Source organism: Lissotriton helveticus, chromosome 4_1, assembly GCF_964261635.1.
Source record: "Lissotriton helveticus chromosome 4_1, aLisHel1.1, whole genome shotgun sequence".
NCBI classification, from domain to species: Eukaryota; Metazoa; Chordata; class Amphibia; order Caudata; family Salamandridae; genus Lissotriton; species Lissotriton helveticus.
In genome coordinates this window covers 1,009,665,602-1,009,809,780 of record NC_136063.1, presented here as the reverse complement: position 1 = coordinate 1,009,809,780, position 144,179 = coordinate 1,009,665,602, and positions in this window count along the sequence as shown.

Sequence of the window (144,179 nt, the reverse complement as noted above, 5' to 3'; positions counted from 1 at the left end):
CGGGACAGTACTCACTTCAGTGAACAGGCCTATGCCTTACATACCTCCAAAATTAGCGTGAAACTGAAGAGAAAAAAAAAATCAAGGACAGTAGATACTCACAGTTTGGGCACTGAGGGCAGGGAACATGTCTGTACACTATTCCTAAGACTGTCCAATCCCACCGCAGCAGAAATATTGCGGTCACTGCCTGCCCTAGTTCACATACCTGGGTCCTGGAACCCCATTGAATTACAGGAAAAATGTTGTCTTGTCCAGTGTGATTCATTAATTTTCTAAAGAGTCTTGTGTGATTAGCCCGATCATGCCAAACATGCTGGGAGGGAGTGGTGCAAAAGAGAAAATTTGTTTATTTATTTAGCACTACGGTAAAATTAAAGCCTAAAGTCAAAGCCCAAGATTTTCAGAAAATAAGAGATTCTTTAGATTGCTTTGTACATTCGAAGAATTGGGATTTCAAGTCCTTTCAAAATTCCTAGAGATTATGGTACATTTCATGTAATGGAGATATCCGATGGTACTGTCATTCCTCACCATTGTAAATGTGTTCTAAAGTTAATAAAAGTGTTACCTTGTGATAGTAATACTCACACCTTCAGGTAAATTCTAAACAGTGCTCTCGTTTCTCCTACACCTTTCGCTGCTGAAGAGATTTGCTAAAATGCTGAAAAAATACAGTTTCTGTCTGTTATACCTCAAAACAACGAGAAGAGTTTAAAATATGTCAGAAAATGGCTGCTGGTTATGGTAGGTTTATGAAGTGGTATAACGAAACTTGAGGCCCCCGCTGCAATGTACATGGAGGGGGCCCCCACATTACGACTCAGCCAACAGCTCTCAGGCCAGGGGCCAGGGGGCCCTCTGGGGCACCGGGCACCGGGCCTACAGGGGCTACTGTTATGCCACTGTGTTTATGTGAACACACTTTTTCAGCATTAAGGACACATTGCATGTGGAAGCAATAAATTGGTCACAGCACTATTATGGATTCTTTATTTAATGATAAAACATGGTATGGTGTGTGCCACCCCACTTAAGACCCTATTACGTGTCTAGCAGTCCGAAGACTGCCAGACACATTGTGGCGCAGTGGTGGCGGTTCCATGCAGCGCCGCACTGGATATCCAACCGCCCGATAATGACTCGGGTAGTCGGACTGCACTAGGACCGCTGGCTGTGCCAAGGAACCGCCATTACCTGGCTTCGAATCGGCAATCAGAGTTTGCACTATGCTTGGTGGGAACACCACAGTCCTGCTAAGCATATTAAGAGTTTCCTCTCCGCCAGGATTTTCGTGGCGGTTCCACCGCCATGAAAAGCCTGGCGGAGTGGTAACAAATGGGTTCTACAGGGCCCCCCTGTGCCTCAAACATATATGGAAGCACAAAGCGGGGCATAACATGTGCCCCTGTGTGTGCATGCACACCGGTTCCTGCACGGAATGGACTTTCGAATTCATGTCGTGCAGCAACCTTGTGAGGCATTTCTATTGGGTGCCATTTTGAAAGGCACCTCCGCCATTGAAAGAGCACTGCAGGGAGAACCGTCATGCTGACTGCCTGCCAGACCACTGAAAAGTAGTAATCTGGCGGACGGGTGATTTGCACCACCGCAGGACTGCTCTGCTGGAAAGTTGTAATTAAGCCCTTAATAGAAAAATGAGTACCTTTGCTTGTCTCATCACTGACGAACGCCACTCCTACTTAAAATCTTTATTATAACTAAACTAAAGATAACCACACCAATATTATTTTACATGCACCCTAGAACTAGTATGAGCATGCAACTAAGTAGAGTCAGTATTAGGCAAAGAATTAGATTTGCCCAAATGGTTCAGATATTGGCATGGTGATCTCACTGATTTAACCGATGGTGTACTGTAACGCTGAAAATGTTACATCAACCGGGGGCTTGCTTTTGATTAACGTGCAACTTCATTAGTCTGAAGAATTTCTTGCAATTGTGGAAAAGTAAATTTTGCTATGTTCTGTGTCCCTACGTGTCATCCATCATATGTTATGTGTGCATGATTAAATATGCATATGCATTCCCCATGTCTGATTAATGACGCAATTACAGTTGTGTCCCCCTCTAGTATGCCAGTTTCCAGTCCTCGTGAATACTACGAATATCAGGCCTATGTAAAGCTACGTTGCCACGTTTCTCAGTGTGCACGTTATTCTATTATAAAGTCCCCGTTTCTAGGCCTCAAAAGGGCCTGGACACCAGATTCAGCTCCTGTCTCCTGAAGCCTCGCTGAGGAGGGATACAGCCCCCACCTGTATCCTCGACCCTTCACTTACTTCCTGCCTCGCAGTGCCCGGCCCAGCCTGGCTCAGTCTCTGAGTCTGCCAAGAATATGTTATGATTCCAGTTATCAGTTCAGTCCTCCTTCTCTGCATTCCTAAGCTACTGAACTGCATCAATAGTTTCCGTCATTGTCTAGCCTTCACGTCTCCACGTTAGAGAGATACTGCATTTAATGGTCATTTAATATTCTTCATCACGCACTACATGTAGAATAATGCATGGTCCAGTCTTAGAATCAAGTTAGCCTTTCCCCTCCTAACTTCTAGTTCATATCAACATGTTCCCTAAACATCAGATACTAGATACTGTTTAGGTACATGTCGCTCCGACTCTCCAGACTTCAGTCTCTGCTCCTAGCACAGAGTTCATAGCCCCCAGCTTCTCCTAGTGATACGTCATTGCTAGTTTGCGCGCACCATCAGGTTAGAGGTCCCGGCTCCTTAGGTAGCCCCCTCCATGGTTTCCGCCCCATTCATGACATATCCTGTTACGTCTGTACCACATGTCTATGTATACGCCCAGTTACACCTACTTTTGTCTTTATCTTTCGCGACTGCTACGCGTCACGCCTTCTGCTCCACCCACTGCTACGCCTACTGCAATGTAATGCTATGTGTTTGCGTTATGTATATATGCTCATGTATTGTTATTAAAAGTCAGCGCGCTCATCCCAGATCCAGCCCCAGCAGCTGCTGGGCCCTGTCACCCTGTCATCCTATTCCTATGCAGGTTGTCCTGTTCCTGTCCTTATGCTGTATTAAACCTGCAAAACTCCTACTACCTCGAATCTTGACTCTTATTTATTGAGCTATCTGTTATGATATATGTCTAGTCAAAAAATAGGGTATTATTTATTTATTTACCACATAATGGCGCCCGAACAGGGACTTGCCCTTTCCCCACGCGTCGGTGAAGCCACGCCGACCCCCTGACCCTCTGCAGTCGTGACGGAACTCTTCTGCGCAGTGGCAGATATTTCTGCTCAAGTATCCCTCAGGCCCACGGAGGAGACGGAGGAGGCGGTCCAGCGTCCAGACGAGACGGTGGAGGAACGCGGCGAGTCCCGACCAGAGCCCAAGCCAAGAGTCCAAGGTCCGAGGTATCCGGAGGTCCACCTGTCACTGAAGTCCGAAGTCCGAAGTTCGTCATCCGTCGTCGTAGCAGTCCAGTCCAGTCTGAGGCTTTCCGTTCTTGCTGCCCGTGAGTACCGTTACTGGGGTGGTATCTAGACAGGGTCAATTTAATTGACTCTGGTCTGTGGGTTGGTGGTACACAGTCCCACAAACGAAGTGTCCACTTCGGTGGATGCGGGTCCTGACGTGTCTCTTTATGAGACCGGTAAGTTTCGTACTGTTTCAGCAGTGCATCTAGTTTCTGTTCTAGTCAGTTCTGTTCTCGAGAAAATTTATGTGTCTGTTCTCAGTATTTCCAGGGAGTATTCTGTTCGAACTGTTATTTTAAATGTTTTTTCATGTATTTCAATGTCGTGGTATGAATGGGGAATAAGTATCGTGTTCATTGTGTATTGTATTGTGTCCAGATTATAGTTCAGTCATGCCGCTCTTTTCGAAATTACGTCAGTTAAAAACAAGAAAAGGTCTGCTGGAAGCAGCAGTTCCCGTCCCGCCCAGGGACAGTCCAGGTCACTTTATGTATCAGAAACATGGCATAAGTGCCATATTGTATCTAGATTTATGGGTAGAGTATACCAAACAGTTAGAAGAAAAGTATAGATGGCCCGTATCGGGTACATGGGATGCCGAATGCATCATGCGAGTAGAAGAAGCATTATGGAAAAAGAAAGCCAGACAGTCACAGAAAGATGCCATCGAGTTATGGCGTAAAGAAGCTCATAAAAGAACTGAAAAAGAAATCAGAAAGTCAGAATTAAGTAGAGAATCCTTAGAGCGAGCCCAAGAAAAAGAATTAATCGAGATAGGTGAACAAGTCAAAGCCGAACAGTCAGACAGACAGAGGCATGCCCTTATTAAGGGTATGTATCCTCTTCTTGCCGAGGGCTTGCCAAAAGCGACCCCGGAGGCATCCAGTGATTTCCCGCCACCACTAGTTCCGACCAAACTACGTCACAAACCGACCGCAGCTGATATTTTTATTTCGTCCTATCTGGACGACACAGTCCCTGAATATGCAGATCCTGTTCGCGCTCCGCCAGTCCCTGTAAATCAGGCACATCCTGCTCCTCCAGACACCGGGGCACCCCATGCAGTACCTGCTATGGTACCCCCGGTCCAGCCAGCATTTCAATTTCCCGCTCCACCACGAAGAATATCAGTCGACGATTCTAGTCTAGGGGCCGCAGGAGGAGGTCCTCCTCAAACCCTGCCGCCCCGCAAGCGTTTATCAGCACTCGAATTACATGCTCAAGCATCACAGCGTACTCCCAAGAGTAATAAGTCTGTTGCAGAAATCAGGCAAGCCCTTGGCGAATGTGCCTATGACCCAGTCCCAGGCGAGAATAATATGGTTTTATATTCAGTACGCGTAAGGAGGGTGACCGAGTATCTAGTCACCCTACCCAATATGAAAGAAGATCTAGACAGAATATATCGTTTCATCCGTACAGGGGATGATCCAGAAAGTATTAGTGATGCCATGTCTCAAAGGAAAGCTGAGATCCAGCGTATGATATTAAAGTTTTTAATTAACTGTCTAATAAGAGAACAAGATTACCCGTCTAAAGATCCGGCCGAAATGAAAACCCTGACAAAGTGGAGTGATAATATAGCCGAGGGTAAGCACAATACCATTAGTGCCATGGAGAGTATGTACAAGAAAATCCGTAGAGAAATAATAAAGATACACGAACAACGTAAAGCAGCACAAGTAAGCGAGAAAGAAAGTAACTCTGATACTGAAGAGGTAGAGGACGAGAATCCCGCCAGAATAGCGTATGTAGGAAAATCTAGATTTCCAGATCGCCATTTACGCCTAGAACACAAGTCAATTTTCCATCATTCAGCACCAGAACAAGGTTCTCTAGAACAAGTGTTTCAAGCTACCGATCACATTCTGAAATCACGAATCGGTTACAGTGAGTTAAGTACCATGCATGAACAAGAACTAGCCCGATCAGCAGTCCGATGGATTACTGATTCTACCACTTTTCCAGACGAAATAGTGGCACAAATGTTTCTGAAAATGCCCCCAGCCGAGCAACGACTGGTGGGTATGTATATGATCCAGCACCTCATTACTCTGTATGAGGGTCAGCACTCTGATCCAGGTCCGTTACATGATGTCCTGAACGAGTTACTCCAGTATAGATGGAAAGGTTTAGGTACCGATTTAATTAGTGTCATTCTAGAGCAGCGTCACAAATATAGAACGTTTCTGAACCCGCATTTTGTTCATGCCTCACCTCCAGAAAGTAAACCATTTTACATGGAAAGACAGAACCCGTTACGAGAAGTGCATCCAGTTAAGACAGAGGACGGTGAAATGCAACGAGTGTTTGTTTACACTCCAATAACAAAGATGGAACTCCTCGAGATGAAGAAATTAATTCCCTGTCATGACAAAGATCCAGCAGGGTTCCATAGAGAATTAAAAGACATGCTCCGTATGGGAGAATACACTTACCCAGATATAATTAAAATGTTAAAGGTTCTGCTGCCCGCAGGGGTGTATGAGAAGCTCAAGGAAAAAGAATGGGAGGTGGGAGAGAAAAAGATCGATTGGGCAGTTCTAGAAGCTGAAGACAAGGCACGAGTACCAGGTACTGGTCTAGGAGAGAAATGTAAAGAATTACCAGAATTATTGATTCAAGTTTTACCCAGATTATTGACAACTAGAAAAGAAGACTGGGATGCAATCTCAGCCTGTAAACAGAAACAAGACGAAGATATTAGTGATTTTTATTCTAGGTTTGAAAAATGTTTTAGCATCAATAGTGGCCTCAAGACAAGTAGTGAGTCATACCCTCACCTTTTTGTTACTAAATTAGTCGAGAATTCAAGCCCACAAGTTAAAAATCGAGTTTTGAAAGTCGAAAGCACCTGGCAAGCTAATACTCCGTCCCAGATGCTCCAGATGCTCCAGTACCACCAGAATAGAATCAGGGAAGAGCAAGAACACGAGAGAAAACGTATGAAAGACACGAAAATGAAAGTACTAGTTGCACAATCTGTTCCTCAAGACAGTCAGAAGAGGGGTCCGAATCAAGCCAGTCATCCTGCAGCTCCCGTTAAAGGGAACTGCAATTATTGTAAACAGCCAGGTCATTTTATAAATGAGTGTGCAGTTCTGAAACACAACATAGCTACTGGTAAGACTAAGGAAAGACCACGTCCGCCTAGACAAGAGCAAGTTTCACAGATTCCTCAGCCACAGAATGCACAACAGACAGTTACAGCACCGCAGCCTATTGCTGCAACACAGCATGTTACATCGCAGATGTACCAGTATGCACAGTCTGAGTATCCAGAGTACCAGCAGTATTCATGAAACAGCCTAGAGAGGGAGGTAGGCTTGCCTCTCATCGAGATACCTGTAGATCAAGAAGGTCCCTATGTTCACAGTCAAGTATTAGGGAAAGACAGAAAGTTTTTGATTGATACAGGGGCAAGTAGGACCACAATTAGTCATGCCGAAGTTCCAGGGGCTCCGCTCTCAGGCTCAAGAAATGTTTCCCTTGGATTTTCAGGAAAACCTATCGTAAATGAGATTTCAAAGCCAGTTACTCTAGAAGTAGGTCCATTGTCCCGTACTACTGATCTGTTACTTACTAAGTCATGTCCAGAAAACCTATTGGGCATTAAAACACTGAAAGAGTTAGGTGCAGTTATATGCTGTTCCCCAGAGGGAATACGATTGTTCCTACGTGACTTTAAGGGTCACTATGTATTACGAGATTTTGATTCAAGACTGTCTAATGTTCCACAGCATTTATGGGCGCAAGGTCCAACTGATGTAGGTTATATGCAAATCACACCTTATCGTGTGACTCTCAAGCCAGGTGTAGTGTTACCACGAATCAGACAGTACAGATTGCCACCCGAGGCTGTAGCAGCCTTATCCAAAATTATTGACGAGCTCATCGCTCAAGGAGTGGTTGTAGAAACTGACTCCAACGTATGCAATTCTCCGATCATTCCAGTCATGAAACGTACTGATCCAAATGCACCCCCAGTATATCGATTAGTGATTGACCTACGAGAGCTTAATAAATGTATTATTCCGCAGTACCCAGTTGTCCCAGACATCTCTTCCCTATTGACAGCCATTGATTCCGAAGCCACGTTCTTCACTGTCATAGACCTCAAGAACGCATTTTTCAGTGTTCCTATTCATCCAGACAGCCAGTTTCTTTTCGGATTCTGTTTAAATGGAAGGAGCTATATGTTCACACGCGCTCCTCAAGGTTTCACAGAAAGTCCTAGTATTTACAGTCAAGCACTTAAGAGACAACTAGACAACATTCACATGCCAACTGACACTGCCCTGCTCCAGTATGTCGATGATCTACTGATCACAGCCCGTTCTGAACGTGCTTGCGAGCGAGCATCACTTACAGTCTTGTATTTCCTGGCCGAGATGGGGCACAAGGTGTCCCCTTCTAAACTTCAATTCTGTGTCCAGCAAGTGGTCTACTTAGGACACTTACTGTCCAAGAGGGGTAGGCAGTTGACACCAGACCGTATCCAGTTAATAGCGAGTCTTCCTCAGCCCAAGACCCGGAAGGAGGTACGTGCTTTTATCGGCCTTACTTCTTATTGCAGACAATGGATTCCTCAGTATGCATTTCTAGCCAAGCCACTGATACAGTTAACGACACAGGAGGCAGCCGTATCGACTGTTCTCCCTTGGACATCTGAACATACACTTAGTTTCAACGAGTTAAAGAAAGCTTTATGCCAAGCTCCAGTTCTAGCGACACCGAACTACAGTAAGCCTTTTACACTTTTCGTTACTGAACGCGAAGGTACAGCATTATCTGTTCTCACACAAGATCAAGCAGGACAATACAAGCCCTGTGCTTATTTTTCTAGCACACTAGATCCAGTCGCCCAGGCTTTGCCTGCGTGCCTCAAGTCAGTTGCAGCCACAGCACTAGCTATCAGACAAAGTGATTCCATAGTTTTAGGACACTCTCTGACAGTACAAGTTCCACATTCTGTGGAAGTTCTTCTGAACCGAACACAAACTCAGCACTTGACAATTGCACGTTTAACAGGTTATGAATTGACACTGTTCCAGCCACACATAGAAATCAGACGCTGCAACATTTTAAATCCTGCTACACTGTTACCATCAGTTACTTCAAATCCTGACCCACATGACTGTGTGGAAGTAGTTAACATTACGACAAAGCCAAGACAAGATCTGACAGATACTCCGTTACCAGACCCCGACCTGACACTTTATGTGGATGGTTCATGCCTAAGAACTAGTACAGGAGAACTAGTAGCCGCGTATGCAGTGACTACTGACACCGAAGTTATTGAGACACACCGTATTGATACTCTGTCCGCTCAAGCAGCAGAGCTAGTTGCTCTGACACAAGCCTGTATACACGCCAAGAACCTGAAAGTTAATGTTTATACAGATTCACGCTACGCATTCGGAGTTGTACACGACTTCGGAGTGCTCTGGCAGGAGAGAGGTTTCATGACTTCTCATGGAACCAAGATTCAGCATGGTCTCCTTATTCAAGCTCTGTTAGATGCCATACACTTGCCGACATCTATTGCTATTATGAAGTGCAAAGCACATACGAAAGTTACTGACATTATTTCCCAAGGTAATGATCTAGCAGATCGCACCGCCAAGCTTACAGCACAGACTCCAGACATTCCAGGTAACATGACACATACTCCAGATCCGACTACATGTATGACAGTTAAGGACCCTACTCAAGATGTCATAGATATCCAGTTACATGCTACTCCCGAAGAAATCAAGAAATGGTCCGAACAAGGAGGGGTCCAGACAGATCAGGGATGGGTAACGAAGGGTAAAGCCACATGGTTTCTCCCCGACTCTATGGTTCAAGTCATTATTAATACCGCACATAGTCCAGCACATTTAGGAGAAAAAGCTATGTTAGACAGTATCCAGAACATTTGGTTCAACAAGCATTTACGAGCTGCAGCTAAGCAGAAAGTCCGTACCTGTATGATATGTTGTCAGTTTAATCCAGGTAAAAGTGTCCCGGTGGAACAAGGTGGATTCCAGCCCCCTGACCACCCTTTTGAAGTCCTCCAGATGGATTATATTCAGATGGAGCGATGTCGAGGTTTCAAGTATGTCCTTGTAGTTGTATGCGCTTTGTCCAGGTGGACAGAAGCATATCCAGTCCCAGATTACACAGCCGCGACCACTGCCAAGCAGTTGGTTCGTGAGTTCTTCCCCCGTTATGGACTCCCTAGAGTCGTATATTCTGATAACGGCCAGCCATTCTCATCTGAACTCATGAAGCATGTTTCCCTTTTGTTAGGGTACCAGTGGAAGTCCCATTGTGTACGCCATCCTGAAGCAGCCGGTCTCGTTGAGAGACATAACCAGACTCTGAAAGTCCGAGTCGCCAAAATATGTAAAGAAAAAGGTGTGGACTGGCTAGTAGCCCTGCCAGTCGCTTTATTTTATATGCGCATGGTCGCACATTCCAGATCAGGTCTGTCCCCGTATGAGGTCGTTTTCGGCCGCCCCCCTAATATGTGGGGTACTCCTAGACCCCGAAGTATTACCGATGTTTCAAGTAATATGCTGACAGATTACCTAGCTTCCTTGATGTCTGCCCTCAACTCATGTCGTTCACAGGTTGCCGCCGCATTTCCAGACAATACCGAGGTGGCGCCGCATGAAATCGTTCCAGGATCCATGGTGATGGTCCGCAACTTTGACAGATCAAGTCCGCTGGAGCCTCGATGGAAAGAGCCCCGACAGGTCCTCCTCACTACCCGTACAGCCGTGAAGTTGGAAGGACGCAAAGGCTGGGTACACCTTTCTCATGTCAAACTTTTTAATGGACTGAAACCCGTCTTGAAAAACATTTCCCAGGATTTGAAGGATTGCCAAAGCATTGTTCTCAAGGACTGTCCCGCAAAAGACATTGCTACAACCCCTCCCCTGTTAGAGAAAACTCCGCAGCAGGAGTATAAACAGAAACTACGGTCTAGTAAAATAAGTCAGTCAGTTTGATTGTCTAAGTCCTCCCCTAGGTGAAACGGTTAGACTGTTTCTGACATGTATAAAATAGACCCCCATAGTGAGAGAGTTAGTCAAAACTCAATCCGATGTATCGTTTTTCTATGTTTCATATTGTTTTCCAGCCTTATGATTTCCTGCACCAGTTATGCATTTTACCTATGTTTCCCAGTTTCACATGTAAATAAGTCTGCTAATGCTACAGTAGAGCACACGTTTAGTGATCTGCCCCCTCATGAACTGTCCTACCGCCTCGCTATGCGTAATAACTCATTTATCCGCATGTTACATTACTCACACCAGACCAGCAATGCCACTAATTGTTGGGTATGTGGTCGACTCCCCCCTTTCCAGATGCCGAAGGGAGTTCTGCCCCTTTTTCCTTATCCATTTTCACATAATGGTTCGTGTGGAGCATGGTCCACGTTAACGTCATCCTCAACAGATATGTTTTTTCTTAACAGTACATGTTTCCCAGACAAGCAAGGTTTCCCTCACCGAACAGGTTTAGATCTAGAAAATGAAGTGTATAATTTAGGTAATTATTCGTCGAATTTCATGGTCTTGAATGTTCAGTCTGATACTACTCCAGACTTACCTGCTATTTCAGTACTACCAGTCAAAGGCGAATTATGTGTCCGAAATAATGGTTCCGTACATGTAGGACATAGTGATTGTACTACTATTGTCAAGTATAGTGACAGTGGGAAATCTATTTTCAAAGCTTCACGTCATTCATATTTTATTTGTGGTCAAACCGCATATATTCGTCTGCCCCTCGATTGGGAGGGAACCTGTTACATTGCCTTCCTACTGCCACCCGTTTTCCTAGCCCCACCTGATTATCATAGAAATACACATCTAGTACACATTAGACATAGAAGGGAGTCCCCAATTGTCGATTATACTGAAACTGCTCTAGAACAGTATACAGATTTCAATAGAGGTTTCTTTTTCTTTATAGGACCTATCCAGAATAGTAAACTAATCCGTAGGTTAACCAGAACCCTTGAAGCTGTAATAAATGAGACTGCCTCTGCTCTAGGTAACTTAACTGAGGAGCAATCTGCTATGAGATTTGTCGTTTTACAGAATCGTCTCGTCCTTGACGTCATACTGGCCGATAGGGGCGGGGCCTGTAGAGTCATCGGATCTAGTTGCTGCATTTTCATTCCAAATAACGCGCCGTCTGTTTATTCAGCTATAACCAGACTCCATAAAATTGCCCATCTGATACACCAAGATCCAGGCACCTGGACATGGTCCGGTTGGTTCTGGAATATAATTTCCGCATGGGGATGGAAAATATTGTCCTTTCTAGGTATTGCAGTAGCGATCATATTCAGCTGCTGCCTCTGTATACAATGTGGCCCTGCGATTTGCGGCATTTGTGCTACCTCTTGTATTCCTAGTCCCAAGCCCAGTTCTAAATCCCGTTCCAGGATAATTCGAGACGAGCAAATGATACTGTATGAAATGATAGATGGTATCATGAATATTGATGTTTCCTGATGGAAACGTAGTGACAAGGAGGGAATGTGGAAAAGTAAATTTTGCTATGTTCTGTGTCCCTACGTGTCATCCATCATATGTTATGTGTGCATGATTAAATATGCATATGCATTCCCCATGTCTGATTAATGACGCAATTACAGTTGTGTCCCCCTCTAGTATGCCAGTTTCCAGTCCTCGTGAATACTACGAATATCAGGCCTATGTAAAGCTACGTTGCCACGTTTCTCAGTGTGCACGTTATTCTATTATAAAGTCCCCGTTTCTAGGCCTCAAAAGGGCCTGGACACCAGATTCAGCTCCTGTCTCCTTAAGCCTCGCTGAGGAGGGATACAGCCCCCACCTGTATCCTCGACCCTTCACTTACTTCCTGCCTCGCAGTGCCCGGCCCAGCCTGGCTCAGTCTCTGAGTCTGCCAAGAATATGTTATGATTCCAGTTATCAGTTCAGTCCTCCTTCTCTGCATTCCTAAGCTACTGAACTGCATCAATAGTTTCCGTCATTGTCTAGCCTTCACGTCTCCACGTTAGAGAGATACTGCATTTAATGGTCATTTAATATTCTTCATCACGCACTACATGTAGAATAATGCATGGTCCAGTCTTAGAATCAAGTTAGCCTTTCCCCTCCTAACTTCTAGTTCATATCAACATGTTCCCTAAACATCAGATACTAGATACTGTTTAGGTACATGTCGCTCCGACTCTCCAGACTTCAGTCTCTGCTCCTAGCACAGAGTTCATAGCCCCCAGCTTCTCCTAGTGATACGTCATTGCTAGTTTGCGCGCACCATCAGGTTAGAGGTCCCGGCTCCTTAGGTAGCCCCCTCCATGGTTTCCGCCCCATTCATGACATATCCTGTTACGTCTGTACCACATGTCTATGTATACGCCCAGTTACACCTACTTTTGTCTTTATCTTTCGCGACTGCTACGCGTCACGCCTTCTGCTCCACCCACTGCTACGCCTACTGCAATGTAATGCTATGTGTTTGCGTTATGTATATATGCTCATGTATTGTTATTAAAAGTCAGCGCGCTCATCCCAGATCCAGCCCCAGCAGCTGCTGGGCCCTGTCACCCTGTCATCCTATTCCTATGCAGGTTGTCCTGTTCCTGTCCTTATGCTGTATTAAACCTGCAAAACTCCTACTACCTCGAATCTTGACTCTTATTTATTGAGCTATCTGTTATGATATATGTCTAGTCAAAAAATAGGGTATTATTTATTTATTTACCACACAATGTCAGTGAGCACTGGCAAAGCCGAAATGCCTGGTCTTGGCAAATCGATGTGATGTTCATTGTTTTTACTTTTCTTCTTGAAAGCATGTGCCACAGAAATATAACGGATACAAAAAGAAAAGGTGTTGCTGCCTCAAGGTGATTTCCGTATGATTGCAATACATTGTTTAAAATAAAGAAGTAACCATCACATATAACCTAAACAGAACAGTTAAAGAAACTATTTTCTTGTTTTCATGCATATCACAGTAATTTATTATTCTTGTTTGCACATCTTAAAGATACTATTAGCTTTGAATGTATGTAGCCAGCAGACGGTTTAAATAACCAAGCCTAAGAGGGAATAAAAAAAAGGATAAATAAATAAAAGAACAGAGCAATGGCAAAGTAAAATCTTGACTCACCAGCCACAGCACTCAAGTGAACTCATTTTCAAATTGACATTCAGATATTGTCACAACTTCCTGTGTGAGAGAGCCAATACCTGTTGTCGGCTGCCCCATTTCCCAATACTGTATGTTGTGGTGGATTGAAGCAAAATGCAACAGCCCAGCAGACAATGGATGAAGAGGACTGACCCAACCCCCCCCCCCCATGAATGTATTTAGAACGATGTATTTTAAATAATGAAATAAAACATTATTTTCATAAGGTTGGTGAGACATCTAAAAATGTATCCAGGCCATACCTAAAAATGCACACTTTTTTCCGTAAATGTGCGAGTTGCATGGTCATCTCAGACTTTCAGAACTTATGCAATTACGATTTCCTTGAGCCCGTGTCTTGCAAGACAGAAACCTTTCAATTCAATGGTTATTATGTGGTCTGCTTACACTTACTAAAACACGATGGTAGCTCTATTTGTGCAACAGGTGTTTCTGAAGAAAACTCCAGACCCACAGCTTCACATTTGCATCAGTTTCTTTTTAGGTCGAGCCTAGCATGCGCTGCTCACTTTGCGAGGCCTTCAGTATTCAGTATAGCGTGGAAGCTTCTTGGAAGCTCTGCCCACTCTCTGCCCATGTTTTTAATTGGCTTAGGTCCTAAATGCTGCCTTCTGATTGGCTTTAGGCTTGTTAGTCCCTCCTCATGACACCCATGTTGTTATTTGTATCCTTCCAAGGCTACTGGCCCCTTTGCTTCAAACACTATTTTCTTCTCGTGCCCCCCTCCCAAAGTCCATGACTTCTTAGCCCTTCCTGCCCTCCTTGCACTCCCGTTTGTGCCTTCTCATCCGCCCGCACTCCCGTTTCCAATGCAATAGGTCTCGCGTAAATGAGAGTCCGATTGCATTGCAAATGCTTATTTCTTAAGGGGTAACTGTAACAGAAGTAGGCAAGAAAACGTCAGCTGCATATGATGCGCTCTAGAGCATGAAGACCCAAGTGAATATAAATAAACCTCCACAGTTTGCCACGAATGTAAAAGGAAATTACAGCAGCGATTGACGTCACCATGTGATATTTTTTCCCCACCACAGAAGTAACTCAACCATTTGCCTCTGTAAGAGATGCCTTCTTCGACATTAAACAGTAAAAAATTAATTGATGTTTCTTTTTCCCATCTAATGATTATGTGCATATATTTGAATTGCAGTCTTCTGATAGGTTTCTTCACTCACTATCTAGAAATTTACTATACTATGTCATTTCAGTAACCCCAAGGAGCAGACAGCTGAGAGCATAATCCTTGATCCACAACTCATTTTAGGGGATCACACTTTACTTCCAGTATTCCGTGCTGACCCTTTTTTATTGGCGTATACTCAATCTAACATGTGTCTGGGACGGCCATCATTATTTGTAAAAGAGAAATCTGATGGTAAACGCTTAAGATTTTAAAACCACAAGCTCATTCATACAATTTTTTTAATACACATAAAATCAATTGAATGTATTTCTTTTTTAAAGGTATTTTATTGACGGTAATAAAGGACGTTGGGTTCACAACACACAAGTTGAGGAAATTGAATTTGTGCGCTATACTTATTCTCATGCAAATTCAAGGATAATATACGCTGCCAAACATTTCTGTATTTCGGATCCTGGTCTAGCTGCCATGTCGCTATACACCATCTCTATCATGTTGACATAATCCAATGTATTAAGCAATTTCTCATTTAAGGCTGAGTGATTACTCTGCCAGTACCGTACAGGCAAGAACCCAGCACCAAAAATGGCTGAAATAAAATTTGCCCAGATAGATAGTCCGAGGAATTTGGCGACATCGATATGAACGCAGTGAAACATGCAGTTTGATAACTATTTATTTAGAATCTATTTTAAATTGTCTTAAAATGGGAGCTAAACCAGCTTTTTGTAGAATTTAAAGAAAGGCCATTTCCCTCCATTATTCAATTTGGGCAAAAAACTGGTGATTTAATTTAATAATACCAAGTCTTCTTTGAAGGTTCAAACCATATTGTTTGCCATATCAAACCCTATGTATAGGATAGGCTAAATACACATTTTCACCAGTGCTCGTCTACAAGGTAGGGGGTGCTTTTCTTCTTTTTAGACTTCAACAATTTGGCTTCATCGAATTAACTTCCAGTTTTTTTAATGCTACCAACTTCAAAACTAATAGTATAATATAATTGGAATTCAAACCTTTGTTCCACAGTGAGCCAAACACATCTGGAGCCTACATTTGTTGCACAATCTATGCACTGTTCTTTCATTTGGGAGCCTAATCCTTTCTTCCAGAGTTGTAATGCATGCTGTGACTTCATCATTTTTAACCCTACTCAGGCTTCTTGGTTGTCCATCCTCCATAGTTTCTGATTGCTCTTCTGTGGTATTGTATCAATTGAATAGCACAGCATGACTGCAGCAGTGCTTTTGTATGTTAATATCATGATTCCTAGCGAAAGGACACTTTTAATATCATGATGTTGAAGTGGTGCTCCAAACTACAGCTATGATAGTGAGAATGTTTCTGCAATTGAATAAGACATTATAGTCATGATTGAGGCAGAATTGTACAAGTAGTACTTGCAAGACCTTCTACAAGGTTACTTGCTGTATTTATTAAAGTAGAAATGTAGTGTGACCATTATTAGTGACTGTATGTGTGAGCTTTAACAGAAGTCATCTTGCCAGTGTTTTGCCAGAGGGGTTTGTCTGCGCTTCGGGGTGCATCATATCTAATAGATGCTTACTTTTTTTGGCACGGTTTAACTTTATAAGGATGAATTTTTCCATTATTCCATAATCTATGCATTCTCTTGCACATTTACACCTGGGTACTGCTGGCACTCTTTCAGTTACTGGAAAAGGAAAATAATGATGACAATACAATATGCACAGAAGACAATGCTGATATGTACACTAGTCTTATGTTGATAACAAAGGATGCTACTGCTCATTAGCATGATGTCTTGGTGAAGAAGACTCTGTGTGGGTCACCGTAAAAACCCTTTTTATTTACTTTCTCTTACATTTAATTAGATGATCAGGTGTCATTCTTGCTTGTCTTGGACAACTGCGCTGTAGTGACTTTAGAGCTCCTGGACTGTGTGTATTGATTTGTCTTCCACATAGGTCCTTCTGTTTCTTTGGCTCTTGACTGTGTTTTGTTGGACAGGCCCCTTTCCCCCTAAACAACGCAGTTCCATTTCTCATGCTGACAAGTAGGTATTTCGTCTCTCTTCATGTAAAGCAACAAGGGAGCTACACTGGGGTTGAGAGACCTGGCCCAGTCTACACATAGAGTGGCCACCTAGGCAGAGATTCCTACTAGCTATTCTATCTACTTGTCTCTTAGCACTGATGCATTAAACCTTCCCATATTGTTAGAACTGAACAATATACAGGCTTAGGAGCTCAGTATCCATCCTTCTTTGGTGGCATTACCCGGATACAGTTGACTGTCAAGGTGTTTTGCAAAATCTCTACCCACTCTTAGGGCTTCAATTCAGTCGATCCCAGATCTGCTTCCCTTCATGAGACTGTCACAGATTGGCTTAAATGGATTAGTTTTTGCTCACTTCTGGGAACATCTACGTAGGAGGGTGTTGGCAATGAGCAGGAAAAGGAGGGGGTGGTCTACACTCCGACAGGGGAATCTGTGCTAGATTAAATGGCAAGAACTAGCTAATTTCCTCCACCCAAAAAGGGTACCAGGTTTCACGGGGATAGAGTGGTGAATAGTAGATAGGGCTGACATGTCCTAAAAGACAATGCCTTCTCAGCATAAAGGTCATCCTATTTCAAAGCACGAACACTTGAAGTTGAATGGAGCCCAATGGATACTAGCATGCACCAAGGAGTTGCCCCACAGAGTACAAGAAAATGGTTTTTGCCTATGTCCACACTATACACTGCCACCACTATCAGTATTGTATAGCTTAGGTAGAGGCAAAATGTGCCACCCTCATTACCCACTTTTGATAACAAGACTTAAGTAAATGGGAGCTCCCTAAGTGGGCCCATAAGACTGTTGAGTTTATTCAGGGTGTACCTCTATATAGTGCAGCAGGTCCTGTTGTACTGGGTCCCAGAGGTACAACGGCCCCAGTGAAATCCAGATATGGTATATATTTTAATAACCAACCAGCCCAAGTGAGTCATATTTTCTTCCTTACACCACAGGCCTGGTGCCCTGAGCTCACAAAAAAAATACAAAGGGCTGCCCAGAAACCTCGGTGAGCAGGAATACATAGTTCCTCAAAACAGCAGAAACATTGCATCCCAAAAAGTGCTAAAAGCATTATATGAATTGATGGCTGAAACATTAGAACTGGTTAATGCAGCACAGAAGTTGCAACTCGTCATTTTGTTAATGATAAGTTTTATGTGCTGGAAGGGACACCACCCTGCACATAAACAATCAGGCATTGTGTTTTGTTGTTTCTATGTGTGCTGCACAATGCAGCACACATAGTAACAGAAAAACAAAGTGAAATAAAGCATTTCTCCTCATTTCGCCAGGGTAAGAACACGTATTTTTACTCTTAATTTTGGCGCTGCCCCATATTACCGCCACCTTTGTAAATGTGGGAAAGGGTCAGCATTTTCATACATTTTTTGTTACTAGAATAGCATTATCACTTTGATTAATCACATAAGGACTCCTTGTTTGTAGCCCTTAGCTCCTCTTTGACAATCACATAGATTATGGAATTGTAGTTCTTGTTGGTTTCAAGTGAACAAATTAGACTACTACATCTTTAATAGGGATTTGAAAGAAAAAGCCCAGACCACCATGACCAAGTGGCGCACTGAGCCATCCTTGATAGCACTGCTAAATTCTTTTGACGGAGAATCAGAATAAGACCATAATTCATGCATTTGTCAACTTTCAAAATTCAAAACTACTGTCACCAAATGTATCTTCGGGCAAGATAGACAGAGCCCTTGTATACGGGGACTATATCTGAATGCCAGATCCATTCCTAAACACTCTATGGAGACTTGGGATCTATTAGACGATCGTAAGCCTGAGATCTGTTTTTTTACAGAAACATGGCTTAATAATGATGCCACTCCCGTTGTAGCAGTGGCCTTTCTGGATGACTATGCTGTCATCAGACTGGATAGGCCCGAGAGGCGCGGTGGCGGACTAGCCCTTGTGGTGCGGGTCCCTTATAACATCACTACGTTGGATAGAATTTCTGTGGCCACCTTGAAGCTCCTTATCTTTAGAGTAGAATGTAATCTGGCGGTCGAATGGATAGGTGCATTAGTATACCATCCGCCTGGGGGCAATAAGAAGGAGTTTAGTATAGCTCTTCTGGACTGACTGGTTCCCCATGTCCTGACTGCAAAAAAAATTCTACTCGTAGGGGACTTTAACCATCATTTACAGATGCCTTCCAATTTAGATTCTGCTAATCTAGTTGCCATGATGGACTCTCTGGGGCTATCGCTTAGAACTATTGGTCCCACCCATAGTGCAGGCCACACCCTGGGCGAATTTTTTTCCAATATACCGGACCTGAGTACTGAACCTCCACAGGTACTTGATTGGACAGATCATATGGCACTAAGTTTCTTGATACCGTCTGCCCACTTAGTGCAGTGGGGACAAGGTCAGCAGAGTTTCCGAAGACCTTGGCGAGAGTAACCAGCGCCGCTTTCAGTCAAATCTATAGAGATCCCCCCCCTAATGTGGATGCAGACCCTAACATGGCCTGGAAAGGATTGGAGGGAGCAATTCAGGCAGCCATAGACATTATAGCTCCATTAAAAAAAGCCTTGATCAAGAAGAGGGTAGCCCCGGCTCCCTGGTATTCGGATACACTTAAGAAGGAGAAGTCCAGGTGCAGAATTCTGGAGAGGAAATGGAGAAAATCAAAGAGGAAACAAGATGAACTGCTATACCGGAAAGCACATAGAGATTATTTAATTAGCTGTAACTCAGTAAGGCGGTTCCATCTGGGTACACGCATTACGGAGGCCAAGAATTCCTCTAGAGTATTGTATAAGATATTGAAGGAATTCACTAATCCGAAGGCGAATAACGCTGCACCTCCCCCCACACAGGAACTATGTGATGATCTAGCTAGGCAGTTTACTGATAAAATCAACCTGATCAATCAGTCCTTTGATACCACCAGGGAGGAACAGGGAGAGGGAGATGTTCCTAAAGAACCCCGGCTGGTAGAGGACTCTCCTTTTGGGTTGGATTGTTTTGTTCCCATAACCAGAGAGCAAGTAAGAATCCTATTAAGTCAGGTAAAGTCGGGATCGCCTTCTGATCCTGTACCACCGACAGTGATGTCAACACTTAGCCCCATCCTAGCTGATGCACTCTCCCAAATTTATAACATCTCGCTGGAGACAGCCATATTCCTAGATGTGTGGAAAAGAGCGCGGGTCAAGCCTCTCCTAAAGAAGGCGACGCGGACCCGTCTGAATTACAGAATTATAGAGCCATCTCACTCCTCCCCTGTAGTGCGAAGGTTCTGGAAACGTTGGCAAACCAACAGCTGTCCCAGTACCTGGAGCAAAACCATCATTTAGACCCCTCTCAGTCTGGCTTCCGTGCATCTCACAGCACGGAAGCTGCACTGCTGGAAGTGACAGACTCCATCAGAATGACACTAGACAGAGGGACTCCAGTGATCCTTGTCCTCCTCAAGCTGTCAGCAGCTTTTGACACCATCTCCCATCGGATATTGCTGGACAGATTGAGGGGGATCGGGTTGAGGGGTAAAGTTCTTGATTGGATCCAGAGTTTTCTATCGGGACGGACACAGAGTATCCAGATGGGGTCATTTGTATCCCAGACAGCAGGGGTAGACAGGGGTGTTCCACAGGGCTCAGTGTTGAGCTCGACCCTGTTTAATGCCTATGTCACAACCTTGGCAGATATCATCAGAAGTTATGGGTTTAAAACCATCTCATATGCGGATGACATGCAGCTAATTGTTCCCATTGAGGAGGATATCATGTCAACCCAAGGGAAATTTAGAAGCTGCATGTCTAGTATCGCTGTCTGGATGAGGAGGAATTATTTGCAACTGAACTCCTCAAAAACTGAAATCCTGCTTTTTGGAAAAGCGGAGACAATCTGGTCCCCCGAGTAGAGGCCACCCATGTAAGGGGAGGCCCCTCCACCCAGGAGTTGGGCCAAGAATCTGTGTGTTAGGATAGATGATCAATTATCCATGGAGGAACAGGTTAAGATAGTATCTGGTATGTGCTTCGGCTCTATGAGGATGCTAAGAAAAATCTTCTCCTGGATTCCTCTGTTGGTGAGGAAAACTCTTGTCCAGTCACTCGTGGTGAGTCGACTGGACTACGGCAACGAGCTGCTGGTGGGGGCTAGGGAGGACTTATTAAAGCGCCTACAGTTGGTGCACAACACCGCAACCCGCCTGGCCTTAAATATGCCAGCACGGACTCCGTCCGCCCCCTTACCGAAGCAGCTTCCCTGGCACCCGGTGAAGAAATGAGCCATTTTTAAGATGCTCGTTGTCGTCTTTAAATCATTACAGGGGAAAGGAACTATTTATCTGAGCAATAAACTCATGCAATATCTACCTGCCCAACAACTGAGATCCAGTAATGCCAACCTTCTGTCTTTACAGAAGATACAGAGGGCAAGACTGAGCGATAGAGCCTTTTGTCATCTGGCCCCGAGACATTGGAATAAATTACCAGCAAATATTAGGGCTTGTAATGAACTACCCAGGTTTAAATTTTTTTTAAAAACATGGCTGTTTTAGTTGGTTGTGTTCCCCTCATCTTTCCTTCACAGCGCCGAGAGATCCCTTCGGGGATGATTCGCTTGCACTTAATAGGTCCTCAAAGTAAGTAAGTAAGTATCTGTCAATAACCTAGCACTCTAGGATTGGCATATTTGTGGAAAAACTTTAATTGTCTCAATAAAAGAAAACCCAGTCAGTCAGAATAGTTTCTTTCAAGAATTGAGATCTTAAAAACGCAATTTATTATGTAAATTAAATATAATTTCAAAATACAGACAATTCAAGATTCCAGTGCCTAGTACAGTCATAAAACATCATATTATACTAGAAATGCAATGGTTGCCACTAAATTAAATTTCAAATTAGTGCCCAAGACTTACAATTTAATAGCCTCTTGTAAGAATGTACTTATTGCAAAGCAGGTTAAGGAACAATCAGTGTTTAATTTGAGCCTGTGATTTTGGTGCTCAGAGACGGCAATTCATTTCTACCACCAGCACTTATAACAGTCTGCCTCATGGTGGTGCTCTTTGTCTCATTTAGACAATTGTTTATTAATTCAATATACATTAAAATGGCTACTACGTGTCCCCCAAGCCAATCGTTTGCTTTGAGGGGTCTGGAGGAGTCAAAATTGGCAAACTTATAGGAGTTACATGGTCAGTAGTTGTACTTGTAATATGAGTGGCAGGGGCAATTGGTGGTGCAAGCTGCAGTGGCCTACAGAGCCAGGGCCCCTAAAATTATTTATTTTACAAATTCAGCACTGGAAAAACATCTGCAACAATATATTGATAATTGCAAAACTGAGGAAACTCATTTTGACCTATTTAAAAATATTTCTCAGAATTCAGAACATTCACTTTTCTGAATGTACATTTATGACATGAACTAATTTACTATGAAGTAAGGTTTAAACCAGTGCTTAATTTGAGGCAGTGGTTTCCAGTGCTCAGAGATTGTGATAGTATGCCACAAGGTGGGGATGTTGGGCTAATTTAGAGATGACCACAACAGTTAATTAATTCAATACACATAAAAAATTATCATTACCTGCCGCCCAAGCCATTTTTATAGATTTGGGGTCCTGAAATATTCCGAAATATCACACTTGCAGGAGTGTGATGGTTAGTAGTAGTGTTGTTACTGTAATTGGCAGCACGGCAGAAGCAATGTGTGGTGCAAGCTGCAGTGGTCTCCTGACAAGAGCCCTGGCACTATTTTTTTTTTACAAATTAAGCCGATTTAACATTTGACCATAGAAACAGAGCTCTTGGATTTCTGCTTCTAGAGAGTTCTTTATCTTTTCTCTAGGCTGTAACACATTTCAAAACCATCTCGACTTTAAACAAAGTAAAAACCAGCGAGTTAAAATCAGCCCAGGCCCGTCATTGGACATCTATTCACGTCTTTGGAAATCCGTTCTGAATCACTAATCTGTTTCTTGGCTGGTGCAAACCTTAATGGCTGCCTTGTATGCTAACAATGCACTCTGCCACCAAAAACAAATAGAAGGTGGGCGAAAGTACACACAGTTCTGGAGAAAGGTTGCCTGCAGTGGCGCGCAAACCTCAGCTTAGAATAACATATAAAACGAGCAGGAGAGTGGGAACCGATCAGGCCCTGCGCCCTCGGAGAGTAACTTCCCTTGTCATAAACGCTGAAGTGATTGAGGGCTCCGTCAATTATTTCTTGGCTGTCATTTAAGCAGGCACCTCATATGCATGGCAGGTCTACCAGTGCAAAGAGGCGACAGGGGGGCATGATTTATTGGCAAGGGCAAACACCTGCGAGTTAAGCGGCTAAGAAATTAGCCACAAGTAGCATATTAGCGCGGCTAATCAGGCACGGTTCAGTATTCCAGGTACTTGATTCGCCCATAAATAATGTTGTATGGGGCTGGCCTGGGGCCTTGCTGTGATTAACAGCCCTGACCCGCAGTAAACGGCACAGTCAGAGCCGCGCAGCGAGCTTTGCATGTGTAAACCGCAGCCATTCTGTGTTAAAGCTCTGTTCCTGAAGTGTGTAAAAAAACGTGTCGGGAAAGAGAGGAATTATAAAATTATTTATTGATCAATTTTCTTTTCATAAATTAACAAGGTGTCGAGTTTTCTTAACGACCTGTTTTTTGCCAGCCTTATTAGCAAATCAAAGGACGAATCAAGACGGGTCTTGGTCTCTGACTCCGTGCTGACAAAAGCTGCAAAGCAAATGGAAGCTGGAGTTTTTTTCCTAATATAAAGAACTCCGTTATTCAGTCAGTTAAATTGCCCTGCGACAGTGGGTTTTATATTTATTTGTTAAAAAGTTAAGGTCTCCGTTTATTTTTCTTGGAATAATAACATTTGTTAATTGTAGTATTTTCTTGTTGTAGCAGGGTGACGCATCTGCAGGTGTTAATTTGTTTACTAAGTAGTTTTCGAAAATGTTCAAAAAAAGATGTATTGCTAACTGGGAATGGTTCAGTAAAATTGCAAGTGCTATTTAAGTTTTGACACTGGTAGGAGGAGTAATCATGTTTGCTGCTATTTAAAGAAACAATTATTGTTGCACAAAAATATTCCCCTTTTGTCTATCACCTGGTACCTAGTTATATATAGCCTTTCACATTTTTATTCACCGTTAGTGACTGCTGTCAAGAACAGGTGTTACTTTTACAGATGTGGGGCCTGATTCACAAAAGGCCTGTCTAACCTTTTTATGTGTGGAGTTCTCCAAACCAACTGGGAGTCTCTGCAGTTGTAAAGTTGCTATTAAATCGTAGTTTGCGAATACTGAAAAAATAGTAAACTTACACAACAGTGTTTAGTTTCCTTTTGTGAATCAGGCCTACTGTTGATAATGCTACATGTGGGAGCTGGAAGTGTTTAACTCACTGAGCCGTCTCACCAACAGTTTTGAATCACGTGGTCTTATGTTTCTACACCTAAATATGTTTAATAAAATCAACATTTAGCAGCTACTGTAAGATTGACAAAGCCTGATTTCTGTAGTGTGTAAAGTATTTACGCAGTACTCAAACAGTAATAAAGTCAAAATACAATACAAGAAGAAAACCTATTTAGAAAACTAGAGAATATTTCAATAAATAAAATTACACCAAATACCAAAATTTGAATAAAGGAAACAGAGTTATGAATTTCTAAAGTTTAAATGTGAACATAGCACCAAAAAGTGCTAAGCCCCATGTGGGCATCTGGTTGCTCTTGACCAGTACTTACTCGTAAGTAAAGGCCGATTGCGATAGAGCGGGTCGGATACAAAGACCAGGTTCAACCCAGTTAGAAGTTTTACCTTCTGTGCAATGGAAATCAAAAATGCTCACCGGGGCAAGGCATCAGGGCTCCAAGTCATCGGATAGCCACTGGACAACATCTTGGTGAAGCAGTTGAATTTCAGCAGGGAAAGTCTGAGCATACGAAATTTGAATTTCATGCCTAGAAAAGGTCCCTCGTCTGCTGGATACCTTTTAGGCCTTCCGTCAGTGATGGGTTGTAGTTTCAGTCATTCTTTTGGACCTCAGATGCTTCTAGTGGAACGGCTGCAGGTTATAACTGAAGAGGGGTCCGCCTCCATGGATGACTTACCTGTGAGGCCCTACTCAATTGGATTTGCTGTGTGGGAAAAGCCCTCAGCTGGAGATACATGAATCTTTGGCCCAGAGACAACGTACCTGCATCAGCCTAGGATATCACCCACTGCATCAGAAGCCAGCATTATGAGCCAAGTGAGATCCTGTTAGAATTTGTCAGCTGGGAAGTTTCAAAAAAGGTCTTGCACCAGAGATCAGCTTTATACCCTTGGAGTCCACATCTTTGTCCTGGGTATAAGAGGACGAGCAGGACCCATTTTCTAGGCTCTTCTCAGTTTACAGACCATTCCTCTTCTGTTTTTCCACAGGTCCAGATAGTATTCTGAGAAGGGCACTGTGGCTACCACATTTATGCCACACACCAGCTTGTGGGTGGGGGTGACTCCTGGCCCATGTTTACCAATAGAGTACATGTTTTTAGGGGTAACCCTCCCCACTTTTTCAACACAGCGGCAATCCTTCAATCCTTCAAGCCTTAACATTTATGACTGTTTGACTAATGGAACATGAAAGGCCAGACGCTTAATGTGTTTTCCTTTCATATAGCATATTTACCGATACCGGCAATCCTTCCCAAAAATACAACGCGCCCGACTTGCCAACAGAGGGAAGCGGCGCGCTTTTCAATAATTTTTCATGTGCACCCTCAACAAACTCAACGGGCTATTTATAATGACAGAGTTACCCTTGTGTCCTTTTCATGTAGATAGGCGGGACGGGCAGAATCCAAACGCCATGGAATAATAAGAAGTAAGTGTGAGACACAAATGGTTCAGTTTGATTGGTTGTATACTTGATATGTTTCATTGCTGACTGGCTTCTCTTGATACACTCTTTTTAGACCGAGATTTCACCAAACTTCCCAGCTTTTGTAGCCAAGTGCGAGGTAGGTGAGGTTACTTGAGTTTTGGGGCAAGGCAGTATAGAGACGCGGTTCCCCCCCTCAAAAAACTTTTGTTCTTCTATTACAGATTGGTCCTGATGAGAACTACGCAATAATGGTAGTTCGAAACGCGTAGACCTTCTAGTAGCCAAATTGGTTCAATAATAATTGACGCAGAAACATTTGTTTATATCAAATTTATTGTGAAGTAAACATTGGCTTTTGTTGCTGTTTTTGTTAACAGCATTTATTGAATCATTCACGTTTTTGTGAGTTGTTGTTTTGTTGTGGGATGAGTGAGGTATGAATGATGATTGAATGGCAAACAATGAGTTTGTAATCACTGTAAATAATTATTGTTGTGCACCCCAGGTTTTTAATATTTGTATAAGATTTGCGAAAATCACTATCAAAATAGAAGTGAAAAATTGAAAATATAAAAGAAATTAAAAATCAGTTTGAATTTATTCAATAAACATATTGTTCAAGTTGTATGTTTATACAAACAAATGTGTATTTTTGAATTTTGCGGCATTTGCACTGTTTTTGTTCATTATATGCTTGTGGCAAGCGATGCCGGTGGGAGCCCAGACCCAGTGGTTTTGTTTTCATTTATAATTGCAGACAACAGTCTGTGAGGTCCCTCATTCCCAGTGGAACTATCAGAATAGGGATTGTGAGCCGTAGTGCCAGTGACAGACCAGGCAGCAAACCTATAGGTGCTACATTGGTTTTTCGTCATTCGTGTTGTGTGTGCAATCTGGTGGTGTTAGCTTGTGTGAATTCGTTAGAGTATGTCTGAAAATGAAACGTTTGCGTATAGCGAAGAACACATAAGAAACCTTTTAGCCGCCCCCCCTTTATTCGTTTCCGCATCGCTGAGCGTCTCGGCGCAAAACCAAAATGAGATAGACAAACTCACAAGGTTAAAAAAGAAACAAATTCGGACAGATTTGCATGGCCATTTCCTCCTACAGCACTTGAGGAGTGGAACAATCCCAGGAGGATTACAGGTAAAAAAATATTCCAGTTATTTTTACGGAAGACCCGATATATAAAAAAGGTTATAGTTATATAGAGACAAAGTGCAGCAGGGATCTCATGGTACTAACCATAGAAACGGCCCAAAGATTGTCGAAAACACAATTGGAAGAAATTCAAGCACTAGAAAATGCGATTTCTACTAATCAACTAATCACGGATGCCAAAACTTTATTGGAAAAAGTCCAGAAGGAAATAGGAGAATTCAAAGACTACACTGTGAATCAAAAAACAGCACAATTTGAAAAGGACAAACTGAATTTCAATTTAGAAAAAGTGTACCCTTTCCTCCAAACGGACTTTTATTCAAGACCTGAATCAAAAAAACACCTACAACAATACTTGGGCAGATCCTACAATAAATTCATAACCTTTTCGGATTCATCATCCTCGGGAAGCTCAAACGAAGGGGATAATTCTACCTACCAAAGTAATTACAACAAAAGAGGTGGCCATCAACAACAACAGCAAGGATTTAATCAACAACATCAAGGGCCTTTTTTAGGCAGAGGCCAGTCAAAACAACGAGGCACGACACGGAATACCCCTCAACCATGGGAAATGTCAACGAGACGGCAAAATTACAAAAATTGATGCCTTCGCCCATATTCAATCTATCAGGGAAAATTCTGACAAAGGATGAGGAATCTATTTTGAGCAAAGGACTAACATTCGTTCCATCCAAACAGACGGACTTCATTAAACTCAAAACGGAAGTAATTGAATTTTGCCGCAAACTAAGGTTAAAAATATTTTTCTCAGAAAATACGTACCAACCCACAACGGAAACAACAGGCCTACGGAACAAATCGACATTTTGTCCACCTACAAATAAAGTCCCAAAAGAACTGATCACATTTGAGCGTACCGTACTATCAGCCATAGCACAAATGGAAAATAACAAGAATTGGATCAAATATAACATCTCAAAAGCAGAATCTGTTGCTCTGTCCAATCTCAAATCCGATACTTCGGTCATCATTAAACAGGCCGATAAAGGTGGCTCAATAGTCATCTGGGACAAAGACCTTTATATTAAGGAGGTGACCAGACAATTGGAAGACATTTCATGCTACCGCAAAATTCAAAAAGACCCCACATCTGACCCGAAAAATGAACTTTTCTCTCTGCTGGACGAATGCGAAACTCAGGGATTCCTAGGCAAGAAAGAATTAGAATTCTTGAAAACAAAACATCCTAGAACACCTCTTTTATATGTCTTGCCCAAAATACATAAGGATGCAGCTGCACCCCCTGGCCGTCCAATAGTGTCTGGATGCGGTTCCTTGCTGGAACCTATCTCCAAATTTGTGGATTTTTTTCTAAAACCTTTCGTACATCAAGTGAAATCCTACTTACAGGATACAACTGATTTCCTAAATAAACTTTCCAACATCCAGTTTGACAGAAATACTGATATAATGGTCTCTATGGACATTACATCCCTCTACACTAAAATACCACAGGAAGAAGGGATTAATGTCCTAGAAGCATACCTTGAGGAACGAGAACGACCACATAAAGTTCCAACGTGGTTTATAAAGAAACTTGCTGAGTTTGCCCTTAAGAAAAATTACTTTAACTTCAATGGAGAATTTTTCTTCCAAATAGGAGGAGTAGCCATGGGTTGTCCTTTTGCCCCAGAACTGGCAATTCTTTTCATGGCTAAATAGGAGGAAGCATTCATTTATACCAACAATCCGTTCTCACAATGGATAACCAATTGGTATCGTTTTATTGACGACGTGTTCTTCGTGTGGACTGGGTCAGAAGAGAACTTAAAAAACTTTCACCAATGGATCAACACCGGGGTGCCATCCATTCATTTCAGTTTAGACTATTCACGGGATAAAATGCCATTCCTAGACGTGGAGGTTTACCCCTCAATGGGGGGCCTAGTGACTACACTGTATAAAAAGCCCTCTGATCGGAACAAAGCTTTACATTTTGGGAGCAACCATCCGCGGAGCTTAAAAGATAATTTGCCCTCTGGGCAATATCTTCGCATCCGGCGCAATTGCACTGAAAAAGAAGAATATCTAAGGCATGCGGAAGTTTTGACAAACAATTTAAAACAACGTGGATACCCGAAGAAACTCCTGAAGAAATCATGTAAAAGAGCTTGGTGGACACCAAGAGAATGCCTGCTTGAAAGGAGACCAAAAAAGACGACAGACAGAATGGTATTTGTATCCACGTTCTGTCCTAATTCAAATAAATTGAAAAAATTAGTCAAGCAGAATTGGCACCTATTAAAAAATCTAGATCAAGCTTTCAAAAGCGAGCCGCTGTTCGCATTTAGGAAAAACGACAGCATCTCAAACCATTTGGTAAGAGCAGCATTGCCAATAACTAAGAGACCGGATTTACGTACCATCAAGTGTCTGCCTCCGATTCAGGGGCACCATAAATGTGGTAACTGCTCTTGTTGTGACTCCACGAAGGAAGGTAAAGTGTTTACACATAATTCGATCAATTGGAGACACAATACTTTTTCAAACTGCAAGACCCGGTATGTGGTCTATGGAATCTGGTGTCCATGCAACCTCTTATATATTGGTAAAACCAACCAAGAGGTACGTGTCAGGATACAGCAACACAAGTCCAGAATTAAGAACAATGTCGCCAATGCTCCCTTGGTCAATCATTGGAAAGAGAAAAATCACCAAGAAAGTGAATTGACTTGGACAGTCATTTCCAAAGTGGAAAATGACATAAGAGGAGGCGACCTGGATGCCAAATTGATTAAACGAGAGGCCATGCTCATTGTCAAATTCAATACTGTATTTCTGGGATTAAACGAACTGACGGAAATCTTTAAACTGTAAGCCCATGAACATGTCAAGCAATCATCTAAACCTAGTTCTCATATCAAGGCAACCATACATTCATTACTAAAGCATTCCAAGCAGCGAATCCCGCTAATTCTGTCATGTCTCACCAGCAAAAAACAAAAAACAAAAAACAATAAAGTTTGTTCATTCAACAAACCCCCATAAGACTACAATTCCCAGCATTCAATGCCAACCAGGAAGTGCCAACAACCAGTGTAGCGTTTGGATGGCCTTGGAGTAAGATGTGTATACACGACGATCTCCCAAGTAAGTTGGATTTCGGTATTCCAAATATTTACGGCAGCAGAAACGGTTTCATTACATGAAAAACGTTAAGACTCCGTTATTTCTTCTAACAGCACACTGACCGGCAACGGGAGTCCGTCTCTCTCAAAAAATACATCGCGCCTTAACTGCCGACTGAGGTAAGCGGCAATCCTTCAATCCTTCAAGCCTTAACATTTATGACTGTTTGACTAATGGAACATGAAAGGCCAGACGCTTAATGTGTTTTCCTTTCATATAGCACATTTACCGATACCGGCAATCCTTCCCAAAAATACAACGCGCCTGACTTGCCACCAGAGGGAAGCGGCGCGCTTTTCAATAATTTTTCATGTGCACCCTCAACAAACTCAACGGGCTATTTATAATGACAGAGTTACCCTTGTGTCCTTTTCATGTAGATAGGCGGGACGGGCAGAATCCAAACGCCATGGAATAATAAGAAGTAAGTGTGAGACACAAATGGTTCAGTTTGATTGGTTGTATACTTGATATGTTTCATTGCTGACTGGCTTCTCTTGATACACTCTTTTTAGACCGAGATTTCACCAAACTTCCCAGCTTTTGTAGCCAAGTGCGAGGTAGGTGAGGTTACTTGAGTATTGGGGCAAGGCAGTATAGAGACGCGGTTCCCCCCCTAAAAAAACTTTTGTTCTTCTATTACAGATTGGTCCTGATGAGAACTACGCAATAATGGTAGTTCGAAACGCGTAGACCTTCTAGTAGCCAAATTGGTTCAATAATAATTGACGCAGAAACATTTGTTTATATCAAATTTATTGTGAAGTAAACATTGGCTTTTGTTGCTGTTTTTGTTAACAGCATTTATTGAATCATTCACGTTTTTGTGAGTTGTTGTTTTGTTGTGGGATGAGTGAGGTATGAATGATGATTGAATGGCAAACAATGAGTTTGTAATCACTGTAAATAATTATTGTTGTGCACCCCAGGTTTTTAATATTTGTATAAGATTTGCGGAAATCACTATCAAAATAGAAGTGAAAAATTGAAAATATGAAAGAAATTAAAAATCAGTTTGAATTTATTCAATAAACATATTGTTCAAGTCGTATGTTTCTACAAACAAATGTGTATTTTTGAATTTTACGGCATTTGCACTGTTTTTGTTCATTATATTCATTGCATTCTGGAATACGCCTCAGATGATTTTGTTTGTGCAGGAAGGTGTCTCTTCCTACGCAAACACAATTCTGTCTGCAACTCAGTCACCCTTGCAGCCTTAATAAATCGGGCCCTCATTTTTTTACGATAGGAGCATGCTATATGCTATCAGCTGCCACAATATTATTGCTAAAGCTGAATCATGGCAGAATTCTGTTCTGTTTCTGCCTCAATTATTCTCAATGCGTAAAATGGCAATATTACAATCTTTATGGTGACATCTAGGCTTTTTAAAATCTCATACGTAAACATCTTTAAATTATTATTTTTCTCTTTTGCAGCAGGAACAAATCAGTGTTGCCTACAGTTGCACAGACTAATCAAAAGCAGCATGGCAAGTTATGATAATGTATGTGTATATAAAACAGGTTCATGGGAGGCAGTTCTCAGTTAATTCTAACTGCTGAAAATGCTACTAGGCTTATGCTAAATTAAACGGCTGCATTTATGTTTTTATAAAAGCATAAATATTAAATATGTACTTTTTCAGAACTTTTCTGCCATTGTGCTAATGACAAAGGGAAGATGCTCATGGGTTGTCCTACTGCAAAGGATAATCATACCATGTGTTAGATCTGACATCCTTTGCATGGTATTCCCCATACATTTTGCCTTCACCCTTCCTGTTTTACTGAATTTGTTTCTGTTGGCTTTAGGTCTCTGTACACTTTACCACTGCTAACCAGTGCTAAATCATTGTGCTCTTTCTTTCACACATGGTAGAATTGGCTTATACCCAATTGGCAGTTTACATTTATTTGTAAGTTCCTAGTAGATGGCACTAAATGTACCAGTGCCTGTAAATGAAATGCTACGAGTGGGCCTGCAACACTCATTGTGACACCCATTAAAGTAAACTTTTAAAGCATGTCTCTGCCTAGCACTACAGCCTGTGTGTGGATTGTAACCTGCCATTTCGACTTGGCATAGTAAACCTGCCTTTTTTAAACATATAAGTCACACTAAATTGTGCAATAACCATCCAGAGTGCCGAGTGCATGGTATTTAAAAAGTAGAACATTTTGGTTTACGTTTTACATGTCCTGCCAGTCAAAAACTCCTCAGTTCATTTTTCACTGTTGTAAGACCAATCTCTTTCACTGAACAACATTGGGTTACCTTATTATATTCAATATGTGATAATTTTAGATTAATAGCTGTTGGACATATGCTGATTACATTCAAATGAATTGTAATTTAAAACCCTCTTTTATAGTAAAAACAGATTTTAAGTCAGAAGTTTTGAAAATTTTGAAAGTTGGCATTTTCTTATTCCAACCATTTGTGACTTTCGTTAGTGTCCTGGGTCACAATATTGTGTATGGCACTGCTGTTAGGGTTTGTGTATTCTTTAAAGACAGTGACAAATAGGGGGCTTAGGTGTGGACAGGATGGATCATTCTGATAGGATGACTAGCAGGGGAAGTACCCAGCCCCAGTTACACTTCAAAGAGTTTTTCCTCTTGCACGCACAAAGAAATGTGACACCATTCCACCCCTGCCTTTTGTTACCTATAGACAGTTTGGAGCCTTTGTCGTATGGCTTATACTTTCTCAAGTAAAACTGTGTTTGTTGGACAAATAGCACCATGTTGCATGCTGAATTTAGCCCTTGTACAAATGTTGAAGGTGTTCTTATAGAGTGCCTATGAAGTGATATTGTAAGCAAAATTGAATTTAAAAAATGTTATCCCATATGTGCATGCAAATGAATGTATGTCAAATGTCACTGTGTTTAGGGAGAGAAGGCAGCTAAAGAACATGAGCATGTACAAATGATATTTCTTAACCAGCCTAATACCTCCAGGTAACACCTTAACAGAGACAGGGTAAACACTTTCCAGAACCTGGGATGGGGGTAAGCCAGGGAGTCTTCCCACACAAAAGCTGGCACCAGGTATAATATTAAATCTCCAGAGCCACTCTTCAGAACACTCCAGGACCTTTGGATGTTACAGAAGAAGGATTGCCATGCTGCTTGAAGGAAAATCTTGCTGTCTGAGAAGGAAGACTGGACCTGCTTACCTTCATCCCAGGCTAGCCAGGGTGACTCTATTTGTTTTTTTAAAACATATTTTATTGATTTTCAATTTCCGTATTCTGTCATGCATAATGTTCGCTTCTGATGTATACTGTGTTCCAACTACAAACAGTGTTGCATTTTCCATCTGAAGGTTGAAATAACCAGAATACATGTCAGTTGCTCAAAACGGATAATTTTAAAAATACCTTGTGAATTCTCCCCCCCCCCTAAGAACTGTGGTCACATTCTAAACGTATCAACAATACCGAAACATGTGTAACCCATCAATGTCCTGAGCCAGGGTGGCTCTAAAGGGAGGCCTGGCAGGTGTTTGCAGGGTTCTGCTCCCCAAAACTCCGCGAAGTGCTGAAAAAATCCACCACGCTCTGCGCAGTTCAGCGAGCAGTGGAGTGTGGTAAGTTGTGATGCTCGCACTGATTTTTAGAGCCGAGAATTTGTCCAGTGCTGTAAAAATACTGTAAATGGCACTACATGCTGCTTCTTTCTGTCGCTTGAGTAGATATTCTGGCGAGCCACCCATGAGAAAAACTCTCCTCTTCATCACTTTGTGGGGTTTTGCGCAGCTCCGTATGGAGAGGCCAAAGGGCTGCGAGCTACACCAGCGGCGCAAAATTCTTCCCCCGCCCCTAAGGTCAGTTGCCAGACCACCTGTGTGAGCCATAGGGACACAATAAGCTTCAGAGGCCTCCCTGCAATTGCCCAGCTGACTTGCTGCAACTGGACCTGCACTTGTACCTGCCCGAACCCTTTTTTTTGCTTGATGTGAAGCTGTTTTTGACTAGTCTGATGGTGATCCTACTAATCAGGACCTAAGTCAATTCTATTTCTCCCTAAATTGTTGTCTTCCATACTTAGTTACATCCCAGATTGGATACTGGGGTACCCTTTGAAGTCCCTAGTATATGGTACCCATGTACCCAGGGCATAGGTAACCCGGAGGCCTCCCATGGGATGAAGCATGCCTTATGCCACTCATGCGAGACCATTCAAAATAGAACTACAGGCCTTCCATTGCAGCCTTTGTAGGTTGGTGCTTGCACCACTTACTAAAGATATAGGTTTACTATAGCTAAGGGTCACTGCACTTAAGTCACCCCTATAGCAGGCCTTTGCAATCCTGAAGGCATGGTGCTTGGTTCTAAGTGAGAGGATGCCCCTGAATGAGCAGGGCACCCCTGCAGCCTACAGAGCGCATTCTCCCGGATTGCCAGTGAAGCAGCCATATACTACATAAAGGGGCACCGTGCAATCACGCAATGACCATCTGGAAAATGGCTACAACAATTCCTATCATGTTTGGTATCAAACATGTTGGAATCATACCCCCACACTGTAAACTGTGTGGGAGGAATGAGTCCAAGCAGTGGAAGAGCCCTCTTTTAGGCTCTCAGTGTTCCTGGTACTGGCCTTCTAGTCCCGGACAGCACAAAATGGTTGCTGCCGACCAGAGACACATTTCTGCCCTCCTGCTGCTCAGCCAAGCTCAAGCAGAGGAAGGTAGAACAATAGGCACCCTGTCACAGGGAGGTGTGACCACCTCCCAGATAGGATTTAGTGTATTAGGGGTGGGTGGGTGAACTTGTCAGCACCAGAAAGTCTGCATGAGGGGCATATTTGTTGTCCCTGTGTGCATAGTCCAGTTTAAACCAGTCCTGGGAGCCATTGGCTCCCGGTCTGGCACAAAACTGGAAAAAGGACATGGGAGTAACCTCCCCCCTGTCCAGACCCTTCCTTGGGAGTGATTCCCTGAATCTTACCAACCCTTTCCCTAGGATTCTTAAGGGCTTACCTGGGTGCAGGTCCCTAGATTCACCATGGGATAAGGTTCAGGCCAGACACCATTGCACTTCTACCGTCTGGGCACGCTGGACTTCGTTTGGGTCTAACTTCGTCTCCCTTCCAGTCTGCTGCATCATCTGTGCCTGTGCAGTGTACAGAAACCTTTCAAGGCCTGTGAAGCATAAAAGACACCTGAAGTAATCTCCCTGAGTAATGGAGTCACTCCCCTGCATTTGCAGGCACCGCAACTAAGTCGACCGGTCTGCAAATCCTGAGCTCCTCTAGACTTCATGGGCTCTGCAACACAGGTGGTGGTTTTCCGCAGCTCCTGAGGCCTGCCCTGACCTCTCACCAAGTTTTAGGCCAGTATCTCTCATGGGGGTTGCAATAACCTGTGCACAGCATCCAACTTGCAGTTGCAAAGGCTTGTTGGCTTCTCTGGAAGAAGAACATCAGGCTCGAAATAGCCCCAACCATGAGCACCTCCAGGGACCAGAATCTTCAGCCACACTGCATCTTGTGCATCATGGCCTGCATCTTTTGGTGAGCTGCTTGAGGTCCTCTCGCGACTCTGCTGCCTCCATCCTGTGGGTCCACCTGAGGGTCACACTTGTTTCTTTTGGGCTCCCTCGATTGCTTGGGGCCTGCCCTGACTCCCCTACTTGTGGTGAGTCCCCTGGACCTCGCTGGGCTCCATTTACGAAGGATTGTTGTTGCACCCGCCAGACCCTAAGCCCTCAGTACTTGACATCCTTTGTGGGTCAGCTCGTATCCTGGTCCTGGTCTTCCTCAGTGGCACCTGGTCCTCCCAGCTGCAGAGTCAAGGTCATTGTCGTCTTCCCTGAAGCACCCGATATTGGAGGGCATTTGTCTTCCAAGTCTTACCCCTGAGTGACATAGACTCTGTCCCCTCTGCTTTCAGGAACTCCCCTTCAAGAATCTACATTTGGATTCCCACAGACACTTTCTCCTCTTCCAGTAGCGGCACTTTCCTGAAGTCCACCATTGGGTTTGATGGTGGTTTCAAACACCACTTCACACATATGCATCCGGCTTCCCTGGTGTAGGTAACATGGATACTAGGGTATCCATGGGTGGGGTGGCTCTCCAACCTTCTGTCTTCTACAGGGTTTCTTCAGGGTCCAATTGGAAGGGTCCTTAATCTTTCAAAATCCAACGCGCCTTGCACGTAGACTTGTACAGAGAATGCGGTTGTGTTCACACACTGCACAAGCTCTCCGTGGGGTTCCTATCTACTTTCCTTGGGTTGGTCTGTTGATCCTCAGCAATTCTACGTCTTCTCAACATCGTCCTGACTCAAGTTGTGTTCCTTATACCACTTTCTTAGTATTAAGCGAAGACGAAATTTGCGAATTCGCGGTACTCGAATTTGTGCGAATACGTACTCGCGGTCCGCAAAATTCGCGAATCTGTGCGAATTTGCTGATTTTTTATTTTTGCGTGTTCACGGGTTTTTTTTCTGCGCAGTTACCGCGAAGTTACCCAGGCGGTCGTACATGGGTGCGGCCATCTTGTTTTCAGTGTTCGCATTGCGTATTTCCGTTTCCGGGCGCTAGTTGCATGCTCGCGTTGGGCATTTCCTACGTGCGGGGCGCAATTACGTGATCGCGTCCGTTTTTGCGTGCTCGCGGGGAAAGTATCACGCAAACTTACCCACATGGTCGCAATGGGCGCGGCCATCTTGTTTTTCATTCATTGCTACGGTTCTGGGCATGCTTTTTCTATCCTGCTTTAATCTTTGCAATCCTTTGTTTATTTGAACTTTTTTTAAAATCTTTTTTACTCATTATCCATCCCTCTATTTTTCTACATCTATATTTTGTGTTTTTTTCAACTTTTTGTTACTTTAATAACTACTTTTTTTGTTTAGCTCTCTCTTTTCTTTTATTAACTTTTTTTCTCTATTCTTTTCTTCTTTCTCCCAGGACCATGGCAAAGGGAGCTGGCAAGTCTAAGGGGAAGGGTACCGCACCCCGTAGCCGGCTCCCTTGCGGGCGCTTAAGGGGGGAGATCTTTAACGCTGTGGAGGTGGCCGCCCTGGTTTTCTTTATCCAGCGCCACCTCCCCAATTCCATCGCAGCAGGCGGCATGCCCGGTACCGAGTATGGGCTCAGGGAGCATCGCCAGCTATGGGGGAAGGTGTGCGAGCCATGTATCGGGAGTCTGGGATCCGGCGCACACACAACCAGGCGACGCACCGGTGGTCCGACATCCTGGACAGGGAACACGACCTGCTCGACTTGCTTGGTGTGGAGATCCCTAGGCTTGGTGAGTAGTAGTAGCTATTTAATCAGGTTCCATGTTTAAATATCGACAACAAAAATATAGTTTACAAAAATATAGATGTAAAAATATCGATTACAAAAATATCGACTCCCTATACTTAAACAGGTAAGTACAATAATATCGACTCAAAAATATAGATGTAAAAAATATAATTACTTAACTTAAATAATTAAATTATATTAATAATATTAACCAAATACATTAAATTACATTTATATTTTAACTATTTACAACAAATAAACTTAATTTAATTAATATAAACACAATAAATGTGTACATATACATATATTTTCTTAAATACATTTTATTATTATCTTTATTTAATTTATACACTTTAATAATTATATAAAAATAAAATAAACAAATATATAAAACATTTTGAATACAATAAAATATTCTATATTTAATTAACACATTAAAGTATTAAAAAATATTAATACATATATTTAATAACAAAATAAAAACATTAGTAGTTAAAACATTTGATAGAGAAGGGGTAAATATTACTATTCCCACTCCAGTGAGTGCAACAGTAGGGAAAGCGCTGGATAGCGTAGGGGTAAAAATTACTATTCCCACTACAGAGGGTGCAACAGTAGGGAAAGCGTTGGATAGTGTAGGGGTAAAAATTACTATTCCCACTCCAAAGGGTTCAACAGTAGGGAAAGCGTTGGATAACGTAGGGGTCAAAATTACTATTCCCACTCCAGAGAGTGCAACAGTAGAGAAAGTGTTGGATATCGTAGGGGTAAAAATTACTATTCCCACTCCAGTGAGTGCAACAGTAGGGAAAGCGTTGGATAGCGTAGGGGTAAAAATTACTATTCCCACTCTAAAGGGTGCAACAGTAAAGAAAGCACTGGATAGCGTAGGGGTAAAAATTACTATTCCCACTCCAAAGGGTGCAACAGTAGGGAAAGCGTTGGATAGCGTAGGGGGGAAAATTACTATTCCCACTCCAGTGAGTGCAACAGTAGGGAAAGCGCTGGATAGCGTAGGGGTAAAAATTACTATTCCCACTACAGAGGGTGCTACAGTAGGGAAAGCGTTGGATAGCATAGGGGTAAAAATTAATATTCCCACTCTAAAGGGTGCAACAGTAGGGAAAGCTTTGGATAGCGTAGGGGTAACAATGACTATTCCCACACCAGAGAGTGCAACAGTAGGGAAAGCGTTGGATAGCGTAGGGGTAAAAATTACTATTCCCACTCCAGTGAGTGCAACAGTAGGGAAAGCGCTGGATAGCGTAGGGGTAAAAATTATTATTTTCACTCCAGAGGGTGCAACAGTAGGGAAAGCGTTGGATAGCGTAGGGGTTAAAATTACTGTTCCCACTCCAAAGGGTGCAACAGTAGGGAAAGCGTTGGATAGCGTAGGGGTAAAAATTACTATTCCCACTCCAGAGAGTGCAACAGTAGGGAAAGCGTTGGATAGCGTAGGGGTAAAAATTACTATTCCCACTCCAGTGAGTGCAACAGTAGGGAAAGCGCTGGATAGCGAAGGGGTAAAAATGACTATTCCGACTCCAGAGGGTGCAACAGTAGGGAAAGCGTTGGATAGCGTAGGGGTTAAAATTACTATTCCCACTCCAAAGGGTGCAACAGTAGGGAAAGCGTTGGATAGCGTAGGGGTAAAAATTACTATTCCCACTCCAGAGAGTGCAACAGTAGGGAAAGCGTTGGATAGCGTAGGGGTGAAAATTACTATTCCTACTCCAGAGAGTGCAACAGTAGGGAAAGCGCTGGATAGCGTAGGGGTAAAAATTACTATTCCCACTCCAGTGAGTACAATAGTAGCGAAAGCGCTGGAACCCAAAACAATAAAAAAAACTATCACAATTTTTATTAAATTTAATTTCCAGTATAAACATAATTAATATATACATTTAAATATATTATTATTAACAAAGATAATAAAAAATTATTAATTACACATTATTTTACACTATAATATCCACCACACACACCTACAATTATTACACAATTACATTTATTATTTACTAATTAATTAATGAAAATTAATTTTTCTTTAAAATTAATTAATTAATTAATTAATTACCAGGTTTAACACCATATACACTTATAAACACCACAACACAAACCTAGAATTAATTACACATTTAAAATGAATAATTACTAATTAATTAATGGTAATTAATTTAAAAAGTATTTAATAATTAATCAATAAATAATTAATTACTCACCACCCTTCACACCATTTACACATATAAACTCCACAACACACACCTAAAATTAATTAAACAATTAACATAATTAATTATTAATTGACTAATTGAAATTAATTAACAACTAATTATCAAACAATTATTAATAAATTAACACATTAATTAATCAATTAATATTATATAATTAAATTACTTCCCACCCTATTCCCCTATAAACCCACAACCCGCTACGGAACTAATAACACAAAATTCAACATAAAATACATTAATAACTAATACAATTCCAAAACATATAATAAAATGACAAACAATTCTCTTCAAAAACACTAAAATACATAACATTATTAATAAATCGATATTTTTGTAAACTATATTTTTGTAAACTATATTTATTACAACTATATTATTGTTATCGATATTACTTACCTATCAGTCGATATTCTTGTCAAACTATATTTTTGTTGTCGATATTTCTTCCAATCGATATTTCTGCGGAGATATTTATGTAACACGATATTTCCATTTAATCACTACTTTGTTTTCTCCTGCTCTGTGTTATTATGATATTGCAAATATTAGTTTTTTCCGAAGAGTAAGAATGCTGCTGATCACATTGCAGGTAAATTATGTTTCCAAAGCTTCTGTGATTGCAGGTGCTCGCCTGCTCACTGGCGGTGCTACTATGCTTACTTGTTTTCAATTTTGAGCTCATTTGGCCTGAGTGATTATGTATGAGTGTACTTTACAGAACTACGTAATGCTAGACACTAGAGACTTAAGTCCAGTCCTTCCTTTGTACTCCTGCCACTAAGAAGAGGTAGTGGTGGTGGATTGATAGTTTGAGTATATTATGGAAACTTTTTAGTGGTCTGCAATCATGATGGACTGTGTCTGTCACTTCGTGTGCTGCTGAGTTTTGTCTGCCAGTCCTAGTAGAACCTTTTTGTAGTTGATTTAGTGAGTTACATAACTTTCCAAGTAGACAGTGCATGCATCCAGCAATACTAATATCCCAGTAGACCACATCGGATAGGTCAATACATTTAGTGCAATTGTTGTCTATTTCCCCGAAATAATTTTGTATTGTTTTTTTGAAATGTTTGATTTGGTTGACAACAATCATCCATGTTTGTGTCTTTCTTTCATGTTGTATATCAGCTTCCCCCAGGGGCAAAAGGACAGAGGAGGAGGTAGCCGCACTGGCGGAGCAGGAACAACAACAGGAAGGCGAGGATAGGTTCGCCGAGTGCTCCTCTGCTGGCCCCAGTACGTTTTCCTGTTAATATTATTAATTATACTTCCCTATCTTTTAAGGCACCTATTTATTCCAAACGTTCCTCATAATTCTATTTTTTCCTAAATCGTCTTTGATCTTCTTGTAGACTGTTTCTAAATTCTTATCCTGCCTCTACTATGGCTCTCTGTGCTACTACTAGATTAATATTAGTCTGTCTGTGTAGCTAGCTAAGCTTGCACAGTTGGCACAAGGTGTTAAACAAAACTCCTATTCAGCAATAGCTCTAGGCACTGCGTGCAGTCCTCTGGGTTGTCCATAATGTCTATTGAAGTCTTCTAAATGTTTATGCTTTGACAATTCCCAACAATAAAATGTCAATGGCCACCAATAATAAGATACTAGTTTACTTTTTGATTGGATAGGAGGACATACTACTACTGTTGCAGGGACTATTCTGCACATACAGAACTATGGACAAGAATAGGGCATTGGTGATAATAGGCGCAGTTAGACTTTCCACATACCTCAGTCATAACAGAAGCTGAACCCCCAATCTCCTTACTGACTAGCTAGTGTGTTAGAGTCATTATTTAGCTCCCGAATGCAGCGATGATCCCCAATGGTTATACAACCCAGAACATAAGACTACGGAGTCAGAGTCCACTCCCGACCTCTCAGAGTCATGGAATCATGCTTGCAAATTGCAAACCGTTTCGCTCACTCATGACCAAAAAACCCCAGAGTTTATGTAAGTTTTAAAGCTTTATTAAAAGTAAAACAACTAGCTCTGTGTCTACTCAGTAGTCATTACATTACATTTTAATTGTGCATTATATAAAAACATGTATTACAATCAAATTCATTCATATGAGGTAAACTGTGAAGTCAAACTGAACAGTGGCTGATTTTACACATTAATTGTGGGAGACCCCTCACCTGGTTGGAACTTAAAGTACTGGTGGTGATGATGATGATTAACATAACAGATATAGCTCTGTTGTAAGTAGAAGGGAAGCTTCTGTCTGTAATGAGAAAAATGGTGCGTGTTAAAAAGCAAGCATTCATCAGTTGTGCCAAAAAGTGTAGCTTCTTATCATGGCTAAGCATAAACAAAAACACCCTACCCTTCCGAAAGGGGAATTTTTTGTTTAGACTAGAGAGTCACAAAACATTACATTTATTTATATATTTTTTAATTCCTAGACAAAATAGGGAGGGTGTATGGCATCTAAAATTTTCACATGCATTTTCTAGGCGTAACACCATCGGCACAGCCAACCACCAGTGCCAGCGCAGAGGCGGTCACTCCAGGGGCGGATGCGGTGCCAGCAGGAACTGCTATGGCGCATGCCACAGTGGTGGCGGGCAGTGGTAAGCTTAAGCTATTATATTCCTTCCTTATTGAGATTGCAGAGTAGGCTCGCTGCAGGGGTGTATATGTGTTACAGTACAAGTAAGTACACTTTACTGTTAAGAAGACCTACAAATTTAGAACTAAATTTTTGTCAACCAGGTAGAACTTAGAACTGAAGACAGTCACCCTTGACTTCACATTAGCAATAGCATTAGCGGCAGGAGTTGACGAGTAACCAATGGCCTCCTCTAAATTTGACTTCAACTCAGCTGTGAAAGTTTTATCGAGAAGCCAAGTCAGATCAGAGATTAACTTGATGGATGGGATGAACAAAAAGGGAAAGAAGGGTGTAAGGAAGGATGAGCCAGTTAAATTAATGACTGGCAAAGAATAATACGTGTTTTTTAATGCAGGGACAGTTGGCTGTGAATCTGATGCATTGGTGGTTGAAGCAAGGATGGGTGGAAGGAGAAAGAAAAGAGAACTGCCTGGGTGGTTGAAACAGCAAAATGTATGTGTGCGCAATATGTCCTTTGGTGCAAATTCAAATGCAAGTCAAGCATGGATGCATGGCTGGCGGCTTTCAAAAAACAAATAAAAAGGGTGTTTTTTGGTGAGAAAAAGTAAGGGTTGTCAATTAAGAAGAATGATTGACATTTACTTTGAATGGATGGATGCCTGGATGGTATCTTCCTCATAGATAGCATAGGTGTATGTAGAGTAGACAGAGTAGACGGTCACTGGATGAAGACTAAGAGTGTTACTTTGAAGAGCATGGATGTAACACCGCACGCCAGTGCCAGAGTAGCAAACCCGAGGAAAGTAGAAGTTGTAATTCTTCAGAATACTCCCTTGACTAACAGTAGTTTTCAAGCACAGCATATATTGTGTATCTATTATATAGTTCACATTATCAAGTTAAGTCACAACTCAGTGCCTTCATTCGGCGATTACGGGGACCACTCACTACCACTGTTAATAAATTTTTTTCAACTCTGTCATTCATGTGTGGCCTATCGGTGTTCACTCAATCAATAAAAATAAAGCACATAAAGTCATCCCTTGTATAAGCAAATATCCTGTGAAGGGATAGATGATCATATTATCTTCTTCATTTTCCATTTGTAGTAGTCAGGGGCAGGGCAGGGTGAAAGTTAAATTAATTGAGCAGTAGCCCTTGTAACATAGTATGGCCAGTGCCACCCATAATAGAAAAGTAAGAGCTTCACCACCTGCATGTACTGGACTGGTAACAGTAACGCAAGTCTGCGTCATCATGGCTTGCGTCTGTTTTTCTTGGGTGCAAGTTGACTGCGCTGGCATTATGCCGACTTCCACAAGTTTAAGTACTCATTTCGCTAAACAAGAGAGAAGAAGACTAGTGTACTGTCTGAGTCTAATGTAGTGAGTCCATATAGTGCTAGTTGAATTCATGAAACTCCCACTAATGTTAGAGCAGAGGCCGACGAAGTTGGAGGTTCAATAGATACATGCCACACAAATGTTATGTACTCTGCTTGCAAGTTGGTAGTGCTACTGTGACACAAATTTCTGTTGAATTATTTTGTATTAATCTTAAAGAGTATTGGACTTGGTTACAGTATTTTGCTTTTTCTCCATCTAGATACTCCTTCTTCTAAACTATCTCGGAAGGAGATGGCTATCCGGGCCAGGCACCAGAAGCTGGAGACAATTGTCGCCGAATATCGGCGGCTGGTGGCCCAAGAGGAGGAGGAATAGCAGTCGTTATCGACAACAGCTGCATCCTCCTCCGCTCCCCCTGGGTCATCCGGTCAGCGCAATCTTCCAGCGGTACGGCACTGGGGCGTGGGAGCCACCCGCCACCGCAGAGCAGCGACAACAACAGCTGCCCCCCACAGTGCCTGCAAGGCAAGGATGCACCGTTTGTCCCTGAGAGTGGCCTACCTTGAGCAGCAGGTGGCCCAACTGTTGAGGCAGAAAGCCCAGCTCAAGGCCCTCTGTCAAGAGATCCGCGACCACCTGGCCACCGGACACCGCCGGCGTAAGTAAATGGAGAGAGACTGTCCCTTGCCCCTTTTTTAAAGACTTTTGGGGAGGGGGGGGGGGGGGTAATTGGGCGTTGGGGTTTTTGGTCTTTCGGGACATTTGATTTCATGGACATTGGTTGGGGTTAGGGAGGAGGGTGGATTGGGTCTTACGGGATAGTTTATTTTTATTAGGGACAAAATAATTATTTATTTTCTACTGAAACATAGCATACGCGTTTTATGTTTTGTGGGGGAGGCAGGGTGGGGTTAACTCAACTGTACTTTTGTTTTCCTGAAACTTAACTGGCTGCTTGACTCTAATTGTCTAAGTAATAGCCCAAATTTCTACAAAAGTGCCACTGACAGAATTAGTGAATTCAATTGTCCTACTAATTTACTAGTACTACCGTCAGTCTCTCCTCTCCTCCTACTCCATTATTCTTCCTCCCACAAAATGCTCATCTTACCTGTCATTAGTGTTTGACAATAGGGCTAGGCACAGGGCTGGCTGCATGGCAAATGGTGATTAAGGTTGGCAATGGAATCCTGGACGGATGAAATGGCATAGTTGTGGTGGTAGTAGTAGTGGTACACACTGGGAGTAGCAGCATATGAAAAAAAAGGAAATTAAACATCGAGTGGCCTGAGCGTAGCATTGGAACAGTACGATAGATAGTACAGTACACAAGAACAGTGCCATAAATTGTAGCCTAAGCAAGGCTAAAGGATTCAAAATGTAAGTATTAGTTGTGTGGATTATGGCTACTACAAGAAATAGTACTGAAGGTGAAGGATACAGCAGCATAAGAATTTGATTTGTCACGTGCAGGAGGATGATGTTGTTTATGATCAATCCACTTGATGGCGCACATGAAATTCTGATTTGATTTGCAAATACTCATGGGTGTTTCTCAAGCAGAATAAAAAGAAGAATATATATATCCTCAGATTCCTTCACCAGCCTTGAAGTTGATTGTCTGTTGCGTTGACCTTATCCTCCCCAGCAAGTGTGTGAAATTATTGTTGTCATTTAGTCACAAGTCAATGTAAACCACACAGCCCGGGGGAAGAGGGTTAGGGTTTGAAAATTGGATGGGGATGGGGGGTTTTGGGAAAGTTTTGTGGAGAGAGGAACAAAAACACAGCATGGGCAAACAACAAATGAAGAAAACAAATGTTTGGATACAAAAATATCCATAAATCTTTTAAGGGACATAAAGGAAGTGCACTGCTTGCATGAAGTGTTTGCTAAATGGATGGTTAGGTTACTGAAAAGTTGTACTTACTACAACTTACTAACTATGAATAAACTATTTGACAGTAAAGGGCTGCAGTAATTACGCAATTTCACTTGCCGATCTGCCCTCAGAGAGAATACACACTTATTAGTAAATTTAATTAGTTTTAAAAATATCAAAGAAACTTATCAAATAGCTGTAGGGATGAATTTGAAGCAGAGAGCAAACGCACAGTCACACTCATAGAAGTTCACAACAATAACATTATTTAAAAGATAAGGAGAAGTGAAGAGGATACTGTAACTGTATGTTGTAGTTGTCCTGTTCAATTTGGGAAGTTGCATGCATCCAGCCATTCCTCTTATTCGCGTTACTCCTCCATTCCATCTGACGCTCCGTTGATCAATCTTGGTGACCAGACACACTGTCCACTGCCTGCCTGGCGGATGCAGAATTGCAGATTGCTAATGGTAAGCCTGACTTAATGTTTTTCCCATTGCAACAGGGTAAAAGCCGGCCTGTAATTGCTGAGGGAAAAACAGGAAGTGATAGTAAAACACCATGGAGAAAAAATATAAGGCACGATGTGTAGTGCAAAAATAACACTTTCAGTTTCAGAGGCAACAGTATTGCATACAACAAGCATCATTTCTAAAGTGCGTACTCTGAGTCTCCTTTTCAAGGATAGTAATTAACACACAGCAGGCCAGGGCCATGCAGACGGTCAAGGCAGGCACCACTGAGTGAACCAAAACCAACCTGATGTAGCATACCTCTTTTGACACTGACAGACAAAGCATATGTAATTGTATGCAGCAACCCACATAGCCGCAATTTTACATGAACTGCTGTATGGACTCTGGCATAACAACATTCCACTGGCTCGACCACTCCAAACCACGACTAGACAGACAGACATGTAGTTCTGCTGTAATCTGGTGGTATGAAGTGCTGATTCATCTTGATCATTGTTAACCTTTCCACATTTTTGGGTGAGAGGCGGGTCCTTTTTGAAGTTACAATGGCACCAGCAGCACTGAAAACACGTTCAGAAGACACGCTTGTGAGTGAGCAAGACAAATAATTTAAAGCCAGCTTGGTGATCAGTGGCCATTGACCCCTTTTCCCATACCAATACATCAATGGGTTGTGATCAATGTAGACCTCTGTTGGGTCATCCAGATAGGCCTGCACCATCCACTCAAGGCCATCCAGGTGTGCTCCACTTTGCATCCCATCTGTGGCCTTTGCATCAGCACTGGAATGGGCAAACCCTTGATGAGTTATTCAAACCTCTTCCGACAATATTATGGCTGGGCCTGGTGCAAGTGAGGAGGATGATGGTGATACGGTTACTGCTGTTGGTAACGGCTCCGAGGGAAAGGGACTGCCTTCGGCCACAGAAGTGGACCTTGATGCCGGATAGCCTGCTGATTCAGTAGTACTTCTGCTGGTTCCTTCAATTTCCTACTGCTCTTTTTCGAACGGAGTGGCTGACAAAGCTAGCCAATGTTTGTACTTTGAAACATCTGCTTCATTAAAAGGAATGAATGCTTTTCTGGCCAGTGCCTTTTTGTATTGTGGATCCAGAATAGTGGCACAAATGTAATGTTGTTCTGTATGTTTTTTTTTAAGCCTTTCAATGTCAACTAGGCGGGTTAATAAGCTCTCCGCAATTGATATGCGTCTTGCTTGTCAGTATCATCTTTGAACGTTGAAGACACCGCCTTCAGTTGGTGCTCTAGCATGCACAACAATGGGATAGCTTTGACCAAAGTACAGTCCTCCCTGCTGACTTCACGCATGAAGACCTCAAAAGGACGAAGCATGTCTGTCAGGATTTTAACTAGGTCCCATTCCTCCAACTCTAGCCTCATGTCTTTCATAGAAGAACCCAGTGCAAAGACATACTCATTGATTACCAAGCACTGCTCAGACAGACGCTCAAGCATGTAGAAGGTTGAGTTCCAATGTGTTACCACCTCCTGGATGAGTCCTCTGAATGGCACTCTACGGTCACGTTGCATGATCCTCAGCTGCTTCCGGGCCTTAAAAGAATGACTGAAATGTGTGCAGATTCTTCGGCAGGTGGTCAGTAACTTGCTGACTTTGTTTTCTTGAATCTTGAACAACAATGTTAATACTGTGCGCGAAACACGGCACTCTGAAATGGCCACCATCATTCATGGCCCTAACTATATTACTGCCATTATCCGTAGAAACATAACCAATCATGTGCTTTCTTGGATGCAGCCGCTTTCTTGGATGCAGCCATTCCAAGACCTTACTGTTAAACTCCTCCAAAATGTTTACTGCAGTATGAGATTTCTCCATGGCAAACATGGCTACTGTTGCATGTTTCCAACTAGCTTGAAAAATTGTGTCAGTGTCAACACCTGCATACATCTTGTCTCTAACCCCTGCAAAAGAGACCCAGTGTGCAGCGATGCACATTTAATTCAGGGCTTGGCAACTAGTCCACATGTCTGTTGTCAGGTGGATAGTGTGAACAGCACTCTTCTGCAAAGCTGCCCCGAGCACCTCCAGCACATCTTGATGTAGTGCTGGAACCGCAACTCTGGCAAAATAGGACCGGCTAGGAACCTTCCATTTAGGAAAGACTGTTGCCACAAATTCTCGAAAACCCACCCCTTCCACGAAAGTAAAAGGGAGAAGGTCCAGGGCTAACATTTTAGCCAGCATTGCATTATAAAGACGTGCCGTTGGGTGGTTGTGTTCAAATGGCGCCTCCGACCAAAACATGCTTTTAATGGTGGTCTGGACCGTTTTCATATGTGATGAGGATGCAGACCTCTTAAACCCAGTTAGGCTCATTGATGTGCTTTTTCGCATTGGTGTTTCTACCAGACTACTGTGCCTCCTTGATGTTGTTGGGGTAGAGGAGGGTGTGGGCACTACCACTGCAGTGCTGCTGCCAGGGGTACTGTGTGTACCAGAAAAAATGTCTCTCGGTTGTTCACCTCCCCCCTGCACGATCAGCTCCTCTTCGTCATCAGATGCAATATCAATGTCTACATTTGGATTAGTACTTTTGGCTTTCCGGATGTTACTTAGGTGCGCCTCCCACTGGATAATGTGGTGTTTTTTGAGGTGTGAAAGTGAGCTGTTCAAATCTCCTGCCGGAAGTCAGCTGTGCGTCGCTTCTACGTGTTCGCAATTGTTTACTCCCGCGATGCGTGATCGCGGGCCCTTATGACGTAGTCGCGTTCTCAAACTCTCACAGTGCAAGATGCCGGGCCGCTATGATGTACTCGCAGTCGAAAAGTATCGCGCGATCACGCAGCCAGATCCAAAATGGCAGAGTGCATGCAAACCGGGAGGAAAAACAACTCGGCGAACTCAGAATCACGGTAAGTCAATGCAGCGCGCGCGAGATTATATTTTTAAAGGGGGGCCAAGCAAAAAAATCCGCTAGCTTGCGAATTGCAATTTTTTTGACAATTTTGCGCGATTCGCGGACCACAAAATTCCCAAAAATTCGCATATTTCGCGAGCGGAACGGATTTTCAGTCCACACTTACTTAGTACATGGTGTAATCCTGCTATTTACTGTGTTACTTTACTAAAGTATTGTGAGCATTGTGTTTATCACCGTGTTGGAGATATTGGAACATGCTAGAGAGTATTATATAATAAATATATATTTTTATAAATAATTGGTTTGGTTATCTTTCATTTAATCTATACAATAAGATTACATTCTGGTAAAACAACCTGCTTAAACTCCTTCAAGACAAAGTCTGAAGGCTGCTCTTCACAGCTACCATTTAGAGAGCTTTCTAAGATTGTCTAAGACCCCTTAAATCACCATAAGGGTTGTTTGGACTGGTGCAAGGTGCCCACTTACATTAGTGGTCATCATATACCAGGCCAGCTTCTCACACCATCCAAGACCCCCAACAGGCTCTTGGCACTACTGTGATGATTTGCAGCAATGACCAACTTGCTCTTCACGCCAAAGTGACATCCATCCACAACACTCAGCCTGCTCCTTGAGGTCTCTTTCAATGTGAACGGAACTCTTAGCACATGACTGAAAAGGTAACTCTTCAACCGGACTAACCTGTATTTGACCTAGGCCTCATCATCAGTCTAAACTTGTGACTTTCCCCAAGTCTAGTGTGACCAGATGACCATGAGTGGAGCTTTGTGTTTTTATGTGCTATTTTGATTAAAAAATATCAAAATCTTCGATTCTACTTATTGGCTTTTTTTTGTTTTGGTATCATTTTATTTATTAAAATGTAATGTAGTTTTCGAAATTCATTTCAGAATGCTTTGTGCAAGCTGCCAGAAGGTAAAGCACAGGTTAATTTAGTGTCTTTTTGTGGTGCACCCTGACAAGGATTGTGGCTGCTGCCGTATTGAGGCTTCCACCGTCCTCAACCAATAACCAATTCTTGCAGCATATGGCTGTGACTTATAGGAGAGCCAAAGAGTGCCAGTAAGTCCCAGATTTAAAAGTGCAAATCATCTGGTTCCAAATTGGCAATGAAATATTGCTTGGCTGAATTGTCTCATGAAATCACTCCAGTGTTACCACCTGGGATAGATGGTCTAAGGCAGCAATAAGTGGTCAATAAAGATGACAGACCTCTATATTAATGACCACTTTATCAGCAATATAAGGCCAGACTTTATTATAGGTGTAAATCTAAATTATTGCACTGGTCTTAAAGAAGCAAAATAGAACTCAACAATATATCATTTCTTGGCAATTTTGTGCTCCCCCATTCAAAACCTTGAGTCAGATATTACTGATCAATTAAATTGTTGAGTACATGAAAACAAGATTATTCACACAATACTGACTCGGGTCAGCAGAGTAATGACACACAATGCACTGGCATACAATGTTATGGGCTGATGTTCACTGAAAACTGTATTTTTGCTGCCACATTGTGTGTTGTTTCTTCATGGTTTTAGATTAACTGTAATGGTCACTATGGGATCCAAGCTGATTGGCTGAGGAACATGTACTCAGTTTGTACTCCATGTAGATGAGCTCTATCAAGACACATTGATGATGGAAAGAACTTAGCTGAGGGTGTTGGTCACGCAAAAAACTGTGGTGGAACTACGGTGATAATAGATTATTTAATTATATATCGCTGACTAAGACTTGAATTGTTTAGTTTAACTTCACCTGATTTGAATAAAACATGCATGCCAGCTTTTTGTTAAGCTTTTAGGGTTTCGACCATCTGTGAGCACGCACCTTTTTGGAATACAGAAGGTCTCTGTACCTTTAAATTGGACTCCAAGTTAAATGCCCTTGCGATACAAATACATTCAACACAAGGAATAAAAAAAGCATAGTATGGTTTGTTCTCAGGACTATGCTTCTAGATGTAGATGAATATAAATACCTGGGTCTCCTATTAATCAGAAGATTAACTTAGGCTTGAGTTGACAATTCAATGGAAAACACACCTTAATAAAATCTCTTGTCTCTTTCAGAGAGAACATCGGGGGATAGTTATTGATACATCTAAGTATAGTTTATGAAGGTAAGCAATTGTCTGACCTTAAATAATGGACACCAATAAAAAAAATGTCTTTGGGTAAGAATCTCAATAATGTTGAATAAATTGCACAGTAATGTGCTCAGGGTTGAGGGTCATCACCCCACTGCAGGCAATCTAAGTTAAGATGGATCTTCTTTCTCATTGTTTATGGCCTCAATCCCTTCCTAAATGGCATTATTCCCTCTCTCAATGGCATTATTCCTCCTTGTTGCATTTCAAAGATAACGATTTAGCGACTGTTACTTGACCTAAAATAGAAAAGTGCATACAATATTTTCAAGATTAATTACTCTTTTTATGGATAAATACGTTCTTCAAGCTATCACCCAATCGGCTTTAAAAAGCTTGTTTTACGTCAATCTTCTTTAAAGACATTAAAATACAATTACTAAGTCACTGTATACGCTCTATTGTATAGTTTCTGTTATTCCACTTGTCATCTTGTAAAAATAAACGTCCTTTCACTTACTCTTCAATAGATGTTATACTTGAACTGACTAGTGATTGGCTTTCAAATGAAGAAAATCAGAAAGTGGTAATGCTGTTCACATTTGTAACTATTGATACTTAAGGATCACAGTAATTCATGTATGTCTGAAGAAACCCCGTTTTCATTAACCTCCTTCCTCTATGTGTGCACGGACTGGAATCAACTGAAACTTATTTGCCCTTTAATAGTGCATCATCAATAATCCCAAGGATACGTACTGACATATTAGTACAATTTTATTAATTTGCAGACAAGATTTGAAACAAAAACTAGGCCATGTAAAAGAATTCGAAAAGTTTAAAGCAGTCCAGGCACGTCGCCCAATAGAATCATTTATGGTTCCTGATAATTACCTTTGAGTCGTCAAAAACGTCCCCAATCACTCATTTTTAGGTCTGGCATTAGCCAAAATCATTTGATATTTAAAACCTTATCTGTGTCATTTGCATATTTATAGGAACTTTCGGCCATGTCTTTTCATTCATTAATCTGTCAGTGTGTAGTTCATATCTTTGTTCTGCTCACCACAGCATACAGCATGGGGCAAAGGATCAGCCCACTTCACCCATATCTTTCTGTGAGGGACACCATTCAGTACACACAACATGTCCCCCCCTTGTGCAGATTTGCAAATAACATTCACAAACTTAGGCAAAGCCAAAATTGATGGTAAACCCGACACTCAATGGCTTTGCCAATGCTTGTTTCCGGAGTTTAAACCAAGACTATTGCCTTGAATAACCAGCTGTATTTAAAATATAATGGATCTAATTTCCCATGCACTGTCATTACAATGACCTAGCAAAAGAAACGGTCATGCATTTTATGTTTTGTTTGTGGTAAATGCATATAAAAATAGTTCTACTGATACTCAAAACACTTATTTTATATTTTCCCTAATGCTAAATTATTGTTTACCCAATGAGCTGTATTTAAATGTACAGCCCAAACATTCCAAGGAGACCAGAGGATGTGAATTAATTGATAAAATCACATTTCTTTCCAGACTATACAGTTCCATTGATATCAATCAAATTACTTTTTTAATTACTTAAATAAATAAGTTCTGTCTATGGTATGTTATTTTTATTATAGTACTACCTTAATTGTTCATGATTTCTTTTATGTAAATGTTGATTTATCAATTAGCTAGTGAAATGAAGTGAATAAACGACATATATGTAATAGGGAAACCATACATTGCAATGTGCTTTATCAAAAATAGATTACACCTGATATTTTACATACTACTCATTTTATGCAGCCCTTTATTAAAGTGTATGCTTTTAGATTCACGTAGAGTTGTGTGCATGCATATTGTCAGCGAGGAACATTAACTTCTAAGCATCAAGAACTTTGCCAGCCAACGAACATATTTTTGTGGCAAGTAGCCACATAGACCATGCAGTAAAGCAGGCCCAGCAGATGGAGTAACTAATAAGGAAATAGGTATTTGCAATACCATGAAGCTGAGGAGTAGCAGTGTTTAGACACTATTGGCATCAGAATGTGCACTCAGTCGTGCTTGCATGGTCATGACAGCCTGAACAATTCTCATGAGGTATGCTATGCCTTGATGGAGAGAGCCAACACTGCTTAGCAGAGGTGTGATTGAACCATATGTTAAGCTGACAGAAATCACCCACTCAACTAAAGATATGTTACCAACTGCCAAAGGACTCTTTATTTTTTCCTAACATTTTGGATGAACACATCCACTAGTTTATTACATTGTCCAGCAGGCAATATGGGGTTGTTGTGAAGTTGTTTTGAGGAAATAAAAGTATTATTAGTTGTTGATGTTTACATTTCCTGTGTTTGAGATTTTAGAGATTTATATTTCCTAAACTATTATTTAGGTTGAAAATAAATTTATGATAGACAAGAGTGTTTCTTTTTGTGTGATTCTTAATTTTTCTTCCTGTATGTTTTCCTACATTTTCCCTCAGGTTGCTGTACTCTGTGACCAGACAGCTCTTGTTACATGTAATGTCAGACATTACACGATTATGCTACATCACATAATCAAGTTGTCTTTGGGTACAAATCCTATTGCGAGAGCACAGGAATAACACAAATGAATAGAAGGTAAGTTTTTGTTTTTCATGTCATGTGCAATTTTGTGCTATGTTTTAAAGCAAATGTGTCCTTGCATCTAAAATGGAATTGCAAACCAGCATTTTGTAATTTATCTCACATTGTTTGGGCATTTCATGTAATTTTCACAAAAGAAATTACACACATTTTGCTCTGGCAAAAACAACCCTGTTTATGATGTTTTCATAGCAGTACTACACTGTCCAGAATTGTAAAGGAATTTAAACTCCAGAAGCGGTGACCATTTCTTGATCAAGAGTTACTAAAATACTTCTTATGGAAGATCTAGTTACATTCTTAGAATCTATGTGTAGACCGATGGTAGCTAAAGGTAAAGCTTGTCTTTAGACCTTTGGGAGGAAACGGCTGAACACAGCAGACTGCATGGATGCACATTGAAAATAACAATAGGCCCATCCACTTTGGAGGCCTGAGAAATAACTGCCTGAGGACCACAATGTTTGTCCTTTCCAAGTGAACTGTTAACGCTTGTTGCCTGCCCCTTGTGAATGCCCTTGACCAATCCACTATTCATACATGCATGGATAATACTACCGCCGGTTGGAGGAATGGAAACCACCTTAATAGTTCAATCTGTCCCACTTGTGTTCAGGAGCGTTGAACATATGTATCTCATTGGATGAAAGATCAAAGGATTACTCATTTGAAGGGTAAGATGTATTCGCTGTCAAAGGGAGTGTGTACAGTAAAGAAGACTATGCTTTTGCCACTGGGCAAAAAGGACTTTGTAATATGTTTTGGTCCGGCACAGTCTCCAAGCAGTTATTGGAAGCAGTGGGTAGAGCATGTGAATAATTTGCTCCCAAATGTCATCTAGATATCATGAGAGCCCAATGTTATTCTTCTGTAACACTGGGGCCCGATTCACAAAAGTAATCTGAGACAAAATCCTAACTTTACGACTTTTGGTATTCACAAAGAGCATTTAGGAGTAGTAAAGTTAGGATTTTGTCTCAGTTAAACTTAAGTTTTGGTCTTAAGTTTAACTTAAGTAAAACTTAAGTTTAACTGAGACAAAACCCTAACTTTAATAGTCCTAAATGCCCCCTGTGAATGCCGAAAGTCATAAAGTTAGGATTTTGTCTCAGTTGAACGTACAATTTGGTCTTAAATTTAACTTAAGACCAAAACTTAGGTTTAACTGAGACAAAATCCTAACTTTACTACTACTAAATGCCCTTTGTGAATATCGAAAGGGGTAGAGTTAGGATTTTGTCTCAGATAAATTTTGTGAATCAGACCCTTGGAGTTTTTATTTTTTGTGATCACATTGTACGTTTATTTGTATTTGATGGTTATGTGATTCAATGTAATTCACAATGAATGTTTTATCCCTTGATCCATTGATTGATTGAAATCAAATTGGTTGCTTATCTAGTGGTCAACATTATTGTGAAACCGCTCACAGTAAAACAGACAAAATGGTAACCTAGAATCTGTGTCTTATCCCACTTTTGTGCACTCCAACTCCAATTTGGAAGCCTAAAAAAGTAAATTGATATTATTTTTGGCCCACCTCTCACAATCCTCTACAAGTGAATGCAGAAAAAATAGCACATACTTCAACTGCATGCCTAGAGCAAAGTCACACAAATGGGTAACTGCCTGCAAGTACACCCAGCCCCGCCCGGGACAAGGGCGGGGCAGTCTTTGGCAGTCCGAGGCAGAAGGAGGCAGGGCTGGGCCACCCCCTTAACATCACCTCAACCACGAACAATGGGTAAGCGTAAGAAAACACTGACTTGTGAGGATGAGGGGAAAAATGCTAAAATGCCCAGACACTCTAAGTCCATTTTGTGATATCTCTCATCAGCAGTGGGGGCCCTTACTAAAGAAATTGCTAGCGCTGAACAAGAATTGGGTCTGACATTGTCTGTGGTAGTGGAGTCTCCTACTCCCGAGCTGCTCCCCATCAGCCCAGTGGCCACTAAAACAGTGGCTCCCCCCATACCTTTGGACCCCGTGCTAATTATCAACACTAAATCCGCTCCCCTAGCCACAACAGCAACCAAGCCCAGTACCCCTACAGAGCCATTGCAGCCATGTCAACAGGCAGCTCAACCGCCAAAGGGGGCCAGAGGAAAAAAAAAACAAAGTTGTATAGGCGATGCTCACGAGGTTCTGTTGTTTCCTTCTAGCGACGCAAGCTCCCAACTCCCTCGTGGATCAACCAGTTAGCAAGATGAGGTACTCTTAACCAACCAGTTAACCCCCAAGGGAAAGGGGAAGTGGACAGAGAAAACAATGCACACACTGGATTTCTTCTAGAGACGTCAGCGAAGTTCTCTCTCTTGAAGTGTTCAGGGCTTCTTCTTCTTGACTTCTTATTGTGTCACTGAATTACATATAATCACATTATCAATATGCACCTTACTTCCTATATGAAATACATCTAATACAAATGATTATCTTTACACATACCATTCTAGAGATAGCCCTTTCAGACACTTCATAAAATTGACAGGAGGTTTTTAAAGCTTCTTAACCTTTAAAACAAATGCAAGATGCCATCAGTAAAGAGAAATATCAAGTTTGCATGAACGTGGGTTAATTATTAGTAATGGTTAGAAAACTCAACATATCACACTAGCTTACCTTGTCAATGCTAGCTGAAATCTATTACACGGGGTTCTGTTTTAAAATAAGAAGAAAAAAGAAAAGAGCATACTAACTCCTAACTCTAGGAGCTCTAAATAAACACAAATGTATTTTCTCCTGAATACATTCAAATTTCTAACAATAATACCAGGTACATGTGCACATGTGATTATTAACTGTTCTTCTATAAAGACCAGAACATTAATAGAAGGAAAGGTTACAGAATCCTTTGCAATTATACTCTTCTGTAATGCATGAGGATTTTTATTTAGCAGTTTCAGTCACTGTCTAGCCCCTCATATAGTCTAATGCACGAGGATTTTTATTTAGCAGTTTCAGTCACTGTCTAGCCTCTCATATAGTCTATGCTTTTTGTTGTTCGAATTTCCAAAAATATCACAAGTCTTATCCAGAATTATACCACAAAAAACGAGATCGTTTGCCAATGTTTATCAAAAATTGAATTGGTTTTACCAATGGTTGTTGACCTTCAGGATCACCCGGTATGCTCTCCTTACTATCTTTTCAGGAAGCGGATGTCCAGCAGTGGGCGACAACCGGAAGCCAGGCGAGGAATGATGCTGTTCTCACACGACCGCTGAAGTCAGGAAATCCCTCTGGACGTCACGGTAGAAGCTTCATCAGGTAAGTCAAAATATCCTCGGGGACAGGGAACAAGAAGTCGGAAAACGGGAGAGAGGAGGAGGGAGGAAGGAGGGAAGTCCGGGCGAGTCAGAATCTGCTGCGAGGAAAGGAGGAGAGGGATGTCTGGGCGGGTCAGGTTCTGTTGCACAGGAAAGCTCGTGGAGACGCCAAATGACACCAAGCGAAGCGTCTCCTAACATGCAGGCAGCGTTTAAATAGCTTTTGGTTCTGGGCGTTGGCTGTCTCTGCACGTGTTTGGAAAAGAACGTTATGCAAAGTTTTACAATGTGAGGATGAATTGGCCAAAAAGTTAGGCAGGATGTAGCTAGCACAGGAAATAAACAAACATTGCCAAGATCAATGACCAGCTACAAACAAGCATTGCTAAACACAAATCACCCAATATTAAGAAATATACAACATTTGATTGCACAACATTTGATTGCCTGATGCTTTACAGATGTACAAGAATGTATCCTAATTAACAGCTGCATGTGCTCTCATGACAAAAGTAGTGGCTTCAGCCACCAAACTACCTGAGCCCCTTGGGGACCAACTGGAGGCGCTTATCGTTGCCTGAATCGAGCCATTGTTAGTGGATATCGCTAAAGACATTGTTGACACACTAAATTCCTGCTTGTCCGATCTCCTTAAGAAATGCGCCCAGTTGGATAAAATCATCACCTCCTACACAACATCTATGGAGCAGCCTAAGAGGGGCACTTCACCCCAAGATCTTGGCGTGTCAGGAGGGCCAAGTCTCAGTACCACAGTCCCGCCTCAGATGGGAGCGGGCATAGTTTCCAGAGGGCAATTTCCCAAAGTTACCACACCCGCAAGTCAGGCGTGCCAAACACCCATTGCCCACCTACGATTGCCACTACTCAAGTCCCTACACAGGAAACCAAAACCAAGAAAGTACAACTTGAACTTACCTCCGGCCGCTGCCCCTTTGGTGGCAGTGTTTATAGGAGTGCCATCGCTTGAATAGGGTGAATTTGAATCCACCAGGAACCTTTTACATAAAGCAAAAACTTGGTGCACTGATTCTTCCAGTGGGGAGAACCCTGCAGACTCGCTTATCTTTGCTAGGAGAGTGGGGTGGGTTGGGAAAAGACCTAAAATCACTAAGGGGGACTGTGTGGTAATACATTTCAACAGGCCCAACTTGGCAGATAAACTTTTCTGGGACTCTGTCAACCTTCAAAGATCATGTGAGACCCGTACCACTGGGGTTTTTCTATCCCCCCTTGAAGAGAACCTACGTTGGACACCGTCCCTGGACCACGAGTTCAACCCTGATCTCACGCCCAAGGGCAGGTCCCGTAGCAGCCATCACCATGGGCTCCTCTCAATGCCTTGTCCAAAGTTCAGATCCCAAATCACTGCCACCACCAGCTCAAGGGGCGGGTGATGCACCACCAGTTAGCGGGATACCCACTAGTAACCGTTTTGCTCCATTATCAGGCATGGAGGGCCTGGAGGGTATGGAGGGTTTGGAGGATGTCGATTGACCACCAGTTCCTGGGCGACGCCTCCCAACAGGACTTGCGGAGCGGGGGAAGGACATGGTATGCAAACTCGCTAGCTGGAATGTGGCAGGTATTAAAAGTATGGTAACAAATGAGGATTGGGTGGGAGTGGTCCGCGGATACGAAGTTATCGCTATGCAGGAGACTTGGGACAAAGCAGATAGCTTCTTCCTGGACGGCTTTACTAGCTTTGTTAGGGCCACATCCCCAAGTAGTTCAGGTAGAGCCAGGGGCGGCCTTATAACTCTCTTTTCCCTGAAACTCAAAGGCTCATTGAAACTGGTCAACAATCCCTGCCCAAACCTGCTAATAGTTGAAAGGTTAGTTTCCCCTTCCATGAGTTCCTTTTATATCAATTTTTACAATTCAATGAATAAGGATACTAGCAATAATAGTATTGCCAGTCTAGATTCCTTTTTAGTTTCTGTCAGTCAAAACACACGTCTTAGCCACAAAATGTGTCTTTTAGGAGATTTTAATATTCACCCATGTAACTGTCCTTGTGGTTCAACGATTGGGGCAGACCCCGCAGGGCCAGTAGAGCCACATTTTGAGCATTCTACTGAGGGAGCAGAGTTAGAAGATGTAGTGGCTTACCATAATCTTTATGAACCTAACCCATCCGAAGGCACCATTAGATCTCATACCTACAAAGGCACTATCCCAGGGTCCACTATCGACTACATATTTATGACCTCAGGGATCCTGAATAGGGTAATGTCTTATAACACGCTGGTGTCGGTACATAGCGACCACAACCCGGTTGTAGCGGAGGTAGCCTGGGGACAGTATATGGGTCCTATGCCCCAAACACAAGAGGCCCACATCTTAGTATGCCCAACCGACCAGGGGAGAAGGCTCAAGTGGGCAAAAGTAGTCCCAAATATTTTTCACGTAGAGCTCCTACCCAAAATCAACTGCTACCTTGAGGTCTGCCAAAATACTTCGTCCCCGCCCGATGAAATTAAGGGGGCCTTTGAAGCAATTTGTAACCAAATTGTGACGGATCTCACGGTCAGCACGAGGCGGGGAACCAGCAAATCCCATTGCTGGTTCGATGCAAGCTGCTCCAAGGCCCATAGATTGCTGATGCTTGCTTTAAAGCAACCTATAAGGGACATGAGGAATATAGCATACCTTAGGAAGCAGTATAAGTTGGCCATCAAATCAAGGAAAGAGACGATCAAGTCAATAGCCTGGGATAACCTATTGAATGTAGACATTTTAAGGGACTGTAAAGAATTTTGGAATGTAATAAATCAGCCCTTTTTCACGGACACACCTAATTCAGTTATGGATTGTGTGATTCCGGATGAAAAATGGATTAGTCACTTTAGCGCGGTATATGGTGGCGAGAGCATGGACAGTACCCCCAATCCACCTGCCGCCCTGGAGTCTTATGCCCTGAGCTTTAATATAGGTGAAGTGGAAAAAGCCATCCATGAAACCTCAAAGAACAAAGCACCAGGCCCTGATGGGGTGCCGGCCGATTTGTATAAATCTTCCCCTGGTATCTGGGCAGGCATTCTGACCAATGTATTTAATGCGGCTACCAGTAGCTTTTATCCATCTTCCTGGGCAACTTCCATCATCGTCCCAATCTTTAAGAAAGGTAACCGGGATGACCCAGGTTGTTACAGGCCCATATCTCTCCTAGATTCTGCCGTTAAAATCTTAAGCAGAGTCTTGTTAACCAAGCTGAGGGAGAGTATCGAGAAACACGGTGGGCTAGCCGAAATACAATACGGCTTCAGGGAAAAGAGGGGCACAGTGGAACAGTGCTCAAATTTACATCTTCTACTCGCCAAGTATACGGTCGCCAAGGAGGGGTCCCTATTTCTAGCATTCATGGACCTCTCCTCGGCTTTCGATTTGGTGAACAGAACAAAGCTCTGGGCCATGTTACTGAAGATTGGGATAGACGAAGCCCTGGTTGGATTCATGGCCTCATTACATCAGGATCTGTCCGCTAAGGTCAGGGTCACCAGGGAGGGAAGATGTAGTGCCCAATTTAACTCCAGGCGGGGGGTAAGGCAGGGATGTATTTTAGCCCCCCTCCTGTTCACCATATACATCAATGGTTTGGGGAAGTGCCTAGAGAAGACCCGGGGCGACGTTCCGCGTGTAGGAGAAGCTAAGATCCCCGCACTCCTATACGCGGATGACGCAGTCCTTATTGCCCGTACTGGTAACGCCCTGCAGAGTTTGCTTGACGCATTTGGTACCTTCATGGATGACCTGGATATGAAGGTTAACATGGGCAAATCGCACACAATGATAGTAGGAGCACACAGGCGTAAAAGTATGATTAAATCCTTCAGATGCAAGGGCCAGGAGGTCTCAAGAACGGCAGTTTTTCCCTACCTGGGGGTGCTCTTCGACGAGAGGGGGTCGTGGGGCCCACAGGTTAGAGCAAAAAGCCTATTGGTGACTAGGTCATCGGCTGCCCTCATGGCCTTTTCCAAAAGACTGGGTGCTAGGCCAATGGAGGCCCTCCTGAAGGTTTACACCTCGAAATGTCTGTCAATAGCCATGTATGGTGCCCCAATTTGGGGTTACGCACAGCTTGAACCTATTCAGAGAGCGGAGAACAGGTTTTTACGCTCATTACTGTCAGTCCCCCCATCTACCCCAACTTATTCCATTCATTCGGAGGTGGGCATAGACTACATAACTGATAGGTTAAACCTGGCTCCACTGATTTACTGGCTAAAGACGTGGCTCAACAAAGAGGTAACCTTGAACCACTCTATTATGGAGGATGTTATGTCATTGGAGCACTATAAATAGATTCCTTGGCTGGATTATCTGAGGAGGTCATTTCATCGATTAGGACGATCGGAACTTTTTGAATCCCCTAAAAGTATAACAAAGAAGGACTTAGCTTTGATCAAGAGGCAGTTTTTGTCCCTGGCAAGATCAAACCGAGAGGAAAAAGAACTGCAGAAGCCCTCGGTCAGGACTCATTAATTAACAAAATGCTCCATTGCCATGGAACCTTATCTTATAATAGTCACAAGACCTTTCCATAGGTTCCTCTTGACAAAATTTAGATTAAATCTGATCCCTTACCTACTGGGAAATTACCCATCCTGGGCCAAGCCAGAGTCAGCCTCCCTGTGCTCTTGTGACAATCATTCAATTCAGGATACCACGCACTTTGTCCTGTTTTGTACACTGTTCTCAGTGCCCCGAAAGAAATACTTGCTCCCAATTTTAAGAGAGGCGGGCTTCAGACTAGTTAAACCTGCACTTCTATATTTACAGTCGATGAGTACTATTCGTACAATTTTCTGCATGGGAAGCTTTTTGGCCGCAGCAGCGCGTATTAAAGCTAAACATGTATCCATCGACAGTATACAATGATTCTCTTTTACTGTAGATCAAACCGTCTATTTGCACTGCTTTTGCCGTGGATATCTTTATATATGTAACTGCTTTTTATAAGGGTGTATTTTAAAGCCTTGGTCATGTATCTTAATCTCTTTTTTAACACGATCGTACTGAAGTAACCGTAAATGTATTTATGAACTTTTGTATGTAATGTCTTTTTATGATTTTTATCAAAATCGAATAAAAGTATTTTGACTGACTGACTATCCCTAACAGACACATTGCAGTCTTTGCACAAACTACTTGTGGAAAAAAGAAACCTTTCAAGATGCATTGAATGTGCCACAAAGCATCTAGCTATCTGCGCAAACTGATTATTACTACATGCCTGCTCACAATCTGAAATCAACGGTGAATATGAAGACCAAGGCAAAAGGCAGTAAAAAAAAAAACTAAAGATATTAAGTATATGAAATCCAGAAGCATGGAAAAAGCTGATCTCAGTACTAACTCCACAACAGAATAAGAATAAGATTAAGAAAAAGGATAATAGTAATTCTTCAATTTTTTTCCTCCTTTTCTCATTATTATTATTACAACCAGTGTTAGTGTTCGTGTTAGTGTTATTACTATTACTATACTATCACTAGTTCATCTTCTATTAAAGGTATGACTACTACTATTAATATGACAATGATGATAATAATAATAAGAAGAAGGAGAAGAATGATAGATACTATTACTACTAATAAGAATAATAACAATAATAATAATATTATTAATAATACTACTACTACTACTACTACTACTACTAATAATAATAATAATAATAATAATAATAATAATAATAAGAAGAAGAAGAAGAAGAAGAAGAAGAAGAAGAAGAAGAAATAGTTACAGCTGCCCTTTATCTCTCTCCCTAACCATGACCACACACACAATCCTGGGAAAAAAAACTGTGAGTGGCAAGGGAATCTCTCCCAGGTCCTTCACCTAACATGTGATGTCGTAACACATATCAATGAGTTGACTGTGAAGTGAGAACTGGTCCACTTAATTCGAGAGTTTAATAATGCACAGAGAAGATCAAGCTTGTTTGTCATCAGAAGGATGTGCTCAAATGTAGTGACAGTAATCTGATTTTTTTAAAAAAAGGTACTGAGCCTGCAGGATCCAAAGAATATACAGCTTATCTATATATCAGAGAGCCATCTTGGAGATCCCCATTTATGACATATGCATACATCATAATTGCAGCCAAAGTATGAATAGAAACACCCATTCCGACCTAATTTTTAAGGTTGGCTGACTGAGATGAGATTTTTCATCATTGCTTGTAAAACACATCCCATCCTTTTCCATGTTTACACATCAGGAACAAGAAGATCATATTCTGGAAAACCCTGCCTTACCAGCTTGGCACTAGATGTGTTATATGGAAACAAATGACGTCAGAGGACAAATGGAGTGTGTTTGCCTCACACCGAGGGTTCAGATTTGTAGGAGAGGTTACCTCAAATCAAAGATTGTTATCAAATAAGCCTCTAGCGTGTTCCTTTAACTCTGGAAATGTAGTTGGAGCTGAAACAATGTTAAAAGTCTCAGCAGATTATTTTAAGAGAACTGAATGCTGGGCAGAGAACTAGCTTCCTCTCAAAGTACTGTCCGTATTTAATTAGAGGCATAAAGTCAATTGACCTGTATTATCACTGGGGTTCCACAACATCAGGGACATTTTGCATCTCTTTCTCACTTCCCATAAAATACTATGAGTTTGGATGCTTTTACAAGTGTATTATGAGATCCAACTCACAAGAAATCTTTAAATATTATATTTAGAACATATATTTAAAGCAATGCAGATTTCCTGTTCTCTAGTGCATAACACTACTTTATCGAATCCATCGGTTTTGAGCATCAATACATTTATAGCAGTTTGCTTTATTTTTTGTTGGCTTCATACCAACAGAAAAAGCACACTAACACCTTACTCAATGGCTGTCAAGTATTTTAGAATGACAATTCGACTGCCTGAAAAAAAATGCAGGTCTTTGAAAGAGTGATGTAATAGAATAAGTTCGAGTTTCAATGTTATGTAATATGTGCAGACCTTTGTTTACTGATTGGGAATTGTAGGAAAGTGCCCCTTTTTGCATGGTTACCCCCCACTTTTTGCCTGACATCTTATTTATTTATTTATTTATTTAGTGTTTTCTATAGCGCGAACATGATCCTGCATAGGGTGTCAGAGCGCTTTACTTACAAATACACAACCTTACTGGTTTACGAGATTTACACTTCCGGAAAGTATATAAACATATATATTAGTCAGCAGATAGGATACCATAAAGCCTCTTGAAAAATAAAACCACAATAGAACGCTTGCTTGAAACTTTACCTTCTCAGATTTGAGGAAAAAAGAAGAAGAACCGGAGAGAATTGCTGACCCAGGAAGAAGAGAACACCAACTGCTTTGGCCACAGCCCTACCCGCCTGTCCCAACTCTGACCTGACTACAGCAAAACCCCAGCATGTCCAGCAGCCTACCAGAGCCTGTAGGACCTACTGTGCAACCATCTTTAAGACTCTGTCTCCAATGAGCACTGAATTTGCTCAACCAAGACTTACATACAGAATCAGGATCCAGGTGGCTCCGCAATTTTGCACAACTCTGCCCCCAGGACCCACAGCCTGAGTTTGAGTGGCCCAACACCACAAGGAGGTCCCCCCAGTGATCTTCACCTGGGATCTGGTGATCCCTGACCACATTCAAGCGTCACGCCGATGTCTGCAGCCTCAACCTGAAGGGTCCCTTGGACCACAACCAGAGTTTGTAAGAAGAACCCGACACCAAAAGATACCCCTGCACCCAACCCCCATGGCCTTGGGTGGCCCAACCGACGGTGTCCAGGCATCCCCCAAGATCCCAACTTACGTCTTCAGCCAGTCGTCCCCTCAAGGAAGCCTCCCAGCCCGAGCATGCAGCATCTTTAATGAACCGGATGCCTTCATTGAAATCCACAGGTCCTCCCACATCACCATGGCACACTACACCTGGCCGTGCCAGTGCTGCACCTCCTGTGCTGATTGTTGGCCCTTGCAGTGCTGATCTGTAGCCCAGGAGCTTGGCTCCCAGAGCCAATTGGCCTGCTCCCAAGGCCCCCTTAACCTCATTGGCTAACATTGGGCCCCTGCATTCTGCACCTCGCCACCCCAGTGCCGCTGGTGGTGCAACTTGAGTGCCTACCTAGACCTTGGGGAACCTTGATCCTAACCCCAAAAACTCCACTCATAAGACGTTAACTTTCTTGTGAAATGGATAACCATTTTTCTTCCATATGTTATGAGTTTTTATTCCAAAAATGTTCTGTTGAGCTGACTTTGTATCGAAAAAATTTAACAAAACTGCAAACCCTAAAAAGTCTTACTTACCTTGTATTGGTGAGATCCCCGGTGTGGTATCTAGTCATACGACCCGAGTAGTTGATGTAATCCAAAAGTAATCTAAAATCAATCAATCAATTAATCAAGAGTATTTGTAAAGCGCGCAACTCACCCGCTAGGGTCTCAAGGCGCTGGGGGGGGCTGCTACAGCTCAAAAAGCCAGGTCTTGAGTTGCTTCCTGAAGGAGAGATGGTCCTGGGTAAGTCGTAGATGTGTGGGGAGGGTGTTCCAGGTATTGGCCGCCAGGTAGGTGAAGGATCTTACTCCAGTGGTGGTTCTGCGGATCCGTGGGACGGTGGCGAGGGCGAGGCTGGCGGAGCGGAGCTGGCGGGTTGGCATGTAGAACGTGAGGCGGTTGTTGAGGTATTCGGGGCCCAAGTCGTGGAGAGCCTTGTGTGCGTGGGTGAGGAGTCTGAACGTGATCCTCTTGCTGACGGGGAGCCAGTGCAGGTCACTCAGGTGGGCGGAGATGTGGCTGTGTCGGGGGATGTCCAAGACGAGTCGTGCTGAGGCGTTCTGGATGCGCTGGAGTTTTTTCTGTAGTTTGGCAGTGGTCCCAGTGTAGAGGGCGTTCCCGTAGTCCAGATGGCTGGTGACGAGGGCCTGGGTGACCGTTTTCCTGGTTCCAGTGGGGATCCAGCGGAAGATCTTACGGAGCATGCGAAGTGTGTTGAAGCAGGAGGAGGTAACGGTGTTAACTTGCCTGGCCATCGTGAGGGGGGAGTCAAGGATGAAGCCCAGGTTACGTGCGTGGTCCGTGGGCTTGGGTGGGGGGCCCAGAGCAGGGGGCCACCAGGAGTCGTCCCAGGCGGAGATGGATGGGCCGAGGATGAGGACTTCCGTCTTGTCTGAGTTCAGTTTCAGGCGGCTGAGCTTCATCCAGTCTGCGATGTCTTTCATTCCGTCCTGGAAGCTGTCTCTGGCGGAGGTGGGGTCGTTGGTGAGGGAGAGGATCAGTTGGGTATCGTCGGCGTAGGAGATGATGTTGAGGTTGTGCTTGCGTGCGATGGCTGCGAGGGGGCTCATGTAGACGTTGAAGGGTGGGGCTGAGCGAGGGGCCTTGAGGTACACCGCAGATGATCTTGGTGGCTTCTGCGAGGAAGGGCGGGAGACGGACTCTTTGGGTTCTGTCGGAGAAGAAGGAGGTGATCCATTCCAGGGCCTTTCCTTGGATCCTGGCGTGGCGGAGGCGGGTTGCCAGGGTGCGTTGGGAGACCGTGTCGAACGCAGCCAAAAGGTCGAGCAGGAGGAGGGCGGCAGTTTCTCCATTGTCCAGCAGGGTCCGGATGTCGTAGGTGGCCGCAATGAGGGTGGTCTCGGTGCTGTGGTTCGCTCGGAATCTGGACTCTGATGGGTCGAGGGAGCCGTTCGTCTCCAGGAAGGCTGTCAGCTGTTTGTTGACGGTTTTCTCGATTACTTTTGCAGGGAAGGGGAGGAGCGAGATGGGGCGGAAGTTCTTGAGGTCTGAGGGGTCTGCGGTGGGTTTCTTCAGGAGGGCGCTGATCTATGCGTGCTTCCAGCTCTCCCGGAAGGTGGCGGATATGAAGGAGTTGTTGATGATGTCCGAAGTTTGGGTGCGATGATGGAGTCGGCTTTGTTGAAGATGTGGTGTGGGCAGGGATCGGCTGGAGAGCCCGAGTGGATGGTGTTCATCGTGTGGGTGGTATCTTCCGTGCTGACCTGAGTCCAGGCGCACAGGGTGGTGGTGGAGGGTGTAGGTTTGGTGGTGGGGTACGAGTTCTGAGCGCCGAAGCTGTTGTGTATGTCGACGATCTTACGGTGAAAAAAGGTGGCCAGAGAGTTGCAGAGGTCTTGAGGAGGCGTGATGTCGTTGTTGCTGGCGTTGGGGTTGGAGAGCTCTTTCACGACGTTGAAGAGTTCCTTGCTGTTGTAGGTGTTGTTGTCCAGTCGTTCTCTGAAGGATGACCTTTCGGTGGTGCGGATCAGCTGGTGGTGTTTGCGGGTGGCGTTCTTGAGGGCTGTCATGTTATCCGTTGACTGGTTGTGGCGCCAGGCTTTCTCGAGGTCACGGCAGGATTTCTTGGAGTCTTTGAGATCGTTGGTGAACCACGCGGCTTTCTTGCTGTTGAGTTTTCTGGGAGGGTTTTTCAGTGGAGCAAGGGTGTCGGCGCAGTCGGTGATCCACTGTGTGAGGGTGCGGGCTCCTTCGTTGGGGTCCGTGGTGTTGGTGGGAGGGTTTAGGCTCAAGCAGGTGGTGAGTCGGACGGTGGTGATCTTGCTCCAGCATCTTCGGGGGTTTGTTGAGGGCGGTGGTGGGTCGTTGTTTTCCTGAAGTTGAAGTGTACGCAGCTGTGGTCGGTCCAGTGGAGCTCGGTGGTGTGGCTGATGGAGATGTGGTTGCTGGAGGAGAAGACGGGGTCGAGCGTGTGGCGGGGGTAATGGGTGGGGGTGTTGACCAGTTGCTTGAATCCGAGGTTGGCGAGGTTGTCTAGTAGGGCGGTGGTGTTGTTGTCCTGGTCGTTCCCCAGGTGGAAGTTGAGGTCTCCTAGGAGGAGTTAGTCGGGGAAGGCGAGGGCGAGCGGGCTGATGAAGTCTGCGATGGCCTCGCTGAAGTGTGAGCGTGGTCGCGGGGGTCTGTAGATGAGGGTTTCTCTGCGGGTGGTCTTGGGGTTGGTGTGAATCTGGAAGTGCAGGTGCTCTGCGGTGGCGAGGGTGTCGTCGGTGTTGGTCGTGATGCGGATAGTGTTTCTGTGGGCGATGGTGATTCCTCCTCCGGCTGGTTGACGCGGTCCCTCCGGATGATCTGGGATGGCAATGGCGATGTCGGGGGCTGAGGAGGCGTTCATCCAGGTTTCCGTGAAGAAGGCGACGTCTGGTGCCGTTTTGTCCAGGAGGTCCCATAGTTCGACGGCGTGCCTGTGGATGGAGCGGGTGTTGTGCAGGTGGTTGTTATTGGCGGCTGTGTTGGCTGGCCCGGTGCAGGGCCGAGTGCAGGTGAAGTAGCAGGCGTGGCAGGTGAAGGCTCTGTGGGCGCGTTTCAGGGTGGCTTGGTAGCAGGCTGGATGTCGGCCGGTGTTGAGTGCGTGTAGGGTGGCAACGTCGCAGCTCAGTCGGGTTAGCTGGCTCTGGCGGGGTCCAGGGGTTCTGGCGCTGGGCGTGGTCCAGGCGTGGACGGGTGTAGATGGGCTTGCCTTTGGCGCGCCTTCGGCGCGCAATCGGCGCACCCGCTGCACGTGGCCGCTGCGCGTACGCGCGGTCCCTGCCATTTATGGCGAAGTGGGAGGGAGGAGCAGCTGGGAGGTGGGAGCGGGGCGGCGAATGGGGAGCGGTAGACAGGAGAAGGGGGCGGGGCCGCAGGAGAGCAGCGGCGGGAAGCAGAGGGGGGGTTGGAAAGTGCGGGAAAGTGGAGTGGGGGAGAGCGAGGGCAAGCCTGGGCAAGCCTGGAGAGCGAGGGCAAGTCTGGAGAGCAGGGGCCCTAAGGAGAGGCGGCAGAAGAGCGCCAAGCAGGCAGCGGCAGCAGAATCCGGGCACACGGGGGCCGTGCTGTAGTGGAGCGACCGGGTCAAGGGTCACCAAAGTATTCCAAAAGTAAATACTGTGTAATTTAAGCTGCATTTTGAACCAATACAAACCTGTAATGATTGCAAATCCATTCCCAATTGCACTACTTGAAATGTTCTATGATGGAAATTATATTTTACCTACCTGTAACAAGTCCTGCTTGGTTCTAGAAATAAAACACAAGTATACCTTTTTATACTTACCCATTTAGTCTGCATTCTGTCTCTAAGTGTGTGCCTTCAGCCTTGATCGAATACAGTGCATGTTTAGCACACCCTCTGGATAAGCCTAACTGCTAGCCCACACTACCACAAAGAGAGCTGTTAGTACTTACCTAATTTAGCCTCTGTAATACCTCTGGGGACTCCCTGGACTCTGTACACACTATACCTTACTTTAGTGTAGTATATACAGAGCCAGCGTCCTACAGGAATGTGTGTCTCAAGGTATTTTGTTGCAATTGTTCTTTATTACATTTTATGCTGAATCAAGTTGACATGCAACTGAAGGGTATAATGGTGTACAAAAGTCATGAGATTAGGTGCCCACATCTTTGGTACAAGAACAGTGTTGGCTTAGTAAACATACAACAATAAGTAGTAATTTTACCCCCTCCCTAACAGCACCCAATCTACATCATGCAATATTCCAACACCTTCCTGCAAGTGAAAGTGGTGCCCCCCATAGGGCAATATCCAATTAAATATAGCCAATAACACCATCTACCAAAGCACACTCTCAGGGTGGTTATTCATTAGTTGTGCCTTCCAGCGCTAACAAAATAGTGTCCCATGAGTACGCAGTTGGTCCCTTGTGGTTCGTTCTTTAGAGTGTCAACGGAATAGCCACCTCAGAGTGTGACCATTTCACTAGATCCTGCAGCCATCTATCGAGGTCCAGAGTCCTTGATGTCTTCTACCACAAGGCTATATTCCTCTTGTCGATTACAAGTGCCACCTAGTATAGATTGTTTCAGCTCCAATGGGAACAGCATTCTAGTAACTTCTTGTATAGACCCAGGAGAAGTGTCCATAGCACTATGGTACATTTTGGCGCTCTTATAAGTGGATAAATATGTTTGATGTGTGCAATGAACCAGGGTATATTAGAATCTGGCATTTGTATGACAGAATTAGGGCCTGATTTAGTTCTCGGCAGACAGGGTACTCCATCACAACTGTGACGGATATCCCGTCCCCTGAAATATAAATCCCATAGGATATAGTGGGATTTATATTTCGGTGGGTATGGTTAGATTTATGTTTCGGTTGGCAGGATATGTGTCACCGTTGTGACAGAGTAATCCAGACTGGACTGTTGCTCAAGTTATGTGTGTCACTTCTACAATTTATTTATTCATGATCATTTACTTACAACCGTTCCATGATAAAATGTACAAACCTTATATTGCAAAGTACCAGTAAAATAAAAAATTGTTCTAAAAATGATGACTAAAATCAGGATGCATAAAAGTGGGTAAAACAGGAAAGAGCAGCGTGTCTGTATATAACGACCTAGGCTCTTAATGAATTTCATGTTTAGCAGCTCCTACAGTTTAATTTATTTCCAATTAGCATAAACATTTTTAGGGTATTTAAAATGGGAAACAACCTTTACAATGCAGTCATTACATCGCAATACATTTACAATGTAGTCATTACATCGCAACATCCTTTACAATGCATGGCACTACAGCACATCCATTACATTGCATGTCACACCAACGCATAACACTACAACGCATGTCACTACAACGCAGGCATTACATTGCATGTCATTACAACGCATACCATTACAACACTTAGTACCCCTACACTATTCAACACTTACCCTACTGTTGCACCCCCTGGAGTTAGAATTGTAATTTGTACTCTTACACTATCCAACACTTACCCTACTGTTGCACCCACTGCAGTTAGAATAGTAATTTTTACCCCTACACTATCCAACACTTACCTTAAATGCAATGTAATGGTATGCGTTGTAAAGGTATAATGCCATGTAATGGAATGCGTTGTACATGTAGTTTAAAAAAATTTGTTTTAGTGGTATGCGATGCATATGTATGCGTTGTACCGGATGTTGCGATGTAAAAACTGCGCTGTAAAGGCATGCGTTGTAAATGTATGCATTGTAACGTCATACATTCATTTAAAATTGGATCCAAACTTACTACTAGTTTTTGTTTCAATTGGTTAGAATACTTAGTAATCAAGACACATTTTTTGAAAAGACGACATTATATATAAACAGTGCAGCACCACTGTTGAAAAATTAGCTAAAAAGTTCAGTGATGATGTTTGTATATTGTGAACAGTCCAGTATGAAAAAGGGCTTGTGCTTAACAATGGTGCACAAATAGAAAGATGTTCGTTAGAGTAAGATTTGGCCGACTTGACAAGCGTATTTTAAAGTGGGCTTTTCAGCCTTCTCAGATGAGCTAGTTGGACGAGCTGTTGGCATGCAAAATTTGCTTATCAATGGTAAATAGACAAATTGACCATTGGAACTTATCATCAAGGAATTCAGTGCTGAACGTATGACATAAATGAAGTTCCCAAACCTTGCTAGGATCACAGCAGCAGATTGAGAGCAGCACAACTCAGTTGCAGCTTTGCAGGTACTTAACTCGTGCCCAATAATATAGGGGCTAACATGCGTCTGCGTTCATTATTTAATTTAGGGCAGCAACATAGCAGATGGTACCAGGATTAATTATAGTATTTGCACAGCCTAGATGATCTTCCTTCGCCTTCTCATGAGAGGTTAAAGGTCGTTATATGTAGGGCACGGAGGTGTATATATAAAATTATACAATGGGCATAGATGCCTATCGATTGGTGCAAGTAGAGCTATGCTTTCCCTTCTGTGTAAGAGTAATTGAGTACTTTTGTGGCTGTGGAACTGCATAGATTAAACATATCTAGCAAGATATCACCCTTTTTTTCCAAACTAAGAATTCAATAATAGTGAGCAGGATGCTGCTAACTTCAATTTGTAGGTTTTTAATGTCTTGAGCAAGAGTTGTGCCATATTGAATACCACTTTAGGCCAGGCCTTAAAGGACTTCTTTGGTGCGTGTATAATACTGATGTAATATTTCATGGGTGCTCCATGGCACTCTAATTCTTAGCTCGTGAGGCCAAATCTGAGCCTTGTCCTTTGCACATGGCAAAGTATGCACAGGTTTTTCTGTATGCTACACATTGGATGGAAGCCAGCGATTGGGCCGCGCACCTCGGCACCTCGGTAGGCTTGGTGGGTGTAATTTAGCAATGGTAGCAATTTGGCCTTTAGAAACTCTTAGGATAGGTTCAACTTTGGGGCTCTCTAAGTGGCTGTTTAGGCATTTGAGACCATAAACTACAACAGCTACCTATCTTAGATGCTTTAAGTGTACCATCTATTTACCCCCTTCTTAAAACCCAACTCCTAAGTAGTTCTATTTTGTTGCTGTGGAGATTTACATCACCCCAAGCTGCCAATGGGCATGTTTTGTTTTGCAAATTTTTGATAGAAATAATGACTTTTGTTTTATCTTGATTTACTTCAAGTTTGTTGTCAGCCTTATACCTGTGGGGAGCATTGAGTGCTCTCTGTAGACCTACCTTGTGTGGTCCATCATTCTGATGTCATCAGCGTACTGCAAGGTAGGGAGTCTTGACGTTCCCAGCTTTGGTGCAATTAGGCTGGAGCCTTCTAGAGTTTTTTCCCAAAGTCTGCTGTGGGAAGGTTAGAAAGGAGGCAGTGTTTAGAAAATCCATTAGTACCAAAGACCAGGTGTTCAGATTTCTGGCCATATACTGGAAAACAGTTGTCATCCTGAAAGCCCACCTATATGTAGTTTTCATGGGTTTTAAAAACTGCATTTGATCTAGTCCCCCGTAATAAGCTTTAAAAGGTGTTTAAACAAAACAGTATCCACTTGCCATTGTTAGACATTTTAATTTGATTACATTCAGACACCTATGTACAAATACGCTGGGGTCAGCAAGGTGAGGTTACCAAATGAAAAAATGACGAGAGAGGGGTTCAACAGGGGTGCGTGCTAGCCCCCGCTCTCTTCTTGTGTTTGGATGATGTGGTGGCCCAACTAGAGCAGTGATGCACCAACAATCGTGGGCCCAAAAAATCCATATTTTTATTTGCAGACGAAACCTTGTTGGTGTCTAAAACACCAGACGGCCTACAGATCCTGATGGATCAGTTTGCAGCCTTCTGTGTAGATCGGGCCTGGAAGTTAACCTGGGAAACACCAAATGTATGTCCATCAATCTACACAAAGCATTCAGAGGGTCCATAAAATTGGGCTGTCATAGCCTGAAGAGAGTGTTTGATTGTGATTACCCGGGCATTAGGTTAACGTCAAATATGTCCTGGCTTCCCAAAATTAGGAAAAGCGGCCTAAACTTGTACCAACAGGCATCAGTGATCTTGAGGCTCTACAACTCTACAAAAACAAAACAGATATCACTTGCTTTTAATACTTATCAAATAAAGGCAGTAGGGAGCACACTGCCTGGAGCTGAACTGTGAGGCCATACTGCGTGATACATTTGGCAACTGGTGAAAATCATTTTATAAGATCAATATTAAATTTACCAAAAGGCACCGTAATTCTCCCTCTGTTGTGGGATATTGGTATAAAATCAATCATTAATAAGGCCAAATTAAGATCTATTTTATACTGTGGATACGGAGGACTACACCAGCTTTAAAAAAAAATACCTTAGCTCTTTTGAGAAAATTGTAGACCTGGATAAGGGAAAGAGAATAAAATTGACAACTAATGTAAAGGCATCCTTGTCACAATTGGGTCTAGATGAATACTGGGGAACTGAGAGTCAACAGAACTCTTTAACTAGAGTCCATGTAAAGGAATTATACTGGGCCCACATCTGGGTCTCAGAAGTAAGCAGCATGATTTATGGAACCCCTACTTCAGATTTTATGGCACTTAAAAATGACTGTGGGTTTGAAGATTTTCTTGATTTTCTTGTAGTTCCATCAGCCAAACAATTGTATATTAGGTTTTGGTATGGCACCTTTCCTGTCAACTGTTTTCGTAACAAGTGGATTGATATTACTGATTCGAGCAATGTATGCCCAGTTTTCCTACAGGCGGATTAACATTTTTTCATATCCTTTTTTCTGTCCAAACTATAAGCATCTAAGGAAACAGTGATTAGTGTAGCTTGACACCAGACAATGTAAGGTGGCATTTAGATGGCTCTGTGATGAAACCAATGAGTTGACTGTTTGTGCTGTAGCTACTTTTTTTCATTGGAGCAGGTCTATGAGATCAAATACATTGAGTTAAATGTAACTGGATCTGATGGAGTGTATCCTGATGTATTTTTAGTGGTCCAATTATGGGTAATTTTGTGTCCTAGATTAAATTGTTTGCCTTTTATGACTATCCCTGATGTTACCCACATATCAAAGATAAAACCTTTTTTATTGATAACACCCCAATAGCTTCATAAACACTTTCTGCTACTCGAGGATCCTATTTACTGGTAATGGCTCATGGACAAAGCATGAATTGAATACTAGAGCCACAATCAGTAGGGTCTCCCAGGGGATTTTCAAATTCTCCTCTAAACTCAGCAGCCAACCGATTGAGGAAATGGTAGCTATATAAAGCACTGCAATCTATGGGGCAGGCCTCTGGGGCCATGACAATGGCTCTGCCGTGTAAATGGAGGAAAATACATTCTTAAAACAGCGTTCATGCTTACCACCTTATGCCCCAAATACTATTGTCCATAAAGAGGATGGCCGGCAGATTTTAGAAGACCACCTTTTGGTGAGAGCCCTGTTATTTTGGGTATCACTTTGAGCAAAGGAAGAAACTAGCTTCCTTAGAACTATTATCCTAGACTGTTTAACCTTGGATAAGGCACTAAGTATACCCTGGTTACCCTATATTAACTCTCTTCTTGGCAAGTTGTTTAATCTGTCAATCTGGTCTGACCCTACCCATATCACATCACTAACCAAGAAAAAGATTATATATATTTTTTTTACAACATAGATTGAATAAACGTGAGCTAGATGATGGAAAATATCATCAATAGTATACAGTAAGTCCTTGGGCAAGGAGGAGGGTAATAATTACCTATTATTCGTAACTAATATGCAGCACCATTTTGTGCTGGTAAAATTGAGATGTGGCATTCTGCATCATCTATTTGCCTTCCCTAATATGAGTTCTTGCCCCCCGTTATGACCCCCTACCCCTGTTATGGCCAATGTAAACAAGCACACAGCGCTTTTTATTTTTCTGCAAATTGTATACAAATTCCAGGTCCTTTTATTTGAAACCCATGTTTGTTGCCCAGAACTTTAGATCTTATAAAGCTGCTATGAAATACCTTGTGACACTAAGTGAACCCTTTGTGTGCTGTAAGGATGCCCTTTTTATATTGAATGCCATTAAAATAAGGAAAGCATATCGCAACAGCTAATAAAATAGAGTGCTATCAACTGTTTATTGTTTTATAGATGTATCTGATGTTTAGTGGATCTACCTAAATTAATGACTGTTGCATAGAATATTAGAGTATATAATGTATTTAGGAATTTTTAGGAGTTATCGATTGTACATATTATATGCTATAAGGGCAGGGATTGTTTTATGTATTATATAAACTGGAGATTTGGATGATGTGGCTAGGGGATATTGTATTGTGTTTCTACAGCCAAATAAAGTGTATGAACGGACCCAATATCAAATCTTTCTTCTACTATGTGCTGTTAATGTTGTACCATTTTTATTGTTTTATGTATGGTTTTTTAATTAAAATAAAGCTTATTGATGATGATAGGATGAGATTAAAAAGCAGAGGATTGGTCCACTATATAGAAATACTGACTATGTACAGTAAATATAAATTTTTTTCATGATCCACAGGCAATATTATTGGGCTATTCATCAGATGTCAGCATGGACATGATGCAGAAGAAAAAAATTGCCGATCTGATGTTGTTCCCCATTTCAGTGCTGGAGGTCCGAAATGATAAAAATAAAAGGATTAGGATGCTGTAATACACTGTGGTCAGGCTCATGTAATATATTTTGGAGGCTGTGTGAAGGTTCTGAATAGGAGGGGATGTGTTCATATCTGCTATCCTCTGGAATAATGTGCAATATTAGTCTACCTCAAGCGACAAGTAGTAAGAATATGATAAGATGTTTTCATTCTGAAGGTATAATCTCCAAAATAATGGGTGCAGAATTAGAATAGGATCTCTATTTTTTTAAGATCAGTTGATAGAGCTGTATAAACATTTCCAATAAAAAAGTATTAAAAAAATTAAAGGAGGACCAGCATGTACCCCTGATTTAAACTATGACTGATTTTAACTATGGCGGTTGTAGTTGAGGGATCAGTTTTTATGCCAACCTAAGTCCCCTGGTGTGAAGATATTGTGCATTTGAAAGAAAGGGTGGGGATACGCATGCCTGTAATTTACTTCACAGCATCCCTCATTCCACCATATCAAATGCAGCACTGTAGTCAATGAAACATCAAAATAGTGGTGGTTGTTATTTCCAGTAGCATGAAATATCAGATAGGCAAGTGATGAGATATTATAGACCGTTGAGGCAGCCTCCCAGAACCATGATTGCAAGAAGGGGAGGATGGCATTCTCTTTCACCGAGGACTCTAATTCTCCAAGCAGTATCCAAGCGTAGACCTTGGCTTCCAGGTCTATTGTAGTGCTCAGCCAATGAGTGGTAGGGTTTGAATGGTCTTCCTTTTAATGTATACAGAAAAAGGTAATAGAACCCCTCCAAGAATCTTGGATAATTGCAGAGACCAAAAGGCATGCCCAAAAGTCTTGTGTGGAGTTGAATGTTTCAGCGAGTAGGCCATTAGGGCCATTAGGGCCATTAGGGCCAAGCACACCGTCATTCCTCATTTTCCCTAAGGGTTAATGATGAAGTCGACTAGCTTATCTGGTGGGCCTGAGGCAATCATAGCCAGATTAATGTTTTGGTCACCTGCTTGTTCATCGGTATATAATTTCTTTGCATAGATTATCCAGTCCCTCTCTTTCACTTCATTTTCCCTAGTCTGAGTAAAGTTGTTTCGTTTATTTAGGTACTCCTAGAAATGGGATGGGATTCTCTCTTTCAGCAATGCACAGCTCTTAATCCATTCTTACTTGCCTTTCTTTTGTTTCAGTTGCTCTAGTTTCTTTCTATAAATTTCTCTGTTTGCACTAACCGCTAGAGCAGATCTTTGTGTTTTCACTCATTTTTGAGGCACCAGTGCTCTACAAACTCAATTGCTGCAAACTGTTCTTTGAGTTTGTTTGGGAATAGATGGTCGAATATTCTTCCTTGTACTTGTGTCCACCTCTGCTCTCCACTAAGTGTATTGCAGATGTCCCCCATAATTTGGTACCATTTTTGTAATAAAGTGTGAGCTTTGAGTGTGGAGAGGTCTACCTGTTTTGTAAGGATCCAGTACCTCATCGTTGTGCAGGAATTTCCTTTTCACTTGATCATTTTCAGAGCGTTATGAAGTTCTTTGCCTGACGCTCCTCTTAATAGGGGTTATTAGCTGGGCAGATTGGTTTGATACAAGCTCCATGGAGCTATGCAGGGGTCTATGATCCCTTTCCGTCTGGTAGCGGACCTTAAAGCAGAGTTCCTCAAACTGTGGGGCATCATCTCAGGGGGGGCACGCACTCCACCCTTAAATCTCACTTTAGATTGTTTCCAGCTGTACTAATCGTGCACATACTTTTCTATTTTGAACGAAAACCGGGAGCAATTTGCTTTCGGTTTCACATCACAGGAGGCTCCCAGCCTCCCACGGCAGCTGAAACATTTCAGCTCTTGGAAATACCCATCCGGGAGGAAGTTTTGCAAAGAAAGGAGGCAAAGTTTCTCTTTAAATTGAGTAAATATGAGCATGCCATACACTCACCGTTTCATTTAAAAATTACAAAAGTGCATGTGTAATGTAGACATTTTTCATGCATGTTTAATACATCATGTACTCAGCAGGTTGGTTTGGCAACTTGTGTGAGTGTTTGATTGATTCAGATGCTCCGTCCATCACTACCCCCTTTTGTACCGCTTTTGGCTGCCATAAGTGTGGCAGGGTATGCTCAGACGTGAGTCCCTTGCTCACTTTGCCACTGGATTCAAGCAAGCCGGGCTGAAGATGGCTGGAATGCCAGAAACCGGTCCTCGGAAGCTTGTTTCCGGTCCAGGGAAGACATGGCTTGGCAGTTCGGGCTGGACTGTTCCCATGAGGCACAGGGTCAGACTGATTTGCATATAGCCATGTCTGAACTGGGGTGGCAGAGTGGGCTGAAGAACGGTGATGGATTAAACCCAGGTCTTTTGACTGGGTGTGAGTGTTTGATTGATTCAGATGCTCCGTCCATCACCACCCCCTTTTGTACTGGTTTGGCAACTTACTCCACACTAATTCATATTGTGTAAGCCATGGGAAAACAGCATTCAGTGGGCAGCTCATAAAATGGCTCAGAAATTATAATGGGGTGGGGGTGCACAACCTTACACTTCCGCAAATTAACATGGGGTTTTTCATAGGAAAGATTCGCAGTGCATAACTCCGAAACCAGTAAATTAAAAATCCATCATATTTTAATGGCATAGCAGCTTTTCGACCATTCAATTTTCATTCAGTTCTTGGTTTGGTAAATTTTCACTTAGCTCTTTTGGGGATGCCTGTGTCGAACTGAAGGCTTACTAGCAATGTACGCAACCCATGCCTTTATATTTATTTCTTACTTTAGGACCCCTGTAAAGCACCACTTATCGCCTGACTGAATGATGTCTGCACCTTATGTGGCATACAGTTATATAGTAATACAATCGGAAGTATAAAGACAATGGACACAAATGACAATACGATTAACATTATGATACAATTGCATCAGTAAAACCCTTGTAAAAATAATTTGCACACATTTTATCTTGGAATTTCTTGATTTGTACTGTGTAATAAGCCTCTGTAATTTAAACACACCCACTCACAAACCTGCAGTTTACTAAACACTCTTACTGTGTTTAACATTATTTGCCGGATATGGCTTCGGATATGCGAAAGGCGGTCGATTATGTAGTGTACAAGAGTCAGGTAGTGGGGGAGGGGGGCCCGACATCTAAAAAAATTCAGCTGGGGGGCTCAACTGAAAAAAGTTTGAACACCTCTGCCTTAAAGGAATTAAGGCTCGAAGTTAGTGAGCAGTTGATGAAGATGTAACTAATAATAAAGACATCCGTAAATTTTGGGAGGAAAGTAAGGTGGGGCTCACTTCTTTTCTTATAATTCTGCATGGAAACTAACTTGTAGGTATTAATAAAACTCTGGAATAGTCCTTCATCTGTCAATGTTTGGATGGGTGAGATCGGGTGACCAAGGTCCTGGATAGTACAATGGTCTTGTGGGTTGGGTAATAGTTAAGTAGATTTTCAATTATTTCACACAATTCCTCCACGAAAATCCGTTTTTTTCTGTCCCACTTTAACATAGAAATTTAGGAGCAGCAATGAGAGTCATTTTTTACTGAGTTTAGGCCTTTGAGGAGTAAGGCTTGCAATAAGTGTTAGTTAATACTGAGTGGCATTGCTTCAGGTTTGTGATCATGCTTCACATAGTCCTAGAGACCATCTGACGGATGGCCATAGATGTTACTTTTGATAGCTGAAGTCAAAAACTCATAGAATCCTGGCAGAGTCATCGTTCCTGTGGCCCACGTCTCCTGCAGGCGTAGGATATCGCCTGTATTCAGGTATGCTAAAACTGAATCTCCTTCCTTGATTTGAGACCAGCAATGTTCCATGAAATTATCATTAAGTGTTTACTAGAACTGGGATAGTCTAGCTTGAGCTCATTTCACACACAAGGAATGGTGTTGGCTTATTACCGATTGTGTCAACCGTCCCCAGTCATCTGTTGCTTCCTGAGAATGCATCAACCTCTGCTCATTGTCACATGCTATAATCAAGGTTTTTCTTTGCTACAGACTAGCTGACGTTCAAAGATCAATTGGGTACTGTTTGTTCCTCATCATATGATGTTGGCTTCATTCTTTGTGTGCTGGGTCAAAAGCATGTGAGGGTATTTCTTAAGTTGTTTTTTCTTCACTTCTCTCCCCTTTCAGTAAATAATGCTGCTTCCTCTAGCATTATGACCCAGTGAAGTTGCCGCATCACTACAACAGTTGACTCCCAATGAGTATCTTCTTTGACTTGTTGAAACCTAACCCAGATAAGATTTTCTATGCGCAAATGGATTAGGGATGGGACATGCTTAAACAGGTGCAGAATGCTCCCCCTGTTAAGTATGTTGTTGTTGCCACTTCTGCAATAACAAGGGGTTAACATAAGCTCAAAGATATCTGCTGAGTGTTCTTTAGAGTTTGTTTATGATGGCCCTTCACAGGGGCGCACTGGTGCATTAGTTAAATGTGAAGGCGGAGACGTATTACTGTATTACTGTCTGAAGGATCCCAAAAATATCAGTAGTTGACTCTTTACTGACTTCATCTTGAGTGCTTGCAGCCTGTTGGAGGTGAGAGATTTGCCATTCTTGTGTTTATGCTTTAATAAAGCTCATTGTTTGACCTCTGAATCCTCCCTGGGGCCAAATGTTGGGTACAGAGTTATGGCTTCACACATGGATGGAGGTTTAGGCGGCTTACATGCAATAAGTGCCATTGCTACCCTCTTCACTGTTGAGCTTTTTGTAATTTGTTTCCTTAGCTTTTTCTTCACTCTTCGTGAAAGAGGTTGAGTATTTTGATTTGGATTGAGTTTTGCCTCCTTGTTGCCATCCTCAACCGATGGTATGGCATTATGTGTAAGGGTGTTGTTGTGGTTATTGTTACTGTCCCTTTAATGGAACTCCTCCAGCCTTACCATCTTGACATCATTATGAGAATGTTATGTTTTCTCCTCAAGTGTCAGTTGCTGTAATCTGCTGTTGATGATTGTACTAATAAAGCTCCTTCTACAACTTATCCTGCTTTTGAGCTTTTATCACTGGCGAAGAGGATGGGATTGATTGGGGACAAGCACCTACAACCATCAATTCCCCTACTCTTGGAATTTCGTGTTTAACGTGGATTTTGGATTTCTCCAAGTTTTTCTTTCCTATGTTTTGGATTACATTGGATTCAACATTCTCATTTGGACTTACTTGTTGTGGTTTGGATGGTCTACCATAAGGATTGCCTACCATAAGGATTACCTACCAAAATTTTCCTTTTGGATTGAATTTGTATGCTGGGACCCTACACTTTGAACTGTGAACCTTTCCTTTTCGTTTTTATTGGACTACCTGGAAATCATATTGCTTTTACAAGCTTTGCAGTGCCTTCTTGCCGACTTTAATTGAACACGCACTGGATTTCTTCAATAAACAGGTACTGTTATTGAAAATGCCTATTTCTTAAGGCTCACCGTTACCTGTTGCCATTTGAATCACCATCGCGTGTGCCAGCGCGTGTCATCACAGGTACTTCGCGCTCACCATTGCGCAAGTGATTCGTTCCGTTTCCCCGCTCCGACATCATCAAGTGAGCGTGTGCCAGCACAGCAGAGCGTATGCCTCGTGAGAGGTACCTCGCGAGAATGTCCGCCACCTTGAAGTGAGCGTGCATCGCCTTCACTCTCCGGCAGCTTGGATCTTCACTTCCTGCCTCTGAACGTCTGACGATTAGCGTCCTACGCGTGACGTCATCACGCGGCGGCCATTTTACATTGCCTTAGCAACAACGCCGATGCGCACGGCAGCGCATTTTGTTTACCATAACTACAGACTTGACTACGCCGATGCGCACGGCAGCGCATTTTGACTATTAATTAGCAAATTACCTACGCCAATGCGCTCAGCAGCGCTTTCTGACTACCAATCATCAAATTACAGCGCTGATGCACAGTAATACTCAGTAAACAACAATTGTACAAAGTTCCCCTGAAGAGGAGGGAGAAGGGAAAAGGGAGGAAAAGAAATAGCAGTTGCAGTGGTCCTTGCCCTAAACCCATGAAGGTCAGGCCCCACCGGCTGTCCCTGGGAAGGCCTGAGCGGCGGGGTGTCCCCTTGATGCTCGAGGCGGAGGAGGGTCAGAACCTACCCATCCCACGGCGGCGTTAGCACAGAACAGCCGGTGGTCCCTCACACGCATGCACCCACTGGCCAGGAATAAAAGAACTCCACTAAAAGAGTAACACTACGTGTTGCCCGGCAGGCATTGCACCGCCAGCTTGTCGTTGGAGCAGGAGGCCAATGATGACATGATACAGTTATTTGGACGGACGGCTATTGTTGTCTAATCCTCTAATTGTGTGAGGCATCCTAATTCCGAAAAGGGATTACTCTACTCCCTGTTGCACACTCTTGAGAGTGGCTATTTCTTTTCCTCCCTTTTCCCTTCTCCCTCCTCTTCAGGGGAACTTTGTACAATTGTTGTTTACTGCTCATTGGACACGTACATTGGACCCCGGTAAATATCGTCCTCCACTGTCCCCTCCTTTGTATATTATTGCACAGTAATACTCCCCAGTAAATTTTGTTTTCAATTTTCATTCTTCAATTTCCATTGTTGATGTTGATTGTTGATGTGTATAGCTTTCTGTAAAACATTAAGTTACATGCTGAGTGTTCTCTACTTTAGTATTACATTCTGTACCTTGTCACACTTAATTTCGCACATTCATTGTAGTTCAGTATCACTTCCTTATCTAAGTTACTTCATTTTTGGCACTGTTTATCTGTATCTTGGTCTATTTTGAAATGGCTACTACTTCTAGTATGTCACAGCCACCCCCATTTCTTTCAGAAGAGGGTGAGCCCATTCTCCCTTGGAAGAGATGGAGAAATTTGTTTGACTCGTATTTGGTTGCCATTGGGAGAGAGAAATTTTCGGCTTTCAGAAAACAAGCTATATTGTTACACAATTTAGGTGTTGAGGGCAGGCACACGTACGATAGTATGGATACCATACCCATGGGTGGAGCTGATGGTGAACCTGCTGATGTTTTTGAAATGTCTATGACTATGTTAGAACAGTACTTTGGCCCAAGGATTAACGTTGTTGATTAACGAGCGACATAGATTTTTTACTCGAGTTCAAGGCGCTCGTGAGCGTGTGGGAACCTATGTTGCTGCTCTGATTGGGAACAAAATTTGGGATGAGGAAGTGGGGTTAGGGAATGTTAAGCTTTTACCGTCTGATATCTCTCCTTTGAGTTACAACAAGTCAAGGATAGAGGTTTTGAGTTACACTGTAGCTAACATTTCTTTCAGAGGAAGATGCATTTCTGGTAAAGTATATGTTGCTGTCAGGGGTGATAACCTTCTGGGTTGGAGACATCAGCATGATTTGGGGATTATTCTTGATCCAGGAGCAAAAGATCCAAAGAATCAAGTCATTCTGAAGGAAGAATTTCTTGCTGCACACTTACATGTTGCCACTCCTCCTCAGATAGATTATATCTCTAGTTCTGAAATGTATTTTGCTGATTATCCAAGAGTCTTTACAGATACCTTGGGATGTTTAAAAGGTTTTGAGCATAGAATTATTCTCAAGAAATCTGCCAAGCCATGTGTGCACAAAGTGAGGAAGGTACCTAACATGATGCTTGAGCCACTTAAGTGTGAGATTGAGAAATTGTTGAATTTAGGTGTGATTGAAGAAATAGAATCTTCGGAATGGTTGAGTCCTGTGGTTTTAGCACCCAAGGATGGGGGAAAGTCAATTAGGATGTGTGTGGATTTACGTGGATTGAATGAGTGGATCTGGGTGGATAGGCAACCATTACCCAACATAGCTGAGAGCATTAGTACCTTGAAGGGTGCGAAATTTTTTAGCGTACTTGATCTCTCTTCAGCTTACCATCAAGTTGTATTACATAAGGATAGTAGACATCTTACATCCTTTGTCACGCCATTAGGAGCTTACCGATTTTTACGAATGCCTTTCGGTTTAGCTTCAGCTGCTGCATGTTTTCAGAGAGTGATGAAGATGGTTTTGGGACGTCTTTCAAATGTCATGTTCTTTCAGGACGATATCTTGTTGTATGGTGTTGATGAGAGTGAACATGACAGAGTGCTAAGGTCTGTTTTGAGCAAGTTGGGAGAAAGTGGACTTACTGTTAAAAAGGAAAAGTGTCGCATTGGTTTAAAGTCAGTTACATATTTGGGACATGTCATTTCTGGAACTGGGATTCAGCCTAAACTGGAGTTAGCTGAGAGCATAGTTGGAGCACCGACTCCTGTGGACAAAGATCAAGTCAAGTCGTTTTTAGGGATGGCAGAATTTTATTCGAAGTTTGTTAAAGGTTTTGCCACTCTTGCTGAACCTATCAGGTCTCTTTTAAAGAAGGGTGTACATTTTTCTTGGTCTGCTGAGTGTGAGAGGGCATTTGGTTGGTGAAGAAAGAGATTGGCAAGATGCCTACTTTGGGTCATTTTGACTCGAAACTCAAAACCATCCTCATGACTGACGCCAGTCTTAAAGGGTTGGGTGCTGTACTTTCACAAGTAGTGAATGGTGAAGAGGTTGTCGTTGCTTTCGCTTCAAGGGCCTTGAGAGAGGCGGAATTTAATTACTCTTGTATTGAGAGAGAAGCGTTAGCAGTGTATTGGTCTGTTCTCCACTTTAAATTCTATTTGTGGGGAATTCCTTTTCTCGTAAAGTCTGATCATCGTCCATTGGTACAAATCTTTTCATGTCATCAAAGTGATCATATGACGCCTAGGTTGAAAAGATGGAGTGAGGGATTGCAAGAATTCAACTTTAAAGTACAGTACATTCCTGGATCAAATAATAAACCTGCTGATTGTCTTTCTCGTCTTCCTATTGTAAGGGATTGTGTCTCTGAAGGTGTTTGTGTGAATTCGGTTTTGGAGTCTAGTATCTCCAAGGAGGAATGGTCACAGAGCATGGCTAATGATGCTGTTTTTCAACTACTTAAAGGTGTGATTAGAGATGGTTGGCCTAATCATGATGCTCTTGAGGGTGTTTTGAAGCCTTTGTGGCCAGTAAGGGATGATTTAACTTTCATTCAGGACAATTTGATGAGGGGTGACAGAGTGGTATCTCCAAGTGATTTGAGAGAGAGAATCATTAACATAGCTCATGAAGGGCATTTGGGCAGGAATCTCACGAAAGCTCGTATTAGGGAAAGGTACTGGTGGCCCGGTATGGATAGCATGGTGGAGGCTGTTGTCAAGGATTGTCATTTGTGTGCTGTCAATGACAAATCACGCACCACTAATCAATCTCCTTTGTCACCGATTGAAGTGCCTGTTGCTGTGTGGACTAAATTGGGCCTCGACATTGCGGGTCCGTTTGAACTTATGCCTGCACATGAAAGGTTTGTTGTATTGCTAGTTGATTTTACTTCTAAATGGGTCGTTTCTAAATGCATGGATGTGGTCAATTCTAGAGCAGTGATTGAGTTTTTGAAGGAAGTATTTGGATCAGAGGGTGTTCCTAAAATACTACTCACTGACAATGGGGTGCAGTTCACCTCCAGAGAGATGGATGATTTCTTGAAAGACCTAGGCATCATCCATCAGAAGACAGCTCTCTATTCTCCACAAGCTAATGGTCTCACGGAAAGGATGAATAGAGTAGTGAAGAGTTGTGCACAGAGGGCTTTGGAATCCAAAGTCTCTTTTAGCAGTGTATTGAGGGAGACGTGGTGGGCACACCGCACGACTCCCAATGCTGTCATGCAAAGATCACCTTTCGAGGCCTTGAGAGGTAGGTTAGCTTGTTCTAAACTCAATCCTACCTGGCTTCCTGGGAAGGGTCGTGATGACAGTATTGAAAGGGAGGTGAGAAGGAGAGGGGCGTTGAGAAATTATCAGCAGAAGTATAAACAACGCTACGATGCTAAGATGCATGCCAAACTTAGGAAGTGGAATGTTGGTGATAGTGTTCTGGTGAAAAAATCTAAGTGTGGTCTTAAAGGTACTTCAAACTTCACTGGTCCTTTCACCATTATTTCCATCAGGAAGAATGTTGTCACCTTAGACAATGGTTGTACTTGGAATATGTCTAATTTGGCCAAGTGCAATGCTGCTAAGTTTCATTCCACCAGCAGTTTTAATTCTTCTTGCACTCCTAGTGTTACTCCTTCTCCCTGTTTTCAAAGAACTGTTTCAGGGAGGACTTCAGGGAGGACTTCACACCTTCCTCGGAAATTCGATGATTTTGTAATGTCTTAAGTTTTGTTTTCCATTTATTCCTTTCTATTTTTATTATTGGATGGGGGATGTGTTGTGGTTATTGTTACTGTCCCTTTAATGGAACTCCTCCAGCCTTACCATCTTGACATCATTATGAGAATGTTATGTTTTCTCCTCAAGTGTCAGTTGCTGTAATCTGCTGTTGATGGTTGTACTAATAAAGCTCCTTCTACAACTTATCCTGCTTTTGAGCTTTTATCAGGTGTCAGGGTTGGAGAGCTGTGAGTTTACGGGCAATGACATCTTTCTTCCAACCATTGCTCTAGGGTGCATTCCTTTGCCTCCTTTGATGAAATCAGGTTTGTTTCAAGTTTTTTCTCTCTTCCATAAAGGTGATCTTTGATGCTAGGGAATCTCTTCATTTAGATGTTCAGGCTGTGCGTTTGACAATAGCAACCAAATCTGATAGTACTTCCAGCAGTGAACCCAATGTAACAATGATTGGGGCTCACGGACAAAGCCTCCTTCCACCTTGCCCTGGATTTTGTCTTCAATGAAATCCAGTTTGGTACCCATGTCTGCTAAGCAGAGAGCCAATGATTGTGCTAAATCGATTTGAAGCTCCATTTCTGATGACTGCCATAGCAGTGCTGTGGCATTCGCATCTTGAGAGGCACTGATTGAGGCCAGATATGTGTCGGCAGGTTGAGAAGGCTTAGAAGTGTTATGATTTATAGCATAAATCACTCTGTTTGGTTTTGGAGCTAGTTCTAGTGTTTTTTTAAATTTGTAATTCATTGTTATGGCAGAAAGTTGTCAAAAGGTTGCCTAGTTCATGATTGAGGTCAACGTTACAGTTTATGCTTAAGGTTGCTGGCTCAGGATACATATTCAGAGGGATAGCAAAGCAATTAGTATGGATTTGGGCGACTGTTACTATGTCGCGCTTAACTGTAGATGATTGACATGCAGCAGAGTTCCGTTGCGGCCAGCACAGGGGGACCCATCCCTCAGGAGACCTTGCGCCAGGGAAGCCCCTCCAGCACTGAGAGTGTCCGGAGGCACATAAATTCATCACAGGCTTCCCGCAGCGCGGGAACCCACGCAGCAGAGTTATGTTGCATCCAGCACCGGGGGACCACAACCCCCAAGAGACCTCGAGCCAGTAAGGCGCTGCCAGCACCGAGAGCACCCTTAGGCGCATAAATTCAGCACGGGCTTCCCGCAGCGCGCGAGCCCTCGCAGCGAGTTCCGTTGCGGTCAGCACCAAAGACCACAGCCCCCAAGAGACCTTGCGCCAGGGAAGCGCCGCCAGCACCGAGAGCGCCCTGAGGCGCATAAATTCATAATGGCTTTCCCACAGCGAGGCAGGGCTGGATAACGCTCTTGGTTTTAGAGCCAGGGTCTTTATACCTAGATATTTTCCCGATTGCACCAGATGACTATTATCATGTTGGGGTCCATGCAAGGAGAACTTAACGGCGAGGATTTAAAATGACTAATAGAACGACAATGTGGTGAGACCCCACGATCGATTAACTACATTGTGCCACCTCAACATAATATTGGTGAACCTTTCTTTTAGCACCTGTAGTAAGGAGGATTTGGAATCGGTAGCTGCTTATATAGAGTTTTCTGAATTGACCCTCTTTAGGAGTACTATAGGAGTACTTTTATAACCTTGTTCTTTTTTAGGTTCTAAGAGTTCAGTTAAACTGTGTTTAATTTCAATAACTGTACTTTTTAAATGTTACCTTCTCTCTAAAAGTTCTCAAGAATATCCAGTGGCAATTTTTTTTTGTTGTCAAAAGTGTTTTTATTGGCATTTTAGAACAAAAACATGCGACAGTCCCGCACAACTTCCCACGCAGGGGGCAGATATGAAATCAAAGCAATACGGAGCCCATGACCCCAGGGGGGTACCGTGGATCCAGGCCTTAAGCAGGCCTTGAGTGAAGAGGAAGCATTGGAAGCTCAGTACAGGCATCCCCCCAATAGGGTAAGCAACAGAGTTCATGCCACGAGCCGAAGCGGGTATCGTTGCTAAGCAATGAGTCAATGGGATAAGGCCCATCCTACACCCCACGGTAGCAATATCGCCACCTCATCAAAGTGACGGGACGCCACAGGAACAAGAACTAGTAACCCCCCACCCCCGTCGCCCTCCCCAGTGGTGGTAGCAAAGCCCCGCAAGCAAGGTCTGGTCTGGAGCAAGCACAAATCACAGCTGAAATAAATGGAGAGCTCGCACACTGGGCGGACAAACTGCAGACGGAAGCCCCTTGGAGAGAAACCGAACCAGGGGACCCCAGCGAAATTCGAAGTTCTTAAAGTCATCTAGGAAGATGTCGGCCATTCTCTCCACACTCAACAACCTCCACAACCTCGCATCCAGTGGCAATTTTTATCATTGTTTTTATTTTATTATTTTAACTCTGAATTTTAATTCTCATATTTTCCCTTACCTGTGCCCATCCCTTGGTACTTTTGCACTTGGCACTTTCGCAATTGGCACTTTTTAAATGAACTCATAGCACTTAGCTTTTTACATTTGTGTACTTTGAACAAGCATCCTAGGACCGGTTTCGAGGTTTCATCCCTCATCAGCCAGGATAGCTTGCCTCCAGTGGCATGGAGAGCACGGGACCCATGTCTAGACATAACCGTCCCACTCGGGGTGACAAATGCAAAAAGAACAATTGTTGGACAGAATGCAGAACAATGTCATACATTCACCCCAGTACAGAGATGTGGGCCTAAACCCATTGTTTTTTTGCTCACCATGCCATTCCAGTTTTAGCCCAGCCATATGCAAATCAGTCTTGACCCTGTGCCTATTAGGAACAGTCCAGTCCGAACTGCCTGGTCAGGTCCTCCCTGGACTGTAAACAAGCATCCTGCAAACTGGGGTGGTGCAGTGGGAAAAAGAACGGTGGATTTAACCCAGATCTCTTGACTGGGGGGGGGATGTTTGAATCATTCAGCATTCTGTCCATCATTTGTTGATGAAAGTATATTAGGAGCACATATGCAGAATAGTCCCACACGTTTGCTTACACCGGATGGATCACCTATTCCGAAAAGAAAAAGGGTTGTAAGAAGAGACATGCAACTGTGGGGAGTAATAAAATTAGGAAAGGACCTCTGCAGAATTTGGCAGATCAAATACTTGATGATATAAATGTTCAAGGCACCCCTATAAATTTACAAACTACACAAATTGTTGCCTTAGTGGCAACAAAGATTGAAGAATTACTAAAACCAATTTACCATTAATTACTAAAACTGACTAGTGAAGTAATCAAGATTAGTGGTTTGCTAAAAATACTAATGCCCGTCTAGGGGAAAAGAGGACTATAATAAAGGGGAGTACTATCAATGAGCCACCCCAGGCAACAGCTGCCACTGATAAGGCAATAAATGTGGTTACAGGCAGTAATAATGCAAGGTGGGTGCGGCCTGATGTAGTAGGAATGGGGAATAAAAATGGAAGGAATGAGTTAGGTAGCCACCTCCGTTTAAGCCAACAGACTATGAATAACCAACCCTATGAAAACAGATGGGATGGGTCTGAGATAGATCGACCGACGACAAAACATACTGAGATAAAAGTAAACAGGGCCCTAGTGGGCAGTGCTGATGTCCCCATTAATTTACCACCAGAATGTTGCCCGTATGCTGCAGTTATGGTTAATGTCCCTCCATTACAGCTGGGCCAAAGGGAGTCACACGATACAGTGGTCCACTGGCTATATAGGAACTGTGGGTACCCAGTGTCCGGAGCAAGCCAGATACTCTTAACAAGAAGAGCAAGCTGAATTTGCCCTTTATCCAAGTGTCTCAAAGGAGACTGTATTTTTATTATCATTTACTTCCGAAATCCAAGCTGGGCAAGAAACACCCTAGATAGAGCAGTTTTACCATTACGCTTTGATCAAAATATGTCACTGCAACCCCTTGGCTTTTTTTTATAGACATTTAAGACCTGCATATAACAGGGAAATTGAAAAAGGCCATTTTAGTATGATACCCGCCATGCCAATTTATTCCATTCATGTGCTAACTGTGCCTAACAGGTATCAAGCCCTGAGTAACCTACAGGATAATGATTGACACAGGGCTGCTTGTTTACCCATTGCGGAGTGTGTCTCTACTGGAGACGGATTCAGTGAACGCGGAGCCAGGGTACCAATTGCTAATAAATTGTCAATAGATGCATTATATATACTTCCAAACATCAAAGGCTCATATGTAGAGAGAGACCTGACACATAACTATGGATGAAGAATGGAAATGTGAATGTTTTAGAGATAAGTTGGGGATAACATTAGCAAATGGCTATACAATTGTTACGTGGAATATTGCCGGCCTATTAAGCAAATAGGATGCACTAGGATGGATAGATTTCATTAATGAACATGACATAATTTGTCTGCAAGAAACTTGATGTATTGATCACGTTTACATAGAAGGGTTTACTTCATATGTTCTACTGGCGGTGCCTTCGCCTGCTGGTAGAGCAGAAGGGGGTCTTTTGGTCCTTGTGTCAAATAAACTACCAGTAATTGTCAAAAGAGCGATCACAATCCCAAATTTTATGGTTGTACTGTAAAGATGAAATAGTTGTGATTCTGGTCAATCACTATAATAATGTGTTCAATTCTACTCGTAGTAATGTTGTCTTCGAATTAGACAAGGGTCTGGATAATCTGATATCTATGATTAATGCTAATTTTGTAATATGAGTGAGGAAGGTGATGATTTTGTACACTTTCCACATCACAACTCTGGAGGAGCATTAAACACAATGATGGTGAAGTATGACCTTGAATTGTTACAGTGTTTCCATGACATTAATGGTGGTTCAATAGCAACCTTTATAGCCAGGAACTCAACATCTGTTAAAGATCATATGTTCATTTCTAAGAGTATTACACATATGTGTTCTACACCAAGGATCGCCCAGTTAGGACTTAGCGACCATAATTGTATCATTATATCAATACTGGCATGGGGCAACAAATCTGTATTACATCAAGATACTATTGTTAATATTGCCCTTATTAGACCAAATGGAACGCAACTTAAATAGGTGGGGGTCGACCCGATAAAGGTATTACATGACATTGTTGTTAAATGCAGAGCAGAGATTTCGTACTGCCTTAAAGAGGATGTTAGTGCCACTCTGATGCTAAATAATTTTGGTCAAATTTTGTAGTAAGGATGGTAACTATTCCTCCTAGGAAACAAACAAAACACTGTAGGGGATGGTTCGATCATACGTGTACCCAGTCATCTAAATAATTAAAACAAGCTCACAATAATAGACCTAGGAACCCTGAAATAATTAAAAAATAACGAACTAATTACAAATCCGCTCTTAAAGCAAGGAAAACAGAATTAGAGGAGTCAGCGTGGGACAAATTATTATTGTATGCAGACACTTCTAACAAAAAGTTATTTTGGGAAACTGTTAATTTGCTGTTTCTTAAAAACGATTAATACCCAGAATTACTATCACACGTTTGGTATGAAGCATGGGTGACACATTTTTCTAGTTTTTTTAAACCATCAGAACTCGAAACATTTAGACCCCAAACTCCTATAGAGTAAGTGGCCTTTTATACCCCTATACATTATGCTCGAAGAGCTTAAGGTGGGAATGAATGGAAGTAAGGGATGGAAAGCTCCTGGTCCAGATGGGGTGCCAATAGATGTTTATAAAGTAGCTATAGATCTGTAGGCGCCTGTCCTTACTAGAGTTTTTAATTCAGCAGTGACAGAGAGTACACCACCCACATGGGGCCAATCAGTATTTATTCCCATTTTTAAAAAGGGGAATAAGTCGGAAGCTAAAAATGACCCCACTATCTCACTTTTAGATTCATCAGTAACAATCATGAACAAAGTACTAATGGTGAGATTAGAAGACTAGGTGGCTGAGAATGAGATATTATCACCAGCTCAATATGGCTTAAGTAAAGAGTTGGGAACAATTGAACAATGTATTAATTTAGAGCTTTTAATAGGTAAGTTTACCAGTGCAAAGCAGGGGAGTCTGTATTTATGCTCTGCAGACCTCAGTAGTGCTTGTCCATCATGCTGTCCTGTGGCGAACTTTGCTTAACCTTGGAGCCCCTGAACCCATTATGTTTTTTCCTCGCAAGGTTGTATGAGAGTTTGTCATGCGAAGTTCGGTATGGGCAACATGGCAAGTGTTCCCCACATTTTTAGGTCAAACAAGGCCTAGGCCAAGGTTGTGTTTTAGCACCACTGCTTTTTACATTATTTATAAATGAGGTTGATAAAGCCCTCCAGTTGGTACAGGCGGCTGCACCCCAAATAGCAGGTAGGCCCATACAGTTCTGCTTTATGCAGATGACGCTGTTCTTCTGTCCTGAACTCCGGTTTGTTTACAATAATTAATTGACAAGTTTAGTAGTTTTATCACTCGCAGGAAACTTTTAATCAATAAAACAAACACTTTTACCATGGTATGTGGCCCTAAACTTAAGAAACTTAAAACGTTTTTTATTGATAGTCCTAGAGTAGAAACTGTTAATAACTTCTGCTATTTGGGAATAACTTTCTCAGGAAATCGGAACTGGACGAATGAACTAACTAATGTTTGCTCAAAGATGATAAAGAGTACATATGGGGTCTTCTGGTTTGCATCAAAACTAGGAGATTGTCGTATAAAAGCTATGATTGATATATATAAGGCTAGATGCATTCTATTGCTTTGTATGGCACAGGAGTGTGGGGTCACAATTGTTGTTAGACCCTGCAACAAGAAGAAAATCTTTTAAAAAAAAGTTTTTTATGTTTACCTTCCTCTGCGTCTACAGAGATAATGCACTAGGAAGTAGGAATACATTATTTATCAGACCTGATCACCATGCAACCTTTAATGCTCTGGAGATCCATATGGGCCAAGGATTAAACTAAATTTACTGAAATAATTATTAAGGGCTGTCTACAATTGAGCAATAATTTACGTATCCCCTGGTTAAAATATATTGTTGATCTATATAATAAATTATTTAAGATTATGGTCCATGAAAAGCCAGAGTATCCAAACAGGATATTAAGGATACCTTCTTGGCACACAAAAATTAGACTCGAATGAGGGCTGTAGGGAAGCAAACCACATATATCTTTTATTAATCAGTTGAGCTCAGAAGTGGTTTCCAAGATTATTTGTCTATAGTTACCAAGCCTTTACATCGTTTTGTATTAACAAGATTGAGATTAGGAACTGTACACCATTTAGTTTGATTTCCTGCTATGAAATCAAGGCCAATGTCTCCATGTTCTTGCGATGAGCGATCCAAACAAGGCATTTCTTGCTCTTGTTTAACTTTTGCCTGCATTTTAGATGTATTTTATTAAAGCCACTTTTTAAAAAATATAACGTGAGACCAACCCTTGCTGCTATGAAATTATGAACCTTTCCTTGTATCCTGTGCCTATACCTTGGGATTCATAAACTCCTGCACAGGTTTGTGAGAAGTGCTAGTTAGGGCAGCTGAGGGTGCTTCTGGAAGCGTGAGGTCCCCACTTGGGCAAGATATAGTCCTGCGTCTCTCATGTACAAAAAGGCCCAATACTGAGGCATTAGTGAGACTGTTATTGGGGTTTTCAGTGCTTTTATTGCATACTGTAAATGTGTCGGGTGAGGCTTGAAAATACTGACTGAAGGGTCCAGAGACTAGATGATCCAGGAGGTCTTGCAGGGCTGAAAAGGGTTGAAAAGGGTTGTAGGGGTGACTTTTCCTCTGCTGCAGCCCTACAGCCGCTTGGTAGCTTCCATCTGGGCAATCTGATTAGTGCTAGGGGCCGAGTCACTATGCTGCAGCTGATTGGTGGGCAGATAGAGCACCTGGGTAGAACATTTCAGAACGGAGAGTGAGAGGATTCGCTTGCACCACAAGCCGCACCCCGTTTTAGGCGGGCCATCTTCGCAGTACGCTGGGCCTCGAACACCACAACTCTCTGACTGCACTGCTTACTCCATTGCTCCCTGTATTAACGTCCTCTGGCCCCCAGACCACCAGGACCTCCCATGCCACCAGGCACAGCCAGATAAACAACATGGGGGATGTTGAGTGGGCAGTTGTCTGCCACTGTGGCTTGGCTCCTTCATGATTCTTCCTGGTCTATCTATAACTATGAGTAGCTGAATTCAATACATTTTCTTTTGGTTTCTTTAGATATTGCTCGATGCTTGGCCATGTGCCTTTAATCTTGTTTGGGTAGTAACCTCACTAGCAGTGGACTTGCGGTGTGGTTACAATGTAGGTACAGTATGTTCACTGAAGGAACGCTTGAAGGTGTTTACCTGAGTAAAAGTTTGAAGATTACAGAGCAAGCACAGTGGGTGAGAGGGGGACGAAACAGGGGAGTAAGGCAGATGCTACTGGCACCTATTTCTAAACAGACCACTTCAGCGACCTGATTTTGCACTCATTTCTGGTCCCTTTCTAACACTACCCCCCGCTCGCTTACACACTCACTTGAACATTGGAGTTTCGACTTCGAGTGTCTTCAGCGTCCTTCTGGCCAGTGATGGCTCGCATAGGGCGTGCTGCAGGGCGGTGGGGTGGGGCGGGGGAGGGGCTGGGTGAGGGGTAGTAAACTCGGACATACATCGGAATGGAGGAAAGTAATTATTACGTTCCTCCGTTCCGTCGTATGTCCAAGTTTACTACCCCCCACCCTGCCCCTCCCACGCCGCACCCGACTGCCCCACAGCATGCCCTATGCGAGCCTCCACTGCTTCTGGTCTCGAGAGACACACCTCCCCCTATCTTTCCATGACGGCCACAGGGCTACCTTGGCAGTGCAGGTCTGTAGCAAGTGGTGGCAGCAGCAGAAAAGTAGCAGCAGTGGTCTGGCTGCTCTGGTTCGAAGTGCCACCTGCTGGATTCTCATATCTGCTCCTTGGCTCACAGGGCTGGCGTGGAGCTCCATTGCGCTGAGTGTACCAGACCCTGCATTGCTCTGCTCTACGGCTCCTGGGCTCCTCCCCTTTTGACATGCATACATCACAGCCCAAAGCAATCCCATAGGATGTGAGTAACCTCCTCCACATATCACTTTAGAAACTGGATTTTTTACAAGTTAATTAAAAACACCATTCATGTCAAGGCAGAAACAATGTAAGCAAACACTATTTCAAGAAGTACATTTGAAGGATGTAGACTGGTAAACACATCCATGCCTAATTAAAATAGAGTATATCATGAGTTTTTTGGCCCCCATTAGAGACTGACAGAGGAATAAGCCACACACACAATATAAGTAAACCAATTTCCCATAAGCATACAGAGAAGCAAAAAGTATACGAAGAAAAAAAAACATATCTTTAAGATATTCCTAATGTAGCCCATTAACAAGAAACTCATCTTTAATTGCGTTTCAACTATATTGGAAACATCATGGTGTTTTCTACTTTATAATGTTATATGAAGCCCTGTGTTATGAGGTGTTTGATGCATAGAATACAGCCACTCTGTATAAATTGTTTGTTTTCTTCCTTGAAGGTTGTTTTAGCCTGCATGGGAGGCAAATCAATTGTTCATATTTGAACCCTCAGAAAAGGGGACCACTGACTTAATATCGAAACAAACAATATCATGTAACAAAAATACATTACATAAATTAAGAAACAAATAAAATAAAAAAAGACAAAAAAGGACATTTTCAAAAAATATAAAAGTATAGAAACAAATAAAACGATAATCATATACTATAAAATATGAATTATAAACAATTGTTAATAATACATATATTTAAACAATATTAGGAAATGGATTTGAGTCTGGGAATAATACATACACTGTCCCCATTCCAGTTTATGCAACAGTAGAGAATGTTTAGAACTTCAAAGGGGTTAAATATATTTTTCCTACTCCAAAACGGTACAACAGGAGGGAAGCGTTGGACTTCAGAGGGGATTAATTTACTATTCTTACTCTAGTCTGTGCAACTGTAGAGAAAGCATAGGACTTTAGAAGGGTTACATTTACAATTACCACTCCATTCTCTGTAACAGTAGGAGAATCATTGCATTTCGGAGGGGTAACATTTACTATTCCCACTCCACCCTGTTCAACAGTAGGTAAAGCATTGGAATTCAGAGGAGTAAAATGTACTATTCTCACTCCAGTGTGTGCAACAGTAAGGCAAGCGTTGGACTTCGGAGGGATTAAACTTACTCTTCCCACTCCAGTATGTGCAGCAGTAAGGAAAGCATTGGACTTCGCAGGAGTAAGATTTGCTATTCCCACTCCCATCTGTGTAACAGTAGGGAAAGCATTGGACTTCGGAGGGGTACAATTTACTATTCCCACTCCGATATAAGCAAAAGTAGGTAAACTACTTCACTTCAAACACATTTCATATTTGCATAACCATATTAATTTTAAGAAACATATATCACTCTTAATATAAACATTTTTACTTACCATAATATATATGTATATTACCTACTGGTGGTCAGCAGTAGGTAGCTATCGTTAGAACCTAGTTTCCATACGAAAAACATTTTTTGATTTGCTAATAACTTTGGCATTGTTTGACGAATCTTCGCAAAATTCTCCCAAAAATGTTTCATCCAGGTCAGCTCCTATCCTTAAATTTTAGGGGTGATTCATCAAGCGGGGCTGAGAAAAAAGGGGGGTCCCAAAAAGTATTTTCTCCATGTTAATTTCCTTAGGAAACATTAGCCAAGGCTACAGCTCTAACTGCCGAACGTAATTACACCAAATCTTGCAAAAAGGTAGCGCTTCTTTCAGAAAGCGACTTTTTTTTAAATGGTGTAAATCCGTTGAGTAGTTGCTCAGAAATTAAAAAAATAAGAGTAAAAAAATCAATTTCCCATAGTAAACTTTAGCCAAGGCTACAGCGCCGAACTGCTGAACGGAATTATACCAAATTTGGAAAAAAGGTACTGCTTGTCTCAGAAAGCAACCTTTTTAAAAATGGGGTGAATCCATTCAGTAGTTTCTGAGAAGTAAAAAAAATAAAAATATTGATATCTAGAGGCACAGTGGATTCATGGAGGCTCCCGACCACAAGCTTTATTCTAATTGGCAGTCAACACTCCAAACCAGGAAGTGTTGGCAGCCATCTTGTGACTCGGTAACCAAGTCACAAGAAAACCGTGAAACAAATGAAAAAAACAAGAAAAGGGGGCAGAGTATAAACACCCTGACCCCATAGGCCTGCTCAGGGGCTCCCACAAGGACCCCCAGGGCCAAGAAAAGCATTTTTTTAAAAAAAGAATTGGCCAAATTCCCCCAGGGTGCGCGAATCCGGCAGAGAAAATTAAAAACAATGAAACTTGGGCTGCCGCGCTTCGTTGTATTAAAGCCCACGGGTGGGCCAGGTCCTGGGGGCACTGAAAAAAATGCATGTGGGGGACCCAATCCCCCCCACACTGCCCAGGGATCGCCACATCCCGGGGCTTGATTTATGAGGTGCGGGGGTGCACACTGTCCCCCGCAGCACTGGGGACTGCTACCCCATGGGGCTAATGTTTAAATGTTTGGGGGACTCCAAGTTCCCCCAAGCCCCGGGGACCGCCACTCCCCAGGGTTTTTATTATTTATTTGTGGGGGGCACACGCCCCCCTGCTGCCCCGGGGTCCGCCACCCCCAGTGCTTTTTTAATAAATAAATAAATCTGTGTGGGAAGCTCAAGCCCCCCACACGCCCCGGAGACCGCCACCTCCCCAGGGCACTAAGATGCAAATGTGGGGGTCCATTATGGACCCCTGAGCCCTGGGGACAACCACCATCCCGGGGCTGTGTACTATGTGTAAGGGGGGCCGTGCAGCCCCCCTCCTGGAGCCCTTCATGGCCCTGGAAACTGCCACCCCCAGGGCTGGCTCCTGCGGTGTCCTGGGGTGGCCACCCCCAGGACACTGCTGTTTGCCATGGCAGGGCGGGAGCCGTGCGGCTCACACCCTGTCATAACAAACTGTGGTTTGGATTTTGGAAGTGATAGCAGGTTTCCTGCTCTCGCTTACAACATTCAAACCACATTGCTTATCCACAAGGGGAGTTGCATGTTAGCAGCTCCCCTTGTGGAAAAGCAATGCCGGCTCCCGCAGGAGGCGGGGAGCCGGCAGGACCATGGGGGAATTGGGGACCACCCACGGTCCCCAACGGAAAGGCCAGGCCCTGGGGGATGCAGTCCCCAGGGCCTGAGTGGCAAGGTGGGGGCCATGCGGCCCCCTCTATTGATGAATTAAAAAGAAAATGAGGCATTGCCCCGGGGATTGGGTCCCCAGGGCAATGTGAGGCCTTAGGAGGGGGGCTACGCAGCCCCCATATTTATAAAGAATGATAAAAACAAAATCAAAATGTGGGATGGGGTCGCTGGGGCCGAAATGGGCCTAAGGAGGGGGCCGCGCGGCACCCTTCCCATTTAATTAAATATTAAATACATTAAAAAGCCGGCATCGCGGTGGAGGCCACGCCACCTATCAGCAGCACTCAGCAAATGCGCCGCCGTGGTGCGTTGTAGGTGGGGGAATTCATTTCCCTTGAATACTGAGGGTCCCTGGGGCCAACTAGCCCGCCAGGTACATCCAGTATGCGCCAGGGAGCTGGGTTGCAGAGAGGTGTTCAGAGGCAACCCCCCTTTTTACACCTCTCTGCAAAGCAGCTCCGTGGCGCTTTCTGGAGGTACCTGGTGGGCTAGTTGGCCCCCGGGGAAGCTAAGGACTCAAGGGGACTTAATCCCCCAATTTACAATGCACCAGAGGGTACGTTTGCCCTCTCTTTGCAGCACTTTAATCATCCAGTCACTACCCATGCACTCATGCAATGACCCATGCACTAACTCATGCACTGCTACAATACCCTGAGCAATACCCTTGCAGTCCAGCCATTGCCCTGTCACTACCCATGCACTCCTCCAATCACTCAGCGAGCACCATGTATTTATCCAATCACTCCGCCAAAACCCAGGCACTTATAAAGACACCATGCACTCTCCTTGCAGTACTTTAATCTTCCAGTCAGTACCCATGTACTCATGGAGTGACCCAGGCACTTACACATGCACTGCTACAATCCCCTGTGCACTACCCATGCAGAACTATAACCACCTACACAGTACTGATTTACTCCTCCAATTACCCAGGTTGTACCCATGCACTCCAGAAATCCCTCTGTCACTACCCACACACTCCTCCAATCACCCATTCAACATCATGTATAATGATTGGAATGATGTAGTATGTGACATCATCAGCAGTGCATTGCGGGCGCGCGAGTTATAGTTAGCTGAACTAACTATAACAGGGGAATTTCAAAGGTTTTGTATGAGTAAAATGACCAGCTAACTATAACTGGTGTGAAACTTATGTTTTTTTCAGTGAATTTCAAAGGTTTTTAAAATGCTAATTCCTAACTATAACGTGTGTAAAACCTATGGATTTTTCAGTGATTTTCAAAGGTTTTTAAATGCTAATTCCTAACTATAACGTGGCTGTAACCTATGGTTTTTTCAGTGAATTTCAATGGTTTTGTAAATGAAAATTGTTTAATGTAATAATTGGTATATTTTTTATACTGATTTACTACATTATTATAATTTTTTTATTTTTAGATACATTATTTTGCTAAATTACATTACATATTTTTAATATAAATTGATAAAAAAATGTTTGTACACCTCTCTGCAACGCAGCCCCCTGACGCGTTTGCAGAGGGGGAACTAATTTCACTTGCATACTGGGGGTCCCTGGGGGCCAACTAGCCCACCAGGAACCTCCAGTATTCCCCAGGGGGCTGCATTGCAGAGAGGTGTAATGAGGCCACACCCTTTTTTACACCTCTCTGCAACGCAGCCCCCGGGCGTGTTTGTAGAGGGGGAACTAATTCCCCTTGCATACTGGGTGTCCCTGGGAGGCAACTAGCCCACCAGGAGCCTCCAGTATGCGCCAGGGGGCTGCGTCGCTTTGCCCCGGAGGGCGGCGGTCCCCGGGGCAGTGTGGGGGGGATTGGGCACCCCCCTCACTTCTTTATCACTATGCCCCCACAATTTGGTCCCCCTCGGAGGTAATTTTTAAATAAACATACCGGGTTTTTTTTAAAAAACGTTTTTGGCCTTGGGGGTTATTGTGGGACCCCATGAGCATATATATATATATGTCTCCACGTCGGTTCAAAGGAATCCGGGGGATGCAGCGCTCTCCATGGGGGCAGACTCTGCGACGGAACCACGTCGCTTTCACATTTTATCACAATCCTTCGCACGAAGGAAAAACGAGGCGCCCAGCCAGTAGTTTCCACAGCTATTGGTTTTAATCATAAGACCATTTCACAGGGTTAAAGCGAGCGATCTACGCGTTTCGGTGTTACAAACACCTTGGTCACGATCGTGGCAATGCAGCGTGTGCAATGTAATTCGTTTTATTTATTTACTTACCTCCGTTCTGCCGTATGCCGGAGTTTACTACCCTCACCCTGCCTTACCGCCCGCAGCACTCCCTCCAGCAGTCGCTGCTGCCTTTAGGTCAACTTTAGATGTGCCTTTTTAACAGGAAATCATGTGTGGTTTTGTTGAAAAAAAAGTGTGCTTGTGTTATGTGCTTTCATAAAGAATGCAGTTATTAACTTCACTGGCGGCCATTGTTAAAATAGTATTGGAAAATTAAAGACAGAGCTCTGTTGTTCATGCACCAGCTTACCATCATGAATGAGTTTCTGGCACTAGGAGAAGAACAAAATACAAGTCTTTCTGCTTCCAGACAACATGTCCAAGTTCACCGCCCTTGCTCTTTAAATACCTGGATTCTGGGCAGGGTTAAAAAAGTTTGAGTTATCCTGCTTGTAAGTACTCCAGTAAGATCATGGAACAATAAGGTAGGTGATGTGCCCAGGATCGCACAGTTTGCAATGAAACCTGAAACTCAAATCAGAACTCCAGACTGCACAGCCATTAGATTAGCCAATAGAGTGCACCTCCTCCCAGCTGATTGTATGCCATCTTTTGCCTTATTTTCCTTGTACCACTCTGTGTAGAGCCTGCCCTACAACAGTTTTGCTGTGTTGTTGATGTTTCAGCTTTATTAGTTATGTATTCGAGTATGCAAACAAAAACTATTACCTCCTGAAATGGAGAGGTGTCTCTCTCAGGTTTACCTTTCTAAAGTTCTACCAGGGCATGATTGAAGTTATATAAGTAACTTGAAGGTATGACCAACACATTGTACTTGATTCAATTTCATGTAGTGGAGAAGCGTGGCTCAGTGGTTAGAGGCGGCAGACCCGGAAGCTGAGATCGGCTGTGGACCAGGGTTCGTTTCCCTGCCTCGGCGGGTCTCGGGTTCAAAATTCCACGGACTCGACAATTCTCACTCCGGTGCCTACTCGACTCCCGGGGTCACACTCTGCAACTCTGGGCAATAGCTTGCTTAATCTCCACTATGGCCCCTCGCGGCGGGATGCCTGGCTTTCACCTTGTGGATACCCTGCCGGGGTATCTCACAGGGGAGTACCAGGACGGGTTCCCTAAGCAAGCGCCTTGATACCTTCGGGTGATACGTGCGCTATATAAGTCGCAATACATTTACATTTACATGTCTCTAAAATGCAGAATCTTTACAAAGAATTTACGGTTAGACAAGTTTAACCAAGCATGTTTAGATATGCTTCCTAAATGCACACTAATCACTGTTGATAACACAGACAAGTACCTCCTTTAACCCAGGGCTTTAAGTGGGATGAAAAATAGTGAGGGGAGGGTCTCTAAAACGGGAGTGGCTGATGCAATTAAGTGTGTGGCTTAAACATCTAAACACAATGTTTGTGATTCCCATAGTATGCCATTTTTGAGTTGGTTCCTCTCTGAGCTTTCTATTATTATTATTGCACCCAGATATACAGCACAATAACTGTCGTACACCTACAACTACCCAGAACTATTGGCTTTGTCAATGGTGGTTTGCTGTTTAAGATAAATGAGTAACCACAACGATTGTGTGATAAAGAGTTCATTTTGAAAAATGTTCAATTCTGTAACTGTGAATAAACATTACTGAGACTTATGACAGGGGCAGTGCTCTTCAGTGTCAAAATCACTCTGGTATGTTCACTCTATGTTAGACATGTACACCCTTTTTCTCTCAACATCTCGTTCATTTACATATCCTACACCTTATCTCTTTCATCTTCATTATTCTTTTTTCACTCTCTCCTGAGTGCAATTCCTCGCATCTCCTTCACTATACCATCACCAAACACACAACACACGCACTCAAGTACTGCATTTTCTGTTACTTTTACTGTGTCAATATTGTGACATATGTTTACCTCCTTCACACAAACACACACATTTGCAGTGAACCACAATTGGAACTGGAATATGTGATGATTGCTCTGTGGAGAGGCCTAGGATTGGATGACCATTTATTCAGAACACTTTTCTAACCCACTGACAGGCACTGTGAGAAACTTGCACTGCCTTTAGCCTCCATTCCAGAGCTCTCAATTGAGGCACATTATAAACACCCAGAGGCTACACAATTCAAAGTATGCACAATACAAGAGTAATATTCTACACAAAAACTAAATACAGAAACACAACATCCTGAAAACATTGACACTCTTGGGGAATTCAAGATTGAGTAAAGCATGTGAACTATAAACAAGAACTAAATTACTCTCATTGATTGTCTTGATATTTGTTACATTCATTGTTCAGAAAACTATGAATATGTTTGCCATCATAGTTAAGAGCATGAAAAAAGAGCCCAAGAGGGACCTGTTTCAATGTTAGTTTTTATCCACTACCAGGTCTGAGACTGAAAGGGACCCGACCAACGTAAAACCCTGCCTTAAGCTATACAGCTTTGTACTAGTGAGGTGGAATTTTAAGTAGTTACTACATTTTTGCTTGCTGCTTTGCCTTGTTTTTCTGAGATGAGAACCCAAGTACAGAGGTCCATCTCCGGACTTTCACAGTGAAATGAGATTTGGGGAAAAAACAGCAGAGGCTCCTGTGGGCTTTAGCCCCAGAGGGCTGTGACTGTTTCTGAAACTACCCCAGCTGATCTGGTGCAGCTAGCATTCATTTTCTCCTCTTCAACTGCCCTGATGCTTCTTTGTAAGGGTGAGCACATGTTAAAAATAGGAAGATTGAAAGAAATCACCAGCTTCTTATGCAGGAAAATATAAGAAATCAATACATTTTCATTGCAAAATCAGAAGCTGAGAACACTACCTTTTGGAGGCTGCAGTATGATAAATACTGATGGATGCCTCCAAAAAAAGTTAAAGGAAACATTTGGATGATGAGGTTATTAAAAAGCTTTGTGATTTCACCTACTCATTGGGTGACTGTGTAAAGGGAGCCAAAACTGTGTGACACACTTTAGCACCCTGTGAGTTGGCAGGTCTAGCTCAGTGTCCTCCTTCGTGACACCTTCACTCACTCACAGTCACACACCACCCTCTAATTTTTAATTGGACATGCAGCATAGCCACAGCATTGATTGAACATCCAGTGTCAGTAACAGACACATGCAGAACCTAGTGATTTAAAGTGGAATCCTCTGTTTGCGGAGATATATAAGGTTTGTAGGTTGTCCAAGAAGTACCCAGAGCCAACAACTGAGCTGCACCTTACAATGGTATGTTTATTATTATTCAATGTAGTATAGACCCATTCATATGGTGAAATATGTAGAGTGAAAAAAGAGTATTAAGGGAACCTATGTAGTTCTTCCTAGGCGTTTTCTGTAGCAGAGCTAGTTTATTTTATTAATCCCTCTCAAGGTGGGTGAATAGTGATTTGATGTATTGTAATAAAGGTTGATTATCATGGATGTGTATACAACAAGATACAATGTTAACATACAGAAAATATTATATGCAATAAAGCATCTCTTGTATATTGCTTATTAGCCAAATGGTCATAAAAAATCACATGCATGTGTGTGAAAGACTTTCTGTGTTTCCTCAATGTTATCTGCAGTATACCATGCCAATCTCCAATCCTTTTTTTCTGTATGTTTGATAGTTTAGCAGTGGAATTGCCGAGTTCAACTTCAAACAAATGAACAAAGAAAAATGTTTTTTCCTACTCGGAAACCCAAAGACCCAAAACAAAGATCAATGTTGGGTTTATTCACTAAAAATCGGGAGTGCCGAAGACACTCCTATAGTTTCTAATTGAGGCATGAGAACAATAGAGTTGTCTGATGCTGCTCTGTCTAGCAGTGAAGGCATATTCGTACATTCTTATGACATCCCTGAGGCATCATCTGCTGCCATTGCAGCTGCTTCTCCTTGTGCTGATGATAGCTCTGTCATTGCTGACATCACTGATATTTCTTCCCAAGCTGACAGTGCTGAGAGTTTATTTCACAGTGAGGTTGAAGATTCATCTTCTTATGTTGGCAGCTTAGATGACAGTACTTCCCTGGCTGGTCCTGATGATTTTACATCATTTTGGGGAGTGACATAATAGAGGCACCTTGAATGAAAGAAACTAGTCAGACACAAACATTAAAATCCCACCGGCACGGAGGAGCTTAGCGCGCAACCAAGATGGCCACGTGAGCTTAGGGCTCCCGGGACCCTCGCAACTCCCGCATCTATCCTGTTGTTTATCCTGTCCTTTATTGATGTCATCTTGAAGGCGAGCCACGACTGAGGTGCCAGCTGCTTTCAGATTTTGAATCGAACCCTGGGAGCCGGAGTTACGGCGATTAGAAGATTGCGGCCTACATCTCTGTGATGCCCGGCTGTGGAGTTGGCATGGTGCCCAGGTCGTAGTTGAACAACATCGGCTTGAGGGGGCTGGGACGTCCGGTCCGGTTGCTTTCACTTTCAGTTTTGCTTTCAGGGGAAGCTGTGACTGGAACCGAGCCCACCCCTTAGCCTGAAGACGGCCGCCCAGTGGCACTCGCAAGTGTGAATTCTCATCGACCTGCCGGACCTGGAGGACATTTGGCCTGTGCCCCCTGGCTGGGGCTGCCTCTGCCCGAGGGGACCAGGGGCCGCGATCTTCCTGACTCGTCTCTCCCATTCAAGTTAACCTATCTCCCGGAATGACGGGGAAACCAGAGGGCGAAAAGCAGAAACTTAAGACAACTCGGCGGGGTGGCTATACCCAGACCAACATCATGGATCGATATGCCCAAGCTAAGAGATCTCCCGGCGGATCTGGTAGGTCGCAGGAGGACACTAGAGCTCCACCAACTTCGGCCAATGAACTGACCCTGCAAGATGTCATGGCCACCATTGACGGGATTAAATCCTCATTAGGGCAACAAATGGAGACTCTCGCCCATAAGCTCGATACTGTGGCGATTGATGTCAACCTGATCCGCACGGACCTGGCAAAAACTAATGAGAAGGTCAAATCACTGGATATCAAGACTTCTAGTCTGACGGGTGATGTCGCTGACCTACAGACGGAGGTCCGTCACCCAAAGACCACCAGTGATCTCCTCACACGTCGTCTGGAGGATTATGAAGGAAGGGCCAGGTGGAACAATGTTCGTATTGTTGGTGTTCCGGAGAAGGCGGAGGATCCTGCAGCTGACCTCTTTGTTGAGAACCTTATTGTTGGTCACCTCGCACCTAAAGGATTGAGTAAGTTCTTTACAGTTGAACGGGCTCACATAGTACCGGGCGGCAAACCGAAACTGGGTGCCCCACCAAGGCCTATCATTGCGAGAATTTTTAATTTTCGTGATAGAGACGCTATCCTGCAGGCCTCATGGATGGGCGGACCTACAAAGTTCTAAAACACCAATATCAGCTTCTACCCAGACTTCACCCAATCTGTCCAGAAGCAGCGACTTGGTTTCCTGGGGGTGAAAAGAAGATTGCGTGATATGGGACTCAAATATGCCATGCTTTTCCCGGCCAAGTTGAGGATCGAACATGCTGAGCGAACTTATTTTTTTGATCGACCAGAAGTGGTGGCCAACTGGCTGGACACTCTGACTAATCAACATACATCGGAGGAGCGATCTGGCGGAGCGGAGGGCGGATAGGCGGAACAAGAATAGTCGCCGGTTGCTTGGTTCCTGGGGTATTTTCGTGGACCTTGGACTGTGGTTCGATAATCCTGGCATGTGATTTAATGTGCATTTGGGGGGTTGCGGGGCTATTGGTGGGTCTTTTTTCCTCCACTGAATGTCTTTTTGTAGTTTAGTTAAATGTGGGGGCGACAGGCACACTGCAAGTTTGGGTGGCTTTTTAGTCTAACGCAGGGGTGCAGGGTGGGGGGCTTTGTAACGGGATGTTGGGGGGGATGGGAGGTTCTGTTGGGGTGTGTGTCTGTTTTCTTGCAAGGTACCGTATCCTTTAATTGTTTCATCGAGGTGTTGAGTTCTTACTGGGGTTGGATTTTCTTTCTTCTTTGGGATGGGGGGTAGGGGGCTGAAACTAATGAGTTGGAATGTGAATGGACTGGGGGAAAGGATAAAACGTGGGGTGGTGTTGCGTTGAAACGTCTCTCCCCTGATGTGGTCCTTCTTCAAGAGACGCACTTGATTGGGAATACTTGTCATGCTATGAATAGGAGGGGGTATCGTCTGGTTGCACATGCTGGGTTTTCCTCCGGCTCTAGAGGGGTTGGAATCCTCATTAAGAATTCTCTCCCGCTGGAGATTGACTCCATTATTCTCGATGATAGAGGTCGCTACGTTGCTCTTAAGGGAAGATGGGAGGGCCGCACCTTCTCTATGGTCTCGGTATATGTCCCCCCTGGCCTGCAATCAACTACTTTCGCGGACTTGGGGCGGATCGTTCTGGCTCTCCCTGAGGGGTCACTGCTTCTGGGTGGTGATTTTAACGCAGTAGTTTCCGGTGTGATCGATCAACACCCGCCCAGAGATCTAAAGGGATCACAGAACTGGCTCCATGGATTCCTTGACACCTTGAGTCTGGTAGATCGTTGGAGGTTGTTACATCCTACTAAACGGCAGTATACGTTTCATTCGGGCGCTCACGGTAGCCTCTCCAGGATCGACTGTGTTTTGGTACCGGCTGCGCAGGCTCTTTCTGTCACTGAGGTCAAGCATTTAGCTCGGGAATTTCGGATCATTCTCCACTATGGCTGCGGACGGATTTAGATTCCGGGTACGAGGGACGGGTTGCCCTGATTAATCCTTGGTATTTCCGAAACCCTACAACTCGCACTGCCCTGGTTAAATCTCTTGAACTGTATTTTTTGGAGAACGAAGGTTTTGTTTCTGCAGCGGTATCGCTTTGGGAGGCTTTCAAGACCGTCCTTAGGGGTCAGGTCCTGTCGTTGATAGCGGGTGCTAAGAAACGGAGAGATGAGGAGGTGGTTGGGCTTGAAACAGAGATTGCGGACATGGAGCTTGACCTAGAATGGGGGGTCACCCGTGCAAAGACCCATGTTTTGTGACTAAAACAACTTGAGTACAGTACATTGGTTACCGACGCGGCTAAGGCCATGAGTAGGGAGCGATTCAGAAAAGGGGGTGGTGATGAACAGAGTGTCTGAATTAAGCAGACCACTCTTACCCAGTCCAAAGATCAGGGCTTGATCCATCACCGTTATTTATCTCACTGCCCCATCCCAGCTCAGAACCTGGCTATATGCAAATTAGTCTGTCCCTGGCCCAGTGCATCATGGGAACAGGGCAGACCAAACTACCAAGCCAATTCTTCACCAGAAAGGAGACAAGCTACCGGGGACCGGTTTCTGGCATTTCAGCCTCTTCGGCCCGGCTTGCTTGAATCCTGATGGAGCAGTGAGAAAGGGACTCATGTCTGAGTATACCCTGCCACACCTATAGTGGCCAAAAACGATTCAGAAAAGGGGGTGGTGATGAACAGAGTGTCTGAATTAAGCAGACCACTCTTACCCAGTCCAAAGATCAGGGCTTGATCCATCACCGTTATTTATCTCACTGCCCCATCCCAGCTCAGAACCTGGCTATATGCAAATTAGTCTGTCCCTGGCCCAGTGCATCATGGGAACAGGGCAGACCAAACTACCAAGCCAATTCTTCACCCGAAAGGAGACAAGCTACCGGGGACCGGTTTCTGGCATTTCAGCCTCTTCGGCCCGGCTTGCTTGAATCCTGATGGAGCAGTGAGAAAGGGACTCATGTCTGAGTATACCCTGCCACACCTATAGTGGCCAAAAACGATTCAGAAAAGGGGGTGGTGATGAACAGAGTGTCTGAATTAAGCAGACCACTCTTACCCAGTCAAAAGATCAGGGCTTGATCCATCACCGTTATTTATCTCACTGCCCCATCCCAGCTCAGAACCTGGCTATATGCAAATTAGTCTGTCCCTGGCCCAGTGCATCATGGGAACAGGGCAGACCAAACTACCAAGCCAATTCTTCACCAGAAAGGAGACAAGCTACCGGGGACCGGTTTCTGGCATTTCAGCCTCTTCGGCCCGGCTTGCTTGAATCCTGATGGAGCAGTGAGAAAGGGACTCATGTCTGAGTATACCCTGCCACACCTATAGTGGCCAAAAACGATTCAGAAAAGGGGGTGGTGATGAACAGAGTGTCTGAATTAAGCAGACCACTCTTACCCAGTCCAAAGATCAGGGCTTGATCCATCACCGTTATTTATCTCACTGCCCCATCCCAGCTCAGAACCTGGCTATATGCAAATTAGTCTGTCCCTGGCCCAGTGCATCATGGGAACAGGGCAGACCAAACTACCAAGCCAATTCTTCACCAGAAAGGAGACAAGCTACCGGGGACCGGTTTCTGGCATTTCAGCCTCTTCGGCCCGGCTTGCTTGAATCCTGATGGAGCAGTGAGAAAGGGACTCATGTCTGAGTATACCCTGCCACACCTGTAGTGGCCAAAAACGATTCAGAAAAGGGGGTGGCGATGAACAGAGTGTCTGAATTAAGCAGACCACTCTTACCCAGTCCAAAGATCAGGGCTTGATCCATCACCGTTATTTATCTCACTGCCCCATCCCAGCTCAGAGCCTGGCTATATGCAAATTAGTCTGTCCCTGGCCCAGTGCATCATGGGAACAGGGCAGACCAAACTACCAAGCCAATTCTTCACCAGAAAGGAGACAAGCTACCGGGGACCGGTTTCTGGCATTTCAGCCTCTTCGGCCCGGCTTGCTTGAATCCTGATGGAGCAGTGAGAAAGGGACTCATGTCTGAGTATACCCTGCCACACCTATAGTGGCCAAAAACGATTCAGAAAAGGGGGTGGTGATGAACAGAGTGTCTGAATTAAGCAGACCACTCTTACCCAGTCCAAAGATCAGGGCTTGATCCATCACCGTTATTTATCTCACTGCCCCATCCCAGCTCAGAACCTGGCTATATGCAAATTAGTCTGTCCCTGGCCCAGTGCATCATGGGAACAGGGCAGACCAAACTACCAAGCCAATTCTTCACCAGAAAGGAGACAAGCTACCGGGGACCGGTTTCTGGCATTTCAGCCTCTTCGGCCCGGCTTGCTTGAATCCTGATGGAGCAGTGAGAAAGGGACTCATGTCTGAGTATACCCTGCCACACCTATAGTGGCCAAAAACGATTCAGAAAAGGGGGTGGTGATGAACAGAGTGTCTGATCTGCCCTGTTCCCATGATGCACTGGGCCAGGGACAGACTAATTTGCATACAGCCAGGTTCTGAAACTGGGATGGTGCAATGAGCTAAAAAACGGTGTTGGATCTAGCCCTGATCTCTTGACTGGGTGAGAGTACTCTGCTTAATTCAGAGACTCTGTCCATCACCACCCCTTGTTGTAAATAATTTTGTCCACCCTAAGCGTGGAAGGGTATACTCAGATGTGAGTCCCTTGCTCATTGCAACATCAGGATTCAAGCAAGCCGGGCCGAAGACGCCTGAAATGGCAGAAACCGGTCCCCGGAAGCTTGTTTCCTTCCCAGTGTAAGAATTGGCTTTTGTAGTCTGGTCTGCCCTGTTCCCATGATGCACTGGGCCAGGGACAGACTAATTTGCATACAGCCAGGTTCTGAAACTGGGATGGTGCAATGAGCTAAAAAACGGTGTTGGATCTAGCCCTGATCTCTTGACTGGGTGAGAGTACTCTGCTTAATTCAGAGACTCTGTCCATCACCACCCCTTGTTGTAAATAATTTTGTCCACCCTAAGCGTGGAAGGGTATACTCAGATGTGAGTCCCTTGCTCATTGCACCATCAGGATTCAAGCAAGCCGGGCCGAAGATGCCTGAAATGGCAGAAACCGGTCCCCGGAAGCTTGTTTCCTTCCCAGTGTAAGAATTGGCTTTTGTAGTCTGGTCTGCCCTGTTCCCATGATGCACTGGGCCAGGGACAGACTAATTTGCATACAGCCAGGTTCTGAAACTGGGATGGTGCAATGAGCTAAAAAACGGTGTTGGATCTAGCCCTGATCTCTTGACTGGGTGAGAGTACTCTGCTTAATTCAGAGACTCTGTCCATCACCACCCCTTGTTGTAAATAATTTTGTCCACCCTAAGCGTGGAAGGGTATACTCAGATGTGAGTCCCTTGCTCATTGCACCATCAGGATTCAAGCAAGCCGGGCCGAAGACGCCTGAAATGGCAGAAACCGGTCCCCGGAAGCTTGTTTCCTTCCCAGTGTAAGAATTGGCTTTTGTAGTCTGGTCTGCCCTGTTCCCATGATGCACTGGGCCAGGGACAGACTAATTTGCATACAGCCAGGTTCTGAAACTGGGATGGTGCAATGAGCTAAAAAACGGTGTTGGATCTAGCCCTGATCTCTTGACTGGGTGAGAGTACTCTGCTTAATTCAGAGACTCTGTCCATCACCACCCCTTGTTGTAAATAATTTTGTCCACCCTAAGCGTGGAAGGGTATACTCAGATATGAGTCCCTTGCTCATTGCACCATCAGGATTCAAGCAAGCCGGGCCGAAGACGCCTGAAATGGCAGAAACAGGTCCCCGGAAGCTTGTTTCCTTCCCAGTGTAAGAATTGGCTTTTGTAGTCTGGTCTGCCCTGTTCCCATGATGCGCTGGGCCAGGGACAGACTAATTTGCATACAGCCAGGTTCTGAAACTGGGATGGTGCAATGAGCTAAAAAACGGTGTTGGATCTAGCCCTGATCTCTTGACAGGGTGAGAGTACTCTGCTTAATTCAGAGACTCTGTCCATCACCACCCCTTGTTGTAAATAATTTTGTCCACCCTAAGCGTGGAAGGGTATACTCAGATGTGAGTCCCTTGCTTAATTCAGAGACTCTGTCCATCACCACCCCTTGTTGTAAATAATTTTGTCCACCCTAAGCGTGGAAGGGTATACTCAGATGTGAGTCCCTTGCTCATTGCACCATCAGGATTCAAGCAAGCCGGGCCGAAGACGCCTGAAATGGCAGAAACCGCTCCCCGGAAGCTTGTTTCCTTCCCAGTGTAAGAATTGGCTTTTGTAGTCTGGTCTGCCCTGTTCCCATGATGCACTGGGCCAGGGACAGACTAATTTGCATACAGCCAGGTTCTGAAACTGGGATGGTGCAATGAGCTAAAAAACGGTGTTGGATCTAGCCCTGATCTCTTGACTGGGTGAGAGTACTCTGCTTAATTCAGAGACTCTGTCCATCACCACCCCTTGTTGTAAATAATTTTGTCCACCCTAAGCGTGGAAGGGTATACTCAGATGTGAGTCCCTTGCTCATTGCACCATCAGGATTCAAGCAAGCCGGGCCGAAGACGCCTGAAATGGCAGAAACCGGTCCCCGGAAGCTTGTTTCCTTCCCAGTGTAAGAATTGGCTTTTGTAGTCTGGTCTGCCCTGTTCCCATGATGCACTGGGCCAGGGACAGACTAATTTGCATACAGCCAGGTTCTGAAACTGGGATGGTGCAATGAGCTAAAAAACTGTGTTGGATCTAGCCCTGATCTCTTGACTGGGTGAGAGTACTCTGCTTAATTCAGAGACTCTGTCCATCACCACCCCTTGTTGTAAATAATTTTGTCCACCCTAAGCGTGGAAGGGTATACTCAGATGTGAGTCCCTTGCTCATTGCACCATCAGGATTCAAGCAAGCCGGGCCGAAGACGCCTGAAATGGCAGAAACCGGTCCCCGGAAGCTTGTTTCCTTCCCAGTGTAAGAATTGGCTTTTGTAGTCTGGTCTGCCCTGTTCCCATGATGCACTGGGCCAGGGACAGACTAATTTGCATACAGCCAGGTTCTGAAACTGGGATGGTGCAATGAGCTAAAAAACGGTGTTGGATCTAGCCCAGATCTCTTGACTGGGTGAGAGTACTCTGCTTAATTCAGAGACTCTGTCCATCACCACCCCTTGTTGTAAATAATTTTGTCCACCCTAAGCGTGGAAGGGTATACTCAGATGTGAGTCCCTTGCTCATTGCACCATCAGGATTCAAGCAAGCCGGGCCGAAGACGCCTGAAATGGCAGAAACCGGTCCCCGGAAGCTTGTTTCCTTCCCAGTGTAAGAATTGGCTTTTGTAGTCTGGTCTGCCCTGTTCCCATGATGCACTGGGCCAGGGACAGACTAATTTGCATACAGCCAGGTTCTGAAACTGGGATGGTGCAATGAGCTAAAAAACGGTGTTGGATCTAGCCCTGATCTCTTGACTGGGTGAGAGTACTCTGCTTAATTCAGAGACTCTGTCCATCACCACCCCTTGTTGTAAATAATTGTGTCCACCCTAAGCGTGGAAGGGTATACTCAGATGTGAGTCCCTTGCTCATTGCACCATCAGGATTCAAGCAAGCCGGGCCGAAGACGCCTGAAATGGCAGAAACCGGTCCCCGGAAGCTTGTTTCCTTCCCAGTGTAAGAATTGGCTTTTGTAGTCTGGTCTGCCCTGTTCCCATGATGCACTGGGCCAGGGACAGACTAATTTGCATACAGCCAGGTTCTGAAACTGGGATGGTGCAATGAGCTAAAAAACGGTGTTGGATCTAGCCCTGATCTCTTGACTGGGTGAGAGTACTCTGCTTAATTCAGAGACTCTGTCCATCACCACCCCTTGTTGTACATGAGTAGGGAGCAGCGGGGACGTCTGTATGACGTGGGAGACAAAGCTGGTAAATTGATTGCATGGCTAGATAAGAAAGATCAAGCTAATCGGGTGGTGCCTGAGATTGAGACAGATGCTGGTGTTCGGATCTCTGACCCTAAGGAGATAGTTCAGTGCTTTGCAGATCACTTCAAATCTGTGTACTCCTCTGTGTCTGACAGACCGGAGGAGGACTCACATCTATTGTGGCGAGATATAGCTTTACCGCGTCTCTCTGACATTGATAGAGACCAAATGGACGCCGCAATAACACCTGATGAAGTGGCGCTTGCGATTCGTTCCTTGCGATCGGGGAAAGCAATGGGTCCCAATGGCCTGCCTATCGAACTTTACAAGTTGCGCCCTGACAAGATGGCTCCCTATCTCCGGGATATGTTTCTGGAGTCTCGGGAATGTGGCACTCTCCCCCGTGATCAGCGTTTAGCGACTATTGTGGTGATTCATAAGGAAGGGAAGCCGAGAGATAAGTGTGCGTCGTATCGACCTATATCTCTCTTAAATGCGGAACCTAAGATCCTTGCGAAGTATTGGCTAACCGACTGAACACGGTAATTAGCGATTTGATACATCCGGATCAATCCGGTTTTATCCCGCATAGAAATACTGCCCTGAATCTTAGGCGACTGCACGGTGTTCTCGCGAGAGCTGCGACGTTGCGTGAGCCGGCCATCTTGGCGTCGTTGGATGCCACGATGGCTTTCGATACTGTGGAATGGCCGTATTTATGGGCTGTGTTGGCTAAGTTTGGGTATGGACCCTGTTTTATAGGCTGGGTGCGGCTGCTCTACGAGGACCCCCTTGCGCAAATTGTTGTGAATGGCCGAGTCTCGGCTCCGTTTGGTCTTGGAAGGGTAACTTGTCAGGGTTGTCCTCTGTCACCACTCTTGTTCGCTCTAGCTCTTGAACTCCTCGCCGCGTGGATCCAGTGGGAGCCCTCGATGAAGGGTATTCGGTGGGCCCCGGAGTTTGAAGATCGCATCTCGCTTTATGCAGATGATATATTATTGTATTTGACTTCGCCCCCGAAGTCCCTGGTAGTATTGTGCGATGTTTTGAATTCATTCGGCAGAAACTCAGGTCTAATCATTAACTGGACCAAATCTTATCTTTACGTCCTTTCAGGTGATGTCCCTCTTCTCACACATAATCGTCCCATCCAGATAGCGCACACGGGGTTTAAATACCTCGGTATCTACATTTTATTGGACCCCACGACTCGGTATGAGCATAACCTCCTCGCTCCCTTGTCTAGATTGAAACAAGATGTCGCAGGTTGGCGTAAGCTTCCGCTCTCACCGTTGGGTCGTGCGGCTCTTTTTAAAATGATGTCTCTGCCTCGTTTTCTCTATGCACTCCAAAACACTCTTGATGTATTTCCGGCCAGCTATTTCCGTGCAGTCGAGGGTCTTCAAAGGGAGTTGATTTGGGATGGTAGACCTCGTATCGCACTTGCTAAACTGACGCTCCCATGGTGTAACGGGGGGATCGCTCTCCCTGATATAAAATGTACTATTGGGCGTCTCAATTGGGAGCCATCAATCATGCTATATATGGTCCCGAATTGAACCCCGCCTTTGCAATGGATAGATGGCTGTTACCTGAGGGTAACTACTACAGGGCACTATATTCTAGATCGGTGATCGGGGAATTGTCGGGACCTACCAAGACGGCGGTGCGTCTGTGGCGGGATGCAACCAGTTCGATGGGGTGGAAAGACCGCTTGACTCGGGCGACCCCGCTCTTTGGCTCTGATAACCTGGGTAAACTGTGGAAGACCAAGGGATTTGATAAGTGGGATCTCATCAGTATCAATAAGGTGGGAGACCTCTGGGTGAAGGGCCAGATTAAATCGTTTGAATCACTACAGAAGGAGTATGAGCTAGCTGATTCAGAGTACTTCCGTTACGTTCAAGTTCGACATGCTTTGAGGTCTGTTTTTCCAGTGGGGGAAGTAATTCCGGAGTCGTCCCCGCTCGAAGATAGATTGTTAGACGGTCATATGCCCGATAGTACTATTTCCTTAGTCTATAAAAAACGAATAAATGACAGTTCGGATCTCCTTTTGCATCTTCGTGACTTGTGGACCCGTGACGGCCTTGAACTGGATGACGAGGACTGGCAATCTGTGATCTCTTCTCCCAAGGAGGTTGCAATGCCGGCTCGACTCAGACTGGTTCAACTTAAGATTCTTCACAGGGTATATGTCACGGGACCCCGATTGGTGCACATGGGCTTTTCTGAGGAGGGTTTGTGCAAGCGAGGATGCGGCCAGATGGGGACATTTCTTCATATTATCTGGGAATGTCGTGTGGTTGCCGCCTACTGGAGGGGGGTACATGATGTAATGAAGGAAGTAACGGGGGTCGCCCTCTTACCAGAAGCTACGCGATGTCTATTGAATGTTTGGGAACCCACGGACTATAACGTAGCCCAGACACAATGGGCGACCCTGGGGGCCATGATCGCCAAGCGCGATATAGCTCAATTGTGGGGATCCCAAAAGCCACCTACAGTTGCATTATGGAAGGAAAATATGGACTGGTGCATGTTCCGAGAAAAAACAGTGTATTTGGCCCGGGGTCGGCCCCGGAAATGGTGTAGAATATGGGGACCCTGGAATACCTACCGTGGAGATATTTGTGCACCGCCTATTGTAAATAATAATGATGTTCCACCTTCCCCCTGACCACGCATTCTGACTGCCTATTTGTATGTGTATTGATTTTCCCTGTGTCTTCCCCCCCTTCCCCTTCCGTATATGCATTGCTGATTTCATTTGTATTGAATTCTCCTTCCCCGGTTGAATTGACACTTTGTGTAATATATTCTTTACCTTGCTGTTTTTATATTTTCAATAAAAAGAAATATTAAAAAAAAATTTTTTTTAAATCCCACCGGCAAGTGAATTCTTGGCAGATGACTTGTCACTGAATCATTGTATTGACCCTTAACTATATTTTTAAAACTCAAAGTTAAACTATCTAAACTAGTCCTCTCTATGAACTCTGTACTAGTCACACATCTTGCCCTCTGCCAACGTTCGGGGCATATAGCATCCAAAATTTACAAGGTACTGTCTATTCCTCATTCACAGCAGTCCACAATTACCTGTGCCAAATGGTCAAAACATTTAGGCAAGGAGGTCTATCAACAAACCTCTCCTGAAATTTGGCATTTCATCAGGAAATCCTCTTATGTAATAAAATTGCCCCATCGCTCACTCAATCGAAATTCTTCACAATGAAACCATTACACTGGACCCCCGCTCGTCTACATAAACTAAACCTATGAGATAATGACACCTGTTGGAATTGCAATTTAGAGCCTGGCACTTACCAACATATGTTCATTAAATGCACATTATTAGACTCCTATTAGGTGCTTACGCAGAAGCATTTGTCAATAATCTTTAAGATACCCATTAACCTTTCATTTCCCTTTAATTATGCTGGGCCACTGGGCTACACCATCACCTCTGCCTCTTGATACTATAGACTTGGCGCTGCTGGATTTACTCCTAACCATTGCAGTCAAAGTCATACTTACAGAATGAAAATCTTTTCAGCGCCTATCGTACCACACCTGGTGGGCCTGGGTGTCATATCTTTGAGGAACACATACACTCCTTTTGAGTACACAATTTGCACCTCAATTGCTAGCACTGTATGAAGCTCCTTGGATAGTTATATGGAACAAACCTCTCATGGCCTGGCAGCTCAACGTCCTTTGCGTCTCCCCCTTAGGACTTGATATTATGCAACTGAAACAGATATCCATTCACACTACTTCCTCCCCTCCCACCCATCTCCTCCCCTTACCTTCTTTCTTTCTTGTTTCTTCCCAGTATGTCTTAACTTGCAGGCAATACATAGAATATTGTACCTCACGGTTGGCTTCAGGATGCAAATGTCACAATGCCCTTTAGACATTTACTATATATTCTGTAATAATCATCTGAAAGTTCCAGAGGAAATTTGCACTCTCCAGCAACCAACCCTATAGCAATCATATGATAGATTTGATACACCTCTTTCACACAGTTACAACTAAAACTCTCTTTTGACACCCAATTGTGACTACTGCTATCTGTTTTTCATTTCTCTGTCATGTACACTATGTACCACTTAATGCATGTTTGTATCGCAGTATCATTTGATTCTATACCCTTTTTTCTCAAAATATATTAACATTTTTTAATATACACACTGTTACAACCAAAACGCTCTTCTGACACCCAATTGTTACTATGGCTCTATGGTTTTCATTCTGTTGACATGTGGACTATGCACCACTTGATGCATGTTTGTATTGCTGTACCATTTGATTGTATGCCCATTTTTCATAAAATACAACAAAATATTTAACCCCTTGCGCGCTGCGGGTTTTCCCGCTGTGCGCTCACTTTTTCGAAAAGCCGCGGTTCATGACGAGCTCAGCTCGTCATGAGCGTACGACAGGCGTAACTCATGACGAGCTGAGCTCGTCATGAGCGTGGAAGGGGTTAAACAAAAAAAAATCCCCTCATCTGCATGTCATAGGTTTAATGGAGATTACTAAACGTATACTTGAGTTGACAATTCAGTCCTTAAAAATGCTGTTATTTGTCTTACAGGAGGCATTTTAGTGCAGTTCTGTGGGAGGAGAAGGATGACATGAACCTGGCAATGTTGCATTAGTTGATATTGGCTCAGTACATGGGAAAAGCTTACTCCTCCTTTGTCCAACCTTTACAGTCAGAAAACCATAAATTGTCAGTTATTGCTTGGACCAACTTCAAAAGATTGCAGCAGCCTACAAACAGTCAGCAGTCAGTTTCTTCCATACCAGTAAGTGGTGCATGCAGGCACTCCAGCACTCAGTGGTCTGACATCCCTTGCAGGGTATCCATCTCAAGACCAAGACAGGGTCCCACAGTCTCTCACTTCAGGTAATGGGGTTGGCTTCAGCCTAGGTGAATTCTTGGCTCTACACCCACATACATGCTAGATACATTTCCTTACATCTAGATAGGGTTGCATTGTAGGAGTACGCATTACTATTGTCATGTATTTTTATTCCTGCATGTATTCATTGTTCTAACACTATGATAGGAATCTACCATCCATCTACCCTACTGGTGCTTATAATAATGTATATCTGTTTCTGTCTTATGGTTGTTTCAGCACACCTATTTTACACTAGAATGACGCTGGTTCAATAAATGCTTATTGAAAAACGTCCCACCATTTATCCTGTGTTTCTCTCTGAGACAAAGTGAGCACGAGTGACTGAACGAAAAGTACTGTACTGTTTCCACCATTTATCCTGTGTTTCTCTCTGAGACAAACAGCCTGATTCATGAAGCGAAATAGCGCCCGCAATCGCTGCGAAAATGCAATTGCGGGTGCAAATTACGGAATTGGCATTCAAGAACAAAATAGCGAATTCGCAAACACAGAATAGCGAATATAATAGCGATTACGCTATAATAGTCGCAGATTCCCGGTAGTCGAGCATTAGCGATACGGAAATAGCGACCAACCACGGAATCTGCGAAATAAATAGCGAAGCGCAATATATTCTCTATCGGCATTCATGAAAAATATACAATTGCGAAAAACCCCAAAATCGCAATTTTGCGCGGCGCAAATTAAGGACAACTCAAAGCAGGTGGTAACCATAAAAGCCATGATTAAGTAAAATTTGAAAAACCGTTGGCCAATCACCAACAGGTCCAGGCCTGACCAATCACACATAAGGACATTCAGCAGCAGCATTAGGCGTTCCACAATGCCAGGAATGTACATGGTGGTGAGGCGGCGAAGGCTACAGCGAGCAGCACGGAGGAGACGCATGAGGCAGGAAAGGATTTACCGGCAGCGGGTCACCTTGCTGGGCCAAACCAGAGAACAGATATATGCTAAATACAGGCTGAATGGGGAAATGATCATCTGGCTGATACATGAACTTGACCCCCTCATGCAGCACCCAACAAGGCGAAACAATTCGGTGCCTACACATGTGCAGGTATTGTGCAGCCTGCACCTCCTGGCCTCCGGCAGTTTCCAGGGCATAGTAGCGGCTGCTGGGGGGATATCCCAGCCCACCATGTCACGCTGCCTCCACACTTTCGTTGACGCCATGCTCACCCAGCTCCACCGCCACATCACATTTCCCACGAGCCAACAGGAATTGGACCTGACAAAACTACAATTTTACAATGTAGCCCATTTTCCCCATGTCCTCGGCTGCATAGACTGTACCCACGTCGCCATCTGCCCACCAGCTGCCACGGAGTATATGTACCGCAACAGGAAGTCCTACCACTCCCTCAACATACAGATGGTCTGCAATGCCAAGACCATCATCACTGACATTGTCGCCCAGTACCCAGGGAGTACCCATGACTCCTTTATCTTCAGGCACAGCGGACTCCACACACGACTGCTCAGGGGAGAGTTTGGGGAAGGACACCTACTTGGTAAGTACACTTTGTCGACAATGTCACATTGCAATGAAGTCACTGCGCTGCACAGGCAATCAACATCTGCTCCTCTCATTCAGGTGACAGTGGCTACGCCCTACGGGAATACCTCCTGACCCCTTACCTCAACCCTGCCACACCTCAGCAACGGCGCTACAATGTTGCGCACATCCGGACAAGGAACTGTATAGAAAGGACATTTGGGCTGCTCAAGAGCAGGTTCCGTATACTGCACAAGACAGGTGGGGCCATGTATTACAGTCCTGCTGTGTGCTGCCGCATTGTGGCTGTCTGTGCAATGCTTCATAACATTGCAACCAAGCGCCGGATACCTGTTGAGATCTCAGGCAGTGAATCAGAAGGGGACGACCGGCCACCAGCACATGCGCACCATGCACGCGGGGAGAACCCAGCTGAAGGCCACAGACGTCGCAACCACATCACAGAGAACAATTTCTAGCCCACCCTCTTCCCCCACCCCACAAATCACAATTGCATGCAAAATGTAATGATTACACAAGGGTAATGTGTGCTGCAAAATAAATATATTTGTTTCATTCACAAAAAAAAGGTAATCAGTACAACTATTTACAACTAACAGTATTCCTTCATACTGCAGTGTGAAAGTACATGGCAGGCTTATAGTCAGCCTGTGCCAGTGTTTTCCTGACAGAGTCAATTGCGCCTCCTGCGCGTTATGCCCAAGCGCCTCTGAGGCTCTTCCTCTTCCGGGGCACCTGTACCTGGCGTTGCCCTGGTGCTGCGCCTAAGTGGCGGGACTAGTGTGGCAGATTGGCTGCTGACGCTGGAAGCCCCCTCACTGCCATCGTCACCCCCTACAGTGGCAGGTAGAGCAGGAGGGTGTAGTGCCGTTACCGCCGTGGTGAGGTGCTCCAGGACCCTGGTGATGTCCTCACAGCACTGTACTAGTTGGTGCTGCTGTGTGAGTGACCGCCGCGACAACTGTGAGGTGGCATTTGCAGCCACATAATTAGACCTGCTGTAGGAGGCCAGCCGGCTCATGAGCTGGTGGTGGCGCCGGCTTGCTGCACTGCGCTGCTTGATCATCGCAGCAGTGTTTGCCTCCATGGCTGCAGTCATGCGGCCCATGGCCGCCGTCATGCGGTCCATGCGGTCTCCCACTCCGGCCACATTGCGCCCAATTTTGTGCAGCTGGAGCTGAATGGCACCTTGCTGCTGTGACTGGCGCTGATGGATCCTCAGCATGCGTCTCTCTACGCTCAAACAGGCATGGCGCTGTCCATTGCCCCTCCTGCTGATTGGAGCTGTGGTGTGATGGCGAGAACTCCCACGCCTGCTCTGCTGGCCTGTCACAGTGGCTGGCCGCTGTGTTGGCGCTGTCGCAGGCCCAGATGTCGTAGCACCAGCTGCAGGTGGTGTCACAGCAGGCGTTGCTGGTGCGGCAGGGACTGGAGGCACATTAGTGGGGTGCCTGGCTCTGGCTGCGGGTGGAACGGCAGATGCAGGGGCCACAACGGTGGGGTGCCTGGCTCTGGCTGCGGGTGGAACGGCAGATGCAGGGGCCACAACGGTGGGGGGCCTGGCTTTGGCTGCGGGTGGAACGGCAGATGCAGGGGCCACAACGGTGGGGGGCCTGGCTTTGGCTGCGGGTGGAACGGCAGATGCAGGGGCCACAACGGTGGGGGGCCTGGCTGCTGGTGTTGTTGCAGCGGCAGGGGCTGGTGCCTGGGTTTCCGGTTGAAAATCCTCCTCCTGGGCCTCCTCATCTATCAGCAGCCTCTCACTGTCGCTGCTTTCTGCGCCACCTGTGAGGGTAAGTGGATGCTCATTAGTTGCATGTGACTGTCAGACGTGCTGCTGTTACATGCATGCTGGGTGACATTCCCTGGATGGCTGTGGATTTGCGTACTTTGGAACCTGTCTGGCTGCATTGTGGTACTACTACATTGTGGACATACTACATCTCCCACAATGCTTCAGGGCATTTCCTGATGCGCAACAAAGGCATGACTAAGGGCCATTATGTGAGCCTATTTGGTCAGGGACGGTCATAGGGGACAGGGTCGCAGTCGCATGCCACTTACCTTGGGTGTCTTGGGTGGGGCGGGAGGAGTCCAGAGGTGTGACGCCAACGCACGCCTCCCTCTCAAGGGTGTTCTCCACCTGGTCCTCCAAGGGTGTGTTGGGAGGGACTGTAGGTCCGCCACCTCCAGTGCCCGATGCCTCTCCAAGGCGCTCCGCCACCCTCTCCTTGGCACGACCTCGGAGGTCATACCATCGCTTCTTGAGCTCCTCCAATGACCTATCGGCCACACCCACGGAGTTCACACTGGAGGCTATTCCCAGCCAGATCCTCCTTTTGTCTTGCTCTGGGACCTTCCTGGAGTTGATCCCAAAGAGTCTGTTGTGGTTGGCCACCACCCCTTCTATCAGATTCTCGAGCTCCTGCTCTGAGAACTTCAGCTTTCTCTTCCGCCCTGTGCTGTTGCTGGGGCCAGGAACAGGTTCCTCAGACATGGCAGCAGTTTGGTAGTAATTTCGCAATCACAAGATTAGCTGCTGCTTTCCGACTTGCTCCCTCGAGGTTTGCCTCACTGTGGTGTTTGGGGGTGGGAACTGCCTGCTTCCTGGTTGTGATGTCATCACTGTGCTCGAAAAGCGACTTCCCGTTTTCCCGATCGCGCGAGATTGCGACTCGCATTCCCGATCGCACGAGATTGCGACTCGCTTTCCCGATCGCACGAGATTGCGACTCGCATTCCCGACGCTGGTAGCCGGAAATAGCGATTATTCTGCGATTATAGTTAGTCGCTAACGGATTTTGCGCCCGCGTGCGAGTCGCTTTTTTTTTCCCGTAATGTACATGAATTCAGATTTGCGAGTTCTCAATAGCGATTCGCATTTTATCGCTATTTGAGACTCGCAAATGCCGTTTTTCATGAATCAGGCTGAAAGTGAGCATGAGTGACTGAGCGAAAAGTACTGTACTGTTTCCCCAATCCCTGATGGGATAGAGTTGTCATGTTCAATAGTTGCCAATAACTATTCTCTCCTTGGAAAAAGGAATTTACAGTGGCACTGTTAACTAGCTGGTGTCAAGCCTGCCAGCTTGCCGGCCAGGTCGCATTACACCACAAAGATGGCCGCCCGGTACTGCGCATGTGCAAGGGAGGTCAGGCAGAGTCTAAAGTCTGACTTTCCCATTGTTCGGGGCTTCACGCTCTAGTGTCTTGTGGCTATTGCGGCGCGACACTTCTGTTGAGCCTTCCTTCGGTGTGCACATTCACTTTCTGGCTTCCTGACTCGTGCGTCAAGATTAATTAACCTGTTGGGTCAGCAGACACTTGTTAAATCCTTTGGGGTCATTTGGCTCTGTAATTTCTGGAGCGGTTCCATTTACCCCCTAATTCGCCTCCGTCGTTTACTACATTGACTGACCCGATTTTCCTTGTCTGTTCGACACCCATATCGCCTCCGGCTGTAGCTATTTAGTCAGACCCAATATTTCCTGGGCATTTGCATTTCCCCATTGCCGGCTTTCCTTACTCCTTCTCTCTGGAGCCTCAGCCTGCGTCTCCCGGTTCCGCCCATCGGCCAGACTTGTGTTCCCTCGATTGGCCGGACTAGGGTGGAGCAGGTGTGGGGTACCCCCTAGGAGTTGGGGTAGAGGTGGTCCGCTTGGTGATTTCTTTTCCCCCTTTTGTTCCTTTTGCTTTTGACTCCCTGGTTTTTACGGAAGCTGGCATTCGTCACAGTGTGTGAAGAAAGAAGAACGGGTAACGCGCTTTTGCGCTCCTATTATATTTACATTCATAATTGTGATGCCTGACTGCTTATGCTAGAGTTATTGTGTTTCAGGTATAACAGACTCAAAGAACCCGTTAGTAAGACAAGCGCACTTCCTCAGTTTAACCATAGTGCTACAGGGTAAGATAGATAAAGCTCATTGTCTTTTGCATAACTTAATGAAAACCTGGAGAATGAATTTGAATTTGAATTTAAATCATTTCTAAAGCGCACGTACACCTGACGGTTTCATGGCGCTATGGTTCACTGAACCTCAATTAGCGGGGGGGACCAAGGGGCAGGAAGAGGAGTTATTGATGGAAAGCCTGTGAAAAAAGAAAGGTTTTCAATGCCTTTCGAAACAGAGAGTATTGGGTGAGGGATCTGAGGTGAGGCGGAAGCGAATTCCAAATTGTGGGGGCGAGTGTGGAGAATTTAGAGCCTCCCCATTTTTTTTCGCCGAAACCGGGGAACGGTCAACAGGTGTTGAGAGGAGGAGCGCAGTTCCCTTGCGGGGGCATAGGTTTTAATCTCAGAAGAGATAAAGGCAGGGGCAGATCCTGACAGAGCCTGAAAAGTAATGTAACCCATTTTGAACTGGGAGCGTTCACGAATGGGGAGCCAGTGCAAAGATTTTAAAAGCGGGGTGACATGATGGAATTTTGCCAACTTATAGACTAAGCGACCGGCCTGGTTCTGCACCAGCTGTAGCCTTCGAATATTGTATGCGGGCATACCACAGTATAGGGCATTGCCATAGTCTAATCTAGATATAACCATAGCCAGTACAATAAGTTTTAGGGCGGGGAAAGAGAAAAAGCGGGATACCTTGCGAATGGTGCGGAGAGATAGGAAAGAAGAGGACACCACTGAGCTCACCTGGGAGTGCAGAGTGAGTTGATCATTGATCTTGAAACCAAGCGTTTTAACGGAGAGGGGGGGAGATGGCGGGGGACCAAGGGAAGGGGGCCAAAAAAGAGGAGACCAGGGACTGGCACAACCACCTGTCAAAACCAGTTCGGTTTTGTCTGGGTTTAATTTCAGGTGGTTGTGATTCATCCAGTCCCGGATAAAGATCATAGTGGTTTGGAAGTTGGACATGGAATCAGAGGAAGAAGATAGGGAAAATATGAGCTGGAGGTCATCCGCATAATTAAATACGGAGACCTCCATTTGTTGAAGGGCAAAGATGAGGGGGGCAATGTAGGGATTAAAGAGTAATGGAGAAAGGGAGGAACCCTGAGGGACTCCACAAAGCACCTTGCCGGGCTCAGCCGAAAAGTCGCCCAAGCGCACCGCTTGGGTGCGGTCCCTTAGGAAGGAGGACAGCCAAACCAGGGCCACCCCACCGACCCCGGCTGCCCCGACACGGGAAAGTAGGATGGAATGATACACCGTGTCGAAGGCGGCGGAGAGGTCGAGGAGGACCAGGGCCTGAGGACGGTTAGTGTCCATGCCTTCTCTAAGGTTGTCAAGGACGGTTAACTCCACCGACTCAGTGGAGTGAGCGGGGCGAAATCCGGCCTGACGGGGGGCTAGTACTTGGTTTTCTTCCACATAGGTGGTGAGAGCTCTGGTCACATGTCGTTCCAGTACTTTCCCTAAGAAGGGTAGTAAAGAGATGGGCCGGTAGTTGACAGGAGCAGAGGGGTCGGCACCAGGTTTTTTGAGAATGGGAAGAATTATGGCAGTTTTTAAAGTTGGAGGGACGACACCCTGAGATAAGGAGCCATTGAGGAAGGAAAGTGGGGGTGACACACAGGTCGTGAAAATGAGTCTGAGGATGTGTGGGGGACACGGGTCTAGGTGGGAGCCTGATTTAACCAAGGATAAAAGGGAAAGAAAAGATTCTACCGTTAAAGGAGGGAATGAATCAAAACAAGCCTTTGCGGGGTGACTGGGGGATTGAGAAAGGAGGAGGAGGAATATTAGCTTTGATTTTTACAATCTTGTCCAAGAAATAAGTGTTCAGGGAGTCACATAGAGACTGTGACGGGATTATTTACTTTACCTTTGATAGGCAGGTCGCAGTTCCTTTGCTTGTGACGTGGTCCAAAGATACAACTGAATTCTAATTGGTCAGTGTTCACAAGAACCATCTTGCTGTCATCTAGGTGAATACATTTAGAGTAACACGTTATTGTTAATTGATTTGTGTTATTGTGTATCAACCCACAATCATTTCTTCTAGCACCTGCTTCCTCCTTGAGGGATACCAGTCCGTGGAGTCTTATTTTTTCCCCTTCCTTCCCTTGTTTTGTTCCCTCCTTTCACTCCATACCATCGTTGTGTTCTAGAGTTTGATAGCCACAACAGGTGCAGGGGGGAAGGGTTGGGCCTGTCGTCAGTTCCTGGCACTCCTGCGGAAATTACTCTTGGATCCTTACAGATGGCATACAGGCGAACATACCCAGTGGGGGTCTATGGAATCAGTCTGGACACCAATCCCACAGTCTATGTTGTCTAAATGCGCTGATCCCATATAGATTTATAGGAACTATACAATATGGTGCCCCCAATGTTGGTTTGGTATTTATTTAATGGTCAAATATGGGTAGTTCAGTTGTGATTTCTCAGAGAACCCTACTCACATAAACCCAGAGAGTCTGGAGTGGGAAGGAGAAAATCCACAGCAGCTGAGTAGGTATATCCTATGAATTGTCTGTAGGTTTTCAAGCTTGAAGGATAAATAGTTCCCTATTGTGAATAAAACATTATCCCCGTTTCCTTGAAATGCTTTCAACAATGACTGAAGAAGACAATGCTGCTCCAGCATTACATGCGAATGCAGCAGGGGAAGGAGAACAAGAAGACGAAATAAACATTTTTAGAAAATTTCAGAACTGCCCTTACTTTAAAATTAGCAGACTGTGGAGTTGCAGCTAGAGGTGGGTCAGTAACATCCGTGATTAAGACACACGAGTCATACACGACAAAGGCATTCTATTCATGGGTCAAATTCCCACCAGCAGATGCACGCACAAATACATTTCATTCTTACACTGAAGATGAAATACAAGAGGAATATTGTCCATACGAGGACATTGACGTTCTACTCACCTACCAGGAGCATATAAACTGGTTTAAAGGCACTATCCCACACACAACAGATAAAGTAAGACTTGGTCCTCTTGGCAGAGATGGAGCAACTTGGCCGGTCCTAGAGGCTCACACACCGCATCCAGACATGGACACAATGTCGGTAGCAGACTTACGTCCACTACACAAAGAACTAATAAAACTTTACAGAAACTTTACACAGTTCATGATGGGAATACTCACACTTCGGCCAACAAGAGCTACACCCGCAGGACAAATTCAGGGGTCTGCAACTAAAATACCTCCAAAAACACTAAATGCAGTTATGGGTAAAATGCCCACTAGACATGAGCAAATGCCATTCTGTATAGCTCAGAAAATCACACAGAGGTCTCAAGAAAAGCACAGAATGCTAACAGTCTGCTTGCCAAAGGGGATAGCTCCCCAGATAGAGGATTGTATCTCTTGGGGTACAGTTTTCGCTGCCATATATACCAGAACGCATGGTATACCTTCAATAGCAGTAATTCCAGATACAGAATGAGTATGAAGCAGAAACTGCTCGTAACTTAGGGATGAAATTGTTAGGCAATGTTGTCCAGGCATCAACTATTATATTAGCAAACATAAAAGGGGAGGCAGCAGCAGTGGCAATACACCAACGCCTGAGGGATTTCACTCCTATACAGCAGGAGCGCGAATTATCTAAAATTATCGAAGATACATATGCCGAATTAGGTAGAGATAATTTGGGAGCTAGCGCAACAAAATCTTAACTCATGGGTGGACCTGTAAAGGATACCACCAAGCAAGCACCTGATTCTTCCAGGAAGAAATGGGATACTAAAATACAAAGAATAGAGCGAATAGATCACAATCAAGGAGGGGGGTCTCTCCACAACAGGAGCCCTCTGAAAGAGGTACAACCTTAGGAATTGTGAAAACATAAAAAAAATCTGACAATCTCTCGTTCCTTTCAGGGTTCATCAAAAAACTCTGAGAGGGAAGGACGGTCAGTACACAGACAAGAAGAATGGACAAAGTCCAGAGAAACACATCGTACTTTGGACTGTAATATCAAAGAAGAAGATAAACCAAAATCAAAACCTCAATTTAAAAAGAAGAAGGTAGCAGGTCTTAGAGTTAGACATGCAAAGGATACTGAGGAGTCAACTTCTGAATGGGGAATGGGCATTGACAATGCTAGACAGCGCAGCAGAAGTAACCTCATGGAATTTCTGGTGACTGCAGCGTTGAATGAACATATCACGGTGGAGACACCTGATACTAGGGTAAGTGTCCAACACCTGTTATATGAAATAACATTCCAAATTGAGGGGGACAAACCTAGAAAATTAAAAGTCTCTTTCGGGAGAACCTGATTAATGACTATGGCATCTTTTTGGCTGAAAAAGATTGGCCGCCTGAGATTGTTTTGGAGTGCCCAAAGGGAGAAACAGTAATTTTACCTGCTTTTTCTAACCTTGTTCCAGTATCACTAAAACATTCATACGTGCAGGAGTGGGAGATTGCACTTGCTCCAGCATTATATTGCAACCATGTAGGGTGGAATGCTGAGTCATCTCACCATGTAATCCCAGGAAAAACTTCTCCAACCCCCCAGAGACTGTACCCCATTAAACAAGAAGAAATGAAACAGGTCATGAAGGTTTTAGATCAACTTGAGTACCAATGTGCAATAGAAAATTGCACCTCTTCAATGAATAATCCTTAGTTTCCTGTAATAAAACCCCATAATTCATGCCTTCTAGTTTTAGACCCCAGGCATCTGAACACATTCACAAAGACATTTGCAGTATAGAATGCACACAGTGCCGCTTTAATGAATAACATTGTGCGAAAAATTTCAAAACTACACTACATAGCTCAAATGGATTTTTCTGCCAAAATATTTCGCCAGAGAGCAGGTATTTGACAGTATTCTCGCCACAGGCTCTCAGCGTCAATTTTGTAGACTGTCCCAAGTGTGTAAGAATAGCCCTGGATTGTTCTCATCTAGGGTAACAGAGTTACTTCAAAATTTTGATGAGGAAGCATTGTCCTATGTAGATAATATTTATCTGATGGATGATGATTTATTGGATCATTTGACCAGGGTGAGCAAGATAATTCTGAGGTTCACCTCTGAGGGCTACAAATTCAACTTTAAAAAATCGCAAATAGCCCAACTCAATGACATATTTTTGGGATACGAGTCATCCAGTGAAGGAAAAAGCCTAGCAGCTAACTTTGTAGAAAAATGTGCTCCGCTCCAACCTCCAAAAACTCAAAAAACTGTACAATCCCTATTAGGATTTATAAATTTTGGCAGAACATACATTTTGGATTGCGTAGAAAAAGTGAAACCTTTCTACATTTAATCAGACCTGATTTTTCCATTAGACTTTGGGCACAGGAACACACGGACATCCTTTGTTCCTTACAAGCTGACATGATAGCTTCCAAACACCTACACACACGTGTAAATACCACAAATCTGGTGATCGGTGTCATCGCGTGTCAATCAGGGTATACTTACCTAACCCTCAACGAAGGCGATACCGTGCCTATAGCATACAAATACATTTGTACACAAACTCTGAAATGCGTTTTGCTTCTACAGAGAAAATTCTGACAGCAGTACAGACTGCTGTAGTAAGAGAAAGAGCACTGGCTCAGGGAAAACGAATACTTGTTGTAACTCCAGTACCGCCTTAGAGGCTGTTACAGAGGCAAGTGTTCCAAATGCTAAAGCTTTACATCCGAGATGGATACAGTGGGTTAATTTTCTCACTGCAACAGATGTAGACTACAAATTTGATTCTACACTAAAACACAAGCATTTCTGCAGTACGAACAAGAATGTCCTCTCCCAAATGAAAGAATGCCTTTAGGTCAGTATGAATATATTATTTACACTGATGTCCTGCTCAGCCTGCTATAGGAGGTAAACAACAATACAGCGCAGCTTGTGTAACTGTAAAAGGACGTATGCAGGCAGGCAAGTTACTTCCCAGCAGTATGCAGACACAGTCTTTAGGAGACTGCACGGCACAGCTGGCAGAATTTAAAGCCCTGTTACTAGCACTTATAAATACGGTTAGGGAATTCCCCACACTTATAGTGTGCGATTAATTTTTCTGTTTCCAGTCTTAAAATGAATATCTTCACTACTGGGGTCAGAATGGGTTTAAAGACTCACAAGGTTACACAATAAAATACAAACTACTTTGAGAACAGGTGGCAGAACTGGAGAAATACTTGACAGGATCTCACATAATACACACGCTGAGTTATCAACGTGATGGCGTTCACGTTGAAGGGAATTCATTGGCTGACGAAGACGCCAAGGCGACAGTGCAAACTGCTGCCGTAGCTGCAATCACTAGTTCTAGCGCAAGAATAGATGGAGACATAATGGTAGCTGTCATTGCTTCACACAAAAACAGCTCAGCTCTACCAAAAAGCTTTCCACTCAAGCACTCTTTCAAGTTAGATGCACAGAATATTCCATATGCTATTATGCCAGGAATGGGATATAGAGTAATACCAAACATGGATTGCAGATTAGGTTTAATTCTAGCTGCACACGAGGGTCTGGGTTCTGCACATGCAGGAATTACTGCAACTGTTTCATTACTGAAACAACGCTATTGATGGCCAGGTCCAATGAAACAAACAAAAGCATTTGTGCTTAAGTGCGACATCTGTCAGCAGATGAAGGGTTCGACAGTAGCACGTCCAGCACAAACACCATTACTAATATCAGACAGACTTCTGACCTATATCTATTTGGACCACTGCGGCCCCTTACAACTGATTAGGCTTACAAGTACAACTTGGTGGCAGTGGATTCATGTTCTAGATTCCTTTCGGTTTGGCCTCACCACTCGGCTGATGCTCAAACTGTTATAAAAGATTTGAGAGTCATCATAGGGACATACGCAGTTGGCACATTACTTTCTGACTGTGGCTCCGCGTTGAGCTCTAGGGCTTACAAGGAAACCATGGGAAGTTTGGGTGTTGCATTGCAGTAATCCTCTCCAAACCATCCAGAGAGAAATTCGGTAGTAGAGAGGAAAAAAAGGGACTTAAAGCAATCTTTAATACCAAGGGTATTAGGTTCGGGTGGTAGTTGGGCCAATCATCTATATGGACTCCAGAGGGCACTTAATAACATACCAAGAAGTTTCCTAGGAGGTATCTCCCCTTACGAAGTCCTATTCAGGACGATATTGTGGTCACCTGACCTCGATTATGAAAGCACAGTGGCAGATGAAAAAACATTTGACATCAATAAACGTTTGGCTGTTTTACAGGATCTTAATGAATTCCGGGCACTACAAAGCAATGTGCATGAAAAATGCACCACCACTGGGATAGTAAAATCAGTAATGGCAAGACCTGCCTGGATCCCAAAAGTCGGAGATCTGTTCAGAGAAAAGATTGTGAACAAGACAGAATTTGGGCCATCCTACAGAAAACCTGTACCTGTCCTGGCTGTTGAAGGAACAAGAACAATATTTCTTCCGCCTCTTGCCGGCAAGAAAGAAAAGAGATTTGTCTCAATTGATCTGATCAAACCACACTACGTGGCCAATCCTGAATAGCAGGCCACTTGGGCTCTTGGGTAGCCGCCGCCCTCCTCTCGCTACCATACAGGACGTACAGACATGAAGATTGATAACATTTGAAGCGTCTTTTATACATAGTAATGGAGTTACCAACAATGAAATGGAACTTGTTCCTATTGAAATTAAACTTCAAAACTGAAATGAAACTCAGATATCAATTCAGCCTTCCACTAACATCTACATCAACATGCCTCTACAGGAGACATCTGCCCAGTTCATCAAAGCCTGCTGAGCTACCAAAGATAGATTGAACTGCATCTGGCTACTTCTGAGTTTCTTGATCCAAGTGAACCTGAGTCACTGCCAGCTCCAGTTTCCCGCAAAAAACAACTTCATGATTTCTACATCTTTCTGTAAAAGACATACCTAGTCTCACCATGGCTACAGCTCTGGATAATGATAGGAATACTGTTCCTACTATTCTGGATAGGTTTAGTGACTGTCTTTTTCTTGCTCTTGAATGGACACTATTTCCCAAAACGCTCTGTAGTATCAGATGTGAACTTGGTCTTAAAACCTCATACGTCATCTCATCATTAACAGAGAGCCCTGTCCTATGTGAAAATTACAGCAGTTCTAGTTCCTGGCGGAATAGTTGGGATACAGTTTCTTGAAAAGATCTTGAAAAATACAGTCTCTGCTGAAAGCGCTTTGTGCTGGTGGTGCTAGCAGGAGCTCTTTGACTTTTAACTCGTTTTTAACTTGTTTTTGCTATTTTGCAGCTAAAGTACTATTGTTGCCACAAGGTACGGGGAAATAAAAAATCATATTAGGAAATTTAGCGGGACGCCGTAATTTCATTTGCTGCTTGTGAAATACCTTTTAACTGCTGTCCACTTACTCGCACTATAAAAATCACTCCAAACGCACTCCGCTACTGCAGCGGGTCTCGGGGAATACTGTCTACCCCAGCGCCATCTTTGTTAGCGCTCTAGTGGTTGGATCGCCTGCAACTGCTTATCTATTTAAGCAGCCCAATGCAGGCGCGCAGCGAATGCGCGCAGTGAAGCGCCGTAGATGCGCCAGAGATAAGCCCGTCTGTGCCCGTCTGTGTCCTGGCCGCGTTGAGCTCCACGGGGGCTATCAGATTAAGGTACTCAAGGGAGACTCTATTGAGTATAGGAAAGAGGGGAAGGGGCGGGCCCTAAAAAGATCTAACACACACCTCTGTCAGTTTGGGGTGTGGTTTGATTAACAGTAGATCCCTGGTTAAACACCATCAGGAGGTGTCGGACCTGTTGGGAGATATGAATCTGGATGCCCTTTTTATTACTGAGACCTGGGCCAGTGCGGACTCCTCTGTTGAGCTGGGCCAAGCGTGCCCGGATGGGTACAAGATGTTTCACAAACCCAGATCCCGGGGAAGAAGGGGGGGTGTCGGGGTGATCTATAAGGACAGGTGGAATTTCGCCCCCTTACAGGTCGACGCAGTTGCAGGGATAGAACTGATGGGCTTTACCCCACAAGAAACCAAAGGAAGGATACTAACTGGCATGATCTGCTACAGACCACCTAGCCTGGACACGGGGTACCAGGCATTGTTTGATACTATCGCCGCCCTTGATCTAACTCATTCCAGACTGTTGCTCCTGGGGCACTTCAACCTTTGGGACAATGGGGCCCTAGGGAGCCACCTGAAGGATTTACAATATATATGTGGAAACTGTGGTCTCGATCAACTGATACTGGAACCTACCCACTTAGGCGGACGCGCACTGGATCTGGTGTTCGCAAATCAGACAGAGACTAAGGTGATTGATATTCTACCCCAAAGTTGGACTGACCATTCCCTGATTCATTTCCAAATCTCGGTACCTATTCAGGTGAATAAAAATGCTCGCCCTGTAAATTACCGAAAGGGAAGGGACTGGTCCAAATAACCAAAGGACAAAACAAATTTTTTCTTTACCAATCAGACTCCCTTTGATCCAAATGAGTCGGTGGGCCACAACTATCATGTCTACTGTAACCATATCACTGAGACCCTTGATAAACTTGCCCCCCTGAAAAAGATAAAGAATAGAAGCAAACCATCAGCCCCCTGGTTCAGTGAGGAGCTGAAATCACTACGTAATCAATGTAGACAGGCAGAAAGAAAGTGGCAAAGACTCTATTCAGAGTCTGATAAGAGACTGCTAAAGGAAGTACAAGCTAAATATAAAGAGGCCATTGCCAAAGCAAAGGCACTTTTTTATGCTACTGCCATACTTCAGTCTCCGAACAGCACAAAAACTCTCTTTAATATTATAAGAGACCTCTCAACCCCGCCTGCATGAGCAACAAGGTGGTCGCAACTCAAGAACTTTGCGACGAAATCGCCGTCTTCTTTGAAGAAAAATTGCCAAAATAGTGGGGGGGTTTGCTCAGGGTGAGGCTAGCTGTCAGGACGCACCACTTCAGATGGTAGAGGAGGAATTACTGGTAGTATCATCTATGGAGAGCTTTCCCCCTCTCACAGATAAGCTCTTTACCAGCTTGGCGCTCAGCATATCCTCTGGGTCCCCTTCTGATCCCCTTCCCCATAGGATCTGGAAGGAGTATGGGCCAGAGCGTTTTCCCTGGATGCGTATGATTTGCTGCCAATCCCTGGAGGAAGGAGTAGTGCCGGAGGCATGGAAACAGGCAGTGGTAACCCCTTTACTTAAGAAGCCCTCGCTGGATCCAACAATCCCAGCCCATTTTAGGCCTATATCTCTTCTGCCCTATCCTATAAAAATTCTGGAGAAAGCGGTTAGCAGGTCCTTGTAAAACTACCTGGAAGATAACTGTCTATTGGACGGGGATCAGTTTGGATTCCGCCCAGGCCATGGGACAGAAACTGCATTAGCAACCATGCTGGACACTCCGCGAATGCGAGCCGACAATGGTAAATCCTCAGTACTCGTGCTGTTGGATATGTCGGCAGCATTTGACACGGTTAGCCATGCAGATCTGCTAAACAGACTGGAGAAACTGGGCGTGAAAGGCAAGGCTCTGAAATGGCTACAATCTTATCTGTCCGGTAGCCAACAGATAGTGACCATGACTCCGTTTGCCTCCCCTAAGTCCCCGGTCCACTATGGAGTACCACAAGGCTCGTCGATCAGCCCTATCCTTTTTAATATATACTTGCAGCCTTTGATCCCTATTATAAAATCTTATGGGATCGAATTAATTAATTACGCTGACGACACCCAATTGGTGTTCTCTCTGGAAGGGAAACATGCGGTACCCATGGACAGATTTCAGGATTGCATGGGTCGGGTCTCCGCCTGGCTTAAAGCAAACTCCCTTCAATTTATTGAGGGGAAAACGGAGGTAATCTATTGCTCGACGGTCAAACTAAATCAACAGATACCGTGCAAGCTTAGGCTTTCGCCGGGGGCTGACCCCTGCGTCTCAGTAAAGACGGTGCAGAATCTGGGAGTACTGTTTGATGAAAACCTTCGAATGGTGTCACAAACTAACAAAACAATTAGTGTTTGTTTTGGTCTGCTAAAAGCACTTAGGCAGATTCTCCCTTTCCTGCCCGATGACACTCGACCCTTGGTGGTAAGGAGCATAATCTTTGCTAGACTGGATTACTGTAACTCCCTTTACTTGGGCGCCCCTTTATACATCTTGCAGGGGCTGCAGAGAGTCCAGTCGATAGCGGCCAAGTTGGCGCTTAACAGACCATGTAGCTCCTTTACCACAATGGCCTTGAGAGACCTCCATTGGTTGCCTGTACGGGACAGAGTCACCTTTAAATCTCTGTGCATAGTCTACAGAGCGTTACACAGTACGGGTCCTCTACCAATGCAGGAAAGATTCACATGGTACAAGCCCACTAGGTCTCTTCGTTGTTCTAGTCTAAGTCTGGCAACTACCACCAGATTTAAGAGGTCCAGGATGGGAGGCAGAGCTTTCAGCATAGTAGCCTCTCGCCTATGGAACGAGCTATCCCAGAACATCAGGCAAGCCGACTCCTTGATAGGTTTTAGAAAGAGCCTAAAGACATGGCTATTTGCCAAAGTCTGAGATCCTGGCGCCCATCATCTAGTCTTTCAATCTGCGGTTTCCATCTGATAATGTTTTTCCTCAAGAGCGCCAGGATACCCGTAGGGTGGCAGTCGCGCTATACATGAGCAAATACAATACAGTTCCTTACGAAATAGTTGGGATACAGTTTCATATAATGTATTTGGTCCCAGTGAACTTTAGAAAATCCCACATGTATTCAAAATGCCTTTAAATGCAATCATCACCTCCAGTACATACTCTGATTATTGGGATTTTGAAACTGTTAATAATATGTTGTCTGATTTAGAACTGTCTTCAGCATTTAAGAAAGATGAAATGTTTTATAACTCGTCTGATTTTGATACCATGTACTGTTACTAACATTATGATCATCACTTTCTGCATAAAACAAGTGCACCACGTAATGTTTTCGCATACCACCAATGGGAACATTGGCCAACACCATCTAAAGGTAGTTCACAAATGTTTGCACAAAGGTTTGCTTACTTTTATGAATGTAATACTTCAGATCCACGCTCATATTATTATAAGCTTACACCTACATCTGCAAAGTATGCACACTAACAATAAACAGATATACTCTGCATCCTTTATTGCCCAACTGTCTGAACAGGGTTTCGACTAATGGAAAGACACTATAGACAAAATCTGTCTGGGGTACTAAGAACTGGAAGGTTTAGGGAACGGAGGCACTATTTAGAGCCTGCCTCATACCACATCAGATGATTTTCATGAATGACAGACTTCCTGTCCTGGGTTAGCCAAGAATAAGGACTTGAACACACCTCAAATACCCTCATTTTCACACTTGGAGGGATGGAAATATTACAAAGAAAATGGTGAAGGCACATTTGATGACATTGTGCATGATGTTTCATACAATTCAACAGACCCCAATTGGAAGGAATGGTTAGTTTGGCCTATCTACACAAATAGGTGTCAGATAAGGTTCAAGGGTACCACCAAAGGGTTTAGTATCCATAGGCCTGACTTACTCTATGTACAAAGAGAACATCAGGGGTGGTGACATCATAAAGTGTTGGGAAGTTATGCCTAGATTGGCTCAGAACCTCAAAACTGTCTCAGGTGAAACAACACTTGTCCTGACTCTCAGAAGACTTAGATTTAAGGGATTTTTTGCTCGGTCCCAAAAAACCATGTCAGAAATGCTTCTTATACGCTGCTGATAATTAAATTTGGAAAATCTCTCAACAGGAAGCTGCGGAAAGTTGTGTGAAATTGACAGAATTACCTTACAAAAGGCTTTGGCTGTGGTTGACAATGGCATGACCCCACTAACATCCAGGATGTATTCACTTGGCAACATTGTATCCTCTGCTATAGATATAATCTAATAGGATCTGTCCATCTTAAAACACAGACAATCACAGTTACATTCTAATGTGTCATTAAGCTGGATGCTAGTATTATCGTGCTCTAGTTATGTGCCCATGCAATATAACTTTTTCTTTTATAAACTTTATTCGATTCAAAATAATAGAATCACAAAAGTATACAGACCTTGATTTAGAAACATATTGACACCAATAGGTCAGGATAATTCATTCTACAATTTATACATAAAAATCTAAAATAGAGGTAAACATTTCCAAAAAAGAATTTATACAAATATTACATATCAATTATCAATTAAACACACCCTGTACCAAGGAATATTATTATACCATATAACCAATTGCACCAACATATGACATTGATTTTTAGTGCATTTTATACCGACAGCAAAAAAAAAAGGTATTAACCAAACTAACAGTGTTGTTTCCTAAATTGTAGTGACAGTCGTATGAAGCTTAACATGGCGCAGCATACTCCAGGTGATGATAACGATAACAAATAGTCATAACCCTCTTTATAGTTACATGGTTGTCGACCTTTTAGGATAGGCTTAATAAACCTGCTTCTTGGTTCCTTATAAAGAGAACAAAAAAGGACAAAATGAATAGTATTTTGACTGGTTGAGTTATCACAAGGACAAGGGGGCAGCCTCTCACACCAACACCCTTGTTTTGGAAAGGCAAAAAGAAAGTGGAGTGTGTTTAATCTAAACCTTGTCAGATAAAAGCGCCATTGCACATGAGTAGTAAATGTTAAATATAATTGGACCTTCAATTTACCCAAACAATTTGTTGGCTGATCTGAATGTAACATACTTAAGCTATTACGATAACTTGTTTTAATTAAAGTTTTTATATCCCCCTGCATATTTTCGGGATTGTCATACAAATGGCCCAAACCAATTCTATGCAGGGTGTCACTAACATATGAAAGCCATGGAATCTGCATTGCATGTTCAAGAATTTTTGCAGTCCTGGAGGATGTCTTTTGAGAGCTGAAGGTCTTCTGATAACCATACTTTACCCCATAATAGTAAAGGGGAAACGCGGATGATGTCAGTAACATATTCCATTCCCATCTCAGTGTGGCAGAAACTATTAGATGAACCTGGTGGGATTGATAATAAACGCTTTAGGAATTTATTTTCCATGACCTGGATCATGGCTGGGCTTTCTATCCCCCAAACCCCTGCCCCATAAGTGGCCACAGATAGGCACTTTGCTCTGTACAAGGTTTTTAAGTGTGGAAGTGGTTTTTGTCCTAATTTACTACAAAAGCGAAATAGACCCTCTATAGATCGGCTAGTACTTTGTACACGCGCCTTCATCAAAGGAACCCAGCTCAGTTTGTTGTTAAATAAATTTCCCAAGTAATTAAAATTGTCAACTTTGTCAATGGTAGAATTAATTACCATGAACTTACAGGTTTTTGTCCCTTTGGGACCACAGACCATTGCAAAAGATTTTGCAAAGTTTACCTTTAGGTCCAGGTCCAGCATAAAGTTGTTAAATGCATCCAAGCAGGTCTGCATACTATTAGCTGTAAGAGTCATTAATACCGTATCATCGGCATAAGATAACATAGGTATCTTCTTGCCGTTTACTTTTGGGAAATCCGAGCAATGTTCCAACAAAAACTTTTCCAGGCCATTAGTGTAAACTAGGAACAAAAAAGGCGCTAAAATACAGCCTTGTCGTACACCCTCGGTTGAGGGGATAGATTTTGTTTTTCCCCCCCTGGCCCAAATCTTATGGCCACAGTTGTAGCAGCGTGTAATCTGCGGAGCAGGGTAACCAGGGGTTCTTCAAAGCCCATGTCCTCCATCATCTGCCATAGTTTATTTCTGCAAACAGTGTCAAAGGCACTGGATAAGTCCATGAAGGCCAGGTGGATAGAAGAACCCCTGGCCTTCATGTACTTACCCATAATTAGTGCCAAATTTAAACACTGTTCGGTCGTTCCCTTTCCTCTCCTAAACCCATATTGGGAGTTTACAATTAGGCCCACGGAGTCTGCCCATGTCTCCAATCTGGCCAAAATTATCCTCCCCAATAGCTTACATGATGCATCAATTAATGATATTGGGCGATAACAACGTGGGTCGCACTTATCGCCCTTCTTGGAAATCGGCACCACCACTGCCTCCTTCCAGGATAGGGGGATGCGACCAACAATAGCTGCTTTAAATACATTCAATAGCAATGGGGCCCATACAACAGTATTATGTTTATAAAAGTCCAACGGCACCGCATCTGGGCCAGGGGCTTTTAGTGGGACACCTTTCCTCAAGGCCTCTTCCACTTCCGGGAGGGTAAGCGAAGAACTAAGCAGGGAAGCTGTAACCGGGAAGTCCACATCCTTTATTTCATCCTGCAGACCTATAAGGGGTACAGATTTAGGATAAAAAAAATTCCATAATGGGCTTCCCATGTCTCGCCCGTTATCTGCATCACCATATTATCCTTGCCATCACTAGAAAGGAAAGGACGATTTATCACTTCCCAGAAAAGCCTACTATCTTTTAAATCTGAGGCTTTCTCTAGGTCATCTCAAGCTAGCTTTTTTAAATCTAGCTTCTGTTTTTTAATTGCCTCTTTATAGGTGCTTCTCGCAGTTCTTACCAACTCCTTATTCCTTGGTTTTTGTTGCAAGGCCCTTTTTAATAATTTTTGAGCTGCGGAGCAAACAGCATCAAACCATTTAAAGCCCTTGGACTGTTTATTGACCATTGGTTTTTTAAGATGCTCTGCCACATTCCCACACAAACTTTCAAAATTCCTGATTATATTTTCAGAGTCTGTGATTAATAATAATAATAATAAAACCACTTATAGAGCGCATGGTTACACTAAAAACAGTGTGTCCCCGCGCTAAGAAATGCTATAGCTCCCTGAAGAAGCCGAGAACTGGGGAAAGTCTGCCCCCAGGCTACAGACTCAGTTATTCCCTTGGAAAAAGGTAGGTTTTTAGTTTAGATCTGAATAATGTTTCTGAGGGCTCCATGCGCAGGTTGAGGGGGAGATTATTCCAGTGCTTGCTCGCAAGAAAGCGAAAGGAGCTGCCTCCCATCCTGCTCCTGCGCACACGCGGGATTTGAAACAGCATTGTTCCAGCAGATCTAAGGTCCCGGGAGGGGCGGTGTATGGTGAGAAGGTTGCGCAGGTACCTTGGCCCTTTGCCCTGTGCAATGCGGTGGGCGAAGCAGAGGCCTTTAAACTTAATTCGCTCCTCAATGGGGAGCCAGTGAAGTTTTTGTAGTGCTGTTTTACCGGATGCCCTGCGCGGGAGATTGAGTACCAAACGGGCGGCAGCATTTTGGACACATTGTAGTTGGTACAAGCCTTTCCTGCTCAATCCTAAAAGGAGGGCATTGCCGTAGTCCAGATGTGGAGTCACCAGGGTATGAACAAGAGTCTTCCTAGCACTGATAGGAAGCAGATCAAGAACTTTAAGGAGTGTTTTTAGTATTCCAAAACATTTGCTCGTAATTTTGCTGATCTGTTGCTTGAAGGAAAGTTCTGCATCCAGCCATATTCCTAGGTTCTTGATAGAAAGTGCTGGGCGGGGGACTACTCCTAGATCGGCAGGCCACCAGCCTGCGACCAGGCAGTGGAGGACTTGCCTACCATCAATAGCTCAGTTTTGTCGCTATTGAGGCGAAGGCAGTTATTATTCATCCAATCTGCTACTGATCGCATACAGTTGGAGAAATTGGTGGCGTCCTCAGCCTGATAGTTGGAGAGGTTAATTATCAGTTGGGTATCGTCAGCGTATGTGACGATATCCACACCAAAAGTTTCCACCAATTGGGCTAGGGGTTCCATATATAGATTAAATAGCGTCGGGCTCAGACTTGCGAAGGGACGATTTGTAAGGAGGACAGTGCACCTGAAAACCTCTGTTTTCAAGAAAGGATCTTATCCACTCCAGGGCTGGTCCTACCACTCCCAGATCAGAGAGGCGAGACAGCAGCGTTGAGTGCAGCACGGTGTCAAATGCTGCACTAAGATCTAACAGAACCAACGCTGCTGTCTGTCCACCATCAGCAAGTTGTTTCAAACGTTCAGTGGTGAAGAGGACCGCCGATTCGATGGAGTGGCCTGCTCTAAACCCTGATTGAGTGGAGTGGAGTAGAGAGTTTTCCTCAAAAAATTTCATCAGTTGGCTATTTACTATCTTCTGTATACAATAATAATAACTGTGGGTCTCAGGAAACTCAAAGCTCTGTGTTCAAAGTGTGTCTAGTCCACTACATGAAACGTTAGGACCCATCACTACGTGGTATGGATACCCATCAGTTACCTTTACTAGACCGCCCTGTTGGTCATCATTTGGGCCAATCTCACCAAGTGGTACGTCCACAACGTGCCATCAGTGCACACAAAAGTTGGTAACTGAAAAGCAGTGCATAAAGAATAATACGTGGTAGTGAGTGATTAAAAATGGATAGTGGGTGCAAAAAATACTTTAATGAGACGCAATCCACTTCCAAGATTAAAAAAACTATAGTGCAAAATATCAGTAGTTTAAACAAATATCTACTGCATGTATAGTAAGGTCGACATGTTTCTGCAGTTATTGATACTACTTGTATCACCTGCTTCTTCAGGACCAAAGTTGTATTTTGCTACTGCTTAACAAAACGTGCGTGTGTGCATAATAAAAATAATAATAATACGATATCACCTGAAACGGTATTCTCAATGCTCCTGTTTAGTAGAAGCTGGTGGATTCAGGCAAGAAGAATCATGTATAAACGACACATATAAAGAAGACAGAGAGCAGGGAAAACACATTAATTGGGGTTACCCATCGTGAGTTTCAACAATTAGTATCTTTCATATACTTGCGTATTCCAAGTATAGAGCCCAACCCATTTTAATTTGAATATGTCTCTCACTCACCTAGAGTGGGAGAAACCGGCGCCACACCTCACCTGGCCACAGCTCAGGAAATAGGGGCACCGCTCTATTCGAAAAAGATAATGAATAATAAATAATTAAACCACAAAAATCAAAACGGGTAAACCTCAAAGAGACCACCAAATCTCAATCAGTCGACCAAACATTGTATAATGGTCAAACACAGCCACCATGGCATATTATTTCAATAGTTTGTCGAAGGTGCTGTGTGGGTGTTATGCCTTCAAACAAAAGGAAAGATATTGACAATGGAGATAGAACAATCCATTCGGAAGGTATGCCTTATTGATGTAAGTCAAAGCATCAAAGATAACATATATACCCAAGTACGCTTAAACGCGATCACTATACTGCTGGTTAAGGCAAGTGAAATCAGTTACAATTACTTTAATTAAATACCTGGATTGCGTCTCATTAAAGTAATTTTTGCACCCACTATCCATTTTTAATCACTCACTACCACGTATTAATCTTTATGCACTGCTTTTCAGTTACCAACTTTTGTGTGCACTGATGGCACGTTGTGGACGTACCACTTGGTGAGATTGGCCCAAATGATGACCAACAGGGCGGTCTAGTAAAGGTAACTGATGGGTATCCATACCACGTAGTGATGGGTCCTAACGTTTCATGTAGTGGACTAGACACACTTTGAACACAGAGCTTTGAGTTTCCTGAGACCCACAGTTATTATTATTGTATACAGTGTCTTGTAAGGGGTTATAACTGTGTTTAGGTCTTTAAATATTTCCCTCGGACCCTACTCTCTCCGTTTGTATTACGTATTTACTATCTTCTCCACAATCTTTCCGCAGAAGGGGAGAAGGGAGATAGGGCGGAGATTTTGTAGCTGGGAAATCTGTATAGTTGCTTTTTTTTTCAGGGGTATTACTTGTGCCATCTTCCATGCGTCAGGCACATGACATTCCTGGAAGGACAGGGTGATCAGTTGTTCAATCTGCTCGATCAGACAGTCAATGACTTCCTTACAGCGATTGGGGACAATCACATCCAGAGGGGAGCCAGACTTAATGCTATTAATGATAGTGAGCAGGTCAGCTCTCTCAGGAACAAAAAATTGAGTCAAATGGGTCTTGGTGGCGGAGGCGCTTCTCACTCCCACCTCATTAATGGGTGTGGTATCAGTAAAGGTGGCATGTATTAAATCTACTTTTTTTGTGAAAAAATCAGCGATGTCATCGCATAATTTATTGGTGTAGGTGTCTTGGGCCTCAAGTCTGGATGGGGTCGTAAGCTCTTTGTAGTTCATAAAGAGTTCTTTGGTAGGATTTTTAGCAGATTCAATACGACCTTTGACATGAGCGCCTTTTGCTGATCTAACAAGTTTATGATTGGTGATAAACAAAACTTAATTTCAGAACTATTGGCACTTAAGACCTCTACCTCCAACCCAATTGCATCTACTTTCGCCCACTTCAAAGTAACACCTTTTTTCCTATTATATGTTATTGGTTGGTCCCAGATTGGATGCTTTGTAATAACGGGGGGGGGCACAGAGTTAAAATTAGAGGATTATGATCGCTCACCGGATTTACATGCGTCTCAAATTTATCAATATAATGTAAATGGCTACTAGATACAATGGCGAAATCAATAACACTCATAGAGCCTCCAGTTCCCTGGAAAGTTGGTATGGGAAGTGAATTTGGGGCAACCCATGATTCCATTATGCATAAGTCATTGATGACAATAATATTGTTTAACGCGTCACCCTGAGGTGTATGCTTAAAGTGTTGCATAGGGTGATCATTTAGAACTGCCAAACCACAGACATTTGACCCACCGAATTTACACAAGGAACAATCAAAATCACCCACCCATAGAATAAATAATGAGGGTAAATTACTACACGCCTTGGATATATCCTCCTGCAAATTCACAATTACAGCTATCTCATGATTATCAAAGACATTAATGCAATATATCAACAACACATATCTGTTCTCTGCATATAATTTAACTGTAATGCAGACAACAATGGCACAAAGTGTTGCGAAGTATACAAGGCTGCACATTGAAACATTGGACTGATTTCCTTTTACCCTGGCAGAGTCACCGTCCATAGAATGGTTAATTCATGGCCATATAACATTGCTAGTAACCACTTTCCAGTTTCAATATTGCCTAGAACACCATCAGGTAGGTAGGTATGAAGCAATAGGTAGGGAATTCATCTATGAATTTTGGGTATTACCGTATAGATTTAGATGCAGGAACGGGGACATTGAAGTGTTTCTCAGCGGACAGACTGCGAGAATTCTTTGAGTGGATCTTTCATTTGCCAAGATATTATGCTTCACTGGGGTCTGTAATGGTTCAGGTACAAACTTGTCCTGTCATTTGAAAGGGTGCCCAGCTGCCGTGATTAATCCGGTGTTCGGCTTCTCTCCAATGGGAGTTACTTAATGCTGAATGATCAAGGTTGTTGTGGGATGCTTTTAGGCATCGCATATCTTGTCACTGTAAGTTCCAAGATTACTTGTTGTATGCAAGTATGGTTTCCACTGACCCACACAGTCAGAGAGGCACCATTATGGCCTTCATTGAATGTTTCCTTTATACAGTTTGATACTCTAAGCCGAAGGAAAGCCATGCTTTTACAGAAAGATGTGCCCTCAACCTCAACCCGAGAGACTTTTGACCTTCAGGTTGCAAGGTCCTTAGGTGAGATACAGGCACTGGTACAGACTAACTGCCCTTTCTATTTTGGAGAAATGATACAGGGTATCTTTAACATGTATGATGCAATGGGTATAGTACACCTATTTAAGACCATAGGTTCTGGACTGGTAAGCACCTTTCAGACAGTCTTCCGAGTTATTCCAGCTTTTATACACTACGTATTCGGAAGCATTTTTGGAGGATATCGCCTAATCCCGTGACTGGTAGTAGGAATCCTGATTTAAAAAAAAAATTCTGCTATGGGGGGCGTGGCTACACTGGGAATGGAGGAAGGCGTGTCTGTCTAGAGCTCCGCCAGAGGCCTCCTGTGTTAGCCCCTATTATCCGTGAAAAGCGGATTTATTTGCGCTGAGAACTTCCCCAGCGACTGCTGTACCTACCCTGCAGCCCCAATGCGAGTTCTGGGGTGATAGGACGGTGTGCTCCAATGCGGGACCTGCGTCCTCCCCTGTGACCCGACGAGGAGCCGCTAAGCTGGCGAGGTTGCTCATGTGAGCTG